Source organism: Podarcis cretensis (assembly GCF_951804945.1).
Source record: "Podarcis cretensis genome assembly, chromosome: 4".
Taxonomy (NCBI): Eukaryota; Metazoa; Chordata; class Lepidosauria; order Squamata; family Lacertidae; genus Podarcis; species Podarcis cretensis.
The window spans coordinates 58052942-58194837 of NC_137173.1; the positions used below are offsets into that span (position 1 = coordinate 58052942).

Genomic DNA, 141896 nt, shown 5'->3' on the forward strand with positions numbered 1-141896 from the left:
CAGGCCAGGGGAAGGGGAAGGGAGTGAGTTCATGCACCTGATGAAGTGAGCTCTAGTCTGCAAAAGCTTGTGCCATAATAAATGTGTTAATTTTTTAGATGCCCCAATACCCTTTGGCTGCTTCCAGCCGTTTATTGAGCTTTCATTCTGATCTGTTTGCACAAGGTTCGTAGGGAGATTGAGCAATATTGTCTATTTATTGAACAATCATTCTGATTTCTCTTCTTTGATAGTTCTTGAATCTTCCCACCACACTTGCCATCTTCTCAGCCACTTGCCATCTTCTCAGAACCAATGTGTAAAGATGTATGCCAGACCCCTCTAATCCCTGAATCCAGCAAGTGTTAAAAGCTAGCTATGCTTTCTAATTCTTGGAATAGCCAACTAGCTTCCTTAATGAGCTGGTGGGGGATTAAGGAGCTTGGTGCAAGGCAGCAAATGAGTGGAGTCCCCTCCTTCAACACACAAAGCCACAGTTGAAAGCTGAGAGTTTTCCAGTAATGCAACCTTGAAGTAAAGCAGCAAGCTGAAGGAAGAATCTGAGTAACATTTGAGAGCAATGATTTCTGTTTGAATCCAAGGCTGTGGCTCTGGGTGAAACAATACCCTTTTGGGGTGTTGATGCTGTGAAACCCTCCATCATAGACTCAAGTTGTATACCGGTATATGTGTAAATAAATCCTATATCCTAAAGACACCAGTCTCTGCTGTGCCTCATTCCAAAAGGAAACATGAAACCTGGGTAAGCGCCTGAAACCCCTGGAATCTTGCACCGCTCAGAGATTAGGGTGGCGTGCAACAATATTTCCCCATAAACTTGCTTACTGCAAAAAATCTGGTTTTAGATGGAAGGTTTGTTGCGAAAGAGTACCAAATTAACTGTGAATTGTGCAACCTGAACTTGTTGGGATGTGGCATATCTGAAAGTATCTAGTGTAGCAAAAACCTTTGTTGTGGTTGCAACACAGCTACGCAGCTGTTCTGGAAGGAGGCAATAGTTAATTTTTAAAGAGAAAGGTATGGTCTGGAAGCTACAGCCTTTGCCCTCAAGGTTTAATCTAAGGTCTGGTGGCAATTAGCTAGTGGTAAAAGAAAGTCAACCTGTTTATGCTCTGGTTATGTATCCCAGGGCTGAGATAAGGATTAGTTCAAGAGGTGAGGGTCTTCTGGGTACCTGTCCCCAAGGGCATCTTCTCTGACTCTATGTATTCATGAGTGTTCGTGCCAAATTGCTTTTGCCCTGTTCTTCACTTGAGGTTTTCTTTCTTTTTAAAGGGCATTTCCAGATGACTCGTTTATTGAGCATTCATCTAGATTGGTTTGCAGGGATGTTAGATGATGTTGCACCAAAGAAAGTGTTATCAGACACTTTCCACTACATTTTCCTGTCATTTCCTTTATCACTAAAAGTCTGATCTTTGGGGGAAGCAGGTTTGTTGCAGAAGTCATCCAAATCTGCTTTAATTCTGCAACTTGAATTTCCCAGTGTGTGAAAGAATCCCATCCAAAAATAGGGACAGTTTGGAAGTGCCAGATGAATATAAGAAAACTGCAACAGAATATGTTGACGAGGTTGGCCACTGTTTAAAGCTATCTATCTGTATTGCTTCTGAGACTTTTTACTGGTGGGTGCCAAAGTTACTATACTGAGCTCTTCTGAAATGCTTTCTGCAGCATGGTCCTCGCTATCTCTAGCCAATAACCTTTCCCCTAAATACCAGTGTTTCAGTTGCGAGGTCACCTCTTCCTCTAGCATTTAAAGATTGCATACAATGCAAAGCTTTTTCTTCAGGGTTTTGCGAGAAGCGGCTTAAAAACGAAATAATAGCACTGAATGAAACAGAATTCGGAAACATTTTGCCAGTTTTTACAATGAGCTCTGTGTCAGTAGGCCATTTTATGAATTGTTAAAGAAAGCTGCAAAAGGAAATAAAATGACAACCTTGTTCTTGGAAAATGGCAACAGGAGAAATGTGTAACATCAGCACTTCCATGGTTCTGTTTATTCCGACTTGTAATGTTAGTCATGCAGCTGTCCATCCCTGTTGGTCTCAGATATAAAAAAGACACACAAAGAGACTTGCAGGAGCAGACCACAGGCTGCAGAAATACAGCATCATAAAACCATCTTAATTCCAGCATAAAACAAGTAAGGAGTAAAGACGAAAAATGCCTACCTGCTATAAACTAAAAGACGTAGGTTAGGAGAACGAAAAGGCCCCTTTGCCTGGCATCAAACAATCCATAATGTGGGTGTCAGGTAAGCGCCCCTGGAGAGGGCATTCCATAAATAGGGTGCCAGCTGCCTCATTTCATTAGGAGGAAGAACCGTAAAACAGTCTGGCAAAGAGCTTTTCTTCACCTTTTGGAGGACTGGAAATTTCAGACAATCACACAGAAGGGAATGCATTGCGTTTTCCACCCCCACATTTAGCAAACCACCATCCTCACAAGCTCACCAAATTGATGGCTGTTGCAAATGTCCATCCAGCTCATTGTGGCTGCGTTTTGTCATTTTCCACATCAGCTGCCTGCTTGTGGTAAACAGGTTGCCTGACTAAACCTCTGGATTACCACAGCAATTACCCTCCGCCTTGACATAGGCATTGGGGCAGTGCATAAAATTGGTGGAGACACTGTGGGGAAAAGGTGCTTGTGCAGGCCAGTGTGGTATGTGCAGATCTCTTTCTCCAAGAGCCCTTTACACCTCTTGGCTGCAGCTTTAGGAGTTGGAACAGGTTCCCTACTGACTCCCTCCCTTGCTTTTCTCTGCTGCTGCTGCAGCAGCTGCAGCGGCTGCGATATCATCTGTTCACTGTGCTGACTGAAGAGTAGACAGTTTGGTTTGCTCAGCAGGATTTTGCACCAGGAAGTGGAACATTCTAATTCAGGCACCACCAGAGAGCAGGATGGGAGTGGGAGGGGTAGAGGTGGCTGGTTTATCCCTAAATTTAGCATGTGTGCAGATAGTATGGGTTAGACAAGTCAGATGCCCAACTTGCTTTTGCCAGAGACGAGACAGGCACTGCTTTCAGTATATAGCACTTGATTCATGTGAGTCCTAATGTCCTGTATTAGGACTTTAAAGAATAATAGCATGGAAGCAAGGAAAAAATCAACGTAAAAATGCTAAATTAAACAGTGCTGCAAAGACAAACATACTGCATTTTCAATACAGGGGGTGGGTTTTCTTATAAATGTGGTTGTTGGTATTTATAAAAATTATTTTAATCACATATACTTTTCTACATATTGTTTTTTGGGTCTGTGGAAGGTTGCTACTGGTCAGCGGTGCAGGAATACAGCACAATCCTGTTGGATACTACGTTAGCAAAAATGTGGTTGTGGGGTTGTACTAACTCCTGGGTCATGCAGTCCAGTGCTACAACAACTCTTGCATAGCAACTTCTGAGGCACCACCCTACGGTCACCTTGAGTACCATGGAACCAATTATATTACATACTAGAAGATATACTAGGGATGGAAAACTGTGGCTTTCCTGTTGTTGATGGACCGCAACTTCCAGTGGCTTCAGCCAGCATGGACAATGGCGAGGGATGAAGGGAGCTGCAGTCCAAACAACATGTAGAGGACCATAGGTTCCTCATCCCTATAGTATATGATGAATTTCAGGGTTTCACTGAGAATCAAGCCAAGTAATAAGCAGCATTAATTAATGCTTGTATTTCTACTATCTGTTGCATTAATACAATCATCTCACCAAAATGGGTAAACGTGCATTAAAATGGTAAATGTGATTCAATGAAAGTTAAGTGTAACGTGATGCACCTTTTTTTTGGGGGGGGGGGGAACGAGCCTAACTTCACATTGGGGTTTAAGCTGTATAGAATCAGGGTGTTAGTGGTACAAATGTATTTAAGACAATAATTTATTTATTTTTGCAAACCAGGCTCTTAACAACACATAACAGACATAAAATGCAGGGCAGAGAAATGTATATAGCATACAAAGCAAACATTATTAAAAGCACAAGCCTATACATCTCTACTCAGAAGCAAGCCCCACTTAGTTCAATGAGACTTACTCCCAAGTAAATGGGCATGAGATTGCAGCCTAAATCTAATTTCTGCAACATCATAGATTATATTAATGCAAAGCTCCTGTCAAACTAGGTTGCTCAATACCAAAAAAAAAAAAAACAAAAAAAAAGAAAAAGTAGAAAAGGGTGTGTGTGAAATATATATTTTTAAATAGTATGTGACTTGGATGCAATCTGGTGTTTCCAAAAGAAAGAATAAATTTCCTTGACAGTAGTAATTTTCAGAGGGGAATAGGATATCTTGGGAAGGCATGATTTATAAGTATCCAGCGAAGGTGCACCGATGAGAAAATGATCCACACTCTCCCCTTCATTTGGTACTAGAATTTTAATAATACACTCCCAGGGGACCCTTTTAGCACATCACTGGGCATAGTGTGTGCTTCACACTAGAAATACCATCCCTGATTCTTCAGAGGTGAACAAAGAGATTTTGTTTTTGTTTCTCAGGATGACAGGAAATCTATCTGATCCTTTCCAGATGGAAGCCACAATTATACCACTTCCACCTGACTTGCCTTCAATATAATAGTTCTGGGTGAAGATGAAGAAATAAGTCTTTATCTCTCTCTTTTCCTGGCCCCACTGTTGTGCTGTAGTAAACTATATCACTTAAGCATCCTAATAGCACCATTATTTTTGGAACACTAGGCATAGCAACCGGCTGTAGTAACATACAGCTCAGCAAGCCACACATCATTTTACAGTTCATTCACTGAGATGAATGTAACTAATACGTAGCTAAATTATATTCACAGGACCATACAGCTATGATTTAATTATGGGAGGACACAATTTAATGAAGGAGCATGTCAAATGTTATGCTTTTGGTTCCATTCCTTCCTGGAGGGGCAAACCCAGGTGGTGGTGGTGGGGGACTCCTTTTAGATGCCTCAGCCGTTCTGTCCCCCATGCTTATTTAACATTTACATGAAACCACTGGGAATGCTTGTCTAGAGTTTCCGGCTTCGGTATCACTAGTATGCTGATGACACCCAGCTCTATTTCTCCTTTCCACCTAAATACAAGGAAGCTGTCTTGGTTCTAAACCAGCACCTGTCATAATAATAATAATAATAATAATTTATTATTTGTACCCCGCCCATCTGGCTGGGTCTCCCCAGCCACTCTGGGCGGCTTCCATAAAAACCAAAAATACACTAAAATATCACAGATTAAAAACTTCCCTGAACAGGGCTGCCTTAAGATGTCTTCTGAATGTCAGGTAGTTATTTATTGCTTTGACATCTGATGGGAGGGCGTTCCACAGGGCAGGCGCCACGACCGAGAAGGCCCTCTGCCTGGTTCCCTGTAGCTTTGCTTCTCGCAATGAGGGAAGCAATGTCATCTGTCATCTGGATGAGCGTGAACAAATTGGAACTTAGACAAGACAGAGATGTTCTTGGTCAGTCAGAAGCCATAACAGGGAATAAAAATTCAGTCTGAACTCGAGGGGGGGGGGCATAACACTCCCCATGAAGGCACAAATTTGCAGTTTGGGCATGCTATTAGATTCAGTCCTGAGTCAGGTCTCAGGGGTGCCTAGGAGTTTTTTTATTATTTATTAAATTTGTATGCCACACTTCATTCTTAGATCTCAGGGCAGTTCTTATACTGTATAAAAAAATCACAAAATACATAACACCACCACAAACCAATAAATCCCCTCCCAATTGCACAGTTGAAGCTAGTACATCAGCTGGGCTTGTTCCTTGAGATGTCTGGTTTGGCCACAGCCTCATTTACATCCCATTTGGATTACTGTAGCACACTCCATGTGGGGCTGTCTTTGAAAAGTGATAAGGACCCTCCACTGGCTCAAAAAGCTGCAGCCAGATGGTTGACTGGGGCTGATTTTAGGGAGAATAACAGCTGTTACAACAGCTGCAGTAGCTACCAGTCTATTTGCGGGCAAAATTCAAAGTGCTGGTTATCACTGTACATTGAGAGGAAGTTAAATGAATGAGATTTTGATAGATTATGAGGGGGAAATCTGATGGACTATAGGGAATTGGCGGATATGACTGGCAGAATCCGGGACCAGGGAGAAGAGTCGGTGGAAGAAGATTGGAAAAAGTTTAAAGACTATTTATAAAAATATTGTAAAATTAATGAGTGTTAGAAAAATGTTGGAAAGGAGCTATATGGCTTTAGTAGATATGTTACAAGGAATTAAGTACAAATAGATTATTAGAGTATTAAAGGGAAAATAAAGTTAAAATATGTTAAGACAATTACATATCAAAGGGAAAAATAAGGTTAGAATATGTTAAGATAAATTACAGGACAGAAAACAGAGGAAGATGGAAAGGAATTGCTGAAACAATTAATTAAAGTGGAATACTAAAAGGGAGGTGTGAGGAGGTCGTTGAAACAAGTAAATGAAAGTTAAGATACTGAACTTATTAGATGTGTTTTAAATTGTGTTTGTTTGGTTTTGTTAAGTTAATGTTTGGGGGTTGGTGTTGTGTGGTGTTTTTGTTTTTGTATTGTTTAGTTTTGTTTAATTCTTTGTTTTTCTTTTGCAGTCTTTAAAATGTTAATAAATATTTTTTTAAAAAAAGATTATGAGGGGGAAATCAATCAAAATACTGTAATGTAATGTTTCCAAAAGGAGATTCTAAGCCACCCACAGATTTTAAAAAAACTTCATATCCATGAGAATTCACCCCAATTTTGGCCCCACCTATGTGGCTAAATAGAAGTGATATGAGATTAACAGTGCTGATCTGACAGCAGTAAGAAAGAATTCTTTCATTCTCACCCAGAAAAATGAGAATAGAAGCATTATCTGCTGGAATCCTACTTTAATTTTGATGGCTTCTCACAAGTTAAATGCAATCTCCTACAACACACTTTCTTCCCCCTTAAGGACTGCACATGCTGTTCTTCAATATATATAGCCTCATAACACAAATCAATCTATGCAAGTTGCACTTACTTGCACGCTGCTTTGGGAATAAAACCCACTGAATGGGGCTTACTTCTGAATATAGCAACCTCCCATATCAACCTGGCCAATGGTAATACCTATCCTGCACACTCTGTGACTAACCTCCAAAATGTTAGTGGTTTAGACCCAGATAAAAGGTGAGATCAATGGGACTTACGCTGTTAGCCTAACTTACCCTATTGATTTCAATAGGATCCTAATTTAACTAAATTAACGATGAAGTGTTATCTGGAGTAAACTTCTGAGCATCACTTGAGGTATACAGGAGGTCTCTATGCATCCTACATGTTTGATCCTTTGGAGCAGCACACAAATAATAATAATAATAATAATAATAATAACAACAGTAATAATAATAATAAAATGTTACTATATGCCACCCATCTGACTGGGTTGCCCCAGCCACTCTGAGAGACTTACAACAAATTAAAACATCAAACACAGTAAAACACCAAACATTAAAAACTTTCCTATACAGGGCTGCCTTCAGATGTCTTCTAAGTCAGATATAGTGGTACCTCGGGTTAAGAACTTAATTCATTCTGGAGGTCTGTTCTTAACCTGAAACTGTTCTTAACCTGAAGCACCACTTTAGCTAATGGGGCCTCCTGCTGCCGCCGCCGAGCGATTTCTGTTCTCATCCTGAAGCAAAGTTCTTAACACGAGGTAATATTTCTGGGTTAGCGGAGTCTGTAACCTGAAGCGTATGTAACCTGAAGTGTATGTAACCCGAGGTAGGTACCACTGTAGTTGTTTATTTACATCTGATGGGAGGGCATTCCACAGGACAGGCACCACTACTGAGAAGGTCCTCTGCCTGGTTGCCTGTAACCTCACAATGAGGAAACCATCAGAAGGCCCTTGGAGCTGGATCTGTGTCCCAGCTGAACAATGGGGGTGAAAACACTCCTTTAGGTATACAGGGCTTAGGCCTTTTAGGGCTTTAAAGGTCAGCACCGGGCTTTTTCTCAACCAAAACTCAGTTCTGGCAGGTAGGCACCATTGCCATGATAAGGTAACAATAGTGTTGTAATGTGGTTATTACCACTCAATATTTTGGAACAATTATAATTTTCAACATTTAGGCTACCAGTCAGATGGGTGGCATATAAATAATAAAATAATAATTATTATAAGCAGCTACAGCCAAGGAAGAGTGCAGCATATGCTGAAAATGTCCCTTTGACTAGTTATACCAGCCTTGTAGCTGAGGGAATGTTAGTTTGTGTATCTGCTAAACGTAATAAAGGATATAGGCCTACAACTCCATGAGGCCTTCCTGAGGAGAGGAGGCCAGCAGTAACAGGTCAGTCAGAAGACCTGTTAAGACTAAGCCCCAAGAAACAGAAATAATAATAATAATTTATTATTTATACCCGCCCACCTGGCTGGGTTTCCCCAGCCACTCTGGGCAGCTTCCAGCAAAGATTAAAAATACATTAAAACATCAGTCAACAAAAGTTTTGCCACAAGGGATTTGGAATATGGAAGAGGTACTCAGGAGAAGCATAATCTGATCCTTATTCCCTTATCCCAATGTAAGAAAAAGGAAGAACCCAGGGCAAGAGTGAATTCTCACATGTAGTTCATGTTTCCAACAATTACTGTCTGTGGCCCCCAGCTTTGCACACACACACGTGCACGGGCCCTATAGGGTGCGGCAGCAGGGCTCCCAACACACCAGCCCCATCCAAGCTCAGTGGGTCACCACCAAATGCTACCCCCACTGCAGGCGTGTCCCCCAGTGTGTGCTCCTGTTCAAATGGCAGTAGTGAACATGCGGAGGCTAAGCGTGGCAACACCGAAGCGCCACTCCACAAGTCCGTTTTGAACGACTGAAGGGCCTATTTTAAACTGCATGCGATAATGCCCATTTATCCTCGGTGGGGGGAACCCTGTTGCACACAAAGACTTAAGGTCGTTGGGAGTTGAATCTGCATTACGGGATGATGATGACAACTACTGTGGAGCGCGGGTTGCAGCGTGGAAGTCATTGGAAACAGCCTACGACGTCCGAGGATGAAATCTTGCATCCGTGACGCGACTCTTGCCTCTCTCTCCCCACCACCCTTCGCCCCCCATAAGCCTGAGAAGAAGCAGGCGGAGGAGGGTCCGCTGCCGCGGCGAGATGGAGCGGCCTGCGGGCGTTGTTCCTCCTCCTCCTCCTCGCCCCACCCCAGTGAACGGGACTCGGGCTAGAACTGCGGAGGCCGCGGCTCTCCAGCTCCGCGGTACTTCTGGATAGGCGTGCGCGTCTGGAAAGTGGGGCGGGATGGAGAGGAGGCGTCGTCGTCAGGGAACAATGCCTCCCGCCGCCCGGGAGGACCGGCCTTGATGCAGGCGCGGATTCCCTTGCAGGCGGGCTTGCAAACGCCAGGAACCCGACTGCCTAGGAGCCAAGGCGTCCTCTGCAGCGGCGGCGCCCTCCTCCACCTCCTCCTCTCGCTTCCAACCCAACTCTCCTGCCCCCGGTGGCCCGGGAGGAACTGAACTGTCGCTGCACAGGAAGTAGCGGCTGCTGGGAGCACACAACCGCACACACACACACCCCACATCTCTCTCTTTCACACACACACACGGGCAGCTGGGTCTGCCGCACTCCATGCCCTCGGCTTTCCGCACCGGAGCCCGGCGCCGCCGCGACCCCAGGCTTCCCGCCCGCCTCCTCCTCGGAGCAGCCCTCCGAAGCGCCGCCGCAGTGCCAGAGGCGGCGGCCCCAATTGCGGGAGCCGGCACTGAGGGAAAGAGGTGGCGGCGCTGCTGCTGCTCCTCCTCCTCCTCCTCGGGGGAAGGCGGCGGCGGAGGTGGCCGCGGCTCTTGGGTCGGAGCTGGGCCAGGGCAGCCGCGGGGCAAGGAAAGGAGGAAGGAGGCGAGGCGGCGTCGGCTGCTGCTGTTGCTGCTGCTGCAGGTTTGTACTGCTCCGGCAAGGGATCGGGTGGTGCAGGCGGGTCCGTGCAGCTGCCGGCAGATCGGGTTCCTCTCCTCCCTTTCCCGTGAGGAGAGACCCTTTCACCCCTTTCTCCCCTGGCACAGCGCCGGCCCCGGCTTGCCCTTCTTCGCAGGTGGCTCCGCTGGGCTCAGCCTGCTTGCCCGCCCCCCCTCTCCCCGCCTTCCTCCTTTATTCCTTCCCCAGCCCCTCCACGCAGCCCCCTCCTTGCTGCAGTCCTTCCTCGGGCGCCTCCCTCCCCCTCGCAAGCCTCGTTCTCCGGCTGCCAACTTCTCCCTGCACCCCGTTCCCTCCCGCGGGGAACCTTAATGGATTAGTCTCCTTTCCCCCCCTCGCCCTCGCCCCTCTGCATTGTGCGAGCCGCTGCCTTCAGACCGCTGGATGGTACGGGTAGTAGCGTCCCCTCCTCCCTGAATTTCCTCCGTTTCCCTAATTGCTTCCGTGCTGTGGTAGTGAGGGGAGAACTATGTCTGCCGGATTTCTTCAGTGTGTACAGTATGTGTGGTTTTTTTACTTTTTGGCTGAGTTTCTCTTCGGGGTTTTTGTTTTTTTTTAAAACACACCAGGGGTTAGCCTTGCGATGCTGAAGCAGCCCTTGTCTCTTTACACACACCCTTCCCTACGGTTGTGCTTCAGGCCCCCATCTGCTTCTCCGAAGGATTGTGAAATTGGAGGTATGCTTTCTGGGCTTGTATGTTGCCGCTTTGCTTGGATATCTGTGGTGTTGCAAGAAAAGGAGGGGCTTCCATATCGTGGGGTGGACTCTTTTTAGACTCAATACTTTCTCTTTAGCCTTTATATTTGTGGGCTGGGATTGTACTGTATAGGAATTGTTAACAGGCATTTCTTCAGTCGCAGGGATGCTCAGCGGTTGGAATTGTTAGTGACAGAAACTGGAAAAGACTATATCCTTTCCACCAGACTGTCTCAATTTCATGTGTTTGAGATGCAAGAGATGCTTCCTGAGGGCCTGTCCTACTCAGTTATTTTTTCCCTGGGAGTTTTGAGAGAATTAAGAGGTTTTTGCTATTAATTTTGCTCAGACTGTGCTTTTAAATGAATCAGTAGACACTGGTCTGTTAAAGGGCAAGGTCCTTAAATTAAGGTATACGTACTTGCCATTCTACTTCTCTCTGATCAGATTAGATTTATTCAATTTGTGTTTCACAGACGGAACCCCAAAGTGATTTGCAATACAATAAAACTCAATTAAAATGAAATAAATGTGTTAAAAGTGTTCATCTGCAAAAAATACCACCATACTTAAAAATAAAATAACCATCCCACCCACGTAAGGATGAACACTGAAAGCAAGACAGTAAGCACTAATAAAATTCCCTGGAGAATCAAAACATATTTGCCTGATGGCAGAAGGTTGGCCTGGGTTGACGCCTGGGAGGGCATTCCACCTGGGGGGGGGGTCACCACAGAGAAGGCTCTGTGGCTTCATAGGTAAAATGTTACAGCATATCAAGTGAAATGTGAGTTTTCCACTGTATGTAGATTACTCGATGGCCCTTGTGGTCTCTTCCAACTCTATGAGATAGTTGCTGCAGCACACACCAGATAACTCGTCTGTGAGCCCATACTGCTGACCAGACTACCCTATGATGAACTAATTACCTGAATTATTGTGGCAAGTCACAGTGAGTGGTTGTTTTTTAAACCAAACATTGGGTGCAGATGTGTGGTACAATAGTAATATGTAACCATGGGATCTATGGAGTGTAACAGAATAAATTCTCTCACCGCTTTAAATATGTCCTTATTTATATAGAGAAAAATATTGCTTCCGAAGCAAGTCTGAATATAGAGCTCTCATGTTAGTTTAGCCTAATTGGTAAGTGTATGTGTGTGTGTGTATATATCTATATCTATATATACGCACACCTATCTATCATCTATTTATCTCTTATCTATCTACCTATCTTACCTGTCTTTATTCAAAGATCCACATTCCTCTTCCTTTGAATATGGCAGATCATCTACATAGAGGACCTGACATAGGAAAATTTGTGGCCTTCCATAAGTTGTTGAACTACATTTCCCACAATCCCTGACCATTGGGACCTGTTGGCTGTGGCTGATGGGAGTTGGAGAGCATAAGGTTCTTCATCCCTGATTTTTGGACTACAACTCCCATTATCCCTGGTTATTAGTCATAGTGGCTGGGGCTGATGGGAGTTGTATTCTTAAACATTTGGATGGCATAACACTGACTATCTTTGTTTTAGGTAGACTGTTATCCCTCTGTTTGATGAATTCTTAATTTAGTGGAGCTTTTAAACTTCTGTCGCAACCAGAAAACGAGAAACGCTAAAAACACACCCAGTAGCTGTCATTCTCCATGCAACCAAAGATCTACATAGTTGTTGTGGGTGGAATTCTATGAGGTCCACTTGCGCAATGAGACTTCCCCCACCCAATTCTTACCCCATGCACACCCTAAACCTGCTATGGGTTTTCTCTCAACCCTCCAAAACAGATTCAGGGAGTGCGGAGGAAGGGAGAGTCCCGTTGTGTGAGCAGACCTTGTTCTGTGCAACAACAACGTAGTTGAATCCCACTCTGTTAACAAAAAAGAAGATGCAAAAATGGTGCTGTCTGCCACAGCAAGAACGGGTATTATGTGGCATCTGTAGTAGTGCGAATTCCACCATTATCTGGCTTTTGTGCTAGACACTTGTGACAAAACCTTGTTGAAGCAAAAGTGGTATACCCTGGAGCGGAGGCTGATGAAGCAGGCTAGAAGACTGCTAGAACGCAAGCGGATAAAGACTCCAAATGAATACAACTGAACACAGATATGTGTGGATTATCCAGCCTACTCTGTGGCAGTGAAGTCAGCAAAGAAGGGTAACTTCTGTGCTGCAAGTTTGTCCTTGACTTGGTGTGCAGCAGAGCAATGTAGAGTGTAGTGTGGTGGTTTATATCCTGGCCCAAAGAAAGTCAGAGCTCTCAATAGTCTGTTGTGACTTATCTGCTAGACATTTTTAGGATAAAATCACTTGTATCCATAGAGATGCAGACTCTACTGTCATGGTAGGTCAGTCTCTTGGGGTGTCTACAGAGCAGTCTGGTCAGATGCCCTTGGAAGAGTTTCTGTGGGTGCAGTTCAGGGTACTTGAACAAGTGTGGGTGACCATCTGTATTCTTGCCCTTCCTGGTTAATAATATTTGGTAGAATTTGTGTTCCGTTTGTTCTAATTTAACAAATGAACCTCTCTTTTGGGTTAACAGCCCCCTGCTCACTTCCTTTCTTTCCTGATTATCGCCACAGTTTCCAGAAAAGAGATTTCTCGTGAGAATAATATGGAGGGGAGACAAGTTTTATGGTCATAAAGCCACAGAAAGTAAATTTGAAAGTCTTCCACCCAAATTAGTTTTTCTTCTAGCATAATTTAGTTTTTCCTCCTAGCAGGCATGTGTCTCTACAAAAAAAAGCTCTCCAAGTTTGATCCCTGCCATATGAAATCTCACTGTTCTAGTCTAGTTCATGACACCTTGTCATCTGTGAATTTGGGTGTCCACGCTGGTGGACATTGAAACTGCAAGCAGTTCAACATGCCAGAGTGTTCTGGGACTATAGATCACATGGTGTGTCCCACAAACCCTGAATTTATTAAACTCCTATTATCCTACCTCTTTTGACTTTGTCTTTATTACTGTTTAATTTTAGGAGTTTATACCTTTCACCTTTGATAAAATTCATAGAGTAGTTTATAAAACCTTTGTAAAAGTCTTGAGAAAGAAGAGTCAGGAAAACACTTATTGGCCTCCCAACTATTCATGATCATAAAACTGCTCTTTCTTGCAATTTCCCCTAAATTCATAAAATAGAACAAGTGTATAGCCAAAGCTGTGGGCAGCAGGAGGTCACTGTCTAACATTCAAGAATTCTCCACTTTTGGATTACAGCTTTTGGAGTAACAACCATTTAATGTTGAACTGAAATGATTAGGTGTATGTGGAAGAATTACAATTAACAGGAATAGCATATTCCTGAAAGAAATTAAGGAAAAATTGAGGTAATAATGAGATCAATGGCTGCCATCCGTGAATAATTCTCCAATTTGATTCTGAAGAAGCATGAAACAGGATATAATCCCAAAGATCTTGTAAGCTATTACAGTGGAACCTCAGGTTATGTACTGTCCTCCTTACAAACGCTTCGGGTAATGAGCTCCGCTAACCCAGAAGTAGATGCTCCTTGTTGCGAACTTTGCCCCGGGATGCGAGCAAAAGTCACGCAGCTGCAGTGCAGCAGTAGCAGGAGGCCCCATTAGCAAAAGCACACCTCATGTTAACAACGGTTTCAGGTTAAGAACGGACCTCCTGAACAAATTAAGTTCATAACCGGAGGTACCACTGCATTGGTATTGTTTGGGTAACTTCATTTTTTTAAAATAAAGTGGCTGCAGCTTGCATTTTATAATTTTCTATTTTATGGACATGTACTCATATATATGCTTTCATGTATATATAATGGTTTAATGTTTCTTTTTTATTATTTCATTATCACTTAGATTCCAATGATTTTGTTTTTCATGAGTTTCAGAGCTTTGGACAATGTCCCTAGTGCATAATACCAAAATGTAACCAAGTTTTAATAAGTATTGGGTGACACTGCCTTAATATTTATCATTTAGCAATATATCATAACTCTTGAATAATTGATGTACATATTTACCTCTGCTCTTAGGAATAGTTGATAGGTTTTTAATTTCTACCTATTACAGGAACTTTCTCGACATTTTCTATTTAGGTGGTATATAATGTTGTCAAATCTTACTGCAGAATTCAGTGCTGCAGCTAGCCAAGAATGTACCATATTCCAAAAACTTCGATGTTGTAGACCTTGATATGCTAGATACATATGAAAATGTGATTATTTGTGTCTTGTTATAGGACATGATGGTTATTTTCATGGTCTCCAAAACCACATGACTGTCCTCACCTGCTGAGAGGCATTGATTTTTAAAAGCCCACAGCGTGTGTACAAGGATGAAGTGGTTACATTTAGGAAAAGTTGCTTAAGGAGTGTTTGATACACATTTTTAAGTTTTCCGAAGTCCTGCTTAATGACCCATCTCCCTGGTCTCTTTCTGTGAAATTAGAGCTAAGCCAATGGCAAAGTGAGTCTGTGACACTCCTGCCTGTAAAACTCCTCTGTGACATCAGAACAGATCATCAGATCAGACACTGGCGTCAGGAGGAGCCGGAGAGAGGGTGGCCAGCGCTCAGAAGAATGTGTTGGGGAGAGCAGGACTGTGATAAAGTAGGTTTAACAGTAACTGCTTTGCTAATGGACCCTTGGCTATTTGTAGAATAAGTATCCCTATTGTTTCTTTAAAGTATTGGAGGTTATTACTTTTCCTTTAGATGATAGATGTCGCTTTTGGTACTGAAAGAGCCATCACATGCCTTAAAGTCTAGCGGAAGCGGCCCTGCTACCCAGGCAGGCAAGATGAGAGCAGGGCTTTTTCTTTATCTTTTTTACAGGGAATTGCTGCATTTTACAGAGGGGAAACCTAAACTGAAATCAGTGGAAAATGTAAGGAGCCATGTTATGGGTTGGTTACAATATCATCAGTTACATGAAATGTTTAAAATAAACAGGAAAAATGGTTTTTTGGACCACAGCTCACAATTTGAAAAAGAACTTCTACAAAACAAAGAGAAGCTTTTGTCTAAAATGTACAATCTGTTATTAGATTGGGAAACAAAAGAGGAACTTTTTAGAGCCTCTATGTCTCTATGATACACTGGGCAATAGATATGGGACATAATAATAGGTTTTAACTTAGGCCAGGCTTCTTCAACCTTGGCCCTCCAGATGTTTTTGGCCTACAACTCCCATGATCCCTAGCTAGCAGGACCAGTGGTCAGGGATGGTGGGAATTGTAGTCTCAAAACATCTGGAGGGCCAAGGTTGAGGAAGCCTGGCCTAAGTGGTTTGTTTTGTTGTGCACGTTGATAGTGGATTTACTGATTTTTTACAATCCAGTTTGAATCTCTGGAATTTAAACATTGTAGGGTGCAATAAACCAGAAGTTCAGTGTCCTTTTGCTTTTGCTGAGGGAACTAGCATGTACTTTAATTCTCTTCCTTTGAAATCGAAGGAATTTCTTTTTTGCCTGGATTGCACTCCTTGTAGTTATTTATTTATACCCCACCCTTATCCCTGCCTTTATAGACATTAATAATAATCTTTGAGCTGATGGGTGAAAATGTGTGGGTGGCAGCTAGGAACTTTTCAATCTGAAAAATAGGCAGGCTATCTATGGGATAGAATGGCAAAGTGTGCAGGATTCTCCACATATTTTACTGAAGGAGCAATAGGAAAATATTAGTGTTGGTAGAGTGCAAACTCTGTGTGTGCAGATATGTACACAAGTTGCATACCAATAACTTAAATGGAGCACTTAACAGAAATGGTTAGGCGTGTAGACTGTTAAAGTGGGGGGAAAGGAGTTGGAAATGCATTTTGAGGTTGCCTGACTCTGTTGCTATGATGAAATTTTGTTTGATGCATCACAAGGAATCTTATTTCACATCTGTGATTGCCCATTTTGAAATATGGTTATTGACTCATGCTTTCACAGGTGTATGAATACCTAAGGTAAGACAAGGAGGGGTTCCCAGATAATTACTTTGATAACTGGCAGACTGAATTCTGTCTTGTGATTTTCAAATGGCCTACAGACAAATTTGGAGGTGAGAATATAACTGATAAAATCTCAGTAGCTCATAAAGTTGAACTTTCTGCTTGCAATCGAAACAGCCCAGAGTTATTGAGCTTTGTTGGGGGAGGATTGCCCAGAGTTGTTGAGCTTCTTTTGGGGAGTGGCCCAGAGTTGTTGAGCTTTTTAAGCCGCCCATCGCCCGCCCTATTACCGCAGCAATAGCCAATCAAAACCAGCCTTTGCTGCAGCCACAAATAACACCCCAAATAGCCACTGTCAATCTCCAGTTCGCGGCAGCAACCAGTCCCACGTCACCCCTATGCACTATCCGTGTATGAGACAAACCCCTATTTTTAACATAAATTTCTAGTAAAATAACCCCTCATCTTATATATGGAAAAGTACAGTATATATGTCAATCATATTAATTTACTAAAACACTTGATTAAGAAGATGCTTCCCAATTAATTGGCAAAAAAAATCTTCAGCTGGCCTCTGTTACTTTTAAGGTAGTAATGACACATACAATTCAAACTAAATAATAAAATCTGAACCAAATCCATTCCAAATCAAACCAAATAATTGCTGCGATCACTGTTCCTTATAATATGAGGTAGTATATCTTGTATCTTTATTATTGTATTCTTTTTAATGTTGTCATTGCAAGCCACCTCAGATGAAGTTAGGTGGGAAAACTAAGCTGCTGTGGGGCTCTATCCATCAGACGCCTCCTTTGGTGCAATTTCCGTAGGTTTGAATGAAATTTGAATTGGAAGATAATTTACTTGGCAGCACTGATTATTGTATTCTATATTGGTTTTGTACCACTTTTTTCTATTTAGAATTTATCAGACACACCATGCCAAAGGAGACATGTGCTCATACTCTCTCCTCCGCCTCCCCACAGTCTATTTAGTTATTCCTTGGTTTCCATGTCTATTCAAAATTCAGTGAGACTTGCTTCTAGATTAATGTGTATAGGATTGCTACTGTTTTACACAGTTTCCTGGGAGTATGCCTTGTTGAATTAAGTGGAACCTCACTTCCAAGTAGACATGTCCAAGATTGTGTCGTAAATCTCCTAAAGTTCACTGAAGAATTGCTGTTGATAGACCCTATTTTGTTCTGGTGCTAGAAGGGTAAAAGGACTAAAGCTTTATTTGAAGAATACCTGCAATATCCTGGCAGTCCTGGCTTCAGTCAAACCTAATCTTTTGCTTTTGTGAGCATTAAATTCATGCTTGAAAAGAGCCTGAGTAGTTTCCACTGATTAATCAAGTGTAGCATTTTAAATCTGATTGCCTGGTAGAAGTAAAAAAGTGTGATAAAGAAAACCAACATTTCTGTCACATGTTTGGCTAGTGAATCATTCTATTTAAGTTTGAATGGTGGCATTTATCAATAGGGGTAGACTGTCAGGGTTGCTTGATATGCTAATAATTTGAGCTTTTCATTGGTAGCAATTTATTGGATATCTGTAAATCTGTCCCTTCGCAAGGCACTTCGCTCACTGGAAATGCTTGTGAGAGTGGATCTCAGTTAATTTCACGCTGCAGAATATGGGCGGAATCCTGTTGGTGTTCTTAAGTTTATGGGAAGAGTTCAGATCCAGTGGATGCCTCCACAAACAAAATAAGAGGGGAGGTAATTTCTGCTGATTCCCTGCCCTGCGCTCCCCCCCCCCCCGAGCCTTTGAAAATTGGCTCCAGAGAGATGGGGAAACGTTTCAGAACAGGGTGCGAGGTGGTGTGGAAGGCATTAGTGGGTGGAGGGGGAGTGGTCTAGGCAGAAAACATCTCCTCCTTCCCAGGCAGTTGTTGGATCACAAGCCCTTCTGAAAGTGCAAGGGCAGCAATTGGATTCTACCCTCTGAAGAAATCAAGACTTTGGTGATGTGAAGGATATTGGTTTTGCTCTTCATTCAACCTCCTAACAGTGCAATGAGCGCTGGTTGCTGATGCCCATTGAGACAGATAGGGCAAAAGACAGGGAAGGTAGCAGCAGGTGGAGCCAGAACTGTGACAAGCAGAGCCAATTCATTCTCATTTTGTTCCCATCATCCTGATTTCACATTTCATTTCTTCATGAATCTTCCAGAATACAGTATTCACCCAATTACAAGAACCACTGGATAAAGAATGTTGAGACCTCCATGCAGGGGGGAAAAGGTTCCGTTACCGAACAACAGTGAGGCAGGATGGAATATTACAACCAGATCACAAGGTGCAGTGATGCAGGTCAATACCTCTTGCTTTATACTATATATGCAACACTTGAGTGATCCATTGTCCTGCACCAGCCCTGCCAACTCAATTTGATTACATGTCCTTGCCAAGCAGCATAAGAGCTCTTGCAATATCAGCATATTTTGGAGTGGTGTTTTAAGCCCCCCCCCCCCATCGCAAAAAGTCACCATATATTTCTTCCATCCTCTCTCCTACAAGTGTTAAATTGATACTTGAAAACAAACACCCACACCCACCAGCAGACTTATTCATTTGTTTATTTTATTGAGAACGTTTATAACTTACCCTTCATTGTGATGGATTCCCATGGTAGGGTTCAAGCTACAGATTCTATGAAGCTTCGTAAAACAGCCATAAATCATCAGAACAAACCTAGCAATAAGACCAGCTAAATTCACAAAGCAATCTATCTGCCAGAGTTAAAACCCTAAAAACATTAGCCTTAGGTGCTAACTAGTTTATGGAAGCTGCGGAAAGCATGTGTTCTCTGGGGTGGCGGTGGAGAGAGAAATGTTGCAGACTGTGTGGATGTTTAGAAAGAAAGTCAATAACGGTTTGTTTGCGGGGTGGGTCCCAAAGAATCTTTAGTCTTAACTTGAGGTAGCGCTACTGGCTTGTGTCGTTGCCAGGGATACCCTTGTTATGGTTGTCTAGGGCCTGTGATGGGTGTCATTCTTTCCTCTAGTCTTTCACAGAGAAGGTCTGCCAGCTTGCATCAGTACAATACAGCACCTGCTGTGTGCATCCCCATTGCGTTACTTACTTATCTACACCGAGAATGATGATTGTGGAGTTTTTGTCTTTTGTTTACACTTCTTTCCACCAAACATCACAGTCGTTTTCAAATGCAGAATACAATACTGGCCTGCAACTAGGCTTTTTTTTTTTTTTTTGAGAGCCGCTTTCAAGAAGGGAGCAGGGGTGAGTGGGGTGACTGGAGCCCCATTATTTGGAGATAAACACCCTTCTTTCACCTTGAGGTTGGCTGTGTGTGTGAGAGGGAGAGAGCGCACGCACATCATTCTGTTAAGAGGCTTAGTTTGGACCAGGAGTGTGTGTTGACCGATCTGCAATGTTTGACCTAATGCTAACAATCTACGTCTCTGGCTCTTGCTCTGTGCCCTTCGTCTACCTGGAATGTGGTTCCAGGAACAGTAGAATCATAGAGTTAAAGAGTTGGAAGGGATCTTGAGGATCATCTAGTCCAACCCGCTTCAATGCAGGAATATACAGTTGTCCCATACCGGAATTGAACCTACAACCTGTAGTTCTCTTATGGGGCTGCTTGGATAGAAGGAAGGGATATTCACTGTTCAGAAGGGCATTTCTGAGCAGCCTAGGAATTGCCTTCAGTAATTAAAGAAAACTGACTTGGACTATTCCCATGTAAAATAACAGCAAGGTTGACAGGGCTCATTACTGGGGTTAAAGAATTACTTGTTGTGTTTCTTCCCCTCTACTCCAAGAAAAATCCAGTTGTTCTTTAAAAAAAAAAAAACACTTCTGTTGATCCCTTTTATATGCGAGTTGTTCCTTTTTGGCTACGTAAGCAACAGCATTCACACCAGAAAATAAAAGGAATGGTTATGTATTGTGTCATATTGATGATGCTTGATCTGAAAAACAGGTTCTTTCCCCATGATTCCTTATTTGCAGAAAAGCAGTTTAAAAAAAATAAAATATAGTTATATCCTGCTTTTCTACGGTCACAGAACCCAAGGTGGTCTACACGTGGTTCTTAGATGACCACCTATCCAGTCGCTGATCACACCCAGGCTGGCTTAACTTCAACAAGGTGTAGCCTAGGACCTTTAACTTAGTGTGCTTTCTAGGTTGTCATTGAATCATTTCAAAGCAACCTATAAATATAGGTTGGCTTTACATATCTGTATTCCAACTTAATCTTAACCAGGTGATTTTTAAAAAGTTAAATCTGACCCCCCCCCCCTTTTTTAAAGTTTTCCATGATTTTTTTTTGGGGGGGGGAGTTTGGGAATCATTGACTTAAATAGAAATAGTTTGATCAGAATTAGTCACTGAAACTTACTGCTTTTGTCCATCCCCCCCCCCATGTAATCCCTTAGCCAGTAATATATTTCGTGGAAATGGGTATGGCTGCGAGGAACCCTGAATAGGAGCACTCCATTCTGCAACATTTTGCTGCAGTCTCGCTTACAGCATGCATAATCTAACCATATTAATGACAGCAGTTGCTTGTATACATGCTTTTATAAATCTTCCAAGTAGTTTGGGGGTGGTTTCTTCCAATGCTGCAATTAACTCTTATTCTTTATTTTTTTCCATTTCAGAACTTACATTTAGTATATGAGGTGATGAGGGCAACAGCATGATTTCTATATCAATCTTTTAAAATCACTTTCGCCTCTTCTCCAGATTCATAATTTAGTACCTGTCATTAAGTTAGCCAAAGTTCTTCCAAGAGGCTGATCCGATGGTCTTGCTATTCTGGGCGGCTGATCCGCTAGCACTGTGCTAACGCAATGTTGCCGAGAAACGTATACTCTCCCCAAGCAGTGAAGTCAAAAGCACAAGAACAGAATCACAATAATGCTTGCTAATGAAACCTCTACTTTAGCCATGCGTGGAAGGCAGCAAGCATCACATAGCAAGGAGTGGAATGCCAGAATGGTGTTGCAGAACTTTCCCCCACACAATGTACAAGTTAGAAGAGCCCTCAGACTTTTTCTGGCAGAGATGCCTATGAGCCAGTAGTCAGTAGGTCTCGTTCATGCAAGATCGAGGGCAGGGAAGGCAAACAACAAGGGCACCAGAGACACCACTGTGACATGACTGGTAGTTCTAGTGGGTTAAAACAATGCAGTAGTGGATAGGGGGTTCGAATTGCAATGTAAATGTGGCCTTCACAAGGGAAGCATACTATTTAGCAGTGATAATTTTGGGTGGACAAAGGAGAAGCAGTTCATTTATTCATTGGTGACATTTTGATGACCATCCACCAACCAAGTCTTTGGGGTGGTTTAAAAAACTTATGAATCAATGAAATATGTTACCTGAAATGTGTAAATTGACATTTGTGGTTGTGTTTTGCCATGTAGGTTGAGCATGGCCATTTATTTGGCGATGCAAGTGTGTCATTGCTTGACCCCATATCTCCCCAGAACCAGCTGGGGTACCAGCTGGGTATTTTTCTCCCTCAGTACATGTTCACTACTGTAGCCATGACCAAAATTTTGAGGTCTTTCTGCTGGTAAAATGTGGGCACACCCTTTAAGATTAGTCCTTTCATAGGCAGTTAAATGGCTGGTAAGATCAAATATTAGAGTTGGGAGCAAATAATAATAATAATAATAATAATAATAATTTATTATTTATACCCCGCCCATCTGGCTGGGCCTCCCCAGCCACTCTGGGCGGCTTCCAAAAGAATATTAAAATACTATGATACATCAAACATTAAAAGCATCCCTGAACAGGGCTGCCTTCAGATGTCTTCTAAAAGTCTGGTAGTTGTTGTTCTCTTTGACATCTGGTGGGAGGGCATTCCACAAGGAGGGCGCCACTACCGAAAAGGCCCTCTGCCTGGTTCCCTGTAACTTGGCTTCTCGCAGTGAGGGAACCGCCAGAAGGCCCTTGGTGCTGGACCTCAGTGTCCGGGTAGAACGATGGGGGTGGAGACGCTCCTTCAGGTATACTGGACCGAGGCCGTTTAGGGCTTTAAAGGTCAGCACCAACACTTTGAATTGTGCTCGGAAACGTACTGGGAGCCAATGTAGGTCTTTCAAGACCGGTGTTATATGGTCTCGGTGGCCGCTCCCTGTCACCAGTCTGGCTGCTGCGTTCTGGATTAGTTGTAGTTTCCGGGTCACCTTCAAAGGTAGCCCCACGTAGAGTGCATTGCAGTAATCCAAGCGGGAGATAACCAGAGCATGCACCACTCTGGCGAGGCAGTCCACAGGCAGATAGGGTCTCAGCCTGCGTACCAGATGGAGCTGGTACACAGCTGCCCTGGACACGGATTTAACCTGTGCCTCCATGGACAGCTGTGAGTCCAAAATGACTCCCAGGCTGCGCACCTGGTCCTTCAGGGGCACAGTTACCCCATTCAGGACCAGGGAGTCCTCCACACCTGCCCGCCTCCTGTCCCCCAGAAACAGTACTTCTGTCTTGTCAGGATTCAATCTCAATCTGTTAGCCGCCATCCATCCTCCAACCGCCTCCAGACACTCACACAGGACCTTCACCGCCTTCACTGGTTCTGATTTGAAAGAGAGGTAGAGCTGGGTATCATCCGCATACTGATGAACACCCAGCCCAAACCCCCTGATGATCTCTCCCAGCGGCTGCATGTAAATGTTGAAAAGCATGGGGGAGAGGACAGAACCCTGAGGCACCCCACAAGTGAGAGCCCAGGGGTCTGAACACTCATCCCCCACCACCACTTTCTGAACACGGCCCAGGAGGAAGGAGCGGAACCACTGTAGGACAGTGCCCCCAGCTCCCAGCCCCTCAAGACGGTCCAGAAGGATGTTATGGTCGATGGTATCAAACGCCGCTGAGAGATCCAGCAGAACTAGGAAACAGCTCTCACCTTTGTCCCTAGCCCGCCGGAGATCATCAACCAGTGCGACCAAGGCAGTTTCAGTCCCATGATGAGGCCTGAATCCCGATTGGAAGGGATCCAAATGGTCCGCTTCTTCCAGGCGTGCCTGGAGTTGTTCAGCAACCACTCGCTCAATCACCTTGCCCAAGAATGGAAGATTTGAGACTGGGCGATAGCTGGCCATCGTGGCCGCATCTAAAGATGGTTTTTTAAGAAGTGGTTTGATAACCGCCTCTTTCAGCGGGTCTGGGAAGGCTCCCTCACGGAGGGAAGCATTCACCACCCCACGAAGCCCATCGCCCAGTCCTTCCCGGCTAGCTTTTATAAGCCAGGATGGGCAAGGATCAAGGAGACAGGTGGTTGGTTTCACTCGTCCAAGCAGCCTGTCCACATCCTCGGAGGTAACAGATTGGAATTGATCCCATGCAATTTGACTAGACAGGACTCTAGCACTCTCCCGCCCCGGCCCTGCTCCCACGGTGGCGTCTACCTCTTCCCGAATCTGAGCGACTTTATCTGCAAAAAACTTTGCAAAATCATTGCAGGAGATCATGTGGCCCGTACTGGGCCCTGATGTAGCAGGTGGTTCCGCTAAATTGCGGACCACCTGAAAAAGTCTCCTGCTGCTGTTTTCTGCAGATGCAATAGAGGCGGTGAAGAAAGTCTTCTTCGCCGTCGCTACCGCCACTTGGTAGGCTCGACATTGAGCTCTAACCTGTGTCCGGTCAGCTTCAGAATGAGTTATCCGCCACCGGCGCTCTAGCCGTCTCAACGATTGTTTCATTGCCCTCAGATCCGTGGAAAACCACGGGGCTCTCCGGGCTCCATGCAATCGGAGAGGGCGCTTCGGAGCCAAACAGTCAATAGCCCTGGTTAACTCCACATTCCAGCGGGCCACCAGGGAATCAGCTGAAAGGCCATCAACATTCTACTTCCTCAAATGTACATATTTAGAAGATGAATACTGAACAATCGCTTGCCAAATTCACAGGCATATTTATAACAACCTCTTTAAGAAAAATATTGCTGGGAAGGAAAAGAAAAAGTCTCATCTCAGATGTTTTTGTGCCAAAATATGCTGGGGAAAAGCTGGAAGAGTCTCCTCTGATTGGCCATTGCCTTTGTATGCTTAAAGCTGAGTTTCATAGAGCACAAAGTGGCTTTTCAAATAAAAATGTAAACCTTTTGTTTGAGGAGTAATCTGAAAAGAGCAATGTAAAATGTATATATTAAGATGCTCAGAAGCTCAGGGGATAGCCGTAATCCAGTGCATATTCTTTATTTACTTATGGAAGTACTAAGAGTGTTAAGTGTGACACATTTGCTGGGGATTTGTTACTTTTCATAAAATTTAACTACATCTCTATATGAGATTAGGGTCACTCCCCCCCCCCCCGACAGTGTTTCCTAGTTATGGTATGCCTGTGTGGTAAAAGCAGGAATGTGAATGAGATGAATTCTGCAGTGGCCATGTTTACACACTGTGCTAAAATATGGTTTAGTACTTTGTGCATGAGCAGGAAGAAGCTGATGCAAACCTTGGGATCTGGAGCTCTACCCTCTCCTTTCCTGTTTGGCTGGGAGGAAGGCTTCACCAGAGTTTCCTTTCACTTTTCACCAAACTTTGATTGTCCTTATGTATGCACTAGAGATTGTGGTTTAGAACAACCCGCTTCATACATTGGGTTATATAGTTAGCCTTTTCAACTAACCAGGGTTTGTCTTAAACTGTTATCTCTGGTTCATATAACATGATAAACCAAGATGAGTGGAAAGTAAAAACAAAACCTAGGAAAGTCCTTCTCCCGGCCACATGGGAGCAGGGAGTGCACGATCCCAAGGCTTCGCTTCGGCTCATTACAGCTTGTGCACATAGGGCAAACCATGGTTTAGCATTACATGTGAACTGGGCCAGTGACTGGAGGTGAAAGAGTTCCACTTCAGCAGTGCATAAAATGAGGTTCTGCAGAATATTATGGGAGGAGGAATAAATGGATTTCTTTACTCCGAATTTTCTGGCTGCTGTTGCTCTTGTTCTAATTGTCCTTTGCAGAGGTGTCAGGGTTCCTTTTTCTTTTCAGTTTAATTACAGAGAAAATAATTAACTTGAGCACTAAGTGGAGGATTTGGGACTCGTGAAAAAAACATTCCAAAGAAAATCCTACTCTGTTCTGTTCCAAGAATATACTAGCCTTGGTTGAGAGACAACAAACCCAGAAAGCATCTGTACCAAGGAGGCACAAAATTTCATTTTAAATGCAATTGTATATTTCTTTTAGAATATTTGCACCCTTTAAAAAACCATTGAAAGTGAAAGACATGTGTAAAATGAGGGGAGAGGGGAGAGTTGAGGAGGGAAATGAATCTTGCTTGAGGAAAAGGTCTGTGGGTTGAGCAGTTCTGAATAAGTGAGGGAAAAGCCGGCATGGCTTGTACATACTTGCATACATACTTTCCCTTGTCTGAAGCCTCTTTGCATAATACTTTTATTGCCAGTGTTACAACAGTCAAACTTTGGAGTTTCAGGGAAACGTAGAATCAAGCAGGTGCTTGCCTGGGAAATTTTTTATCTATATTTACGAAAAGCCAAATTCTGATTTCACAAGAGAGGCATGCCTGTGGTGAGCAGTTACGTGTGTGTATGGCAAAAGACTAGTTTCTTCATCTGCAAAGCAGCATAGTTGCTATGAGAGCAGGTTGATGGGCCCTCTATTCAATTGTGATTTCAGCTTCCAGGTGGCTTTAGGCAAGCCACTGTCTCTCTGCCTCAGCCTTCCCTTCTTTTACAGGGTTGTTGTAAAGATAACAAAAATGATATCTCTGAAGCATTGTGGCAAGTTTAGGCACTATATTCATACCTCCCACAATATATTTTCTTATTTGGCAACAGGCAAAGTCGCATTTATTTTCACAGACCTTTTAAATCGTGTTTTTACTCTCTAGTATTATGCTGTGTTTCAATGTGGCTGATTTACTCTGTGAAACTTGTTAGGCCTTGTATGGTGGCTTCTGATATTTAAGGTTTATGCACCTTTTTGCTTGACCCATATTTTGATTGTATTTCATACCAGTTAATTCCCCTAGGTCAGAGAGTTTTTCTCCTTGTTCTGTGGCTGTGCCTTGCGAAAATTCAATCCTGCCCACCAAATCAAATTCTATCAGATGTGTGAAAAATCCGAAGGGACACTTTGCTTAGCTGAACTTTGATTCAGCGGGCAAGATCAAATTTTCCCAAGGCACCAGCCATGGAACAACAAGAAAAGCTGTCAGACTCAGGGGAATTAATCAGTACACAATACAACAACAACAACAACAACAACAACAACAACAATAATAATAAATTTTATTTATATCCCGCCCTCCCCAGCCGAAGCCGGGCTCAGGGCGGCTAACAACACTAAAACAGTACAACATTATAAAACATTATAAAAATTAATTAAAATCAAAATTGATGGCAACCATAAACTAAAGTTTTGTAAAGATTGCCAAAGGAGGGAGTCAGGCTGCGCCCTGACCAAAGGCCAGGTGGAACAGCTCTGTCTTGCAGGCCCTGCGGAAAGATGTCAAGTCCTGCAGGGCCCTTGTTTCTTGTGACAGAGTGTTCCACCAGGTTGGAGCCGCAGCCGAAAAAGCCCTGGCTCTAGTTGAGGCCAGCCTAACCTCTCTGTGGCCTGGGACCTTCAAGGTGTCTTTATTTGAAGACCGTAAGTTCCTCTGTGGGGCATACCAGGAGAGGCGGTCCCGTAGGTACGAGGGCCCTAGGCCGTATAGGGCTTTGAAGGTTAAAACCAGCACCTTAAACCTGATCCTGTACTCCACCGGGAGCCAGTGCAGCTGGTATAGCACCGGATGAATGTGATCTCTAAGCGAAGACCCCGTAAGGAGTCTCGCTGCGGCATTCTGCACCCGCTGGAGTTTCTGGGTCAGTCTCAAGGGCAGCCCCACGTAGAGCGAGTTACAATAGTCCAGTCTGGAGGTGACCGTCGCGTGGATCACAGTGGCTAGGTCAGGGCGAGAGAGATAAGGAGCCAACTGCTTAGCTTGGCGGAGATGAAAAAATGCCGCCTTTGTTATAGCTGCAATCTGCGCCTCCATGGAGAGGGAGGTATCGAAGATTACACCCAAACTCTTAACGAACGGTGCTGGCACTAATTGCACCCCCGCAAGAGATGGGAGTTGCCCCCTCAGTCCCATGTCGTCCCGTCCCCAGCCAGAGGACCTCTGTCTTCGAAGGATTTAACTTCAACCGGCTCCCACGTAACCAACCAGCCACAGCCTCCAAGCATCTGATCAGTGTGTCTGGGGCCGAGTCCGGGTGGCCGTCCATCAACAGATAGAGTTGGGTGTCATCAGCATACTGATGGCAGCCCAGCCCAAAACTCCGGACAAGCTGGGCGAGGGGGCCATAAAGATGTTAAAAAGCATCGGGGAGAGTATTGCACCCTGGGGCACACCACACACCAAGGAGTGGCGGGATGACAATTCCCCCCCAAGCGCCACCCTCTGTCCCCATTGAAGGACTGTGCCCTGGATCCCCACGTCGGCAAGGCGGTGGTCCAGGAGTTCGTGATCGACCATGTCGAAGGCTGCTGACAGGTCTAGAAGAATCAGCAGCCCCGACCCGCCTCGATCCAGCTGCCTGCGGAGATCATCTGTTAGGGCGACCAGAGCCATCTCGGTCCCATGACCAGCGCGGAAGCCGGACTGGAATGGATCCAGAGCCGATGTTTCATCCAGAAACCTACCAAGCTGTTCAGCAACCGCTCTCTCAATCACCTTACCCAGGAATGGAAGATTTGAAACCGGGCGGTAATTGGATAGATCTAAAGGATCTAATGATGTTTTCTTTAAGAGCGGGCGCACCACTGCCTCCTTCAGTTCCCCTGGGAATATCCCGGTGCCATGGGACAAATTGATGATATCACCCAGGGGGGCCCGCACCTCGTCTGGACACGCTCTAATCAGCCAGGACGGGCACGGGTCGAGAGGACAGGTGGTGGGCTTTCCAGCTCAGAGGAGTCTGTCCACATCGGCTGGGGATATCCAGTCAAAGTGGTCCAATACTGAACCCAAGGACAGTCGAGGGGCCTCCAGTTCCTTTATTGTATCCAAATTGGCAGGGAGGTCATGGAGGAGCAACAAGACCTTCTCCGCAAAAAAGCTCGCAAATGCCTCACAGCTGTGTGTCAAATTGTTATTTAAATTTGGCTGTCCTTCGAGGGACGTTAAAGACCGAATTATACTAAATAATTGCGCCGGGCGAGAGCTAGCGGATGCAATGGAGGCCGAGAAGTAGGATTTCTTAGCGGCCTTCACTGCCATCTCGTAGGTTTTCATAAAAACCCTATAAGATGTTCTTGAAGCTCCGTCACGGGCACCCCGCCATACTCGCTCTAGCCGTCTGAGGTCCCGCTTCATTTTCCGGAGCTCCTTGGTAAACCAGGGAGCCCGGTTTCTGCGGGGTCGCAGAGGGCGCTTAGGTGCGATCTCATTGATGGCTGCCAGGAGCTGGGTATTCCAGGCCTCAACAAGCTCAGTCAATGAGTCGCCAGGGGGAGAAAGGTCCCGCAAGGCTTGACGGAATCTATCAGGGTCCATCAGCCTCTGCGGGCGAGCCCAAATTGGCTCGCCACCCAAGCAGGGTGGGGGTGGAACGTCAATCCTGGCTTTCAGAGCATAGTGATCAGACCATGGCACCTTCATCGAAGGAAACATGATCACATCTATACCGACGCCAAAGATCAAATCCAGCGTGTGGCCTGCTTGATGTGTGGGGCCCGAAACAAACTGGGAGAGCCCTAGTGTCGCCATGGAAGACACCAGGTCCAGAGCCTGTGAGGAGGGAGTGGCATCAGCATGGATGTTGAAGTCCCCCAATACCAATAGGTTAGGGAACTCCAAGGCCCAGCCGGCCACCGCCTCCAGCAGGCCTGACAGGGTGGCTGCTGGTGCGCTAGGTGGCCGGTACACCAGCCAGACAGCCAAGCTCACCTCGGAGCCCCACACTATGCCAACACATTCAATGCCGGGGATCGATGGCGATGGTAGAGCCCTGAAAGAACAATCTTCCCGGATTAATAACGCCACCCCTCCCCCCCGGCCCACAGTCCGCGACTGGTGGAGGACGGAGAAACCTGGGGGCGCCATCTCTCGTAAGGTAACAGTATCCCCTTCGCGCACCCAGGTCTCAGTCACACATGCCAGGTCAACCCCCTGCGAGGTGAAGAAATCTCGCAGGGTGGCGGTTTTGTTGCCTATAGACCTGGCATTGCACAACACCAGTGACGGAGGTGAGTAATCCTTGCTCACCCTACCCTTGTCTCTCGGGATGGGGCGCAGATTGGAAGGGGTACGAGCATATCCGTATCTCAATCCCCTTCGCCTATGACATCTGCCCCCACCGCCATACCTCCCTCGCCCCTCCACAGTAGGAATCCCAAGCCTCATACTCGCCTCCATTTACAGAATATAAAAGCAAACAAACAAAAAACAATTACACCAAAACAAACCAATCCCCACCCCACTCAACAACCACCCCACCCCAACCCAAAATAAACCAAAACAAAATAAAAATACATGGATAAAAACCACCGCTTATGGTGGTACAACAAAGCAAAAAATAAAAACAGTTTAAAACATATAAAAACACTTCAAACAACCGCTGCAGCAGCACTAGTGTCCCCAAAGCTGCGGCAGTGGTGAGTGTGGGCCCCGCCCCCTGGCCTGGTGGAGAATGGGCTTGCAGGGGGAAACGCACGGCAAAGCAGCAGCAGCAATGTTCCGAAGCCTCCTTGGAGCCTTATATGCTGAGGTGGAGTCTGGGGCCCGCCCCCAGGCCCAAGGTGGAGAATGGGCTTGCAGGGGGAGCGGTCCTCCCCAAGACTCACCGGCAAAGTGGCAGCAGCAGTGTCCCGGGCCTCCTTGGAGTCTTTTATGCTGAGGTGGAGTCTGGGGCCCGTCCCCAAGCCCAAGATGGAGAATGGGCTAGCAGGGGGAAGAGCCCTCCCCACAAACACACGGCAAAGCGGCAGCAGCAATGTTCCGAGGCCTCCTTGGAGCCTTATATACGAAAGTGTTGATGAAACCTTTTAGACTTCTCTGATTTAATAAATAAATAGTGCTGCTGCTGCTGTATAGAACTTTATTTATATGTTTTTAATGAGCTTTAAACATTTTAAAATTATTCTGAAGCATCACCCAAAGGTGCCTTCCCCATTGTGATACCCTCCAGATGTTCAACATCAGCTCCCATCAGTTGCAGCCACCATGGGATGATGGGAGTTTAATACATCTTACAGTCTTGTACTGCAACACCCACAGTAACTCAGTATCTCATTTCAGTTGCATAGACCTCAGCACCTGCCTTCACCTGATCCCTGTATAATAGCAGTGGCAAGGTAGAGTTTCTCACACATTATTATATTGCTCAGCATAGCAATATGTCAGTTTTTAATGTCCAGAATTATATAGGATAAGGTGTGACATTTGAAAGTTGCTTCACTGTTGGCATAATGTAAATTATGAATGCTTATTGCCTGAGAAACGTTATTTGCATCACTCAGCTGTCCTCTGCAAGTCTGGATTCTATTTTCACACTGAAAAATAAGCTCTTTATGTGCACATCTTACATAAGGTTGTGATATAGAAATTAATGAAAACACTTGTGTGCCTTTAAGGGGAGTGCCTGATGTAGAGAGTTTTGGGCTCCATTCGGTAGGAGTACAGAAAACAGAGACTGGCTAGAGACGAAGTTGAAGAAAAGGTGATTATTTCAAGTTTCATAAAACAGCTGTATCCAACTAAGTTATATTTGGAGTTCTGACTAAGTTATATTTGGAGCTCTGACTTGCCCAGAACCTCACCGTGCATCCCTAGCAAAGGTAGGAATCTATTTCCCAAAAGCTTCTTTCTTCCCAGCTCTTTCCTCTCTTCTCTCCCCACCTTTCAGCTTAATGTTTTTTGTCCTTCTGCTGCTGCTTAAGCAGTCCCCATTTTCTGCCTCTAATCCCACTTAATCCCCCCTCCTTTTACTTCAGTTCTTCCTCTTTCTTGCTTTACAGTAGTACCTCAGGTTACGAACAGTCCTGCTTACGAAGGCTTCAGGTTACGAACTCCACAAACCCGGAAGTAGGTGTTCTGGGTTGCGAACTTTGCCCCGGTATATGAACGCAATCTGCTTCAGGGGCCGCGGGAGCCTATGTAGGGAATGCGCGCCTCGGGTTAAGAATGCTTCGGGTTAAGAACGGACTTAAATTCATAATCTGAGGTACCACTGTACTGCACTGAGGTTGGGAGCAACGGCAACAGATTAACACAGACCAGGGTCCTGTTTCTTTACCAAAGCACTGCTGTGTCAGTCATAATGTTAGCAGTGTAGTCTGGCAGCAGTGTCAGAGTTCCCCTCCTACCGGTGGACATTGTCGTTCCAGGGCATCTATTCTAACAGTCAAAAAAGGGGGGAAGTTTAAACATGATTCTGAAATGCGGTAACACCTCACAAGGCAGTTGCAGGCAACATTTCCGTCTCTTGAGCTTGTTGAGGCTACAGAGTGGATGGAGCAAAGTTGATGAAATTTGCTAGCTGCAGAATTGTGCTCCAGCTGCTAGAGTCCTTGAACATATTAAGAAGAAAACTGTCCACAGGGTGGAGATGCGGGTGGAAGTCTGGTTGCAAGAAGTCTAGCACAATTGAAGAAAGATAACTTGACAAAAATAGAAATGCTGACCCACACAGGCATAAAATTGTCACTGAGCACCCCATAGTTTATATTTTTCTGGTTTTAAGTTGAGCAGCAACATGCAATGCTGTATTTTCAGCAGCAACTACTTCTGTTCACGATTCTTTTGAGAGTCTATATCTGTAAGTTTTAAACTGTTTTTAATATTGTCTGCCCTGAGACCTTAGGGTGAAGAGCAGGCAATAAATAAATAAATAGCTTTCTGTTGAGTACAGTTTGGATGGTCCACCTCCAGAGGCTAGTAGAATCCAATGAATTTGTGAATGCCTTGGGTTTCTTCCCCAAGGGATAGAGCAAGTGACCATGTGGAAGGGCTTTTTTGTGCTATTGAATAGTAAGATGTGTAAGGATATTGATACAGCTGCCCCCAGTAACTTCCAGATTGGATTACTTTAACATGCTCTATGTGGGACTGCCCTTGAGGCTGATGCAGAAACTGCAGCTAGTGGAAATGTGGTGGTTCAACAGCTCACTGGGGTGAAATATTGCAATCAGATTACAGTATGCCGTTACTGAAGGAGTTCCAGTCGCTGTCAAATAGCTGTTTGCGTCGCTTCAAGGTGCTGGTATTTATGTCGGATATAAAAGATTGCCACATCCGTTACATATCCAACTCATCACTGTGTTAAGCCTGACTTAATTGCTTGTGGTGCAGTGGAACACCGTGACAGAAACCAGAGCGCATGGAAACACTGTGTACCTTCTCACCACAGCAGTACCTTTTTATCTACTTTCACTGGCGTGCTTTCAAACTGCTAGGTTGGCAGTTCATGTGCAACATGAAGCCACTTGACAAGACTGCTTTCGCTTCAGCATGATGAAGTTCTGCAGTTGCTGTTTCATATGATGGAATTTATGTAAAAGTTGGCTCTTTCATCACCACATGCTGGGCTAACATCTTATCATGAGGGTGTTTATAACGCTTCTTTGATGCCCACACCATACTGCAAACTGCTCACGGAAACACTCAGTTACAAAAGAAGCTTTTCGTGTGTGCCAAGGAAGAGCTTTTCTCATGGGAATATGGATCTAGGCTTTTTGGTGTAGGTTGACTGAAATTAGTGATAAAAATTGCAAAAGAGCCAACAGTCATGTCGCCACCCAAAACTTTTTTAAAAAAGAGGGAGCTTCTGGGTGTGGATTGATTGAAATTAGTGATGAACCTTACAAAAGAGTCAACAGTCATGTCACCACCCAAAATAAGTTTAAATAAAAAATGGGAGAGGGGGAGAAAAGATTTCTGGGAATAAAATGAATATAGTTGGGATTCACCCAACTTTTCTTTATTAATCATTACTTATTGGATTTGTTTGTTGCTTTATTTAACTACATTAAAAGCCTCTTCTAAAAGGCCACAGATAGTATAGGGCCATAGACCTGTTTATAGAAGAAATATTTTGCCTGATGCCTATAGATGGTGCCAGGCAAGTATCCCTGGGGAGAAGGTGCCACAAACGGGGAGCCACTGCAGAAAAGGTCCATTCCTGTGTTACCACATACAAATGTGGACATTTGTATGTGAACAGAGCTTCCCTCGCTCTCCTCCCACATCTGGGACATTCAGGAGAACCCTCACAACAAAGAGTGGCAATTGTTGCATCTGATAAACTTGCACAAACTGATTTTTTTTTTTTTTTATGGCTCAGAGTTGGAATTCCACCCCATGTTATTCTCTAATATGCACAACAGTGTAATATTGTTCCCAACACTGAAGCGAATAGAGTTCTAGAACTGATGTACTCTTTTTGTTTTGATTTCCAGAGTTAACACCATTTTGCTGTGTGCTAGTCTCAAGAATGCAGTAGCTTCAGTTTGATTAAACATGTACTTTGGGAATATAGTCGTGATGCATAAGTAGGATAAAAAGCTGTGCTTTTCCTAGTCTCTTGAAACTTAACTGTTTGCTTTGTAGTGAAATTAAAATTCCCATTAAGTATTGCTGCTGCGTATTCATGAATCTTGTTCCAGTAATTATTTCAGATGTATTTGTTTATTGTTCCAAGAGGTATCTGCAGGTCTCCTCCTATATAATCACAGTTCCCTGAAGATGTACATGGAGATGCTGGTTTTGATCCCTAAAGCTCTAAATAGCTTCGATTATCTTTAGGAATATTTTTTCTGATACGAACGCTGCAGGCATGCCCATTGACATTGCTAAACAATAACCTGCTCCACTTAGTTTGGGCTCTAGAAGTTCTGCTAGGCCTACTGTATGCCTTTGTTTTCTGAAAAGTTTTTAGTTACCTCTTACGCACTATCAACTTTTTTTTATTTGCTGTTTGTTATTTAGTCATTGGCTTGATTTCTAAGTAGGCTTCTGCAAGGGGCTAAAAGGGGAAGGGAAATCATCAAAAATATTGCTTCACCCACTGGTGGGATTGTCTGCAGGATCTCAGTCCCATCCATCTGCAGATGCAATAAGAAAATAGAAGAAATTAATAGTTACTTGATGCAAAATATATTAATACTTTCATATAATCAGTGAAGTTACTTGATATAATTATACTTTGATATTGCACTGTGTGAAGAATAACATTCTTTTGTCTGTCCTGAATATTACAGCATTTAGCTTCATTGACGGTCCCTGAGTTTGAGTGTTATATGTATTCCTACAACCATAAGATTGTGTACAGTTTGATACAAATTAAAATAATGAAAGGAAATTGAAATTTTCCCTACTTCTCTACTCATAACATTACACTTTCTCTTCCTAGAATATTTTTTTGGCCAATTTGTGGTCCTTTAGCAGCAGGTGTCCCTGTTGAGTGCATTACAGATAGTGAGCCATTCATCTGCAAATGCATACTCTTTTGAGCTGTAGATATTATAGATATGTTATATCCAACACTTTGCTTCAGTTTCCTTGCGATACCTGTGCCATTTGAGTAAATAACATTAAATACGTTGGAGTTCTTGTTATTAAATATACCAAGAAAAAAGCACACCAAGAACTCAGGACAAAAGTAAATGAGTAAATGAGGCACGTGCTGTGCAAAGTTCAATGTGATGAAGCTCACAAGGATAATTTTCCATATGATTTTGAGCCCCCTATCATTCAAAACATCTCTCTCCATTTCTTTAAATTCCAATTTATTATTAGCCTTTCTCTGCTTGTAATTACATATTTTATTCAGATACAAGACAATTATTTATTGCAGATCATGGAAAAAGTGACTTATGGGAAGATCAGGCAGTTTTTAAAAGGTTACTTGAGTAAAACATATTTTGTTGTTGAAGAAACATCAAGAAATAAACAAACAACCTGATTTAACTGCAGACTGCATTGGGAACCAAGAGGCTTGAAAGCAGAATACTAGGCCATTGATACGGATGATTCCATGTAACTGGTGATGATGGGAACGATGATGGGTCATTTATGCTTTACACAAGTAATATTTTAGATAAAATTGGTTTAAGCAGAAGAGGGTATACCCTGTGTCTCTGCTGAGTTTGTTTTTTTTAAATACAGTAAAGCTGTTCTGTAACCTCAGAGGTATTATTTGCTTCCCATGTGGGCTTTCAACTAATTAACACAGGGAAAACACAACCTCAAGTGGGTCTCAAGAGGACTATTATAAAAATAAATATTGTGGTAAGAAACTGTTGATGCATCTTGATCTGCGGCCACACAACCCTGGAGTAATTCACTCAGAATATCCTCTTCCACCTGGTCCTGTGCTTACAATTATTAATTCTGAATAGAACACTCTCTGCACATATACTTTCACCGAGAGACTGGGAAATGTCTCTCTTGCTTGTCCTGGTTATGAAGTTATGGAAGTGTGGCTAATGGTAAACAAAGGTCACTTAGGTAAATGTGGGTGGCGCTGTGGTCTAAACCACTGAGCCTAGGGCTTGCCGATCGGAAGGTTGGTGGTTCGAATCCCCGCAACGGGGTGAGATCCCATTGCTCGGTCCCAGCTCCTGCCAACCTAGCAGTTTGAAAGCACGTCAAAGTGCAAGTAGATAAATAGGTACTGCTCCGGCGGGAAGGTAAACCGTGCACTGCTCTGGTTTTGCCAGAAGCAGCTTAGTCATGCTGGCCACATGACCCGGAAGCTGTCTGCAGACAAACGGCAGCTCCCTCGGCCAGTAAAGCGAGATGAGCGCCGCAACCCCAGAGTCGTCCGCAACTGGACTTAACGGTCAGCGGTCCCTTTACCTTTACCTTAGGTAAATAAGATCACAGTGCGAATGAGAAAGACAGAAGGAGGAGAATGCTTTTGTAAACAGTTAATTTTCTTCACCTCCAAGTTGCCTCCTTTTCCTTTAAGTCTACTGCATAGGCAAAATACTGGATCCTTTGGGCCATTTGGGTGGTCTTTGTGCATTTAAGTTGTCTGCTTTTTTCTTACGCTGGACTTTGTTTCTCCCATCAGGCATTTAGACATTAATGCTGTACTCATCAGATTTGTTCTTTGTCATTTTTGTTAAAATCCTGTTTTTCTTGCAAAACGGTTGTATTTTGAAACTTCTTATGCTATCTGATTTGGCATATAAATGGATGTGATTGAAGCATGTCAGGTAAAAGCTGATGTTCCATTCGGGGAAGGATGGAACCACATGCAGTTGTTGGTGGGATATATTTTTGGGGGTGGGGGGTTGCTTAAACCTTTCTCCCCAAACTGATTCTCTCTGCACTGGCTCCACAGGCCACATATGCACCACCAATTTCATTTTCATAGCCCAGTTTGAGGGGGGAGCAGTTCAAAAATAGCTTGAGGGGGAAATGTGCAGGAAACTAGTTACTCATCATATTTTAGAAATTGTATAACATACAATTTATGAATAATAAGTGAATGTTTTCTTAACAAGTTGTGGCAATTTCAGTTTACTAGGTATTTCCTCCAAAGCATCCATGGTGTGTCTTGTTGTAAACCCCAATGCTTACTTCCACTTCTCTATTACAAAGCACTATACAGTCATACCTCGGGTTACAGACACTTCAGGTTGTGCGATTTCAGATTGCGCACCGCACCGAACCCGGAAGTACCAGAATGGGTTACTTCCAGGTTTCGACGCATGTGCAGAAGCACTGAATCGCGACCCGTGCTCGCGCAGATGCGGCGCTGCGGGTTGTGAACGCTGCGGGTTGCAAATGTTCCTCCCGCACGGATCACATTCGCAACCTGAGCATCCACTGTATAGGATTCTTGCAGCAAGATTTGTCAATATGTAACCTCCAAATATTCTCTCTGCATCTTCCATGAATCACAGTTGCTGTTGTTTTATAACAGTGGTTTTAAGCTGTTAGCACTTGTTATTTCATGAAAATGTCTTGGCAAGACATTCAAGGATCAGAAACCAGAAAGCAAGATAAATAGAAGTTCAAATTATCTCGCCTGCCTCCTTAATTTGCAAATAATGGTGAGTGAGCCAGGACTGATAAAGGATGAAAACACTGGAGAGTAGAGGCCTGTGGTAGTCATCTACAATTTGTCATTTGCTGTGTTTATTTCTTATATTTCTTACCTGTGCTTCACTGTAAGGTCCCAGGTGGGTTACAACAATTTTAAAATACGGTATTAATGAAAATGGCCTGCAAGTTGTCATAATTGCAGCACTGTGGTTCATATTTCTGATTTTATTCTAATAATAATTCTAATAAAACCTGCATTAAAGTATTGTGGTAAAGGAGGTCATAATGTTAAAAATGCAAGAGTGGTAGTACTTCTCTATTGTTGTTACTGCTTGAAGTTTACAACTGGAGACAAAAAGTCTGTTTTTTCTGGTAGAAGATAAATGGTTTCATCTCTGTTCTTAGAATTTTTTTTTTCTTGGCTTGCCCAAACTTAGTGTTTATAAAGTTATTTCCCTAAGTAATATGTAGAAAAGGCACATGGTTCAGGAGAATTCAAAGCAGTCAGTGCTTTTGAATTAAAATTGCATTTCTGATCACTGCTGCAGTTGCTTTTAGAGAACCAGGACTGTAACTGGAAAACACACACACACAAAAATCCACCATTGAAATCTTTTACAACATTTAATGAAATCAAAAGGCTGGCTAAATGGAAGTCCAGTGCACTGAGAGAAAACACTGAGATGGTTTGTTCTTTCAGTTTACACCAAAGCTAGTACCTAGATTTTCCTATAGATTGTAGAATTAAACTATGAAACAGTTAAATCCTGGACTTGAATAATTACGGTAGTCTTCGTCATCAGCATTATGTGTTACTTGCCTTACTAACAGTCCAAAACAGTCTCTTCAATTTAGCATTCAAATTACTAAGGCCGCAATCCTAAGTATGTTTCCACACAAATCCGACCTGTGCTGCTTTGTTAACTCGCATGTCAGCTGATCTGTACGATAGCGCCTGGTGACTCAAAGGTTTAAAGGTGCCTTTTCACTATATCCCTTCTACTGTGTGAGAAATTTCTGCTCACTAATAAGATTATGTGTTAAAGCAAGAATTTGGTCTCAATGGTAGTCTAACACAGTACTTTAGTCAGAGAAAACTGTTGTTGAGAAATACAGTACTGTCAAAGAAACTTCGTTCCCAGAGAGCTACAGAGCAATCTTTTGTGGGTTGTTACAGAATTAAGGAAATAGAAATTCTTTGTTTCCATTATTTTCTTCCATTATCGTTGTGTGACTTTATGGGTTATTGCCCGAAGAAAGAGCTTTCAGTGAGATGAAGGCTGGGAGGAAGGTGTAATCCTTACAAACGTTATACATTTTAATCTTATCTGGATTCACTGTGTTCTTCTAATCATATGTAACCAATGTAAGAAGTGCTCATCTTTTGGAACTTCTTGTTGTGAACTGGGTGTTTTTTTTAGGACTTTAGTCATATTGATTCATAAGGAAAGAAGAAGAAGAAGAACCACATCCAAAATCCAGTTGGGGACCAACCAAAATACAGTGGTACCTCAGGTTAAGTACTTAATTTGTTCTGGAGGTCCGTTCTTAACCGGAAACTGTTCTTAACCTGAAGCACCACTTTAGCTAATGGGGCTTCCTGCTGCTGCTGCGCCGCCAGAGCATGATTTCTGTTCTCATCCTGAAGCAAAGTTCTTAACCTGAAGCACTATTTCTGGGTTAGCGGAGTCTGTAACCTGAAGCGTATGTAACCCGAGGTACCACTGTATTACAAAATAGTTACAAACTTTAGAACTCTTTGTCAAGCAAGAAGCCACAGAAAGGAGGTGGTAGGATGATGAAGAATAAAAAGCAAAGCAGCACATGTGTCATACACAGAGTCATTAGATAATGTTCTTGATCCCTTTATTTCACAGTGTGGCGTGAGACTGAGGAAATTGGCTTGAAAGGCATGGTAATATTTCTCCCATGTGTAATACGGAAATTGGGACTATTTAAACTACAGCAAACCAGTGAGAAAGATGGGAATGGTTGAAACATGTATGGGTATTAGTTATACATGAATATGCGTTATGAAGGAAGTTATTCATAATGATTTGCCTAGAGGGCCATCAGGGGTTTGCTTTTTTTGCACGCAGCATTTCATATATATTTATTTTGGAGTGGCTTATAAACTGGCTGTCCTTAAAAAAAAAAGACATTTGTAGTTATAAAAGTGCATTTTATGGGTTCTTAAGTGTTTGTATGTATTTGAGTTTCACAATTCCTAAATATTACCTATTCTAGTTTATTGCTTATCCTTTTGAGATTTGCTGTTGTGTTTGATTTCCTTTTGGGTATTTTTCTCATTCTTTAGTGCACCACTAAGTACATGAAATTTCTGTGCATGAGAGCAAGTGTCCCTTTGTTCTTTGCTGCCATTAAGAAATAGGTAGTGGTTCCGTCTCCAGTCTAGCTGCTGATAAACAGTATGTGATCCATGTCTTTACAAGAATAATAATCCTCATTGTCAGAAATAGGCTGAGGGAGCCGGCGCTTGCCTACAGACAGCTTTCTGGGTCATGTGGCCAGCATGACTAAATCGCTTCTGGCGTGACGGAATGCCATGACAGAGACCAGAGCACACAGAAACACCATTTACCTTCCCGCCATAGAGGTACCTATTTGTCTAATTGCACTGGTATGCTTTCGAAGCTGGGACAGAGCAACGGGAGCTCACCCTGTTGCGCAAATTCGAACTGCTGATCTTCTGATAGGCAAGCCCAAGAGGCTCGATGGTTTGGACCACAGTGCCACCTGCGCCCCTGGTGTCAGAAATGTCTAGTGCTTAAACATGCATAATATCCTAATTCATGAGCTCTTTCTTTGATGCCACTAATAAGATTGGGCATTTTATAAAAGTGCCCACCATGGCATATGACAGAGTCTTTCCACTCCTATAGCCTTTCCAAGAAAGATTTTAATCAAGGAAAAAAGGAAGATACCTTTCATTGTTTCCATAGCACAGCCTTTCTTAGTCAAGAGGTCATTTTTTTCTTTTTACTTTTAGCTGTTGACTGGTGAAAACTCAAGACAGGGTAAGCTGCTCCTGCGATGGTAACACTCCACTTTCTCCGTAATTTGTTAATTTATTAATTTGTTACCCGCTGGGCCACATTCAGTTTCATGAGGAGCATTTTCAGGCTATAGCATCATTTGGAGGGGGCAAAGTCACAGAGCAAGACGTGTTTTCTGTCACTAGATAGTTTTATATTTTATTTATCTTAATGGATAGTGCTTCTAGTTCCTTCCAGTTAGCATAATATATCTCAAAGAAATATTTTGAATATGGATAGGTTTGAATAATGGTCTTTTATAGACATGCACAATTTAGTTCTTTGAAGGAGGCTCTGGGGAGGGAGAAACATTTGTTGTTCAAGAGCAGACTAGAGAGCTCCCCTCTTCACAGGTATGTTTTTAGGTAGAAAATTTTTCTTGTAAGGCACAGCATATGGAGCTACTTTCTGCACCTGAAAGAGAGGTCATGGCAACTTTGTTTTTATGGGCAATGCAAAAAGGTATCAGCTGAGAGCTCAACATCACATCTGTGGCATTTTTGGCAACCTGAAGTATGCAATGGAGATTATGCAAATTGCTGAAGCAGAAATTCAATGACGTGCTCATACGGATATTGCCCGGAAGATTTGTGTAAATGCAGAAAACTTCCCAGGGGCCCATTTTGCTCCTTTTACAGATTTAAATGTTAACTTGTTGATCTTATAGTTACTGTTCTCTCCTAGATGAGGGAAACAGGCCCAGTTTGATGTGCATATCCAGAAATGCATAGACTTCTGGTACTTCATTTCTTGAATCTCAGTTTGACATCATTTACATACTGGAACTTTTGCTAAATAGACTAGAAAATGCCATTTCTTGGACGCATTCCTGATTGCACAGTTTATATTCTCGGTTATAGTAACAGCTCTTCATTTCCTTCCTTCCTTCCTTCCTTCCTTCCTTCCTTCCTTCCTTCCTTCCTTCCTTTCCTTCTTTCCCCATACCTTACCAGAAGAGTAAAGAATTCTGCTTAGTTTCAATACTGTGAAGTCAAATTATTATTTAGAACATAATTGGCAACACAATACAGTATTGATGTACTTTTTAAAAAGTGCACCTGATACAGAAGCCAATCTATACCAATAGCAGCTTTTTATTTTAACTCCTTTCCCCTTCTGATATCCAAAGGTTTGGTATTACAGAATCACTATTAAATGTACAGTACTGTGATTTTAGACTTCTTAGAGATGTAAAATTTCCCCAATGTCCTTAGGAAACTCATTACAGTACATTTATTGACTGAGTCCAGGGCTTGATGAACTTCAGACCCAGGTTTGTCTTCTGGGATGTCCACTCCAGCGTTCAGATTCTGAACAATGTAGGCATTTTAACAGTCAGTGCCTACTATGTTTGAAAACAACTAGCACTGACTGCGGTTGATCATGTGTTTTGAAAGTGTATGTGGCAAACATCTGGTCACAGATGTCTGCACCACCTTTAGTCTCATTATAAAAAAAATAGAATGATCACAGGCTTCAATTTGTTGTTTGAAATTACTGCGTCTTTATATGTTGAAGAAAGGAGAATAACTATTCTATTCTTTCTTTGGCAGATAGCATACAAGTGTTGAATCATTTTCAAAACAAAACATGTTGTGTTCATGCTTTTGTATTTCTGGAAACTCTTGAGTATTTTCTGGTATTTCCCCAATCGTGTCAACCAGTCAGGTTGCTTACTAGCTGATCTGTTGGCTAGTGCCATGCTGCTGAAAAAGTAATCAGTTTTGTTTCAGCCAGAATCCTGTAAATGCAGCATTAATGTCTTAACCATGGTTTGGCCTAGGTTTTGAGCTGCTGGGGCACCTTTTCCCTTCCCTAACCATATGTTTGCATCGTAAACATATGTTGTTTTGGAATTGCAACACATCCACAATTCAATGGAGCTTACTTCTACATAAGTGGATAAAGGATTGCAGTCTTAACCAATAATATGTGCATAACTACTGCAGAAGATGAAAAAAATCCTGTTTTAAGATACTTATATGTTTATAGTAGGGCAGACTGTGTGTGGTCCTGAATGACTCTGTATGTCTGCATGCACACCCTCATTTTTTCTGGTCTGGGGAACAGCCAACCCTTGCTCCATCCAGTCTTCTCTACAAGAAAAATCCCTGATGCAATTTAAAAAGATAGATTACCACTTACATAAAGACATATTGGGCTCATGGAATATCTGACCATAGTTTGACCATAGATAAATAAGGCACTAGGCAAATAATTTTATTTGACTCCCATCCCAACTGTACTGTTCTTTAACATAATAGAATATTATCCTTCTTTGTTCTTTGCTTATCCTGTGGCTTATCCAAGAAGCTCAAGTAGGATTATGGTTCACCAGTTTGTAGGACTTAAGAGTTATTCCTCCCTGTTTTTTCTTTTCAAAACCCTTCTGCTTTTTCTTATGCCCTGTTTCACTTTATGATAATACTACTACTAATAATAATAATTCTGTGTGTGTATAGCATTTTATATTGAAAGAACTACAGCTTTCAAGATTTCTGTTACTTTATTTTGAAATAGTAGATTTCACTTAAAAAAAAATATGTCTGGGATATGTATGTATGTATGTATGTATTTTTTTCCAATCCTCTGCCATTCCTCCCCACCATACAGTCTGATATACTGTATTCTTGTGCATGGCAATTGGCCTTAAGGCGATTATTGGATTAGGGCAAAGACTCAGTATGTCAACACTGACACTATCATTTATTGCAAGGTATTTACAATTTTATTCACTTATGCCTGTGTTACATTAATTTCTTATGGTGCTGGAGCTCTAAGAACTTGGGTGGTTTAACAAGATGCCTCTGTGACAAGAGGAGAAGATACCAGCCCGTCTCTTGTTGCCGAGGAAGCAGCTTTTAAGTAACAGCAATGTTTCCCGATTTACCACAGTGTGCTTTTGTCATCATAATCCTTCCTTCTTGTCAAGACTGATTTGTTCTTCAAGCAAGGGACTGTCATCTTCCTGTTTTTCCCGTGGCTTTCCCCCCCATCCCCCGCTACCACTTACTTGTTTTGTGGAAGCAAAAGTGAATTTGAAAGATGTTGGCAAACCAGTCGGGAATATGTTTGTTAGCTGGAGTTTGTGCGACGCTGGTTGCCCTGGCTTTAGCCTATTACCTGTACTGGTAAGTAGCAAATTACGCAACAAGTTCTGTGGGTTTCTTTTCCACTTCATAAGGCTGGGATCACATGTCTTTTTGAGAACTTTGCTTGTATCAAATGTGGTTTTTAGTACAGTAGCTTGTAACTTTAGATCGATCTTCCCCTTCTTCACAGTGGTACTTATTATTTGTGGAGCTCAGGTGTTTTGAGAAATCTTTTGTGATGAAATGGAGGGTGATAGGTTCTAAAATATCATAGAAGAGGTCTGGCTTTTTAGCCTCCTATTGCTATTTACAGATTCTTATATCTACACTGGCCTTGAGTCTTTTTGTTTACTACTAGCTACACAGGTGAACTGTAATATCTGCCTTAGGATGTTTTATAGAGATGAAGGAATTTGGATTGTTTTTATTCTTCTCTGTAGGGCTCCTTCTGTATCTAACGAAAGTGATTGATGTTGTAGCGAGAGAAACTATTCCAGTGCATATTGTGGGTGTAGAGAAACTGATAAAATGGCAATCCAGTAGGAATGGGAATACTTTTGTTCTCCTGAAGCTTGTAGGTGTACAGTTCCACCCAAACTGTGCCCTTAGACTTTGTCTTCAGGGAATGTGAGAGTGTGAATTTCCATATTTAGTGACCTAGGCCAAACAGTATATTGAAAAATACTGAAAGTAGGGCATTGTGTTCTACTTTTAAGCTTTACTTAAAACAAAAAATGGAAAATGTTCAGTTGTCTGTAAGTTTAATCAAATTAAAGCAATTTTAAGTGGTAGTCAAGACATTGGGTGATATCTAATGTTAGCCATAATCAGAGGAAACCCAATGAAACCATGGACTTAAATAACCTATTTCCATGAGGCATAATCCAAGGATGGGCAAGTAAATTTCCACTCATGCAACAAGATTTTCTGTGGCCCTCCATACCCTCCTCCCAAATCTGTTCTGGAGGGTTCCCCAACATACGGACAATGTCTGGGAGACCACAGAGGGGAAGAAAGAAAGGCAAAGGCCCACTGCATGATCAGAAGCTCTTCCAGTCACCTATGGATAGCATTAGGGGTCAGCAAACTTTTTCAGCAGGGGGCCGGTCCACTGTCCCTCAGACCTTGTGGGGGGCCGGACTATATTTTGAAAAAATAATAATGAATGAATTCCTATGCCCCACAAATAACCCAGAGGTTCCTTTTAAATAAAAGCACACATTCTACTCATGTCAAAACATGCTGATTCCCAGACTGTCCGCGGGCCGGATTTAGAAGGCAATTGGGCCGGATCCGGCCCCCTGGCCTTAGTTTGCCTACCCAAGGATAGCATCAAATGCAGCTCATTGATATCCATGTGTCTTCTGTGAGTGTGGCTTAAGTGGATACCTCTAATTATTTCAAGCATTATATACCTCAGAACATGGAGACAGGAGCCTTCAGTTTAATTTGGGTTTTGTAAGTACTCTTTGATTCTCAATGTTTAGATTCAAGAGAAACATACAATGCTGTTGCCAAGTTTTTTTTATGTCACCACTAATGACCGGGCAATCCAACAAAAGCTGCTCTTTTTGTAGCCACCAGCTTTGGTAGTGTTTCAGTCCGAAACCCTGATAACCCAGTTTCTACAGGAATGCTTGAGCGTGTGTGTTCCTTTTTAAACATACTTGAGATTTTCTGCCCATGTAGCTCTCAGCTCTTTTCAGTCAGGATGAACTGATCAGATGACACCAGAGATTGCTGACTACCAGCTTTGCATATTGGGAGATTAACCTGGTTTTGCTGTTACTCTGCCAGTGGTCTCTTGCTCTCATTGAGGTCAAAGCAGCCTGCTTAACTATAGGAAACAACTCTCTCAAATAACTGAGATTAAGTTAGGTAAAACTATGGATCTCACAGTTTCTCAAAAAAATGACGAAGGCAATGTTATAGGTGTGAGCCTCCCCATGCACTGAGCCTCTTGCTGCTTGGATGTAGAAGGAGTCTTGATGGTGTTGGTGCTGCAGTTAGGAAATAAGCCCTACACTGGGTCTTGCCTGTTGCTTACTTTTGCAGACCTGGGCAAAATATATTTCTATTCTCTTAGGCCTTTAAAACAGGGATGGGAAACCTGTGGCCCTCCAGGTGTGATTGGACTGCAGTTCTCATCAGCTGCAGCCAAGGTGCCCAGTGCGCCTGGATGATGGAAGCTGTAGTCCAGCAACATCTGGAAGGCTATAACTTCCCCATCCCCCATTAAAAACACGGCATTATTTTTAATTATTGATACTATGTTGTGTTTTATCTGCTGCTTAACTTTTCTCTGACATTTTATTATTTGTACATATCTGTGTGGTTCTGATATTTCATTGCAAGCTGTCTTGGGAAAGTCATTTGGAGAGTGAGGTGTAAATGCCACAAATAAATGAACACATTTTTAGGGAATGGACAGGGCAGAAGCTGGATTGGGTTATTTTCTAGAAATGAGGAAAGGTACTGTGATATTCTTCTGGTCAGATAGCAACAGCCAGGTTTGGGCTATATATTACAGGGCTGGAGAAAACCGTAGCCCTCCAAATGTTGTTGGACTCCATATCCCATCTGCTTCATGCAGCCTGGTCAATGAGCTGATAGCTTGATAGCTCAGTCTGTACAGCGTGAGACTTTTACTCTCAGGGTAATAGGTTTGAGCCCCATGTTGGGCAAAAAGATTCATGCATTGCTGGGGGTTAGACTAGATGATCCTTGTGGTCCCTTGCAACTCTACAGTTCTATGATTACCTGTGGTCATCTGTGAGTAATGGACACTAGGAAGATGCTGTGAGGAATCTAGCAGAGCTTTTGCTCTGCAGAATCTTGAGACACACAAGGGACACAGAAAAGGTCACAAATCGGAACTGACACTCTTCACACCTGCAGAGGTTCTAGTTACAATAAGGATCTGATTCAGGAAGTTGATGGTGTCCTGTCAGCTTAGAACATGCTGAAACCCTTCTAGGACTAGCCAAGTAGTTGACAACTAGATTAGTCTTGTTCACATTGATCAGTTACAAATGGGACTAATTCCAAGAAATGGTACATGACCTAACCTTCCATTGAGGTTGTGCAGAGCATCAGAGGATAACTAAATTAAACCTTTTTCAGCAGTTGGTTTGCTTTCTGTGCTGTGTTATAGACAGCAATTTATTATTTGCCATTTTGCAAGTGTTTTCCCACCTGCCAAACCCATTCCTTTATAGCAGTGATGGCCAAACTTTGCCCTCCAGCGGTTTTGGGAGTACAGTTCCCATCATCCCTGACCACTGGTCCTGTTAGCTAGGGATGATGGGAGTTGTAGTCCCAAAACAGCTGGCGGGCCAAGTTTGGCCATCACTGCTTTATAGACTGAGAATTACTGCATTTTCAGATTGCAGTTGAAAGAAATGGGGAAGGAGTTAGAGAGAGAAAGAGAGAGAGAGACTGCAGAGCATCATATGGAAATATTATAAAATGATTAGTTGTTTGCATTTTGTATAAGGGCAATTCATAGAGAGCATGCATTGGTTAGTTTTAGGTTAAGACCCTTGACTATTCCCATTATATCTATGCTTGTATTTCCAGTTTGCATGCTTGGAATATTTTAAGAACTCTTAAAGAGGAGCACAGTTTGATTGGATCAAATGGTTATCCTATGTGTTGCTTGCTAACCTTTATATACTTTATATACTCTGTCACTTGTACACTATGTGTATCCAGCCAATCACTTGCCTTGTTTCTCCCACTTTATCATATTTTGTTTGACTCTCCTTTGTAAAAATAAAAATAAAAATCATTTATATACAGTAGTTGCGTCTCCCTCAAATTGAAAAGCCTTTGTAGTTCTACAGAGAGTAATTGAGTTTATAACCTCTTGGCTTATATATTCTTTGGGCCAAGGAGTATAATTTGTGCACATTTTTTATTGGACTTGGAGAAATGAGGGCTTGGCCAGATATGACCTCTGAGTTCCTGCACCGTGTGAATACTCTTGAATAGAAGTGTTTAAGAACTTTTTATTGCCAATGATAGCCTTTTGACCTGTCACTTAACAGTTAAAATAAACCTTCCTGATTGTATTTACAGCTTGTTCCTTCCAAAGGGTGTGAGGTTGATAACAGTACTAAAGTCAGAATTTGATGAAATGTGAAAATATAATTAGAGAATTATTGTGTATACACATGCACACAGAGTAATTCAACGTAATGGCATGGCAATCATTCCATCAGCACAAGCATTTTACCTCCACAACTAGCACAATTCCCCCTTTCCTTCCTTCACATGCTGTTCTGGGGGTTCTTCTGACCTCCCCAGAGCCAGTTGGGGGCACACTGGGGGTGCATGGGATGAGGAGGGGGGAAATCCCCATTACACGACTGGAGGGCCTTTATTTTATTAGTTTTACTGGTGATAATGCTAGCACTTTTGTTCCGATTTCTAACATCACTTTTACACTGCAGTTCCTATTGCGTTAAGGAATTGTGGCTTTTTGATTGATATATTGCCTTGCCGTGCTAAATTTTAAATGGTGGGAAAGTACTGTATGCCAGAATACCACCCCAAATTTCACCATGTGAAATTACCGTACAGTGCAAGACTCCCATGATTTTCTGAGTGAGTAGGGTTGCAAACAGTTTTGTTTTTTTCTGGAAACAAACGAACACAGAAATTACTGATAAACTCACACTAGACTTCCAGAAGCAGCTTTTAAAACTTGAGGAAATATAATATAAAATTCAGAAATTAATAAATAAGGAATTGCCTGGAAGATGAAATATAGTCCCTTCTGAATGCAGCCTGAGATTGCATGCACACTTACCTGGAAGTAAGCCTCATTAAATATAATGGTTGCATTCAGCTGGAATATTAAACCATGGCTTAGCATGTTGGGAGATAAGCCTAACCTTTCTGCAAACTCATGCATTCTAGCCCTCTCATCTCGTATGGCTGTTAAGAGGAGATTGGAAGGTTTCAGATCCAATTTTCAGTTAACTACAGGTTTAACATTACATTTGAATCTTAAACTGTGATTATTCTTAACTCTTTTACTGAGAAACTTTCTTCATAAACCACCGTTTGAAGTTGGTTTGATTCAAATACTTCCCAAGGTTAACCACAGTTTGTTTGGTTCAGTTGTCATGACAAGCTGTGTTTAAACAAATACTTAGGAACTGAAGGTTCTGGGCTTTTCCTGCCTCTGCCAGAGATAGGTTAGGCTTATTCCCATCATCATAAACCATGATGGTTTATGATGATGTCTGGATGCATCTAGTGTGACTTAATTCTGAGCAGAGATGCCCCGAATTGTGGTGGGGGGAAATCAGACATCTGGCTTTCTCTGGAGCGAAGCCCCACATAAGATTTATTGCCCATCAAACCATTCAAATATAACATTTACAAAATCTCTTATGATCACTGTCCATTTTTTAAAAAAAGTATTGTCTTGAATAGCCATTTGTGGTTATGTGAAGCACAGATTTCTGTATCTCTTTACAGTCAGGACAGATAAGGTAAAGGTAAAGGTACCCCTGCCCGTACGGGCCAGTCTTGACAGACTCTGGGGTTGTGCGCCCATCTCACTTAAGAGGCCAGGATATTGATAGTCCCAAATGCGGTTGTAGGTTACCACAGAAGACAGTGCAACGTACTGCTGAGGACTGTTCTCTTAATAGATTTGGCGGGAGCTTGAATGCTTTGAACTAGATGATGCTGTGCCTTGGCTTAAAAACACACACACACACACACACACACAGAGAGAGAGAGAGAGAGAGAGAGAGAGGGAGAGAGAGAGAGAGAGAGAGAGAGAAAGAGGTTTGGTCCATATAAGGCAGCACAGCTGCCAAGAAAACCTTAAATTCTTGGCTGCAGTGAGCCTTACTGATTTTCCAAACACACCTTATACTTTTGAACTGCACTGCTTTCAGACTCTCCCTGGGGTGGCTTTTTAAACATGGACAGGAGTAGGCTAACAATATTTTTACTGGCAAGGAACTCTGGGAAAATACCACTATTTCATCCCGGGGGGGGGGGGGACGGACCAATTTGGTGTCTTCCAGACATTGCTGGGCTACAACTTCCATCATCCTTGGCTGTCGGTTATGTTGAGTGGTGGTTGATGGGAGTTGGAGTCCAACAAAGTCTGCAGGGTACCACATCGCCTACTTCCTAGGCTTATGCCTTAGAGTGAGACATACGACAATTGGAAGGAAAACTGATTAGGGACGCTGTGTATCTTATTTAAGTTGAGCTGGCTTTCTGAAATTATCTTTTCTACACAACTATTTGGGGCTGCAGGAGCTGTCTCCTCTTTTGCACCTGGCCACTTTCTTCTGTGTTTACAAGAAGAAGATTTTGTGAGGACCACAGCTTCTGAACAGACTGGAACAAATGGGAATGTAATATTTGTTTGAGGGGGTAGGGAAGGGGAAACCTAAATTCAGACACATAAGATAGAATTCTTACTAGTATTTTTATCCTAAATTGGATTGTTGCAGTGTAATTCTATCCATGCGTATTTTTCACAGAGGAACTTGTTCCCTTGTGTGTTTTAGGACTGCAGTTCTAAAACTGCAGAGCAAGGTATAAAACGTAGGCTACTAAAAATTGCATCCTTTACCAAAAAGGTGCCTTAAAGAGCAAAATCTAGCCTCTTCCTCAGGTGAAAGAGATCTCCTCAGCCAACAGACACCCATATCCATGGCCAGTCAGATGCTCCCTTCAAAGTAGGGAAAGGTTTCTAACCTTGTGTGATGCCAAACTCCACAGGTGTGTCCAAGCCAACAATAAGCAATTGTTTGATACGCATTTGTTAGCAGGGTCCATTTCATATGTAGATGAAATGCAGAGAGCAACAGCCTGGTTGAAATTTGATTACTGTAGTTAGTTGCCAGGAATGCTAAACTTTCTGGCACAATAGGCATAGCTTGATCAACAGGGGGTGTACAACAGAGGTCAGTGTGAAAAGTACAGAGAATTTAATATGCCCATTTTTGCTCATCTGCATGGGCTTCCTATTCACTTCAGTGCTAGTGATTTATCTTAAAAAATTTAAATAGCTTAGATCTGTGTATCATAGGGAGTGACTTTCTCCCTTGCATTCTTCCCCATCCTCTGCAATTTTCTGTATACCTTCCTATTGTGAGCCTAGATTAGGGAGGAGAGAAGTGTTTTTCCTGTAGGGGCACCCACTATTGTGGAAAAAACAACAACCCACCAACCACCCTACCTTAAGGTCTAATTTTCCCTCCATTTGGTGAATTTCTACAGTTGTTGGTATTTGCTGTATTGTCATTTTTAGTTGTATCCAGTCTAGTTGGTTGACTTTAGGTCCCACTGAAATCAATTAATCATTTTGAATACTTTGTGCAGAAAAGGACTTTGTAGAGTTGGAAAGGTTCAGGAAAGGGCAACCACAACGATCAAGGTTGCAGGAAAGGTTGTAGTGTTTGGGGCTTGTTAGTTAAGAGAAAAAGCGAGGGAGAGGCTACATGACAGGAGTTTGCAAAATTATGCATGGCGTAGGGAAAGTGGCTAGAAAGAAGTTTTTCTCCCTCTCTCATAACACCAGAACTCATGGAATTCCAATGAAGGGGAGTATCGCAGGATTCAGAACAGATAGAAGTACTTCTTCATATGGCACATAGTTAAACTATGGAAGGTATGGCTTTAAAAAAGATGGCTTCAAATGAGGATAAGAGTAATTCAGCAGCTACATGCCATGATGACTGCTCTGCCTACACAGACAGAGGCAATATGCATCTGAATACCATTTTCTGGAAACTGCAGCAGGAGAGTGCTGTGCTCAGATCCTCCCTTGCAGATGGGCTACTGGGAGAACAGGATGCTGGACTAGATGGACAGCTGATCTGATCCAGCAAGTTCTTCTCATGGTCTTATGGATTCTTTTTGTTACTTCAGAAGCATATGAGGCCTCACTCACACTGGAACATAAAGTTGTGCTTAACTGACGCAGTCTGTATTTGTGCAAGTAGATCTCATCATATAAAAGGGTTATGTTTGCAGCTAACACACGTGTAAGAAAAATTGCACAAGGCCAGAACAACCCCTGGAATGGCCCTGCATGACCATCCCTACCTGTCTGAAGCTGGCGCTGAATGGGCCTTGTCCCACACACAAAGTGGAGAGCTTTTTAAGCCATGCTTTCCAGGCTCTGGGAAGGTAACATGAGGCCTCTGGATGGGCCTGCAAGCTTTAAAAGCCCCCTGTGGGGTTGTCTCGTGAACTCATGGGAGCTCCCCTCAGAGTCTCATGTGGCCTTTCCATGGCATGAAAGCACTATGTGGAAACAGTTTTTTAAGCTCCTTCTCAGCCTCACTTTCCAGGCTTTTGGAAAGTCACGTGAGGGCTTCCACTAGATCTCGGACAGCCCTTTTGGGGTTTCCCTCTGCTCTCTGACCCCTTTTTAATTTCAAATTTTCTGAAAAACAGTTTCCTGTAAAATCAGCATAAGATGAGATCCACCTCTATTGTTAAATCACTTTGAGATGTTTTATATCAAGCAATTCATAAATAGAATTAAACAAACAAACATATATATTGTTTCCTATCCGTGTTTGCAACTCTTTCACAGCATATGAGAGAGACAGCTCTTTTCTTATGTGGAACAAAATAGGCACCGTTCAGAATGCATGGCGTCAACTGCATTGTCTTTTTATGTCCTGTCTTCTGCTTCGTCTTGTTGCTGGAATCTGCAGGAGGGGAGAGTAGTGCTTTGCTTTGGTCCTGCTTGCAGGTGTCCTGTAGGCATCTAGGTGGCCACTGTGAAAACAGGATGCTTGATTAGATGGGCCATTTGGCTTGACCCAGCAGGCTCTTCTTATGTTCATATTTGTCTTTGAGGACTCTTTCCCTGCCCCTCCTGACCCTGTGCAGTTTGGCTTTGTCTTCAGCTTGCCAGCCAAGCACACACAGTTGGGTTGCTTGGTTTTGATTGTTGCAATTCAGTCCCATTCAGCTAATCGGCTTATTGTTTGAGCTGGACATATTTGGGTGCACCACTGTTAATTGATGCAATAGCATTGAAATGGGAGAGCAGTGTCCCATCTTAGATCTTACTGTACGTATATGGAGAACAGCAGCTCAGAATAAAATTTGGCATGGTCTAAATTGCCTGCATGCTGGTTTGAACAGGGGAAAAGTCAAGTTAGGTGGAAACTGTAATGTGGAGTGCCATTTCTAAATCATAGACCAAGGTCAAACATGCTGTGAATTATTGTAATCCCCTTGAAGATGCAATTTAAAGAAGAAAAGCATTATTATTGTTGTTATTTATTAAATTTCTACACCGCTCTTCATCTGAAGATCACAAGGCGATGGTGATTTTAAAGAGGAAATAAATAATATGGAAAAAATGAGAAATATATTTGTGGAAAAAAGGGGTAATTTGTCAGCTGCATTGACATTTTCCTTGGCAGTTTCTTTTAAAGTCTCAGCTTTCTGGGTAAATCAGTTTTAGTGTTAGAAATGAGGGCATTGTTGTTGAATGGCTGCCTAATAAGATACCTGTGAAGGTAAACCACCCTGGAAACATATTTCCAGATTTTAAACAGATTTTTAAAATAAATTTAAACAGCAGTGGTATAATTTAAAAGACAGCCATGTGGTTTGTACCGTTAGCTTTCCTGTATTGAGCAACATACAAAAGGATGTCTTCATTGGTCATGGATAAAAGCATGCTCCAAAGAAACATGTCAGTTGACAAAGTTTTGATTGGCTCGTTTTGACTGTCTGGTCCTTTTTGGCCTAGATTTTTTTTTCTTTAAACCACTGAATAGAATATAAAATGGATATTGGGTTACTAATACTTGCATTCACTTACCTGGTAAGTTCCATTGAATTAAGTGGAGTTCTGTGATATAATTTTCTAGAATTTCAGATTTGTTGCACTATCTATGTGTGTGTTCAGTTTTGGAAATTGTAAGCAAAATTAAGCCACTAAATAGGACTAAGTTTGAAGCAGAATAGGGAGATCCTGACATATCTAACCAAGATGTCAAAGCATAAACATTAGAGCTGTTGTATAGAAATTTAATAGTGGTGGGTTTACTGTGCATTTGATCACATCAAAAATGCCTTGAATCCTGTTCCAGTTTGATCTCTTCACAAGCATTAGTTCAGAGGATCCTCAGACTGAAATTTAATATTGGGTTCATCACATTATGAAGCTTGTGATTTATAGAGCAGAACCATCTTTTGTTACTGTAATTGGTATCCCAGAATGAAACTCATTATTACTTTTGTATTTATTTTAAATCACACATGCTTTAGTAAAATTAACTTTTCTCAATCCACTGTTGCTTCTTAATCCAGAACTATATCTGCCTTCTCTTTGTACTGTACTTCCTTAGGTTAGTTTTATCTATCCCCATTGGATTCAATCAAGGCAAATGTAATGCTTTTTCTTTAAAACCTGCCCCTCCCCACATCCTCTTAGTGTATGTACAGTACTTTGAACCACTTTCCTTCCTATAAGAAAGGAAATAGGATATTCTCAAGTATTATTATTTCCTGCCCATTCCAAAGGGCTTCTTTAGAACTTTGAAAACTAACAATAGTAGTATGATTTTTCCATTAAAAACACATATTACTTGATAGAGGAAGCACTCCAAGTGTACCAGTTTCCTTAGGTGAATGAGTTGTTGGTATATAGCCACTGACTCTGAAGCAAACCTCTTAACTTGGTTTTAGCAGTGCCTTGCAAGGTGATTTGAAGTCTTGACACCAGGACTTCAGAGTGCTTTACACCTGTGGTCATTGTGATGCCTGCTTTACGAAATGAGCTTTTTTGACCCTTTTTATGTCGGCATGTACTCTGTGTTGTCAGCCCTTCAAGCCAGAAATACTTGGAGAATCTATGTAAATGGCCAGTTGCTTGGTCAACAGTGAGGTTGATATTAGTTCATTCTTGGTGGATCATTCATAGAACTGTAGAGTTGGAAGGGTAAGGCTACCTTGAGTACTTGTCGTGATGTCTATATGCTGAAATGGAAAAATCAGTGCCCAGAAATTACAGCTTAATATATGGATTCAATAACTTAACCTATTAGACTTCCTCCATGATTTGATTTGAACATTATTGACATTAACAAGAATGTTTCTTTCTAAGCTAGCGGCCAATTCATCCTCTGCCCTGTGAGAGAATGGCAGCACGACAGAGCAGTATTAATTTCAGAAATATCAAATACATTGTTTGGGAATTATAAATGTGTAATGGTGTGAGGAAGTAACTAATTATGCTAGATTGCTGTTGTGTCTTGTTCACAGAGCCTTCTGTCAAATTAGCTGGCTTGTTTTTTGAGATGTAATTTACCCACATGTGTGGGCAACTGTGCCTTCTTCTTACCCAGTTGCTGTTTGCTTCTTGTTTCTGGACTTTAAATAGCATATCCAAAGGGAGCAGTCGTGTCTGTTGAAAAGTGATAATTTCCATGCTAAGTGCCAGAACTGCTTGATCATCATCAAGAGATAATTTCCTGCTAGTTGAAAAAAAACAGCACAATACTTGGCATGCTTACTTGGAAGTAAATTCCACCATGATCCCTAATAAGTGTGTTTAGGGTTACAGACACAGGTTGAAATTATGTAGGTGACGTGGAGAGCAAAAGGATGCTTACATTATGTAATGAAAAATTATATACAGGTACCACTCCCAACTTATGCAGGGGTTAGTTCCGGTCCCCCGAGCACATAAGTGAAATTGCGTTAAATGGGGTGTACCCTCTAAAAAGCCTCTAAACACCCTCTTTGCTGCTCTCTCGCCAATCTATGTAAAAAATACTGTATCCCAAGATATAACCATAATTGAAGCTCTGGTGCTGGCAGGAGGCTGGAATATGTGCAGGAAAGTAGCAGCTGCTGTGATACCCTGCACACCAGCTGTTAGGTGGGGAAGCTGAGCAGCCTAAACAAAGCCCACTGCACCTGTGGTCTCTTTGGGGCTTCCCCCTCCCTCACTGATGTCCTCTTTGGGCTCCAGGGAAGTTCTGCTCACGAGCGATGTAGACTCTCCAGCACTCTCCTATCATTTCCAGGTTTGAATTTATTTAACTATTTCTTGGCAATACGCACATGAGAGTTGATCACGTGTAAGTGGGGGGGATGCCTGTACAGTATCTATCTGCCTATCTACCTATATGATATAATTTATTTCATTGCCATCTGAATGAAAGTAGCTCAAATGGGGACAAACTAGTTTGGATCCTATGATAAGTGAACTTAAAGAAGTTCAGAGTGGAATGTTGTCTATCTCATCCTCCCTGCAGCTACTTGTGCCTTCTCTAGAATGTTGGAGGGCACTTCTAAATAATAGAGGATTTGGCATGGGGATTAGGGTTCTGGTGTAGATTGAAATCACATCTGATTTGGCTTGGGTCGTAAAGTACTCACGGATATACCGTCCTGGGCTGGGATGGAGCCCATGGGGCAAGACAACAAGGCAGGGCAGAAACTGCAGAACCACAGAATGTTCTGTGCCCAACAAAGGTTGAAAGCAAATTGTGCCCCTTTAAGCCTCTACTCGCATGGCCAGCACCCTGATCTGAAGACAGCCACTCCTGTGATTTATAGCCACTTGGAGTGGTGAGGTCTTGATTTGGGCTCTCAGGCTCACAGGAGGGTCCATGAAGGTTCTGGCTCTGTGGCTGGTTGTCACAGTGGCGTAGCGTGGGTTGTCAGCACCCGGGGCAAGGCAAGTAATTTGCGCCCCCTAACCCGTGGATTTGCGCCCCCTAACCCTAACCCCCAGATGTTGCGCCCGGTGCAGCCGGCCCCCCCTGCACCCCCCACGCTACACCACTGGGTTGTCATGTGTGATACTGTCAGACTTAGGCTCAGTGGTCCCTTAATCTCTAGCAGCAAGGTACTTTACAGCTTATTTACTCCGTGTTGTGATCATTGCAGGACTCTTGGGTCACCATGAATGAATGTTTCTTCTCCACCAGCCCCTTGAGCCCCTTGAGTAGTTCAGAAGGGGATCCTGAGCATTCCCCGTTAGAGGGCCGCAGGGGGGCAGGTGAAGAGGGACACTTTATGTCTTCAAAGTTCCTTCAGTTAACTTACCTTGAGGTCCAGGCCTTTGCCACCCCTGCTTTGGAAGCCTTGGGCTTGTCTCATCTCACTATTTCTCGCCACCTCCACGGTCTGACTCCGGAACGAATCAAAGCCCACTCAGCATTTCTGTGGTGTGAAAATCAAAGAGATGCATTCTTGCAATCGGAAGGGAGCAACTGATGTGTAGGAGTTGGAATCATTTTGCCTTTTTAATAAGAAACTGTCATTTTCCCTGAAGGAACACATAGCACCAGGATTTTAAGGGAGTGAAAAATACGTTTCAGGGCCTGGCTGTTGGGCTATGCCTCTTCAGAGTTTTGTTAATTCCTATCCAGAGAGAGCTCAGCCACTAATCTTATCTGGATGGCAACATGGTGAGAGTTGTGGGCGACCAAGCAGCCTGAGAAGACCCAAAGCTGAGATAAAGTAGGGTGCCCCTGTGCCTGTCACCAGCTTTGGTTTTTTTCCTGGCCTGAAGAGGGAAAGGATTAAGGTTGGAAGGCAAAAGCATAGTGTAGGCAGGTGGAGACTCCATTGTGGGTGAGCACACTATGTGTGTCTGTACAACAAATGACAGCCCTCATGGTGTACAAGGGCTGTACCACATCAGGCTGCAAGTGATGGATTACAAAACCGGGATGGCTGTGGCAGGTTTAGGCCCCAAGCTCTCTAAACATTATTTGTCAGAATTGAGCTTGTGTGTATTGTACTGTCCCATTCCCAGAAGCCCTATGCAAGCACACCTCCCTTTTCCCCACTAACACCCAGATAAATCCTATTCAGCCTTCTCACACACCATCGGTCATTTAGCATAACTTTTGCTTCCTCTCCCATTTTCCATTCTCCCTACATTTCCGCTCAAAACAAAGCTTGCTTTCCCTGACCCCCCCTTCCCCCGTTCTTTTCTATGAATTTCGAGAGTGGGTGCAGTGGCACATTTTTACCTGACCTGGCGTGCCCCGCAGAGTAGATCTGTTCACATCGAACTATAATTCTTTTCCGACAACTACAAATGTACCAATTCTCCTTGCACCCCCTAGTGGCAGGTGCTACCCAGCATCCATAAACTAAAATTAAGTCATTGAACAGTGCGGAATCTGGAAAACATGGGGCCTACCAAACACAACAGATTTTCAAAAACTAAACAAAAGGTACATCTTGGCACCGCACCGCACACTCTTTCTTTTTTATGATTGGTGTTTTTTCACATTTTAAGCAGATACCTCTTACTTTAATGATAGAGATGCTCCTGGAATCTGGATCCATATGAAGCATGCAAACTTTCACAGGATTCAGCTTTTCTTGATGCAGAATTTGGCTTACTTTGGTGGAGAATGTTATCAGATTACAGATAGTCGTGAAATTAGTGAGAATCTGAAGCATCTATGCTATTTGAGAGTATTTTGCCCCATTCAGCTTTGCAAAAAGGGTATTTTTAGAGTGGGTAAGGGCCAAAGCAACAGATCTCGCCACCACAGCCAATGTTTCTTTCACATCTGCCTCTTCTATGGCTGGCAACTGTTGGGACAGAAAGCACTCTCACAAGTATGCATTTGGCCCATGGTCCACCATTTCCAGATATTCACTTCCCTTATCTTTTCCCCACAACTTTTTTTGTAGAGGGAGGTGACCTTTTGACTTTAGTGAATAGGAAAAGGCTCAGTATTCCCCATCCAACTCCCCTGATGATTTGCAAGTCTTATGTATTCAGAAAGTGAGGAGGCTGCCTTACATTTTAGAGGTTGTTTTAAAACCATTGTTTACGTGTAAAAGCAAGACGGTTCTGTTTCACTGTTCGTGCCCATGCAAAACCATCATATACGGTATATTGTGGCACCAGAATCTGGAGCTTTTGGAAAACCAAGCTGTGTAGGAATTGCAGGTGTGCAAGAGCTGAATGGTTTCCATTTCCCCAACATGATCTGCAATATAATGCTAACCAACTCTTGACCTGGATGAAATTGGCCTGGGGGTGAACATGCCATTTATGATTCCCCAGCTGCTACTTGGCAGGGAGGAAATATCAGCATTCCCCTCCCCTTCTAGATTAGGAATGTTTTGTTTGCTAAGCAAGCTGTTTCTTTGATTCTTTTTCTGTAGGACGGTAATTCTGAGTGAAGGACCTTGCAAGCGCTACTAAGTGGTTATCATGGGCTTAATTGCGTTTCTGAAGACCCAGTTTATAGTTCACCTCCTGATTGGGTTCGTCTTCGTTGTGAGTGGGTTCATCATTAACTTCATCCAGCTATGCACGCTAATCCTCTGGCCTATAAACAAGCAGTTTTATCGAAGAGTGAACTGCCGCCTTTCCTACTCATTGTGGAGCCGTGAGTATGCTCTGATTTCTATGTGCCAACTAGGAATGTAGTTTCTTCAGACTATAGCGGGTAGGCCTCCTTAGGAGCAGTGGGGAACAATGTTTGTGGGTGCAGATGCTGAAACACTGATCTATAGCTGCCACTGCTAGGCGTTGGGAATTTTTCTTGCACGGTGGACTTCTCTGCATGTACCATATTTCCCCCTTTTTCCATGTCCTTGCACCTAAAGGCAGGAGCTGAGGTGAGAACTCTCTGAAGCACTATTGCAGGAATGGCATGTTGTGCAGAATATAGCCACACACAAAAAAACAGCTCTCTGGAGGAGCCCTGTTCCTTCCCTTCTGCTTCCCTCTCAGCCCTCCTGAAAAACCACTTGCCTGCATAGCTAGGATAGGCCCTTCACCCTTCCGTACAGCAGGAATCCACAAGAGGTTGGGCATTGTTCCTTCCTCCTGTGGCATTGCTTTTAGTCCCAACAAGCCTAACTCTCTCACACACCCTCTGTTGCCAGTGGAGGAGATATTAAATACCCTGTTGCCTTGTTCCTCTTTCCACTCTTCATTTTTTTGTAACTTCCCAGCTTACAGCTTTCCTACCTCCCCCCCCCCCCCCCCGGTATGTATATTTTATATTTTCTCATTCTTTTCTAGTGCCTGTTTTTGTTCATTTGTCTCATTTCCCAGTCCTTTAGACCGTCTTTTACTTTCAAATTTCTTGCACAAATGCCTGTTTTCTTACTCCCTACCAACCTTGTCTACTCTAGTATTCACTGCAGTGCTTCCCAAGTTTGTAACTTGGGGCAAAAGTTTTTTTTAAAACGTCTTCCATTGTAGTCACATTGCATCGGTTATTCAGAGAGCCTGAGGTATGACAGAAATTCTAGAGGGAGAGCCATCTCAGTTGTTTTTTAAAGCAAACACACACAAAATAGTCTTGTGTACCTTAAATATTTAACTGTTCTTAAATCTTTTAAAGTGCTCTAAGGGACAGTTTTTCCTCTGAAAAATTGTTAAGGTGGAAAACAGACCCTGCAAACAATCCAGTTGAACTGGCTCATAGTGAACTGCTGCTAAAATGCTATTTTTTTTGAGTAGGTTATTCCAGGAGCAAGTTCATTACTGAGATCGCTTGCAACATTTTTTGACGTTGTTGCCTAGAAGCTCTCCTCTTTGAGTCCTTATTTTGAAAAATGCCAAAGTACCATTTCCACCAACCTGGCAGGGACAAGCTGGGGAAGGGTGCTTTTTATTTTTTTTACTCTTTTCCTGTCTTCATGTTTATAAGAGGGTACTGGGAAATAAAGATGAAATCATCTTAAGCATTAAATGGGCTTCTATTGTACCTAAATGCTTTCACTCAAGGAGTTTTATGAACAGCATGATCTACTAATACAGGCGTAGCCCACCAGATCTTGTTGGACTCCCACCTCCCATCAGCCACAGCCAGCCTGACCAGTGGTCAGGAATGATGGGTGTTGTAGTCCAACAGCAATTGGAGGGCCCTGTGTTGGCTAGCACTGCACTAATATCACTAACAAGTCTTTAAGTCAGACTGTTCTCTTTGTTATCTTTATCCATGAAGAAATGTTAGCTTTTTGCTGAACGGTCATTTTCCCTGCTTTTCTTTCCCTTCGTTTCTTTCACTTACTCTGAGAACTCTGAATATTACTACGACACGGCTATCTCTACAAACATACAATTCCAGTTGCAGCTCCCATTCAGGGTGGATCTTGCAGATTGACAGCTGACACTGGAGGGGTGTGTGCAGGGCTGGAAGGACATGGCAATTCAGGTTCATTAGGTGACCTCTTTAGTGAGACAGGGGAATAGATAGCAGGCAGGTGGTTGGGAGTTTTGTCTTCAATGCCAAAAGCTGGCCGTTTGGGCTTGTTTCAGAAGGGACATTGGTACGACATCCTACTAATGATAGAGCTTGTTTTTGTATCAAGGCAACAGATTCAATCCATGGCATCTTCAGTTTAAAAATCTTGAGAACAATAGCTTCTTGGAGAGCTTTGAACCATCATGGTTAGGTAGAGCTAGACTAGACTTTCTGTTTCACTGTAATGCAGCTGAGTATACAGGTCATCTCTCAAACCTGTTTAGCTGGCTGGCTGTGTGAGATATAGAGGACTTTCCTGTATTCATAGGTAACTGTTTGGTACCTGGAGGGGGGGAAATAACTAGGTTTTTATTTAGCTGCCTTGCAGCTGTAAAGCAAAGACTCAATAGAAGGTTTCTAGTATTTAAGTAGCCAGTTAAAATCCAGGTCTTACACCGATTCCAACCCTGAGACTAGGCTGACCATGATGACTGCTGCGTTCTTAGCATTCTTTCTCAGGCTCATAATCAGTGTTCATCCTGATTTTGCTGAACTACAACTCCCATCATCTTTGACCACACTGGTTGGGGCTGATGGGAGATGAACTCCAACAGCATCTGCAGGGACCGCAAGTTTCTTGACCCTGCTTTAGAGGATGTTAAGTCAGTGGATTTAAAAATGCTGCAACTCCCCACACCTCTCTTTTCCCCAATGCAGATTTTGCTGTGAAAAGTAAATTTGTGTTTGTAGTGAAAAGCTGTTCTTTCCCCCTATGTATACCAGCTGAAGCACCCATGCATTTTTGAGCTCAATCTATGCTTTTTAAGCAGGCTGATTCACACAACACTCAGTATAACACATCTTTTGAGGACTCGCAACTGAATATGTGAAACCACCAAGCATGGCATTTAGTGTGATGTGGAAAGAGACACAAGTCTCTGTTGATGGTGGTCCATCATGACCATTGCATACATAGTGCAGAATAAACTGGCCTCTTTTGACTAGATCCCACTTTCTAGATTGCTCTTCAAGGATATCTTAATTTAACTTTATTTTTTTAAAAAAAGAAGAAGCTTCATATACACTGTACACTTTAAAAAACAAACAAACCCCAGTATAACTATTTGATGAGGTAATTTTAGAACCGTAAACCTTTTCCTCACCATGGGATGCCAGCCATGTGAAAGTCATTCACAGACTGGCTCCCTTCAGAGATTTGAAGCTCTTGCTGTGCCGCTCTTAACTAAAATGATCAGTGCTGCACTTCTCTGAAAAAAGCTTCTTTCCTGTTGTAGAGCAGCACGGATGTTTCGTCTGACTTCCTGCAAAGAGAAAACACTTTGCTGCATATTTAATTCATGAAGGCAATCTATATTCCAGCCTTATTCATTCTAGCTACCTCCAGATGACTTAAGAAAAAAAGGGGGTGGAGAGCTCAGCATGTTCAGTTTTTACTCTCCTAGCAACAATAGCTCCATCCAAGTCTAAATGGATAGTTTACTGTTTGCAAGATTTTTGTACATTGCAGCTTGTACATTGAGTCCCTCCCCTCTACTGTTTGTTGTGTGTTTTTTTCCACAATCAATTTTTTAAAAATGCCATGACATTCTTTTCATTTTAAGGCTAAGTGATGTTCCACTCTTCAAGTATTCAGACTAATAATAATAATAATAATAATAATAATAATATATTTATACCCCGCCCATCTGGGCTGGGTTTCCCCAGTCACTCTGGGCAACTCCCAACAGATTATTATTATTAATAATAATAATAATAAAAAGCGATCAAACATTAAAAACCTCCCTAAACAGGGCTGCCTTCAGATGTCTTCTAAAAGTCAGATAGCTGTTTATTTTCTTGACATCTGATGGGAGGGCGTTCCACAGGTGCAACAGGCGCGGGGGGGGGGGGTTATTAACTTGGTGACCAGCTGATTAACACAAAGCTAAAGTTGTTAAAATATACATGTGTTAAAATGTATTTAAAGTTTGTTTGTTTGTTGGTTAATTAAATTAGTATACCACCCTTTATCCAAAGACCACAGGGCAGTACTGTATATAAGTTGTGATACTTAAGGCTGAACCTACCAGCATCACTCTCTGTCTCTGTCTCACTCCTCACCTCCAGCGAACTTCCCTCCCTCAGATGTTGCTGAACTACAACTCCCATCAGCCTCAACAAGCATAGCCAGTAGCCAGGGATGACTGGAGTTGTAATTCAGAAATATTTGGGTGGGGGAGGTTCCCCATTCCTGCTGTAAAATATATTGTTATGTACTTCTCTGACTTCCAGTTTTTCCTACTTTTAAACCACACAAGAATAAAATGCACCGCTGGAAAAAATACATCTGGAACCACTGTCAGATTTATTGGGGTGGGACATTTCTGTACAAGGCTTAACAAGTAAAAAAACTTAATTCACTTTCTAAGATGTCAATATTGGAGCTGTAAAAGCTCAGGAAAAGCAAAAGGATCTCAGGATTTTCCCAACACTAGTGAAGTCAGTACTTCAGGCTACAAACATTTCCTCAGAACCAATTCTCTGTTCCTTTTGCTTCCCCCTCAAGCTGTTGGCAAGAACTGTCAGAAAAGATAGGGAAATACTCCTGGAGTCTAAAAGTTCCTCTTCAGGCTGTCCAGTATTAACAGAGGGTTCCCATCTTAAGAAAAGCAGACAGGCAAATAGTGGCTGTGTTTGCATAGCAATGTAAACCATAGTGAAAGTGCTCTTCCTCTAGCAAGAATAGAAACAACAAACCACACTAGTTTAGTGTTACATTCAAATGAGAGATTGTAGATTTGTTTCACTCCAGATGAACCACAGCCCTCTCTCTGGGCAGAACACTAAGCCAGGAGTCACAGTTTGTTGCTCACACTAGGAGAGAAGTGAAGTAGGAGTGATCTCTGTATTCCTTGTAGACCATTAACTATGGTTTACTGTAATGTGTGAACACAGACAGAGATTCCAAATGGTCTGGTGGGATCTTGGGTTCCTTTATTCATTGAGCTACATTGCAGGGAAGGAACAACATAGTCAGTTGTTATCTGCCTGCAGTTGTATGATGGGTTATAATTTTTTTAAAAATTCAGACAGTAACAGAAATGCATCATTGCTTGTAAACCGGTGCAGAACAAAATGCGGCCACTTCTCTTTTTAAAACACCAGAGTCTTTTAAAACAAGTTCTGCTGCAGTAAGCTGCCATCTGAACAGGGCCTTGGGTTGGTGCTGATGCAATGCTGCTGACTGCTTACTCATCATCATTAAGCGATCAAATAGGCATTGAGACTGGAAGGGAGCACACAGTGCATAGCTGTCAACTTACAGATTTGAAAATAAGGGACCAGCAGCCTTAAAAATAAGGGATTAGCAGCCAAAATAAAGGATTTTCAGAGCACGGGTACGTTCAACTTCTGAGCCCCTCTGAGCGAAAGGCAGAAAGCCCAGCCAGCAGCCAAACGAAGCCTCAAGTGGTGGTTCCCATAGTGCAGCAACCCAGCAAAGGGGATGCAGCAAGGAAAACCACCGTCACCTCTCCGCTGGGAAGCTCTGTTGCAGGACAGAGTGAGTGGAGGAAAGGGATGAACCGTCCTGTGCACCACTCCCAGTTACTTAATTATATAGTTAATTAAATGGCAGAGTTATGTTTGTATCCCAGCAAAAATTATCAAAATTGGATAATGTGGTTGGGTAATCGTAACAGCTTTTGAAACAATGGTTGGTGATCTTCCTCTTGATCAGAATAGTTGACTTGTTTGGCATTGGAAACTATATTGTAAACTTCAGCCAATTTGATTTAAAAGTGCTCTTGCAGCCCTGAAATTCATATCTTTTAAGGCTGAAAGTGGAGCTTTTAAATAAAGAAAATTGTCATCAGTAAAAAACTAAGGTGTTCAAAACAAAATCCCTGAAAATTGTTTGCTTCTGCCCTGTATAGATAGTATATAACTGCACATTTAACAGAGTTAAAAAGGTTGGAAATAATAGTCTGCCATATACAGTGGTGTAAAACATTAAGGCCTAATCTACTTTCTTTGTTTCCTTCTGTTACTTAGAATTAGTGATGTTGCTGGAATGGTGGTCTGGTACAGAATGCACTTTGTTCTCAGACCAGGCTACAGTCGATAAGTTTGGAAAAGAACATGTCATCATCATCCTGAACCACAACTTTGAAATAGACTTTCTGTGTGGCTGGACCATGACAGAACGATTTGGCGTCTTGGGGGTGAGTGCATTGAACTTGTAGCCTTGTATATCTTTTAATTTGAGGGGTAGGGTCAGGTTTATTTTTCACCTTGGGAAAGGGAGGCAGCTGGGGTGGGTGTTTAAATGGTCACACTGGATAAATTTCCTTCCCACTAACAGCAAAATTAGATTCAGGTAGATAGCCGTGTTGGTCTGACGCAGTCGAAATATATAAAAAAATTGTCCAGTAGCACCTTAAAGGTAAAGGTACCCCTGCCCGTACGGGCCAGTCTTGACAGACTCTGGGGTTGTGCGCCCATCTCACTCAAGAGGCCGGGGGCCAGCGCTGTCCGGAGACATTTCCAGGTCACGTGGCCAGCGTGACAAAGCTGCATCTGGCGAGCCAGCGCAGCACACAGAAACGCCGTTTACCTTCCCGCCAGTAAGTGGTCCCTATTTATCTACTTGCACCTGGGGGTGCTTTCGAACTGCTAGGTTGGCAGGCGCTGGGACCGAGCAGCGGGAGCGCACCCCGCCGCGGGGATTCGAACCGCCGACCTTTCGATCGGCAAGCCCTAGGCGCTGAGGCTTTTACCCACAGCGCCACCCAGTAGCACCTTAGAGACCAACTAAGTTTGTTCTTGGTATGAGCTTTCGTGTGCATTCACACTTCTTCAGATACACTGAAACAGAAGTCACCAGATCCTTATATATAGTGGGAGGGTAGGCTGGGGTTTTTCCTCAGGAGGGTAGTAGGAGATGGGTGATTGACTCAATGGGTATGGTAAACCTGGTGATGACTGTTAACGATTGCAGGAAAAAGCAAGTCCTACAGGAAAAGCAAGGGATAGTGTGCAGATGATTAGCATATGTAATGAGCCAGGAATCCAATCCAAAAGAAGGATTGAGCATTTCAGACTCAGACAGGTGAGACAAAGATTCACATTCCCAATTCAGTCCAATTGGCCTTGGACCAATCTCTCTCCTCCTCCCCTTTTACACACACAAACATACAAACACACAGAACCTACCCAACCACATAGGGTTGTTGTGAGGATAAAATGGGGAGAAAGCCATGTTTTCTAGAGCTCCTTGGAGGTAGGCTATACATGTAGTAGTAGTAGTAGTAGTAGTAGTAGTAGTAGTAGTAGTAATATGATGTGACTAGTAAATTCCAGGAAACAAAAAAACAACATCACCTTACTAGGCCGCTTCAGAACAGTTTTGGAAATGGCACTATTTGTAAATGATGTGTTGTAAACAAACAAATGGATACTATCTTGTGGTGTTCCTTTCAGAGTTCAAAAGTTCTTGCTAAGAAAGAGCTGTTGTACGTGCCCCTAATTGGCTGGACATGGTACTTCCTGGAGATTGTTTTCTGCAAAAGGAAATGGGAAGAAGACAGAGATAAAGTTGTTGAAGGTCTAAAACGATTGTCCGATTATCCAGAGTATATGTGGGTAAGTTAATTTTTGCAAGGCCTGTCCTTGGCACTTTGAACAAGATGGTGAAAGGCGTGGTCTTCCTGCATGGGGTGTGTGTGTGTGTGTGTGTGTGTGTGTGTGGCCATATTAAGATTTTATATACAAATCTGTATGTGGATTCACGTCTAATAGTATATAGCCTTCAATGTCTCACCTCAGGTAGGCTGTGCAGCTGTCTTTGGTTTAAACCCTTCATTTTCACAGCTTACTCAATGAATTCCAACTTGAAATTGGCAGGTGTGTTTGTGTATGGTACAAAAGTATGGGCCGGATTCAACTAACTGGCCCAGTTAGCCTTCCATTCTCCTCCCTTGAACCCCCTAAATTGGCTTGGTGGGGAGCAGCAGTCAGGAAAACCCCCAAAATAGTACATGGGGGGGGGGAGAGATCATTCCATCAGGCAAGCAGCAATGCTTGACCTGACAGAACAATCTCTTTAGTGCTATGTTGAATTTCTCCCATTTTTTTTAGTATGAGGTACAGATTTTGCAGAAGTGATCCTGCAACATCACTGTATTTGGATATAGTATTAATATGCTGAATAATAACACTCAATGCACAAATAGTCAGATGTGCTCCAAATTTACATGTTGGGAATCCATGTACATTCTCCCCCTGAAAAAATACAGTTTTAATATCTTTATTGGAAAACTAAGTGATGAAATGACCCTAAAGAGGATGCTTTGAGCATGTGAGGAAATTTGAGGTATGGGCATGTTCTCATTCTAAATGAGTTCTGGGTCAGGGTCTCCTATTTGAGGCTGAGGCCTTAAGACCTAGGAATAGGTGGAATTCAGACATCAGTAAAAGGGCTGAGCCCTCTGTTCAAGTCAGGATGGGGACAGGAGGCAAAACACTTCAGCAGAATACGTCCAGCAAGCAAATAGTCATGGGTGGCAGTCTAGTGCTGGTTAAAGGTCTCCAGAGGGGGGAATAAAATAGTGCAGCGGAGAGGAGTGTGGCATTGAAAATCTCCCCATGGAAGATGTGGTGGTGCTCTGGTTCTGAGGTCCATGCTCTAACCATGCTGGTAAGTCTCCTTGCGTACCTGTTGCCAGCTCTGGGACTGGCATGGTACTGAAGGTGAGAGAGATTTGAGAAGCTGAGGGGAGTTCTGGAGAGGAATGCTTGGTAAAAGCAATGGTGCCTGAGGATTCTTCTCCCTTCAGTGAAAGGAAATGATCGAGGGAGAGGGTCTCTCAGTGGCCACTAAGCACCATGGCTATGTTCTGCCCCCTTAGGTGGAGGCTGTATCCCTCTGACTACCCAGTTGCTTGGAACCGCAGGTAGGCAGAGTGCTGTTGCCCTTAGGCATATGGTTGGCTACTATGAGAGGCCGCTGGGCTTAGATGGACCTTTGGCCTGACCCAACAGAGCTCTTTTTTTGTCCCTGGGTCCTTGGTGTCATTCAATCTTTCCACTGATGCAAAAGTTTCTGAATCCGGATACTGGTCCCCAGCAAACTCTCCATATGATTTCTTTATTTGAGAAGTAACACTTGGATGTTTCTTCCACCCCTCCCCTCTTGTTCTGTTCCATTAGTTTCTTTTGTACTGTGAAGGAACTCGTTTTACAGAGACCAAGCATCGTATCAGTATGGAAGTGGCAGAATCCAAAGGATTGCCTAAGCTCAAATATCACCTGTTGCCCAGAACCAAAGGTTTCACGACTGCCGTCCAGTGTCTCAGGGGAACAGGTATCTATTTCCTTGGCCTTCCTTGCAGTGTTTGTGGATGTGATTCTTGAGCGCATTCATTGCTGTTGGTCCCCAGATTATTATTATTTTCTTCAGTGGAAAATCAGCATTGACTTTAATATTGACGTTTTAGACCGCTGGATTTTATTTTGTAATTAGTTCTTAATACGTTAATTAGTTCCCCTTTGAATTCAGAGAAATTAATACTGCTACTTAGCACTTCACATTTCTAAAGTGGTGTGCAAACATTGACTAATTAACGCTCCCAGCGTGCATGTGAGGTGTAAGTTCGTGTTATGCCACACAGACAAGGCTGTTAAATAGGACAGATGGCTGGCCAAATACAATTGTGGGTTACAAGTTTTGCTATGTCTTTCCAGACAACAGCATCAAAACTGTTCTGCGGAATCTGGGGAGGTTAGGAAGACATAAAAATCACAATGTCCCCTTCCCTACTTACTGGTGGAAGGTTTATCACATTATTTTACGCCATTCCTTATCCACATTCCTCTCCCTTCCCAATCTATCCAGGTGTTCTAAAAGTGTGACAGTGTTTTTTAAAGACTGTTGATAAAAGATTTTGGAGCTTCCCTTTGCAAATTGAAATTATTCCCCCACCTCCACTCAGCACAACCCAGAGAAGTATAAATGTGATTTAAATCTTGAGGAAATAAAAGAGTGTCTAGCTTCCACTTAAGTGCTTAAATGCTATTGATTCAAGAGCACTTATTTACATGTACTTTCCTCTGGATTGTGTTTAATCCATAAGAGCCACTCGAATCTAGGAAAGACAACATAGTTGAATCTGGATGAAGAACTGCCTTGAGCAAAACACTGCCTTGGATTAATTTCCCTTTTCTGCTAGATGGGAAATATGTTAACACACATTTCAGCATGCTTGTGAGATTCTGAGAGGTGAAGATACCCAATATTAATGTTAATTTTTTCTTTCTATATGTGAAGTAATTTCCTTTGTGTTTCTGTGAGTCACATATAGATAGATACCCATCTTCATGTATGTATAATCTCAGGGTTCTTCACTTCTGTTGGCTGCAACATGACTAAGATTCACACCCATTAAAACTTAACACTAACGCTAAGTTCAGATTTAATCACCAAACCACGACTTAGTGTTACATAAAGGAGGCTCTGACTCATGAGCTCCCTCGTCTCTTTTTCTTCCCTGTATGCTCAAGCAATCTGGTTCTCTCCATTATTTCGGTTTTTGCAGCAAACCATAGTTTGCTGTTGTGTTGTATACAAAGAGGGTAACTCGCTTCAGATGTCATGTTAAACCACTGTTTAGCATTAAATGCATGAACCTGCTCCCTGTCCCCTCCTCTGGCTTAACTACAAGGAAGAGATCAAAAGCGTTCACGAACCATTGCGTTTAGCTTTATCATGTTTCCCTCCCCCCCCCCCACACCACAGAAAGCGAATATCAGAAACCGCGGTTTGATCTTAGCTTGTTTGACAAACCATGATTTGAGCTAACTACCGTTTGTCCCAATTCAGATGAAACAAACACTGCTTCTGAACTTCTCTTCCCTCATGTGCCAAAGGAGGAGAGGGGCATGGGGAGTGCATGAACCAGAGACATGTTCAGTAGCAGTAAAACAGCGGGACACTTTTGGAATTTTGAGAAGGCAGTAAGATTGCTTATTCACGTCCCACTCAGTGCAGTGAATGTGGCTGGTCCTAACCCATTTAAGTGCTGTTGGAATTGCAGCACAGTTTTGTGTTGACGTTGTCTGGCCAGTGGAGCATTGTACTTGGGAGAATGATGTGCTTCCAGTCTCAGGAGCCTCACCTCATTTGGAACTCTGTTTGTATGCCTTGTTATAACAATTAAATGTTGGATCCCAGAGGCTAAAATAATGGTGACCTCTTCTCGTTTGCCATAGTTTCAGCCGTGTACGATGTAACGTTAAACTTCAGAGGAAACAAGAACCCCTCCTTATTAGGAATCCTTTATGGGAAGAAATACAAAGCTGATATGTGTGTCAGGTAAGCATGGCATGTATTTGAGAGCATGGCACGTATTTCAGAATTGTCACAGTGTCCAAATATGGTGGTAAGCCTGCCTCCTTTTTCCCATGTTCTTTCACCGCATGGATTTGGGATACTTCAGCTGTTCAGGCTTAGTATGGAAGAGCCTCTTTCCCGCCATTAATATTAGAAGACGAAGGCTGTTGCATGCATCCAGCACGACTGCGAATTCTGTAAAAGTAATACTTGGCTCTGCCTGCCATTTCAGCATCTTCCATATTTGGTTTGACAGACCCATGTGGTCGTGGGAAAGTACATTATGTAAAGCTCCATAAATTCCTACTGCCCTCTCTCAAAGATGGTGAACTGCATAGTACAGTCATTCGTATCTTTTAGATAGCTGAGTCCAGTCTGGCTCGAAGTTCTGAGATCCAGTTGCCTGCGCTTTCTCGGCTAGGCCTGCTGTTCAGCCATTTGAATGGATGGCCCATCTCCTCTGTTTTTGTTTTGTTCAGTAAAATACTTGCCAGGAATGCTTTCTGACTGGATCCGCTTCAGGCGTATCTGAAGCAAGTCATTTCTACCCTTGTGAATGGTGACGAAGGAGGCTTTGTCATCTCTTTGGTGCCCCACAGAAATACATGTCATCAGGCTTGCCACAGTCTTTGCTTTTTATGGCCCTAGGAAAAGAAGAATTATCTAGTTCAGGGCTGTCAAACAGAAAGCCCTGAAGGATTATGGGGCTTTTGGGGATCCCCAAAGTGGTCCACAGCTCACCTTTCACAAAAAATACTGAACCATCTCCAGACAATTACCCCTTGTACAGCTCATGGAATGACATGGCAGTGGCAGCCATTACTTGCCTCTCCCACCATAATTTTTTTTTTTAAGCAAGCATTTTAACTCACACCGGTGCTGTGTTCTGAAAGACATGTGCTTTTGGGTGAGGGGTTATAGTTCAATGGGAGAGCACATGATTTTTTAGTATTGTAGCGTTGGAAGAGGGGAAGTGAGTGGCGCTGTGGTCTAAACCAATGAACCTCTTGGGCTTGCCGATCAGAAGGTTGGCGGTTTGAATCCCCGCGTCTGGGTGAGCTCCCGTTGCTCAGTCCCAGCTCCTGCCAACCTCGCAGTTCGAAAGCACACCAAAAAAAGTTCAAGTAGATTAATAGGTACTGCTCCATTGGGAAGGTAAATGGCATTTCCGTGCACTGCTCTGGTTTGGCCACAAGCGGCTTAGTCATGCTAGTCACATGACCCGGAAAAACTGTCTGTGGACAAACGTCGGGTCCCTCGGCCAGTAAAGCAAGATGAGCGCTGCAACCCCAGACTGGACTTAACTGTCAGGGGTCCTTTACCTTTACCTTTTTTTAGAGTTGGAAGGGACCGGGGGGGGGGGCGGTCATCTAGGCCAATCAATCCCCTGTGGTGCAAGAATCTCAACTAGACAGATGACTATCCAGTTTCTACTTAAAAACCTCCAAGGAAGGAGAGTCCACCACCTCTTGTGGGAGTCTGTTCCACTTGCATCCAAAGGTTCCCTGGTTAGATCCTGCTCCAGAGTAGGTGCTCAGAAAGACCCTTGGCTGCTGCCAGTCAGAGCTGACAACGCTCAGCTCAACAGACAAGTTGTGTCTTATGTTCCCAGCTTCCTCAAGCCAACAAACTAAAACGGCATTATTTGTTATACAGCTATAACAGGGGAAGCCAAGTTCCAAAGAATCACAGTCTGTGTGGTTCCTCAACAGAATCTCTATTGTCATTTTAACCTTGTCACTACTTAAGAGTAGATGGACCACAGGAATTTCTTCACTAACTTCTTCAAGTTCCTGTGGTTATCTGACCCAAGCTTTGGTCACCATTGGCCTGTAGCCTTCATTTGGGTGAAAGAAAGAGAATCATGCCACTAATATATATATATATATATATATATATATATATATCACTTCTCAAGAAACTCACCCATCCATTTTTGTACAAAGCAAGAAGTAAGTGTTCCGCTGCGCAACCTATGTATTCTGGCTGTGGGCACCCCCTAGTGGCAAATTCATGGTACGGATGTGACAAAACAGGATTTTCACTTGAATCTGTGTTCATCTAGAGCAGAGCATTCAGTATAAGTAGCATAGAAGTTATAATTGTGATGCTCATCCTTTATTAAATGCTCTTTATTGAACCTTTTTTAAAAAAAACAAACCAGGAGGTTTCCACTAGAAGATATCCCTTTGGACGAAAAGGAAGCAGCAAAGTGGCTCCATAAACTTTACCAAGAAAAGGTAAATCCCTTGTCCTGCCTCTAAGATCTTAAGGAATAATATGCTAATTGAATGAATTCTCAAAGAAGACAGCATTGCTATATCTGTAAGGGAGCAACTAGATGTAATATGGAAGATCCTTCGTGGAAGATCTCCCATGGTTCTTTTAACATAAACATGTTTTCTACCATGGGGAAAGTGCTTTGACATTTCTCCACATTCGTATCTATCTTGAGATACGAATGTGTGCAAAGCTGAATGTATATACTTTCCGTTAGACCATGGTGATGCGATACGTTGCTTCCTCCACAAATGGGGCCCCAATCCTGTCTTTTCTATATCATGTGAGTTTTACTGAGGAATGGGGTTTCACAGTAGCAAAAAAAAAAAAAGGGGGGGGAAGGATATACTAACACTGAAAAAAAATCAGGAATCTGATTTGTTATAAAGATGATACTTCATTGTAAGAGAGAGAATACTAATTCAAGAGAAAACTGTAACTTCTGCTAATAAAGGTTCCATTGGGTTGAGTAGCCTGTTTTTCTTCATTTTTCACATTCATCCCTAAGGCAGCATAGAAATAAAAATACCACTGAAATCAATGGGGCTGATTTCTTAAGTGTTTTAGAATCTGCCCAAGTCGGATCCTCACCCTGCCAGATAAAGGGTTTGAGGGTTCTGTGCTAATCTGATCTGCAAGCTATGGTTCACCAGTGGCACTGGGCATTCTTATTTGCTTATTTACGCTGCCCTTGTCAGTGGAAATGGAAATAGTTGGAGACTAATTACCATGTATTGTATATAGCAGTTAAATCAGTGGGGAAAATAAATGCAACCTGATACAGTTACAGCTCACTCGATGCAGCTCCCCTTAGGGGAATAATAAGCTTGAAACTGAAGATGGTTTACACAGTAACAGCAACTTTTATGTAAGGGCTTGGTGCATGATAGACACCAAAGGAGAAGCCTCAAGGATGTAAGCACATGAGCCTGGGGCTTGTATGGGCTCATTCAGTTCTAAAACCAAGGTTTTGGGTTACATGCAAATGCAGCCTAAGTTTACTACCTTCTAACTTTCTGCAATTGATTGTGTGAATGGGGCCCTGAATTCTTGGGGCTGCCTGAGAATAACTTGGGTTCATCCATTTCCACATACTTCTAAGGACAAGTTGTGTTTTGTTTAAGCAGTAGCCATAACACTTGATGGGGACTAACAGTAGTTTCAGGTTAACACTTCATGACTAGGTTACATGAATAATGTAAAGTGTGACATTGACACACCTTTCAGCTTCCTGGGAGACTGTATTTTATTTATATTTTGTTTTCTTACCATAACCTGCCATTTTATCATCAGGGAACACCATCTCCTATCCAGACAGTGCTGGCATGTAGAAGAAGGCACAATGAATAGAGAAAGGATTTGGTTGGGAATAGAGTAGCAGAGCCTAGTTTCACTAAAAATGTGTTTTTGCTTTTTAAGTAATCATGACGGAACAGAAAATACAGATTGCTCCTGCAGCAATGACTACTGGGTCACATAGACCTGCCTCTGTGACCATATTAAAATGTACAGGCATTGAATGATATGAATGCACCCCTGTGTGTCCCCAAATTAGAAAGGTTTTTCTTTCTCTCTTCAAGGATGCTTTACAAGAGAAGTATAATCAAGAGGGTACATTTCCTGGAGAGCAAATCAAACCTCGCAGAAGACCATGGACTCTCCTCAACTTTCTGTTCTGGGCCACCATTGTCCTGTCTCCTCTTTTCAAATTTGGTTTTGGCATTTTTGCAAGCGGATCTCCTCTCCTGATTCTTTCATTCATGGGCTTTGTTGGAGCAGGTAATAAACGCCAAGCTGAATGTGCACATCTGTATCCTGTGATACAGCCAGGCCCCACGGTCATTTGCTCAGCTTGTTAGCTGACTTGCAGTGAGGTGGGGAAGGAAGATTGTGTTAAGACAAATAAAAACTGCATTCATCTATCTATCTGTACTGGAACACAGTGGTTGTTAGACCTAATAATTAGCACTTTGAGAAGTGTACTCAGAATCTTGTCTAGTCGTACCTTGGTTCTCGAACCAAGGAGCATCCTGCAGCCAATCAGAAGCCGTGGAAGCGGCTCTGGATGTTTGGCTTCTGAAAATTGTTAGAAAACCGGAACACTCACTTCCAGGTTTCGATCATTTGAGAGCCGATTTGTTTGGGAGCCAATGCGTTTGAGTTCCAAGGTACGACTGTATTTTGATTATCTTTCCCAATCGAGCTCAGGATAGGTTGCAATATACACTTCATTTTCTTTTTACAGTAGCCCTATTATAAGTTTCGGCTGAGCAACAGTTACTTCCCTAAGACCATCCAGACAAACCTAATACATTAGCCCTTGCATCACATAGACACCTATTTATAGTTTTATCCTTGTACTAAAGCCTGTGCTGTTTTAGGCTGCAATTCTTTTGTTGTTGTTGTTGTATTTCTATATCACCCTTCATCTGAGGATCACTGGGCAGTTTACAGTATAAAAACAAAAAAGTGCATAACATAGTAATAAACAAAAACAATGCTACACACACAGTTTGAATGGATTATTAAATATATTTTTGAGTCCTTATCAGATGCTTGATCTCTGCACTGGTGTTCTGTGCAGATGTAGCATTTAATGATGCAAAATTCAGGGTCCTAAGGGGCTCGGCTTTTCATTCCAGCCCAGGGCCTGTGGGGCCTGCAGCACTGCAGATGTTGTTGCACTCCCTTGCCCATCAGTCCCCAGCCATCATGGCCAATGGGAATGATGAAAATTGTAGTCCAACAACTTCTGGTAAGCCACCAGTAGAAATGGGTACCAATTTTGGTTTCTCTCACATTTCCAACCTTATAGTTAAGTTCTCCACATTTTCACATCTGTTTGCAATTTAAAAAATTAAAATCTACAAATGGAGTGCAGTTTTCTCCTAATATAGATATCATACTATGCAATTTTGCCAACACATGCATTTTATTTTCCTTAATATTTAAATTTCCCATAATATGGTATATTTACGTATGCTGTTTTTCACAAAGATATGTATTCATATGCACAGTTTACCTTAGTGTGTGCATTTTTGTTTACATTACTTGGCTAGAAAACGGCACTGCAAATTTAGAAAGATGTCTGACATTCAGTTTGTATATTATTTTGGTTATTGCAAATTAATTTGATTCACCTTTTAATACAAACTGAATAAAATTTCTTCCCTATCCCTGGCCATAGTTTCCCTGTCCCTTTTTGGTTCCAATTGGCTCTTTGTAGATAACTTTAAAACGAGTGAAAACTCAGAAGTGGAGTTTATGGGATTGGGTATGGTAGTGCAGAGTTGGATTTCTAGTAGCTGGGCTTTAGGATGCTGAGTTGGTTCTTCCTCTTTCTAACAGCTAGGAATTTGGGAGTGGTGGTATAGAATGAATCAGCACAACACACACACACACACATATATATACACATACACACACACAGCCCAATGTGCATGGGTGTACACATGCATTATGCATATGCACATATTTTGCATATAGTTTACTTTTCAGTATATAACAGATCATTAATGGACAAGAAGTGGCGTAACTCAGTCATCTCTCTTTCCTTTCTGTTTTAAAGCTTCATTTGGAGTTCGCAGACTGATCGGCGTAACAGAAATAGAAAAAGGCTCCAGCTACGGCAACCAAGAATTCAAGAAAAAGGAATAACTTCACAGATACAGTTCCAAACATATAACAAGACTATGGTATCAAATTAACTTCATTGAAAGAAAGACACTTAGAAAACTTATCTTTTTTTTCTTATTAACTGATAACTACTAATACTTGAGCCAAGACTGAAGAAATTGGAAGATTCAAGAGGAAGAGGAAACAATTGACTACTTACCTGCCCAAGGATCCCTGTGTTCATAAGTTTGGGGAGAAAAACATATCTGGGCTAATGTTTTGTTTTATTTTTGGCTTTCTTGTGGGTGGGAGGGGGAACTAATGGGTGTAGCTACATGCATCTTCAGATAAACTGGTTTGTCTTTCAAGAGTACAACACTTGCTCGCAAGAGGAGCTACTGAATGTTTCTTCTTGCTAAAACTAATTTAATATTTTCTTATTCATGGCATCTTTTTTTAAAAAAAACAAACAAGCAAGGCAGCATGAATTGCAGCAAAACACAATCTCCAGTTGACTAACAGCTGCTCCTCGAGGAGGAAGCAGTTTGGAAAAGCTACTTCATCCTTGCAGATGTTTTATTTTTAGGTTAATATTTATTCATTTCTGTACACCCGTGGCGTTCCAATGGCAGCAGTACCTGACTGATAAGCACATACTTTGAACAAGGCACTAGAATTAATGCGGTTCCAGGCTTCCCTACTTGACAAACACATTCCTTACCCCTCATGCACTCCCAGCTGAAACAGGGATGTGCTTAGCTCAGTTTCCTACATAGATCTTGGACTTGCTATTTCTTTCTTTAAAAAAACAAAACAAAAAGCTTTTATGACGACCCTGAAATTATTACCAGTATGACTATGGCTGCTCAGTCATTTCATCTTGGCAGTACTACCCCCACTGCAAAAAAAAAAAGTCTGTTCTCAGAATCTCCTGTATGGCTTGTGGTGCAAAAACAGCATAAAACAACAGAGAAACCTGGAAAGAAATTGTATTCAAAAAGCTACTAATTGTAGTAGATAACATAAGGTTGGTACTGTACCTCTGCAGCCTTCAGCACACTTACTTGGAAGGAAACACTACTGATTTCGGGTCAAAATTTCTTCCAGGCAAATGTGTTTAGGGCTGGAATGTCAGTTTGCCTACATTATCACGGGATATTGCCAGGTCATCCAGCAATCAATGAAGCCTTTATATAAGGTTCAGACTTATTGAGGATTTTCTGCTGCACATTAAGAGCTACCGGTTTGGTTTCAACAATCTCTGGCTCCGAAAACACACATAAGAGCTAAGTAGAAAGGTTCTTGATGTGGTGGCTGCCCTCAGTCACAATGCATTGAGCTTGTTTCCCTGTGGAAAGCCATTTGTTTGCTTGACACAGCCTTCAAGCCAACCATGTTTTGACTGGCACAGCACCTCTAGCTTTACTCCATATAATGAATGTTGTAGGTGAATGACTAGTCACAAAGTCTCCCTTCAGATACTGTTTTGTGCGCAGCTGCCTTTAATAGGGCTTTGCAAATTGATTGCTGCATCTCGGAAATATTTGAAAGCATATGGCAGTGGCATATATCAGATTCGCACCAAAAACACACACACAATGCAATAGGAATTAAGCTCTATTAATGGGATTCAAAGCAGAATTGGGCCCCCACTGCTCCTTACAATGTGATAGTAACACACACATCCTCTCATAGCCAGGGGTAAATGTGTGACATCTTACTTTCCAAATGTTAGCATTTTTTAATTATTCTTATTCCTCACTTGCAGGAGCTCGTTTTGAGAATACTTTTATGTGCAACTTGCCACTCTGAAGTTTGGAAAGATTCTTTGAGGAAACGGCTTATGTTAGCTTTCTCATGCTGATGAATGTTTGCTTAGGGATTTCTACGTGAAAGGTTTTTGGAATTGTCCTATGGAGCCGTGATCAAAACAACCAATATCCAAACATGTAGAAAATGGCATGCAAGAGAATGGTTCATGCAGCTAGAACACTGCGCTACCTGTTCCTATTTCTGCAGAGACAAGCCATTTTTCAAATAAAGCAGTTGCTTGCCTCTTCAGTGAGGGAACTACTATTGCAGAAAAAGATCTTCATTGGCTTCTTAAGTCACAGCCTGCAGTATCCATGAATTTTGCTTTCCCCCAGCATAACATTGTACTGTCAGTCCCGGAATCGGTAAGCTACGCTTCCTGAAAGGGGATAAAATCTACCCTGACTGTAAGGGCAGACAACTTATTAACTTCATTGGAAGTTGAACCTGTGCTTCTTGGGGAGAATCCAGCCATGACTATTTTTTACTTAGTAAATATATTCTGCTTTTTGTTTTGTTTTTAAACAGACAGCTGAGCAGAGAGCTTTCCTCTCTGTTATCTAACCAGAGGACTGAAGAGGCAGGATTGTGTTTTTTAAAAGTACTTGGTAAATAACACTTCCTTGTTGGAAAGGTTTTTTTCTTTCCTCCGTTTAACAGATGCTGTATAATTGCTTTCTGAAGAAGATGTTGAATATATTTTAAATGCACTTAATAACAAAGACAAAGTGGGAAAGTCCCCTGGCTGTGCATTACTATTACTTGTGAGCAAGGAGTTCTGTATTGATAGATAAGGCCAGACACTGTAACAGAATTAAGTGGGGGGCAGGCGGGGGTCGTGCAGGAAGAAACGTTGTAAGGAAGCAAAGAGTGTACAGATCTGTTAAAATAGGTGTCCAGCCTCCACTTAGTGCAAATGGCTCCTGCTAAAAGGTGTTGGGAGTACTGCATGTACATTATGGAGAGAAAAAGCAGATGTTTTCCTTCTGTTTTGTTTTCATATCATGACATATTGATCATATTTTGTTTTTGAAGACATAGCAAAGTATACATTAATTTGTTTGCAGTTTTAGAAAGACATATCCGTTTTGAAAACTGAAGTGTACAACATGGCACAATCTAGTACATGGCAGCTCATCTTTTTGGCTTGAAATTTTGGTTTGTCTCTTCAAATAGTTTTTTATATAAATATGCAGAGTACATGTGAGAGAGAATTACTGGAAACAGCAGTAAGTGTGTCTCATGAAGAATATCAAGCGGTTTGGGTTGGAACAGTGAGCATAGATTTTATACCTTACACTATTTTCTTCTGGTTTAATAGAACATAGCTTGTATATTTGACTACCAAGCCCTTTGAGAGCAATAATAAACAAAATATATCATGAACTTTTTCTTTTTCTTTTGGTCTTTCTTCATTATTCAATTTTAATCATTATTAGAATGTGGCAGCCGTTTCCCCTTTCCTTCCATTGTCAGCACTCCATTTGTGTTTTGATGTCTTGGATTAAAATGTAACTTTTAAATGCATAGGCTGGCATCCAAAGACCTGCTTGAGATACATTCAAGAGCTTGAGCATGCCCCGTGAGGTTGGTTTGTTTTTCATTTTCCACAGCTGACACAATGCCATATTGCGCCTCTTCCTTTACCTTTGACACCTGAGATGTGTGCTTTCAGGACCCACCCTGGGACCTGCTGGCAAAGGGCAGGTAATAAATATTATTATTATTATTATTATTATTATTATTATTATTATTATGAAAAAGAAGAAGAAGAAGTAGCCAGAGGGAGTCTTGCAACACAGCATTGAGGGAAAGGGGTTCCTGCTCATCAAGAAACACATTTAACCTTATTCTTCCACCAGGGACCATACCAAACTACCCACAGAGTTGTTTGGATCTGTGCCATTTGCTGCAAGCCATTCTGCCATTAGGTGCTCCAAAATTGTGTTGGTTTTAATGGGCCTTACCTATAAGTTGCATTGGCTCCAGGCTAAGTTAGTTCCCCTTGAAATCCATGGGACTGGAGTAATTAGCTTGTCTCATTTAATTGTATTTTACCTGAAATTGCTCTGGAAGAAAAGCAGTAGCCCAGAACGTGTAGGGCGCATTACGTTTCTTGCCAACTCCTGTTTTGTTTTCAACGACAGAACATCGGCATTTGCTCCATTTTCATGATACTGCCAATTTACATAGATGCCAGCCTGCAGCCAGTGGGATTTTGTGGCAGATCAGGAATGCTTCCTGGTCTGATGTTGGCATTCAGTCCAATCTGCTTCCTACCTGCTATTAGCTCCCAAGCTAAGAGGTAAAATTGCCCCACCAAAGAATGTACTGAGCAGCAAGAATACAACATTTTGGATTTGGTCTTGCTAAATAGTTTTCTGGTCGCTCACACGGTGGTGACCAAAAGGCATGGTTTGTTCCATCACTGTTTGTACTTTATTGTGCCCTTTTGTTGGTCTTCCTCTGATTTGTGTCCTGTTTCCATTCCTCATGTTGCTGCTCCTGTAGTCTCTTCAGCCTCTGGTTTCCTCTTCTTTCCCCTTCCATTTTGTTCTCTTTCTTTTCTCTCAAGCTTTAAAGCTTTTGCTTCTTAAACATAAAGCTTCCCATACTCTTCTTCCACCCTCTCTTCTTTGCTTCTCACCATCCCCTTATTCATTCATTGTTGCCAGGCTTCCTAAACCTAGAATCGCTTCCTTTTCTCCTTTCTGTTTGTTTTAATTATTTCGTTTTTATCCCACTCTTCACTGAAGGAGCTCAGGGCAACAAACACTGCTTCTCCCCAGTGCAGAGATTTAAGCTGAGAGTAACTGGCTCAAGGTCACCTAAGCCACATCCACACCATATGTTTAAAGTACGACTACCACTGGGTGGTGCTGTGGGTTAAACCACAGGGCCTAGGACTTGCTGATCAGAAGGTCGGCGGTTCGAATCCCCCGACTGGGTGAGCTCCTGTTGCTCGGTCCCTGCTCCTGCCAACCTAGCAGTTCGAAAGCACATCAAAGTGCAAGTAGATAAATAGGTACCGCTCTGGCGGGAAGGTAAACGGCGTTTCTGTGCAGTGCTCTGGTTCACCAGAAGTGGCTTAGTCATGCTGGCCCCATGACCCGGAAGCTGTACACCTGCTCCCTTGGCCAATAAAGCAAGATGAGCACCGCAACCCCAGAGTCGGTCATGACTGGACCTAATGGTCAGAGGTCCCTTTACCTTTTTTATACCACTTTTAACAGCCGTGGCTTCCTGCACAGAATCCCAGGAACTGTAGTTTAAGGGTGCTGAGTTGTCAGTGGGTCTCTATTCCCCTTGCAGAGCTACAATTCTCAGAGTTCCCTGGACAGATTGTTAAACCACTCTGGGAGGAGAATAAGGGTCTCCCTACAACCCTCAGCACCCTTAACAAACTTCAGTTCCCAGAATGCTTTGGGGAAAGCTAAGACTATTAAAATGGTATAATAGTGCTTTGACTGTATTGTGTGGGTGTGACCCTAATGAGCTTCATGGAGGCATAGGGATTAGAATCCAGTTTTCTCCAGGCTTGGCCAAGACTCTAGCCTTAATACACTTTGACTCCCTGGGCTCTTTCACTGGCTGCAGCCAAATTCTAGAATTGAATCCTGAGGTTCTTTCTCATCATTTAAAACATATCTAAATATTCCCGTAGCCTTTCAACTCTCCCTTCCCCCATTTCCCTTTCCTTTTGTCGTAGAGTTTTAGAAACCAGCTTGCAAGTAGGGGTGTACCTGATAGCAAAGCGACAACTGACACGTTACAACTTCCTCATTCTTTTATTGACCTTTTATTTCTTTTGATGGTACTAAGAACAAACCAGTACGTTTCTAAACAAATCGTTTAAATAAGCAATTAGTGCTGTACTGCGCAATTAGGACTGCAGTCCTAGATCCACTTCCTTGGGAGTAAACCCCTTTGAACTCAATGGTACTGAAGACACAAAGGTTGCTCTGTGGGAAAGAATCACACCTGTCTTCTCTCATACCCAGGATGTGCTGCTGTGACTAGCTCCTATATTGCACTGTGTTCTGCAAGATAGGCAAAGGGTAGAATGTGATCTCAAGACACCTGTAGATAAAGAAAGGGAATGGTGTAGGAAGAAGCAATGTCCAAAGCCTTGGAGAACACCTACAACTCCCATCAGCCACAGCCAGCATGGGCAATAGTTGGGGAGTTGTAGTCTAGCTACACTTGCAGAGCCACAGAGCCAATGTGAATTTGATGCGGTAAGAACTAATGATTCCCCTTCACCCCATTGCTTAACAACTAGAAAGCTGGGTGTCCCATTGTCCAGCACCTTACAGCAGGGCTTGGGCTGACTTCAGTCTTGAGGGATCTGCTTACTAGGATTCCTGTGACTCCCTAATAATGCGTTACAGCAAGAGGACATGCCATTATTTGAAACGGATGAGCCACAAGTAATCTGCAATCCGGAGTGTGCACTCTTGCTTCAGAATATAAGAAGTGCCTTGCTGGATCAAACCTAGCTCATCCTAGGTTTTGAAAATCCCAGCAGATATTAGAGAAATTGGGCATGGTCTCAATGTTTCCAGGACAAAGTGCTCTCTCTTTTACTGCAGTACTTGCTGACGCAAAGAGGAAACATTTTCCACATTGTGTTTTGAAGCATAAGCCTTATGTTGGTATAAGATCTTTTCAATAATGTTTGTTGTGCAATTTTCAGCAGCTGCCAAAACCACATTATCAATGTTTTTATTTTAAATTTGTATTCGTCAAATGACAACCGTGCTTTAAATTCCAAAGAATGTAATTTCAATAAATCACATTTGTTCAAGATCTGCAATTCTCACTGGAAGTAACTAATGAGAACAGAAAGCTGCAGCAGTTCCTGTTACGTTTTTGTTTGATCGCATTCACTGGATTTTTACTTTCCTTTGTTCCCTTTGTAATCCCACCCTTGTTAATGGAAGCCCTCATAAGTAATGGGGGGCAAGCAGGAAAAAAATATGCACCTTGTACTCCTTAGCATTTTTACAGTGCAATCCTAGGCGTGTCTACTCAGAAGTAAGACCCATTGAGTTCAGTGGGACTTACTGCATGGTAAGTGTGCATAGGATTGCCGCCTTGGAATACGCTCTGTAATCCTTATGACTTCCTTGTAAAATTGGATCAATTTTATCATGTCTATATCGTACATCCAAGGGGTTGGAGCTGAAACATGCTGATGAGATGAAGGCCATTTGGTGAGTTCATAGCAGAGGCCAAGGTTAGATAATTTCTGTTTCATAGCTCAGCCTCTTTACTACTATTCCACACCAAGCAAACAACAAGAATACATGAGGGTAAGTATTAGGGATTTGCAACTGCTCCGTATCAGGGCTGATTTTACCATTCCCTGGGACAAACTGTGATGTCAACAAAGCACCATGACTTCACAAAGCTGCTTGTTGCTCTGCCACTCTGTTTTTCTGTCTATACAGTATATATCTATGTTTTCCATGTCTCTCACTTCTCTCTGCTCCAGGTCTGTGGTCTTGGCAAGAAGTGAGGCTTTCTCAATTCTGCCTACAGAGCGCTAGAGGAGCTCTGGATTATTGTGGTTGGAGCAGAGCAGTAGAGGTTTTTTAAAAAAAAATTTAAAGCTTCATTTAACAACATAAAAATAATAATTTGTTTTTTAATCAATTGTCTCCTGCCTGCTTGAAAACAAAAATCCTCCACAGCTCTGCATTGCAAGTTGGAGGTCATACTCTCCCAACACAAACAAGCACTGGGAAAGCTAAAGTGACCAGTGCAAAGCTGTGAGTGTGTTTTCTTTTAAGTACAAGCAAGAATACACAACACTTGCCCATATATTATTTTAAAATAGGAAAAAGAACCCCACTCTTGAAAGTATGAAACTCAAATAGATTGTTGAAGGTGGCCTAAAAGGATATTGCTGTCCCTTTTATTTGCAAGACCCTTTTATCATTCCCTTGAACCTGCAATTTAGTAGGCTTAATCCACTTGATGCCTGCAAATTTGATAATATTTTGCAAAAAGGGGGGGATGGGGAGTTAAAACTGTTTTTGGGTTACCCATAAGAGTGATTGGGGAACACAGAGCTTTATTTTATATAGTGCACCTGGGAACCTGAATTGCATCTCAAAGCACACAGAAACTTGGAAACATCATTTTAAAAAACCTGCACGGAGACAAGACCCATCTTCAAACCCATGCACACCCCCATAAAACAATTTACATTAGTCATCTAGTTGTCTTCTTAGATGCACTCATGCTCACTTTCCTTTGCAATGATAAGGTCCATTGTCTTCTTCACAAATGTCAGCCGTCTCTTCCAGATTTAATGGTCTCAGAGAAGACATTATTTCTAATTGCAACAGCATGAAACCTGACATATGCAACAGAGTTCTCTGTTTTACGGACAAAAATGCAATGGGAACAATATAAAAATGTTAAGATCAGAAATCGGCTAACTCTTATGGAGAGATGTATGTATTCTTAATCACCTGCATAAGCCTGACTGCATATAAAGGTTTTCAGCAGGCATTTAAAAATTGGCACAGTCTGCTACTGGCAGTGTCTTCCACAGGACTGGGTCAATGACACTAAATGCTTAGTTTCTTGTTTTTGTCAAACAAGCCTTGCCAGCTTGCGGAATGGCCAACAAGGCTTCAGCAGTTGATCTCTGTGATCAAGCTTGGACCAAAGTTGCTCAGGGCTTTGTAGATTAATAGAAGGACCTTGAACCTGGCTCAGTAGTAGACGGACAGCAAATGCAGATATTTTAACAATGGTGTCACATATTGCTAGCCAGCTGCCTTCACCAGCAGCCTGGTCACCATACTCTGCACCAGCTGACGCTTCAAAGTCAAAACCAAGGGCATTCTACATTGCAGAAATCCAGCCTTGATATTACCAAAACAAGAACTGCAATGGAAGGACTATCTCTCCAGCTTGCCAACCAGGTGAAGCTGATAAAAGGCCCTCCTAGCCACAGGGGGCACCTGGACCTCTGGTGTCAAATATGTAGCTACCCCCAAGCCATGCACTTGCTCATTCAAAGAGAGTGCAACTCCATCTGGAATGGGTAACCCGACTGTCTCCCATAGAGCAGATCTACGCACAAGGAAAGAAGCAAAGGTACAGGAACGGAAGACCTTCTTACACCACAAATCTTTCCTGTCTCACCCCACTCCCAAGCCTCTGGGGGAGTCCTGAATAGCAGAGGCTGGTGACATGGGGAATGGCAGAAAAGTGGAAGGAAATCTTTCCAAATCAAACAGAGGTACCTTGAACGTTCAATGGAGCTCCACTCATCCGAGGTGCTGCCTCTGCCTGGTTTGCGGTAACTGCCATGTACATGCTATTCTGGACTGCACTTGAACCTTTTAGGGTATGCAGGAAATATTTTACAATTTTGTTTTTTAAAAAAGTGTTCTCCTCCCCCTCCCTTTCTACTCCCCTTCTATTGCCATGATCTAAACTTCAGAGGCCATTGCATGCCTAGACCAATAGATGGCGATAACAAACTGTGTAATATCACCTGCTGATCTACTGCTAGTTGTTACATAGGGAGTTCTAAGCAGCTGTTGGTGCCCAGGTGGAAAGTTTAGGTAGGAACACAGAAAGCCACTTCCTCTTTACACATCCAACCCCCGACTCTCTACACACAGAGAACATTTCTTTGTAAGGGCATGTAGGCATGAGGTGCTTGATACAAATGGAAGCTCTTATCCTTCGTGCTCCTGTATCACATATACAGCTATGCATCGGTACAAGAGGGTGCTGGGCACTGTTTGCACTGGCAGCTAAGGAAGAGAGAGATGGGAGAAGCCAACAAATCTGCCTGCCAATCACTCTCTCACTGCCCTGCTGATGTTGAGACCCATGAGTTTTGTCAGGGGGACCAAGAAGTGGAGAGAAACACCAGGTGCAGCTTATTGCTGCTACCTCCTTTCTCTTTCTTTCTTTTGCTCTTTTGCTGCTGTGGAAAAGGTGTGGGACATCCATTTCTGTGGATGCTTCTGGGCAACAATTAATGCTGCTCAGGTTGAGAGCCTGGATGAGTTGAAGAGTGGTGGTGAAAGGTGTTAATGTTGCTCCAAAGCCACAGAGTGAGGGTCGATTGGGGCAAACTGAGGCCTCTTCGTGTGAGACAGATTGCTAAGACCATTGGTTGTTCAACCTTGAATGTTAATAACTGTAGCTAAGCTGCTGAGCTGGTTTCACACATGATGCTAAGGCACAGTTTAATAAACCATGGTTTAGTGTTATGTATGAACCAGGCCAATGTAGACAATACTGAGTTAGATAGACCAGTGATCTGACTTGTTTTAAGGTAGCTTCCCATATTCCTATGTTATCTGTGAAAGCAATGCATCAGTTATTGCTACAGTAATGAGAGGTAGAAGGAAACCTTTTAATTATGGAGTCTTTCAGGGTGCAATATCAACAGCCACCTCAATCGCATCTCCATTTCCAATTGCTGAAGCTGCCTACTGCTACAGACTGATCTCCCAATTTGGCTATAGAAACCTTTTAAGATGTGGAAGTTGAAATGACTAACAGAAGAGGACACTGTTCAGCTCAGAGTGTTTAAGACCACAAGGTTTGCATGTGTGGCTTTAATTTTTCTTCTTCACTGTCAACTTCTCACAGACCACAACAGTGGCGTAGCGTGGGGGGTGCAGGGGGGGCCGGCCGCACCGGGCGCAACATCTGGGGGTTAGGGGGCGCAAATCCATGGGTTAGGGGGCGCAAATTACTTGCCTTGCCCCGGGTGCTGACAACCCACGCTACGCCACTGGACCACAAAGAGCTTGGCAAGCAGAAGACAGTTACAGCAGCCCAGCAAATAGACCACAGGAACCCTGAGCAGAATAAGAAACAGAACAAATGCTCATAGGGATATATGATTTTTAGTCATAGCAACCTTCTTTGATCTTAACTTAGCTGAGGCAACGTGAGAGGAAACAAATTTGTGCTTAACAGATTGTGCTTTTTAGGTATTTTCCACATGCTCCTCTTCTTTCCCCTTTTTATCTGAAAGCTGCAGCAACATATCCGCTCAGCTTTCTGAGGGTAGAATTATTATTTAAAAGATGAGATTGTATTTGTTTTGCATAATGATTTTATTCATAATTTATTATGAAGGCCTGGGTCGTTCTCAACGCAAGATCAATAAACAAGCTCAAACTAAAATGCTCCTTGGCAGCATTTTAATATCTAAAAACACAGCAGAATGATGTCTTCCCATCCAAACCTTTCTCCTAAAGTTTGCCTCCATTCCTCACAAACTGATAATACTGTATATGCTTACATAAGGAGGGACCTGTAATAAAATGTTACAGTGCGTGCAGGGCCTCCTGTTTACTGTCCCAATCTGTTAACCACACCCTCGACCTGCTCTGTTCAATTTTCCTTCCTAAGTGGTTTTCCAACCCTCACCCCAACAACCATGTGAGGTAGGCCAAATTCAGAATTGGTGACTGAACCAAGGTCACTTAGGGAGCTTCATGCAGCAGTGGAGCAAGCCAATCGGGTGCCTACAGCTGAGGGGGAAGCAGTGGGTGGACCATCTGGGGAGTGCAGAGCCTGGGGGCGCCCAAGCCACAGCATCACTCCCAGAAGAGACGTGTGGCTCGGGCATGCTGCAGGCCCCGTGGTGAGTGCCGCCCGCCATTTTGTCACCCCTCCTCAGTGGTGACACCTGGGGAGCCTGTTCCCACCGCCCCACTTCCCCGCCCCCAACTTCATGACCAAGTGGGGATTTGGAGCCTGATCTACAAGCTAATGCTTTGACACTACCCCTGGCTGTAGAAGGAACTGCTGAAGTGGTCAAACCAGGCTCTTTCCTGGGTTAATGCCTTAGCAAAGTCTTTTAAGCATCTCTGCATAGCTAAAGGGTTTGCCAAGTACAGGTGTGTTGCCATAGAAACTACTAGCTAGTGGTGCTTCCAGAAGAAGGGGCAGATCTTGCTGCCCACCCCACAATTTCTCTCATTTACTCAATTCTATTTTATGCCCTGTATCTCTCACCCAATGTATCATAGCTGATTTAACCAGTTCGTCTTTTGTCTCCCATCAAGTCACCTTCTTTCTAAGGAAACCCAACCTGTGGTGTGCTGGCACCAGGGCGGCATGTCCTGTTCCATTTCACCGCCTGAGGTGAAACAGAAACATGCCACACTTCAGTGTCTCCGCGGCCTCCCTTATTTGGTTGTGTGGCTATACCCAGCATGCAATCTTGGTGAGATTTCATAAGATTTCAATGAGCTGTTTCTGTTTCTGGCACCACTTCTCCACCAGTGGTGGTGGTGGCGGCAGCGGCAGGGCAGGCAAGGCACCCATGAGGGGGCACCTTTTGGGCTTCCACCAGCCAAGGTGGCTACCTCAATTCACCTCATGGGTGGAACAGCCCTGGCCTCATGGGTGGGATGGCCCCGGCCGACAACCTCTGAAGTCTCCCACTGCTCAGAGACTGAGGTACGTGTAATACTGATGTTAGAAGTAGGATTGTGTTTCTTGGAACAGGAACTGTGAGCAAGCTGTGCCTGAGCTAAGGTGAGAGAGAAACAGCAACAATCCTGGAACAGATCAACTTGATGTTCCAACAGCTTAAAAGCATTGAATTGAAGATACAGCAGCAAGCAGAGCACCAAACGCAGATGATGGAGTAGCTTAAAAGAGGTCTTGAACAGCAGAAGCATTACTGAGCAGCAAATGGAGCTGCAGAACCAGAGACTGAATAGGTCATGCCATCAGATTACGGGGAGCCTTGAAGAGGGAAATGGCGACCTCGGATGTGAGTTTATGAAGACTCTTAAGTTCACACATAAGAGAGCTTTGCCTCTTCAGCCTCTACAAAAGGTTGAGAATGACCCAGAAGCGCAGTTGCAGAGTACTCAGATGGGGTGGCTAAGGAGATCAAAGGCAGCTGGAAGGCATAAAGATTGGAAGTCAGTTGTGGAGAAGGAAGAGACTTTGACTATTTAGGAGTCTGCAAATGGCTAGCAGACAGAAGGAGTAGAAGCCTCAATAATGGGAGAAGAACAAGCAAGAGATGGAGGAAGCAAGTGCCACAGAGAGCACTGTAGACACACCCAGAGCACATCCAGACTGCCCCCCCATCCTATAACAATATTCTGTTTACTTTTCAGCTTTTTAAAATCAATTTTTACCTGCATACTTACTTGTGTATACACTTCCTTTTATACCAGGTCTTGCATGCTCTTGCTTAAAACCCTTATCGATGGTTTTATCAGCTTCTACCAAGTTCCCAGGAACTAGCACTCCCCCCCCAAATTACATTTCTTCTTTGAGAAACAATTTAAGATCTTTGTGTGGGGGAGGTAGTTGCTCATATTTGATATGATGCTGAAACATGAAGTGAAGCTGATTTGACTTCTTTGGAAGTTACCTAGAATTACCGTATTTTTTGCTCTATAAGACTCACTTTTTCCCTCCTAAAAAGTAAGGGGAAATGTGTGTGCATCTTATGGAGCGAATGCAGGCTGCGCAGCTATCCCAGAAGCCAGAACAGCAAGAGGGATTGCTGCTTTCACTGCTCAGCGATCCCTCTTGCTGTTCTGACTTCTGAGATTCAGAATATTTTTTTTACTTGTTTTCTTCCTCCAAAAACTAGGTGCGTCTTGTGGTCTGGTGCGTCTTATAGAGCGAAAAATACGGTAGTTCTTAAGAACACTCTTGTGCTTTCCTTGTGACACTGCTGCACTGCTTCATGGTTCCCTTTTATTAAAGTCTCTTTCCACAATATGCTACTTATGCCACCCAAGTCATATGCCTGACACCAGGTTGCCTAAACAGGCCAATGTTTTCAACAGGGGCAGTAAATGAAAAGGCTATTTTGTATATTATGCTTGTCCTATAAACGTCTCAGCATATTTGACATGATTATCTAGAAGAGATTGACAACTTCTGGAGAGGTTCTTGCAGCGTAACATCAAAATGAGTTCTAATTGTTTTCTCGGTGGCCTTGTTGCCTTACAGTTCACCATGCCAATAAAATTATTTATAAACTCTTCCAGACTATGCAGTCTTTCCCCCTTCTCTCATCACACTCTTCTCTGAGCATAATAGGATGTTTATTTTAATTATTTCATGAAATTTATACACCTTTTGATAGTAAAAACACCCACCCACCCTCAAAGCAATTTACAAAAGATAAAACAGTAAAATCAAGAAAAATTGCAACCCTACTTTAAAATATACAAAAGCTAGATAGAGAATATTGTACATTATTTATTAAACTACCCATTATGTAATGGCTCAGATGCGTTCATTCTCTCAGAGCCCTTAATAAATTCCTAGGCTTTGTTAAGGTTTGATACTTGTTATGCAATCAAAGCACAATATGTAACCCATAGAATAATAATAATAATAATAATAATAATTTTATTTTTATGTTATTTTTATTTATACCCCACCCCCCCAGCCAAGACTGGGCTCAGGGCGGCTAACACCAAATTTAAAATACAGCTAAAAAAACCCCAAAACCCAATTAATTAAAACACAGCTTAAAATACAGCTTAAGATGCAGCCTCATTTTACTGGCGGTCCATAAATCAAGACCTTAAGGGAAGGAAACATCAAATATTCACCAGGGCCAGCTATCCATGCTGGTCCTACATGGGCCAGCAAAAGGGCCGAGGGAAAATTTATATGCAGGATCCCATATAAGGGGTTCCATCAAAAAAATAAGAGGGGAGGTCAGACTGAGCCCTGACCAAAGGCCTGGTGGAACAGCTCCTCTTGCAGGCCCTGCGGAAAGATGTCAAATCCCACAGGGTCCTGGTCTCCAACGACAGAGCGTTCCACCAGGTCGGGTCCAGTGCTGAAAAGGCCTTGGTCTAGTCTTTATTTGCTGTTGTAACTTATAAAAGATGCTACAGATTGGTGCATTTAGTTGCTATTTCTTGGACTGATGACCATGTGCTATGCTTTAATCTTGCTGGTGGTAGATACCCTTTGATCTTTCTGTCCCTACATCTGAATGATTCTAAGTATTCTATTTGAATTCTCATTTTGCATAAAGGAATGTTTTACCTTATGGTCAATAAACTTCAAGCAAATATATTTATTAAGCTATATATGTTCTAGCATAATAAGAATGATGCACAATGTAAGCAAATTATTGTTTACATACACAAAGCAGTAAATGGAATTGCATAGTGAGTCATTATTTATATAACACTATCAATGTAACATATAATAGTAGACTACCTTCCCAATTGTCCATTCACAGACTGTTCTGTAATTGAAAAATTGCTTTCAGCGTGTAAAGTGATAAAATTATATTTGTAATTATGCTTAGTGCTTTGAAACTGTAGTGTGTTTATTCTGTTTTGATTTACTTGTGTTTGCTAGAGACACTCTCAAATGCCTCTTATAGAAGCAGCTCTGAATTAATCAGGCACAGCTCCATTAGGATTATTTGAAGTGGTAACATACACTAAGCAGAGCTATGATCTTACAAGTCATAAGCACTGCCATGCTACTTGCTAAATTGGGCAGCAATCAACAGCATATTTACACAAACTCTGAAAGTATCTCGTTTAGTTCAGCAGCTACAGGAGGATAATTTTTTAAAGAACAGTAGCCTTTAGTTTGCTCTGCAAAACAACTGGATCAGAGTGCTTGAATATAATCGCCCATGCAGTCTCATCCTACACATATATACAGTATTTACTTCTGAGAAAATTCAATGGACCTTTTTTCCAGGTAATTCCAGGTGCATAGGATTGCAGCATGGATGCTGGTACTTACTTAAATCCAAGCACTCTGTCTTTAGATCTCAGCTGTAATCTAAGGTTACCAGATGTCCCTGTTTCTCGGGGACAGTCCCTGGATTTACAAATCAGTCCCCATACAAGATCCATTGAAGTTGAAAAGTGTCCCCGGATTCATTGAAAAAAAATCTGGTAACCTTATATATGTTGAACTCAGCGAAGCAGCCAAATGGATCTTTGGATAACTCACATGCAACCCTTTAACTCCCTCAGAAGATGGTGGACTCTCTCTCCTTCCTTTAAGGTTTTAAAGCAGTGGCTGGATGGCCATCTGTCATGGATCCTTTAACTGAGATTCCTGCATTGCATAGAATTCTACAATTCTATGAACTGCAGCCGATGAATGAATACAGGGGAACATTTTTTGTCCCAAACACTTAAGAGTATGCATCTGAGCCAGAAGACACGTTCCTCTTGACCATATGAGCGAACTAATATGTACTATAAATTGCAGGTTCTGAATTTTATTTTAAATCCTGTTCTTCAAACGAGGCTCACAGAACAGCTTACAAATCACTAAAGAAGAGGCAGTCCCTGCCCTTGAGCTTCATCTAGAAGGGCATGGCACAAAAGCAAAATGGACCAGGGTGGAAAGAGAAAATACATGGACGCTGGCTAATGTTCTTAGTTACAAGTTCAAAAGACCAATTGGGACAGAATAGCTCCAGGACAGGAGGCACCTGAAGTTCATAGCCTTTTAGGAGCACAAATTGAGCGGCTCTGCATCCCTTCTCTTTCTCCTTTTGCTGCAGGCTGATGCCAGCTGACAGTCGATGGAGGGAGGAGCCTGGCCCCGTCTTCTGGATCTGGAAGGTCAAGAAGAGATATGCAAGGCGGCCGCAACAAAGCAGTAAAGAATGATGTACATGCAACTAACTTTGTTTTGTGTGATATTACAAGAACAGTTAAATCTATGTAAATGGCCATGGCGATGAAATATAATACTACTACTACTACTAATCATAATAATGATAATGTTTTAATATTTTCTTTTATTGTTGTGCCACTACACCCTATGTTCACATTTATATTAACTGGGGAGAAGGACTGCACAAATAAACCCGCACAGTGGCAACTTTTTCTTCTCGGGACAGCCCTGTTTGCTGTCGCCCCCCCCCCCGCCCCTCTTGAGAGCGCTGCCTGCTTCTCCCACGACCCGCCACTTCCTTCCTTCCGCCTTGTTCTGTCCTCCCCTTTAAAGCTTCCGATTCCTCTCGGAGGCCAGCCGCGCCACCTCGAGCCTCCCCTTTACCGCCCCGCTCCTTCCTCCGCCGGAAGCGGTCATGCTGGGTCCCGGCAATACAGGAAGCGGATGAGCCTGGCACTTGCCTTCCATCCGTGGGGGCTGCGCGCGAGGGGGGGGCCAGTTGGGGGTTTGGGAGGGGGGAGGGGCAGAAGGAGGGCGCCCCCCCCTTTTTGAGGCGGCGGCGGCGGCGGCGGCGAGGAGGAAGAGCAGCAGCAGCAGCAGCAGCGGGAGAGGGCGCGCCAGGAAGGTGTGGCGGTAGCGGCGGCGGGTCCATGGCGCGGCGCGGGCGGGGGAGCCGGAGCCGGGGCTGAGCGCCCTGCCCGCCCATGGAACCCGCCCCGGCGGCGGCGGCGGCAGCAGAAGCAGCACCAGCAGCAGCAGCAGCAGCCGGCGAAGGCGTGTTGGCGGAGGACGACGAGGAGGTGGAGGCGTCGCCGGTCATCTACACCATGGAGAACAAGCCCATCGTCACCTGTGAGTGAGCCGGGAGTCGAGGAGGGGAAGGCAGGCAGGTGGGCGGGGGGCCGCCCGCCACAGCGAAACCCCCGGGAGGGAGGACTGATGCTTCCCTGCTGGGCTCGGTGGGTTTCGCCTCTGGCGGGCCCTTTCTCTTAACTCCGCTTCTGGAAGACCTCCTGCAAACGCCGGCAGTTGGGAGAGGGAAATCCTTTACCCCCCCCCAAAAAAAAACCCCAACACCCCACCTCCCCCCATGTGTTCTGAGATTACACGTGTGTCTGGAAGACCTTCGAGCACCCGAGGGTCCTGCTGGCCACGGGAAGCTTTAGCGTATGTGGACTGGAAAGCCAAGAGACAGGCCACCCTCCCCCCAATCCCCGATATGATCTGGGATGTGCGGTGTTTGCACATGTTTTAATGTATGTGCAGACGGTTGACAGGATGGATGTGCAGTTACCCCTCGTGCATTTTTATGCTTCTTTCACCCCTTGCACTGGGTGGTTGTTCTCCCTTCCCCATTCTCCCAAACGTAAGGACAGAAAAAGGGGAGTAAACCCAAGTTGCTGTGTCTGTGATTAAGCTGGGTTTTCAAACTTCAGGTGCAAGTAATGTGTCTTAGTTGTTTGGTGTGGAGAGCCTGGAGCTACAAACATTTCGTATATAGTCTTCTGTTACATATTAGCCAGTGGCTTAATTGTCCTTGCTCTCCTAATGAATTAGGTGGGGCCCTGCAAAATGCTTGAAGCTGTCTAACTAGGTTGCTCTGTGGCATAGTTAAAGAAGTAGCAATAAATACTATAAATACTATAAATAAAATTGTATGTTAAAGAAAATTTCGGCTGTTTCCTTTCAGCCTGATTTAAAAAACAACAACCCCAAAGTTAAATTGTTGTAAGGAGATGTTAATAGGCTTGTGTCTTTGGGGACATGCATCAGAGTAAACAACAATGAAAGCATGGCTGTGTGGACACGTGATGCAGCCTTTGATCAAGCCACAGTTCTTCAGCCTCAGTTTTGCAAATATAAAGAGAAGATAGCAGTATTCTCCTTCACATGATGTGTTTGAGGGTATATGCAGTTAAGTTGTATATTGCTTATGTTAAATAAGAAGAGTGGTGATAATGTGTGCAGGGTGTATTGGGAAGAGTACTGATCTATTTGGGTATGGGCCAGTAAGTGACTGACTTTCTGGTAGATGTGTTTAAGATCATGCAGAAGTTTTTTTTTTAGTACTGTGATGTCTCTCTTAACCCAGAAGTTTTGCAGTACTAAAAACATAGTGGTGTTTTTCCCCCTTTAAAAAAAAACAATAATTCCATAAAACAACTGAACAGTTAACATCTACAGGGGGGCTTCAGCTAAGTTTATTCAGAGTAAACCCACTGAAATGAATGGCCTAACAGTCATGTTAAATAATTTCAGTGGTTCTACTCTGAACATAACTTAGTTGAATACAAACCCCAGATTATCTAACTCAAGAATCGAACCAGATTGTTATGGGAAAAGTAGATTAAAGGTGATCAACCCCAGAGTCGGTCACGACTGGACCTAATGGTCAGGGGTCCCGTTACCTTTTTAGTTCAGTTGAAGTTGACATAAATATATAATTATTAGCAGAGAGCAATCTAGTTATTTATTATAGATATATTAGCATTACAGTGGTACCTCGGGTTAAGTACTTAATTCGTTCTGGAGGTCCGTTCTTAACCTGAAACTGTTCTTAACCTGAAGCACCACTTTAGCTAATGGGGCCTCCTGTTGCCGCGCCGCCGCCGGAGCGTGATTTCTGTTCTCATCCTGAAGCAAAGTTCTTAACCCGAGGTACTATTTCTGGGTTAGTGTATGTAACCTGAGGTACCACTGTATATATGTGTGTAAATGTACAAAATAAATTTGCATATATAAAATCAGCATTTATAAAACATTCTAGGGTGTTCAAAACACTACATATGTGCTATTTCAACATTTTATGCAATGACCCTGAAAGGTAAGTAAGGATATTATTGTGCCCATATTGAAGACTGTGTGTCTTTATATGCATGTGCCTTATGCCAACTGGGAAATGTATGGCTTAGAAACATGTAATCTTAGGGATGTCCCTGCTCACTTCACCAGCTCTCAGATCATTCTTAAGTTTATATGGATTGTGGATTCAACTGTCAGTTGTAATTTCTTATGATGTCATGCAAGCATTGTTTTCTTGAGTATGGATATAAGGTTCAACATCTATGTTTCTGCCAGATACTTGCTAATCTACACTCCACTGTATTGCAGATCACCTTTTAATAAATATATATTTTAGCACTTTTAAAAAGGTTGCTTTTTTCACATTTCTGGTGTATACTAATGATAGTAAAACTGATAGTTGGAGGCTGCAATCTTATGCACACTTCTGTAGATGTAAGCTCTGTTGAAGTCACTGGGACTTACTTCTGAGTAAACATGCATACGATTACATTGAAAATCGGACTTCACTGCTTTCTGTGAAGTACGTATTAACCACTTTGTTCTTTGGTTCTGAAAATGTTTTTCATACGTCTCATTTAATTTGAGATTTTAATTGAACATTGAGTCTAATAGGGCTTACTCCCAGTTAAGTGAGCACAGGATTGTGCTATAACTACTTTTTACATAAGCGTAGAAGAACGCAGCTTCAGAACTTGGGTAACTTCCTGGACCAGCAGGATACTTCTCAAATCTCACCATGTTTTAACTCTTGGCACCAGAGTTTATGATTCATTTTATAAGAAAGTCAATTGTTGGCAAGAGAGGGGCACTCAAATATAACTCCATCCAGAGTTTTCATCTTTCCAAATTGCCATAGTTATTATATTCAGATAAGACTGAAGGGGGAAGGGGATGTGAACTTTGAACCTGTCAGCAAAAGTAAAACACAGAGCAGTAACAGTTTTAAAACTTCAGACCAACATCAACAGTGGAAGGCAGACTGAAATAAAAAAGGTATTTATGGCCCATTTAAAAGAGGCTGAAGAAGCTGGCAAATAGGGGTTGGTTCATTCCATGAGGTGGCGTTTCACAGCAGTGAAGTTTAATCTTGATTGTGGGTCTGCAATAAAGGGCTCTGTGGCCAGTTTTAGAGGTTGTATATGTAGTCCTTCAAACAATTTAGGCTTTAAAGGGAATAACCACTTTAGTAGAAGAGGTGCAACTGCCAAATCAGACAAAACTGGTAAAGGCTGTCCTAGGAACAATGCAACCTGCACTGCCATAGATAATATAGAATTTGAGAGGAACTCCCAAGCTGTATGTTTGGCCTTCAGGAGGAGTGCAATACCATCCATTATTAGTTATGTTTAGGGAACAACCATTTTGCATGAGACTGCTGATGTGTGTGCTGCTTTTCAACCCTGGAATTGGGGGGGGGGGGGCAGAACAGACTTAAACGCAACGGCTGACTTGTGCAGTGACTTGGAACGCATCTCCTGTTCAAATGGGGAGTTGCCTGTACTTCACCTAGATCAGAAGATTTATATTCCCACACTTCCTCTGTCTAATCTTAGCCTGCTCTCATCCATCACACTTCCAGACACCTTATACTGCTTCCCTGGGACCAGCAGATGCAAATGAGAGCCAGAGCTGTGTTGATTAAGACAGGACAGGGATTCTTTAGCTAGTATACCCCAATTTTTCCATATTGCAAGGGGATTAGTAGGTGATCTGTGGCTATAGGAATTCTCTGCATTCCTTGGGGTGACTATGGGAACTGAAGGACTATGGCTAAGGTTTTGGCAGTCTGTTTCTTACCTGTGAGCATGCTTTGCTTTGGAGTTCTAGTTGCAACTTGGAGTTTTTGATGAGTGTTTGTTTTTGTTCTGAAGTGGAGTAACTGTAAGAGGTCTGAGATCATAAGTGTTATCCATTTGCTCTTTCCTGGATGCTTGGGTGTCATCCTTGGCTGTTTGTTATTTTGTCTAAAGTACTTTCTTTGTATAGTGTCATTACACCACTGTTCCCATCACCAAGTTTCCCTTAGCCTCTTGTATGCTAACAGTTCTGAAATCCATAGACATAGCCCATGCCACTCATCTTAATTGGTTGGGATGTATACCTTTGTTTACTCTAGCATTTAAATATTTATTGCTTGTGGCTATAGACCATTCCAAGAGTATCCTATACAGTACTCACATTGTGAGAGAGGATAGTATAATGTGGCTCTCCATTCACTCCAGTGAGAATGTTTTTATTTATACTAGCTTTGTAGGTCTAACTATGCTAGACGAGGATGCAGGAACAGTGCCTGAGCTTCAGGATTAAGCTGGCCACTACTCTGATCCTCCTCCAGTATGTCTTCATCTTTACCTGTTATACTGTGCTGACTTAACAGTATTGTAATGTCACCAGTGTTCGAAGTTTGCCAGGCATGTTTTGCTACTGGAGTGGGTCCAATTGCGACTACATGGAGACATCTAGATGCCAGGTTGGCAACTGACATCTCTATCAAGCCAGCTGACTCATACACAGTCCTCCATAATCACATCAAGGAAAGTAAGTGCAGGGCTGACTACAGATACATTTGAATGTGCTGCAGACTTTCCACAGACCACCCAAATGGAACTCACAAACCATAGTTTAAAAACCTCTGCCTTAGTCTGTAGGTAATATCATTTCCATTTCCACTGTGTGTGTTTCTCCTTCTTGCATACTTGAACAAGTGAATTGTTTGTAAGAGCAAGCTACAGTCAAGCAGTGTAGTTTAGATCATAGAATTGTAGTGTTGGAAGAGACTGCGAGGGTCATCCAACCCCCTGGCAAATAGACATTCTGTTGTGGCGACCGTAACCTGGGTTCAAGGTGCCATTTGGCACCTAGCTTATATAACTGAGTTTCTAACACAGAATGTCATTATGCTATCACAACTTCACAGTGCTGGTGTAACTTGGAGTAATTCCAGCACAAGAGATTACATATTAATTCCATTGTCACATAGGCAGTATAACTCAAGGACTAGGCTGCACTGTTAATTTGTTGAGAATATCAAAATTATTTGGTTTGTGAAGTTTCTCACTATAAGTAATCTGTTTGAATTACAAATACATGTTGGAAGTGCAATCCTGAGTACCTACGGCAAGAGCTAAACTAAATTTGTCTTGTTTTAATATCATGCCCTAGATTGCGTCCATGCTATCCCATTGTTTAAACTGAGAAATGTAAGTTAGAAATACTGCAGTTCTCTTTTGGCTAGTTTGATAAAACCAAACACCTTGGATATAATTTTTTAGAGAAAGAAATTCTGTATTTGTAGCATTTTATTATTTGAAAAGTTCTAAAATTGGTAACCAAAAACTGTTTAGAACCATCAGAACATTAGCTTGTCTGTGTAAGTGGAGTTAATGTTTTTCTGTTGCATGCTGAACTCTGTAAATATGTTTGCTACAGTGTGGCATGTTCTGGTGAATTCTGAGTGATAACAGTTTAGTTATTGTGAATTCCAAATACAGTGTGTACAGCTGTACAAATTCCAGAAGAGCAACTGTGTTAATTTTGCAATAAAAAAGAAAATAAGCATTGGTGACTGTTTGTGAACATTCGTAGTCAAGAGTCAGTGGTTTCATTTGCATGTAAGGCAAAGCCACCTGTGCAAAAACATGCATGAGTATAGTTTGTGTTTTTTGTATAGTTTTTAGCAAATAAATTTGGCAGGCTGACACTAGTCAAAGTTAGGCAGATTAGATTGTGTGTGAGTGGTGGCAGCATGTTGGTGCTATCTTGCTCCATGCTTAGTTAAGAGGGGGAACAAACCACACAGTGACCAGTCCAGTCTCAACCAGCACCTGTGGTTTGTTTCTCTCAAATAAACCACAATTGGGAAGCTAAGAACAAACCTTGGCTTCAGATCAAGAGAAATAAACCACAAGTGTTGGTTTGGACAAAACACTAAGCCAGCCATTCTGTGATTTGTTTCTCTGTTCAAGGAAATGAGAAATGCTTGAGCATGTTAACAGTGGCCAGCATTGTGTCTGAATGCAGTTAGTTTCTGAGAATGAAACTTATTAAGAAGTGGAATACAACTGTAACTCATGTTTATGCACAAATGGGAGAAAAACCAATTTGAGAAGGTGGAAATAGAACTAAATAGGAATGCAAATATTTTCTAGGGTTGTTGTAGATAATTTGAAAGTACAAAAGTGTTCAGTCAACTCCACAGATTGGCAGATGTATGTTTTCCCTGGGTCCAAGTCTAGCATTTTTTTCAGTTTGCTTCTGTTGTAGGTTTATGAGTTATAAGTCATTCAGGTGTGTGTATTAAATTTCAGTGAGGACTGGGGCATGTTTGGTCCCATAAGATATTGTGTTCCTTGGAAACTCATGTTCTCTGAAGTTTGGAGAGAATTGTCGAGTTCCCTTGCCTGGAATTCTTCCCTTGCACTAGGAGACGACTGCTGTCCTGGTGTAGGGGGTTGTGTGGCAGTCTGGCAGGCTTTTTGGCATGGAAAATGTTACCTGAAGCAAAAATGCTTGAAAGCCACTAGAGAGTGACTTGTGTGCTGTATTCCAGCTGGTAACTGAAGGCATGTATTTCCGTTATTTAAACTTAAGGTTAAACAACAATACAATGGTACCTTGGGTTACATACGCTTCAGGTTACAGACTCCGCTAACCCAGAAATAGTACCTCGGGTTAAGAACTTTGCTTCAGGATGAGAACAGAAATTGTGCTCCGGTGGCACGGCGGCAGCGGGAGGCCCCATTAGCTAAAGTGGTGTTTCAGGTTAAGAACAGTTTCAGGTTAAGAATGGACCTCTGGAACGAATTAAGTACTTAACCCGAGGTACCACTGTATAAGGGACGCAGGTGGCGCTGTGGGTTAAAGCCTCAGCGCCTAGGGCTTGCCGATCGAAAGGTCGGCGGTTCGAATCCCTGTGGCGGGGTGCGCTCCCGCTGCTCGGTCCCAGCGCCTGCCAACCTAGCAGTTCGAAAGCACCTCCGGGTGCAAGTAGATAAATAGGGACCGCTTACCAGCGGGAAGGTAAACGGCGTTTCCGTGTGCGGCTCTGGCTCTGGCTCTGGCCAGAGCAGCGATGTCACGCTGGCCACGTGACCCGGAAGTGTCTCCGGACAGCGCTGGCCCCTGGCCTCTTAAGTGAGATGGGCGCACAACCCCAGAGTCTGTCAAGACTGGCCCGTACGGGCAGGGGTACCTTTACCTTTACCTTTTACCACTGTATAGCCTGTGCTTGAAGATGCACAACCTTATATATTGTAACGTAAAAAGAAAAAAAATGGGGAGGGAAGACACAAGCAATCAGATTATTGCATCCTCGTTTTCATGGGTGTTGCATTCTGGGTTATAGTGCACGTACGTTCCGCCTCCACCCACTCCCAGGACTGAAAATGGTGTGCACATCAGCAGTTGCACGTGCCTTGAACACACACAAAGTGGGAGTTGCCTGTACTAAGGAGAAGAAACTTTAGCTCTGTTTGGGGTTTTGGGCCATTGGTTCATCTCTTAATTATGTTCAAAGCTATTTGCCATTCACTAAATAGTTGAACCATTGGTGTCCAGAAAGTTAATTTATTGTACGAGCTCAGATTAGCACTGAAGGTAAAGTAGAAATAAATGAAACCCTTTTGAAAGTCGAGTCAAGGGGTTATACGATAGCAATGGGGTCATGAACAGTTCTACCAAACACTGTCCTTCAGCTGCAGCTGAAACTTAAAATGTGGCAGCTTTGAAATGAATGAAAGTTAGGACCAAACAAAGAGGCACAATGCTGGCTTTAAATGTAAGGTAAAGGTAAATGTACCCCTGCCCGTACGGGCCAGTCTTGACAGACTCTGGGGTTGTGCGCCCATCTCACTTAAGAGGCCAGGGGCCAGCGCTGTCCGGAGACACTTCCGGGTCACATGGCCAGCGTGACATCGCTGCTCTGGCCAGAGGCAGAGCCAGAGCCAGAGCCGCACACGGAAATGCCATTTACCTTCCCGCTGGTAAGCGGTCCCTATTTATCTACTTGCACCCGGAGGTGCTTTCGAACTGCTAGGTTGGCAGGCGCTGGGACCGAGCAGCGGGAGCGCACCCCGCCACAGGGATTCGAACCGCCGACCTTTCGATCGGCAAGCCCTAGGCGCTGAGGCTTTAACCCACAGCGCCACCTGCGTCCGGCTTTAAATGTAGCAGTAATTTTTGAGTACACATTCAGAAGAAATATTTCAGATTCCTAGATGCTACTACTAAATTGTACGAGCTCAACATTATTTTTAGCCTATTTGAATTCTTCGGTTTGGTGTGAACCTAGTGTAATGTTTTCTCACTGGGAGTGCTTCTGGAATGCTGTTTCTTGCATGTGAGTCTTTGCTGGAAAAATCTATGTGGCCTTTTACTTCCCTGAGGGTTTGCACATGAGAGTCTTTCCAAAAACACTCCCTTGGAAGAAAATATTAGAATCTACTCTTAGCGTAGTGTTCAAAAGTTTAAAACTCAGATTTTCAGCAAGTTGTGCAAGCTGGCAAAGGCAGAGATTTGTCCTAGTGGGCCTGTTTAGATATTAGATGTTAGAAAATTACAGACACGAAAACATTGATTTCTGATTACATAAACTCATAGAGTGGATTCTTTTTGAGCACCCCAGGATGTTGATTCTGTTACAGCCATGCTGTGTCTGCTGAATTTGTCTTATTAACTTTGTTGTGTCCTATGAGAAAATTTATCTGAGTTATTTTCTGTGTGTCAGTTTAGCGCCTGCTAGTAAAACAGAATATTTTTTAAAAATGCATCTTTCTTAATTTATAATTTATTACGCTGTTTTTGTATCATGATCCTCCTCCAAACAGGAGCACAGGGTGACTAACGACATAAAGGTATATAGCAATACATTTAATAAAACAATACAGAACCGAAATCACTTACAAAGCTTAGCAGCAATAGTCAACTACCTCAGCTGCTCCAAGAGATGGGCATGGCAACTCATGGAATCTTCGGCAGACCTGAACAAGAATCCAATAATTTTGCACATTCCCTCTGGAATGGAATGCTTGGTTAAATGTTAATGGGATGATGATCCATGCTGTTCTGTTGTTCAAATTGTTCCTTTACATTTGGCATGATTTGACGACTTTCCATGAAAGTTAATTGTCAGCACGTAACATTGGCTTGGTAAGTTCACATGCCCACTTTCACAGTGTAAAGAGACTATGAAACTGACTTGCCAACTGAATGTGAGCTTGTGTGGAGCAGTAAATCTGAAAACTCAGACATTTTGAGTTTTGGATCCATTTGAAAGGCTGAAAAGAGATCACTGGTTGGCAAATCAGTTCGGGGGATTTAGGGTGTGGCAGCTCAGAGGCAAGTATTTCCTACTGTTTTTCTTGCTTCTCCAGCCTTGTAATACCTGCTCAGTTGTTCCCATGTACATAAATCGAATTGTACAGATGTAAGTTTCCAGTAATCATCCAAAAGGAACAGACTGTTTCTTTGGAATTTGCTTTGCTTGGGGACGTGAATAGAACGAAACTATGTTTGGTTCATTCATAGAAACCTTTAAACAATGGTTGGGCTCATGCTAGAAGCCTCTTGCTGTGTTGTGAACAAGTTATCCCATAGGCAGTTCCTAGCTTCTCCTAGAGTGCTCTGGATTTTTAAATTGAAAATTTCAATCCTCAGCCTTCACTACACCAGTGGAGTAAAGTTGATACTAAATAGGTAAATTTTATATTTAAAGACAGAAGCCACGTGCAATGATAGTATACCATGAACAGAAGCAGAGCACTGCTTGCAGAACATGCCAGCAGTGCAGAATACTGGAGGAAGAACATCCAGCACTCCTATTTTGTAGGGGTGCTGCTTCTTCATCACTCATCACACTTACTATACTGTAAGATCATTTGTTCTGAAAGGACCAGTTACAATAAGCAGGAGGAGGCAGGAGAGTGGCTGCTAGGCACATATCCCGGCTTGCCCCTGTGTAACAGATGACACTACTGGTAGTCTATTTATTTTACAGTGTCAATGCAGTAAGCCTCAGCTTACACAGGGGGTATATTCTGGGATTCATGCCTAAAGCCAAAATTGTGTATAATTGAAACACATTGGATGTAGTGGCAGGTATAATTGTCTTTCCCCCCAGATACCCACTCCCATCCAACTCCCTTTTAATTCTTTTAATTCTTCCAAGCGCATAGAGCTGAATGCACACAAGTTTTATCTGCATAAGTTGCAGGCTTACTGTGTGCCACCTTTTCAGGAGCTCTTCTTATGAGAAATGTATTTGGTGCAAGAATACCCGTGAGTATCCCACGTGTTCGGTGTAAGATTTTTCTCCATTGCCTCCAGTTAGACATCTTGTCCCTAGAAACTGATAATATACATTTCTCTTATTAATCTTGTTGACTGTGTACCCTACAAACCTGTATTTCAGCAGTTAAATCTGATGTGGGACAACAATTAGCTGTTAAGCTACTATATGAGAGAAGGTCGGTCCAGGAACCATAGACTTAACATTGAAATTGGAACGGCCTCTATAAACCAAAATTCCCATTTGAGATTTTCACATTGCACATATAAAGCGCCAAATATAGAACACTCAAGTATACAGGGGTGATAAGAAGAGACTGTGGAGGAATGCTTCTCCTCTGCGTGCTGCACTTCTGCAGACTATTCAGAAAAGGTGAAATACCAAGTTGTTGTAAACTTCTTAGGTTGAGCTGTGAAATTCTTCAGGGGAATGCTAAAAATTCTATTTTTATCTGTTGCTACTAATAATGTCAATAGTTGAAATCAACAGAAAATAGCTATTTCTTGGAATGTAATAGATACTGAGTGCTTTTATTTTTTATTTTTGCATTTGGAGTGCTCCTGTCTGTTCTTCTGTAAACTAGTGTTTGTGCCCTTTTTCTTATTCTAAGTATGTAGGTATTTTGCATGTAGTGTTGCAACATTGCCTTCACAATCACTTGCTCAGTGATCAGTTTTACAAATGTGCAAGAATGAAATTGATGATGTATGTCCTCCTTTAATGCTTTCAAATAAAGAGAAAATACCTAAAAGTAATGTTAAATCTTTTTTAGATTTCTAGCCAGTTCTGTTTCAGGTATTTTGGTCAGACAGTACTGTTTTATGTATTTGTTCATGAATCACATCTCTGCCAAAGAGCATCTAAAGCAACTTGCAGCCCTGAAACATAATACAGTCACTTTAAGAAAATCTAATCTTATCATTGAAAACACTAGTAGCACAAACTTATCATAAAAATAGTACAAGAAACCTAAAGCTAGTCTGCAGACTAACATTTTTCTTAACAGAGCATTAAGATGAAACAGCAACACAGTTTTCATAAAAAGCAGTGGTAAAATCAATCATATAACACAAAAAGCAGCAGAATAAAATAAAATCCCATTAGAACCAAAGACAAAAATAGTACACATTTAAAATATCAGTGTAGAGCTATCAAATACTGTACTAATTTAATCTGGTCACTAAAGCCTGGTGTGTTCAGAAGGATTATGATGCCTATGCTTTGGAGAGTTCTGGGGCAGCAAAACTAATGAATGCCCCTGTGCCATGGTTGTACAGGCTAGGGACTTGATCCTCAAGCCTGATTATGACCAAATTTCAAATAACATATGACCTAGCTACCACTTCACCACAAAACTTCTACTCTACGTACCTGTTTCAAACCTGCTGTGTTGAAGGCCTTGCAAACCCAGGCACACCTGAGACCTGAGACACAACAAAGAAGTGCACGTGTGGCTTGCTGGTGGCGGCAGCAATTGCAGCGCTCCCTGCTAGGGTGAGAGCTTCCTGGGCTTGCTGGTTGAACTATAACAAGACGGCTAGCACAGTGTGGTACCCTCCAGGTGCTGTTGGACTCCAGCTTCCATTATCGCTGACCATTGGCTGATAGATGGAGTTCAGCAACATCTGGAGTTGTCTACTATGCTATATATTATTACTTGTTTCTGTTCTATTGCAAATGTAAATATATTTGACTGCTGATTTCTCCTCCCCTCCTCCTCTGGTGACTAACACATAGTGGCCTGCATCCAGAGTTCCTGTGAATGTAATTTGCTTACAGGAACCTACTGCTAGAGGAAGCGGGTGGGGAGCTGATTTTTTTTTTGCTGATTCCTCCTTCTCCTTGCCCCCTGAAAATCTGCTCTGGAGATTTGGGGATCCCCTCTATGTCAGATAATGTGGGGGATTGATAGGGGGAGTTGGAGAAAATCGCCTCCCTTTCCTCCATGGGGAGCAGCCGTTGGATTGCATTCCCTTCTGCAATAAACTTTTCTGTTTGCAGAACAGTAATTTGTGTGTTTCGTTATTGTCTTGTCCTCATATCAAAATGTAGGGCAAATGTCTGTTTTCTTGACATTTATAGCCGATTCCCAGTGTATGCACCGTGAGCAAAGTACACTTGATGTATCATAACAGCTTTAAGAGTCCTGCTGGATCAGACCATCTTGCCAGCATTTTGATTCTCACCAGGGCTTGGCAATATCAGGATTTCAACATCATGATATATCACCAGCTATATAGCAATATAAATATAGCAATATATCATGATGTCTAAAAATAAGGAGGGAGAAGGAATTAAGGTGGGGAAGCAGCAGCAGCTGAGTGTTGATTCCTAGATTTGTATTGCTCTCTCCATATCAGCCCTGCAATAGCCAGGCAGCTACACCACAGGGTTCTTTGCTCCTGTTGTGCATTCCAGTGTTAGAAACTCGGATATATAAGCTAGGCGCCAAAATGGTTAAACCACGGTTACAGTTGCCAAAACAGAATGCCTAGTTGCCATTTCTCGGCAAGACAGCTCTATAAAGTCGTATTCTTCAAATGATTTACTGACTAATTATCAGTTTAACATCGGGTTAGTTCAGATGGCAACCTTGAGCTAGGTTAAGAATTTTGAGAACTTAAAGGAGAAAAGTCACTTGATCCAGGAACAGTCCACATATATATTGGCCTATTCCTGCCTTTTTTCTTAATGCTGACTACTGCTGCTCAGGCTGCTCAGAAAAAGAGTTTTAGAAATTCATTCTGATTGTGCAGATAAAATATATCTGATAGAATTCTACAGGATGGGTTATTAATGTGTGAAAACAGTCTCCAGGCATGCACCTCCTGATGCCCAGGCATCTTCACTTGGTTTAAAGTGGTTTCGGACTGATTTCGAACACTGCTTTCAATGAGTGTAATTCAGATGGGAATGCTAGTGAATTTATTTATACCATGCACCCCTTCCGGTACCCTCTACTACTGAACTGAGCTATATTGATGGTGGTAGGGATAATGATGGTGGGCCCAGCTAGAGAACTGGCATTTGCCAAAGTTTCCCCTGGGTTTAGGAGGGGCGGGGTTGGTGGAGTGATACCATCTCAAAGCAAGAATAAGAAACTAATCAGGCATCTCACATCCTCTCCTGTCAGTAAGTGGTGATGGCTATAGCAACTGGGTCTAAGGGAAATGTTGAGAAGCCTGAGGTAATGGGTTCCAGTAAGGAACTGCTCACATATGTGTGTTACACTGATAGGTTGTATACCAGCACTTTGCTGCTTCACAGCAAAAGGGAACTAGCTTTGATTGCATAAGACCTTAAGTGTCCTTAAGTGTCACATGGTGACCTCCAAACCCATATTGGGAACATGCAGCAGTTTATTACTCTGTGGAAAAGTCCCCTATGCACTTGGGGAATATGTCTAATGCTTTTTAGTAATGTTTTTTAAACGAGATGGTTTTAAAGACTCCCATAGAAATTGTCGTGACATAATTTTAAAACCTTAGTTGACAGTTTCATCCATTATCTGAAAATAGCTGGTGAGAAAGTCCAAAATGGAAATTGTGCATTATTTGAAAATTTGAGATGCATTAATTTATTACAAGATGATTTAGGGATTATTTTAGCTGAAAAAAACGAAAGTAATCAAAAGGTGGTGTCAAAGTGTCAATCTTTGACTTGTGTTTTTGTTACGAGACTTTTAGTAGAAAATGTAGGAGCAGTTGTCAAACATGCAGCACCTGATGTTCAGTCTTTCTTAAGTTTTCCATCCATCTTGGTGTTCTTTGCTACGGCATTTGGATTTAGTGTAAAACTGTTTGTGCAGTTAGTTCTCCAAGTTGTGTAGTTGTAACCTTCCAGCCCATAGCTCCTTCTTGGCCTCTGCCAATAGAATAAATTATGTAGCTTATTCTATATGCATAATTTTGGAGGTTTGTTTCACACAGAGGATGTTTGCAAACCCAGCCTTAGGCGACATTGCTACACTTCTTTTCCGACAAAATGCTAAGTGCCACTGCCTGCTTTTCCAGCTTTGTGGTTGCCTTGTTTAGAACATCCCACTGATCACACAGATATCTCTTTGTGCACATTCCCACTATTACAGGAAGACCACAACTTTTATGTTAATCCTTACTTAGCATTAATGAACCTCTGTTCCCAAAGCCTAATCTGCCAGCCTTGCAAAATAACTTTGTAATCCTATCTGCCCTTTAACTGATACACAGCCACTCTGTGCTTTCTTCCTTGTTTTCTCATCATAACCCTGTATTTTACTCCTTCCCTCCCCTACCTGTGAAAAAGACTACAGTATTGGAGCACTATTGTAATAGCTGACTTCATTATTGTTCGCTATTTATAGGCATACTTATAACAGAATTCTTGGGGCAGTTTACTTCGGGGAATAAGCCAAATTAAAAATTAATAACGAAAACAATATAATATGATGTAGCTGAAAACCCAGGTAGCAGAGAGTAAAACAAGTAAGAGCTAAAAGAGATTTAAAACACCCTGTGCAGTAGCTGGTTTAAAAGGCCTGGTGGCAGGACAGCCCCAGCATTCTCAACTGTTTGCAGAAGGACAGTGACTAGTCTCTTTAAAATCCAAGGGTCTGGGCTCTTAAAAATCCAAGGGATTGCCAGAGCAGAATATTATTCTGGCATAATGTGAATCTTTTATTGGCAGAGAGTCTGAAGTACACTGATTTGGAGAATTTCTAACATGTTGGCAATGGCTCTTACTTGATAATTGCAAAGATAATAGTAAGCTGAACATTGCTGCTCCTTACAGAAACTTATTTGAAGAAATAGTGAGATGATTATTGCACATGCATTTTATTTTCATTGGACTCATAGTCTGGTGGAAAAGGAGAGCATAAATGATGTGGTATGAGAAACAGTTTTCCTATTCAGCATCCATTTCCTCCAAATCAAAGTTTTAAAAGCTATTACAGTTTTAAGTACTCTGCAAAATGTAGTTGGAAGGACAGTTTCTACTGAAAAATTACAGAGCTGATCATTTTCTACCATTACTTTTCCCAGATTTTTTAAATAATAAAAACATTCAAATTGCGCCATTAGAGCTCAAAGCTGCAGTAATTTTTTCCTGTGCCAAAATCTAGCATGTTCTGAAATGATAGGTATGGTAGGGTTTAGAAAACTTTTAGTGCAGCCAATTAAATATCAGTTATCAATTGATTATGATTTTATTTCATATATTAATACTGACTCTTCCTGTGTTCAGGCTTTTGTAGACAAAATCACACCATCTACATGCAAGAGAGAAGTACAGGCTTGGAATAATTCAGAGTTACACCCAAGTACAAAAATTATGCAGGGAAAAAGCCCTAAGGGGTAAAAGAGCCCCTGAACATCTCCACAAAAACTCAGTTTTGTGGAGTGCTGAGAGGAGGCAAACCCTGATAACCTGGTGGAAGAGAGAGATAGAATGGAGTGCTTGGAACATGTGGACAAAGACATTATAGATCGTAGATATAGGTAACTAATTAGTAAGAACCATTCTCTGAGCTAGGAAGTGACCTATCCAATATCGAGATGTTTCTTCTATGTGAACTTAGTTGCGGTGTTGCAGGAATCAGCATTGGCACAGTGGGATTCCCCGTGCCCTCAATGCCATCCCCAAATCTGCTCTGAGGTGTTGGGAGACACCCAGAACAGATTTTAGGGGGCGCAGTGGGAGGAGAAGGGGATAATGTTCTATTACGCAACGAGAAATCCTTACATTGATGGGACGTTCACCTTAGAACTATGTTGAATACAACCCCTAATGTATATATGTTGCCTTTAGATTCTTGTTCAACACCTGGCAATAGCTAAGGCATATTGTAAAAAACATCTAATAATTGAAACTTAAATGGATAATAGTCACAATAATCAGAATTTTATATTTTTGTTTCTCAGGTGCTGGTGATCAGAATCTCTTCAGTTCTTTGTATCCAACACTTTCTCAGCAACTCCCAAGAGAGCCCATGGAATGGAGAAGGTAGTTCCACTTTTCTTCTTTATATGCATTGGGCAAGGAATCAGTGCAATGATGCCCTCTAGCAGTCTCTTGACAAGACTTGAGATGAGTTTAGAAACTTAGAAGGAATAGACATTGCAAGTTTTCAGAGGTGTGAAGTAGCTCGCAATTAATTGTTACACCTTTTACTTTGTCCTGTCTCATTGTCTTAAAAGTATAACTACTTTTAAGTAGTTAACTAAGTTTTGGGTGGAAGCTGCAAACATAATTCCTGTTTCAGAATAGAATATGTGTTAAGATAATAGAAGAATGTAAATAGAAATCACTTGAAAATGAGGGATTTACCTATTCTAACTGTTCATAAGGTTAATGGTAAACAAAAAATGAAACGTCTTCCATTAAAAACTTCTGTAAGTTCAGATTTGCTTTTTGTAAGAGAAGATAAGTTTACACAATTTTTAAATACATTGTACTACTGCATCTGGATTTCTGAACTGAGTATTGCCATCTTACCATAGCCAATATATTTGCCCTACATGTTTTCTTTTTCTCAGCTTTGCTCTGTGTGTAGTAATATCCGTGTTCTATATACTATTCAGATCTTATGGGCGTGCTCCTAAGATGATTCATCTGGAATCTAATTTTGTACAATTTAAAGAAGAGCTACTACCTAAAGAAGGGAACAAAGCTCTTCTGACATTTCCCTTTCTCCATATATATTGGACAGAATGCTGTGTAAGTACGGGTGTGTGTTTTAAAACATGAACTAACAGCTAGGTAATTTGTAGTTAACTTTTCATTCTCTTATAGTTGGGCAAGGGGAACTCTGTGCCAACTAGAATTATGCCTCATCTAGTTAGCAAAACTAGTGTTAACAGTGTGTATTTAAAGTAAACTGTTGAAGACTCTTTTACAGAGAGATCTGTCAAGTGAAAATACTAGAGCCCCCCCCCCCCATTCAGTTTGATAGTTTTAGAACTCCCCACCCTCTGGCGTTCCAGGAAAAAGCATTTCAAGTATGTTTCAGTAAACCTGATGTTGTGTTTAATCTTTTATATCCTTAGGACACAGAAGTGTACAAAGCTACAGTAAAAGATGACATCACCAAGTGGCAGAATGTTCTGAAAGTTCACAGCTCTATGGATTGGTTAATTGTAGTGGTAGAGTGTGATGCCAAGAAAAAAAACAAAACAAACATCCTTCCCCGAACATCTATAGTAGATAAAATAAGAAATGACTTCTGTAACAAGCAGAGTGACAGGTAAGTAATTCAGGAGCTTAAGAATTTTTATTTATTGTATTTGTAGCTGGACAACTTTTGATAGTCTTTCATCTGAGGAAAGGGTGGGGCATCTTGGGCCCTCTTCATGTTGCAGGACTGCAGCTCCCATCATTCTGACCATTGGGTGTACTATTTGGGGCTGGTGAGAGTTGGAATCCACAATGTATGTTAGCAATGTAAGGTTGGACCCTTGTTATATCCAAAAATATTGGGAAAGAGAAGCTTCAGAGCTCGATCCGTTCCTGCCATTAGAAATGCTGGGGGACTGCTTCAGATATTATGTTTGCATGTTGCCAACATCATAGAAGTCTAGTGCTTGTCAACATGCTTATAAAAACAATTTGGATCCTAGATAACTAAGATTGTTATACTGTCAAACATGGCTTAAATTTTGTGTCTTTGTGGCAGCTCTTAGAAAGAATATTTGTTATTACTCTGAGTCTCTTCTAAATGATATCATCTAGTATTTATCAACAAACCAATTTTTCCTAGTAAGTTATGAGAGGGTAAAAGATAACCTTGTTCTACAAGTGATCTGATACTTATTCAGGTATTCATGGGCTCCAACTCCTGTCAGCCTCAGTAAGTGGCTGGGGATGATTGAAATTGTAATCAAGCAATGCTGGGCTCTCCACAGGTTCCACACCTCTGATTTAAAATTGCTTGCTTATTTTAAGAATGATTCTAACACATGTGAAGTAGTCCTTTAGTTTGTACTTATTTTGTAACTTGGAACACATGCTATAGAACGATATAGTGTGTGAATATGTATACAAGGGCTTATTAGAAACCTGGACATACCACATTAGTTGAGAGGATTCCATACTAGGCATTATTCAGTGCTGCAGTTGCACAAGAATGCTCAAAACAGTTCCCTGCACTGTTCTTTGTTTGTTTGTTTGTTTGTTCCTTCCTTCCTTCCTTCCTTCCTTCCTTCCTTCCTTCCTTCCTTCCTTCATCCATTCATTCCTATGTTGTTTATATGCCAAAATGGCTTCTACTATTCTACTGCAGCCTCAGTGCTCCCTGAGGGGGCACTCAGGAAAGGCCTGACATGTAGGACAAGAGGAAGTGGGGAATTGGTGGAATTAGGCAGAGGCAGCTCACTTTTATATTTATATATGTACATTTGTACTCTAGTCTGTCTTTAAAACTTAGACCAATTAGCACTTGGATAAAACATACAGTCATGCTGGCCACATGACCTGGAAGCTGTCTGCGGACAAACGCCGGCTCCCTTGGCCTATAGAGCGAGATGAGCGCCGCAAGCACAGAGTCGTCCGCAACTGGATCTAATGGTCAGAGGTCCCTTTACCTTACCTTTAAAACATACACTTAACCTGCAGTGGAAATAGCTCTTGTTGTTACTCTCTGACAAATCACATAGTTCCTTAGGGTGTAAGTCATTGGTCACAAAGTTTAAGTTCCATGGAGTCCATGCTTAGAAATCATTTGATAGGAAGAAACCACAGGGTTTTGTAACTGGTGAGTGTTGCAAAATAGGCTGGTGAAAGAAAATATTTCAGAATATTTTGAAACAAAAAATAAGTCTATTGGCTTTCTTCCAGTTTGACCACTTTCATAAAACTTTCCAAATGAAAATTCACATTCTTGTTCAACCAGGAACAGAGCAAAGTGGCAAAGATTTAAGTCTAGCTCAGTTTGCAGTGCATGAGACTCTTAAAGAATCTCAGGGTCATGCGTTTGAGCCCCACAGGGGGCAAAAGATTCCTGCATTGCGGGGGGGAGGGGGGGTTGGACTTGAATTCTGTGATTCCTCCTCTGGAAGAAAGCAGGGCCAGCAAGAAATGTCCACTCAAGAGGCTTCTGCCTTTTGGTAGGAAGCGGGATGGAATCCAATATAGTGCTAAGGAGAACATTTGGCCAGTGCAGTGATTCCTGTTCTGGCGCTCTCCCAACCCTACAGAGCAGATTTAGGGATGGTGCATGGGAAGGTGGGAGGGTAAGTCCTGTTGTTCAAGTGAACATCCTTGCACCATGGGGCATGTCAATACAGTCCTAATATTACTATGCAGGTCAGGGTGGGATTGCTAATATTAACAGGGCCCCTTTTGAGCTGCCAATAGAGGCCAGGTTTGCTTGGGTCTTGCCATTTTCTCAGCCTTGTCTTTCTCCTCACACTTTGGCACTTAGATAGGAAATAATGATGCACCAAAGCAGCTCGTATTTGCACTCTCCATTGCTAAAGTTGTGTCCTTAGGCGGCACTGTTTTTGGATATCCCTTTGCTGCCTGCTCTCTTATTGGCTTAATCAGAATGGAAAGTTGGATACCCTGGATAACAGGCTGGCCTATTTTACTAATATTGGGATATTTTTGGAAGGAGGACAGAGGTTTGTGTACACACACACACATATCATGCCACATGTGGATATTATTTAGGTACCTCTGAGGAGTTCCTTTTGACCAAACCTCTTCTAAGCACTCTGTGTCCTTTTTCTTTACTTCTTTACTTTATAACACTTCAGTGCAAGTGATCTGTCTTGGGTTTTTGCTTGTGAAAAACCTTCAACACTGAAACCTTGAAACTGGGTGGTTCTCCCCTGCAGAGGGGTTGTCGCTTGTTGGCCCCTCCACTTTGTCTTAGGAGGAGCACTTTTTAATCTTTTACATTTGTTTTGTTTTATTGATTTTTTTAGGGTATTATTTTAAAACACCTTGAGACTCTGGTGGTGTGAAGTGATAAAACCATTTCCCCATTATTCTTGCTAAAAAGAAAGTAACCTCCTAGCAAGTCTGGTATCCCATTTGATTTGTCCATTCTTGACCAAAATATTAATTAATCTAGCTCAGTTGGTTAGAGCATGGTGCTGATAACACCAAGGTCGCAGGTTCGATCCCCCATAAGGGACATCTGCATATTCCTGTATTGCAGGGGGTTGGACTAGATGATCCTCGGGGTCCCTTCCAACTCGTATGCTTATATGATTTTATGATTCTTTCCTCCTTACAGATGTGTAGTGCTATCTGACCCCTTGAAAGACTCTTCCCGCTCTCAGGAGTCCTGGAATGCCTTCTTGACAAAACTCAGGACCCTGCTTCTCATGTCTTTTACCAAAAACCTTGGCAAATTTGAGGATGACATGAGAACTTTGAGGGAGAAGAGGACGGAGCCAGGATGGAGTTTTTGTGAATATTTTATGGTCCAGGTATAGTAAAGCAATCTATGGAAAAATAAACCTTTTTAAAACTAGTCTTGTACTGCTTGCATCAAACAGTGTGTTTGCATTAAACTGTTTCCTTTAAATTGCATAGAGCTAAAATCATGAGAAAAAGTTTTTGTTTCAGTGTTTCATTTTTCTTGCATGAGTCAATTTAGTTACCTTGCACAGAGCTTATAGGAAAGGGATCTAAAGATGCAAACCAGTACCCACTTTGTACCACCAAGATTAACACATTTTCAAGAGTGAAGACTTTTCTTAAAAATTGGCCCTTGATTTCCTAAGAGTAGTCTTCGGTTATTTTTGCCGGGGCGGGGCGGGGGGGGGGGGAGATACTAAGTACTGTACATTTTTTGTTGCTACAGTTTTGTTGCTTCCATTTTGTTGCACCCTAACTATTAACATAATTTTTCTTTATATATTAAAAGGAAGAATTGGCCTTTGTCTTTGAAATGCTGCAGCAATTTGAGGATGCCCTTGTGCAATATGATGAGCTGGATGCCCTGTTCTCCCAGTATGTTGTCAACTTTGGAGCTGGTGGTAAGTAGTTAAATCAGAAGTGTAATTGAGCATTTCCATGAAGAGATCTGATGACTTTTGCTTTGCAGAATTAAATTCGAGCAATCCAAGGGTGACAAATAATCCACTTGATTGTGTAAACTTTTTATTTCCCCGTAATAAGAAGTGTATTCAACAGAAAACTTTCATACGGATGTGTGTAGCTTAATTCACATTACTTCAATGTGCCAGGTGTCGTTACCTCTCACTGTGTGTGTTTTGCATAGATGGCGCAAACTGGCTGACTTTTTTCTGCCAACCGGTGCGAAGCTGGAACGGGCTGGTTCTTCGTAAGCCAATAGATATGGAGAAAAGAGAACTGATTCAGAACCAGGAAGCCACTCTGTTAGACCTGCGCAGTTACCTCTTTTCTCGCCAGTGCACATTGTTGATCTTTCTCCAGAGACCGTGGGAGGTATCTCAGCGAGCACTAGAACTTCTCCACAACTGTGTGCAAGAGCTAAAGCTCCTTGAAGTAAGTTTATGTAAATCAATCCATCAAGTGATTTAATGCTTAAATTTCCTCCCTAGCTCCTTGTTTTGCTCTGGGCTGTGGGTTAAAGCCTCAGCGCCTAGGGCTTGCCGATCGAAAGGTCGGCGGTTCGAATCCCTGCGGCGGGGTGCGCTCCCGCTGCTCGGTCCCAGCGCCTGCCAACCTAGCAGTTCGAAAGCACCTCCGGGTGCAAGTAGATAAATAGGGACCGCTTACCAGCGGGAAGGTAAACGGCGTTTCCGTGTGCGGCTCTGGCTCTGGCCAGAGCAGCGATGTCACGCTGGCCACGTGACCCGGAAGTGTCTCCGGACAGCGCTGGCCCCTGGCCTCTTAAGTGAGATGGGCGCACAACCCCAGAGTCTGTCAAGACTGGCCCGTACGGGCAGGGGTACCTTTACCTTATAGAGTGACCAAAAACAGGGGTGGGCAAAAAAAGAGAGATTGGGCTCTGAGGGTAGATTTCTGGGTGATTTGAAGTATGTCAGCAAGGATTCACACTCCTGGTCGTTTAACAATAGCTACAACCAAAAGATATTTATTATTGCTATTATTATTTAAATTTAAAGTCTATTATGATGAGAAATGCTGGTGGAGGTGGGAACCAGGAGTAAATTTTTGTGTGTGAAAGGACTGTGAGCTCAATTCTGTTACTAAAAACAAATTTCTGATCCCAGCCGAGTGTCTGCTCATAGTTTTACATTGCCTCCTGACACTATTTGCACCTGACTTCTTTTTGTTGGGTCTTGGGGTTCTAATAAAAAGACAAACTCAAAGTAAATCCCGCAAACCTGAAGTCTTCCCAACCCTGAGCTTAAGGGTCGTTTAGGGTGGCAAGAACTTGAGCCTCCTTTGGAAAGCGATTAGTTAGTTTGTGTGGAAGTTTGTGGTGTCTGGCAGGAGATGATAGATTGTCCTCAAGACCTGGCTTTGTGTTGCATGCAACCCACCGTTAAAAGCCGTTAGTACTAATCTATACATTTTTTGCCTTATAAGAATAAACGTCGGGTCTGAACTATGTCTTTGTTGTTCTTATCTTTAGGTCTCTGTTCCTCCTGGCGCTTTGGACTGTTGGGTCTTCTTGAGCTGCTTGGAGGTTTTGCAGAGAATAGAAGGTTGCTGTGATCGGTCTCAGATTGATGCCAATGTCTCCCACACAGTTGGCTTATGGAGTTACGCCACTGAAAAGGTAAACAAAGGGAGTTATACATGTTGCCAAACTGTCAGTGGTAAAGTTTTGTAGTTACAATCACAGTACAACTTTTGTTTAATGGGAGATAGGCCAATATGATACTGAAGTTCTGCTTCTAACGGATCAGACAAATGTTTGCAAGGTCAGTGCACTCATTTTACTTCTTAACCAAACACTGTACCAGGATACATTTGACTAGCTACATTCCCAGATAATGAACTTTTGTACTTCTTGCATCAGTCTAGCTGACAATCTCTCTCTCCCCCCCCCCCAAGACCCTGGCATGTTCATACAAATGTAGTTTTTCATGGGTACATTGGGTGAGGGGATTAGCCCACCTGCTCAGCATGGCAGTCTATTCTCCACATCGTACACTGGACAATTGTATTTGCATAGGGGTGTACATGTCTGCAATCCAATGTGTGTAGGACCTATAAGATACACGATGCAGTTGGATCCTTCATGTGATAAACTCCATGTTGGGATATGACTGGTTGCAAACAGGGGAATGGGTTTTTACATGATTATGCAGATTAGGCAAATACTGTGAAGCATTTGGTTGGTTACTGTTTCAGAAAGAATGCAGAACTAACAGACTAACTCAGTATGGTAGTTCTGTTGCAGGTGCCCTGTAAGATTTTGGATGTGTTGGGGCGGCGATGCATACATGTGACTTATAATATTGTTTGAAATGAATCTGTCAGGTTTAAGACGGTTTCTTTCATCTGGTATCCCACTCTTACCAGTTGCTCACATTTATTTTCTGGAAATATAGATGTTATTTGCTGGAAAGACAGAAACTTAGCAGCTCTTGAGGAGTTATAATTGTCAAAATAAATTTGTAAGGTGTTGCAAGACTCTTTGTGTGACTTGGGAGTTAAAAATGTAGCCAGTGTTTTCACATTTCTCTTGTCATGAAGTACAGTGTCAGAACTTTTTATTTCTGCAGTTGAAGTCCCTGGGTTACCTATGTGGTCTTGTGTCAGAAAATGGGCCCAACTCAGAAGATCTTAATCGAACAGTTGATCTTCTAGCGGGACTTGGAGCTGAACGCCCTGAAACAGGTATTTACAGAAAATGTTTTATGAAACTATGTGAAGGCCCAATAAGTTCTCTTGATGTCAGTCATGCTTTTGATGGACAACTATTGTTTGCTTCAGTATTTGCCAAAGTTATCCATGTTCAGAGACAGTTGGCTACTGAAATGTTCATACTGAAAAGGGATTAATATTCTCCACATTGCATGTATCTGGACCATTTTTGAATACCACAGAAATTCTTTTATGCTATACTTACTGGAGTGGTGGACAGGAAGTTTGTAACTCTGTAATCAAATAGCATAATGATGCTGGTAATTAGAGTTTCTCGTTGTGTGTTTGATGTACTATCCCTTCGGATAACTGTGTGTAGCCGCTGCTTGTTTTTAAATGACACTTTTAGTCTTGCTGTACAGTGAAAATTTAAAAGATCACCATATCCTTTGAAAATAAAGAGTAGAACTGTGTTCCTGTTAACATAAATAATAATACAATTGTAGAGTTGGAAGGGACCCCGAGGATCATCTAGTCCAATCCCCTGCAATGCAGAAATAGACAGCTATCCCATATAGGGATCAAACCTGCAATCTTGGTGTTATCAGCACCATGATCTAACCAACAGAACTAATTTTTTTGCACTGACAGAATATTTGATATATCAGCTAGATGTGCTAAAATAAGAGCAAATCAAAGCCCACATTTGAGTTTGAATCATAGATAGAAAACCCCAGACTTGCCTAATGTTAATATCTTGGTTCTTTTAAATATAGCACAGGATAAAGTGCAGTGTGGTGTCTTCCTGCATTAATTTTAGTTGCCTTTTGAAAACGGAAGTCTTACATCTGTCTTATTTTATTTTTGAAGCCAATACAGCACAATCTCCTTATAAGAAACTGAAAGAGGCCTTATCATCTGTAGAAGCGTTTGAAAATCACTACTTAGTAAGTATGCTATATATATTCTGCATGTAGACTTTAAATAAGAGAACAAAATATTATAGAGTGTATAATATATTGGGTGTAGTCTTCAGTCAGTATTTGCAGCAGAATACTATACTAGTTTAAGGAATAGTATAGGCTCACCATCAGTGTCGGGAGGGATCTTCAAAGTCTTGATTCAAAATGGCAGCCAGCACCCAAAAGTTGGCAAAAACTACTATCCCACCTTGGGAACCCTTGTGGCGAGTTTAATAGTGATATCTCAATAGGTGTCCAAACCTATAGAGAACAAACGGATAGACTTTCAAAAATACATAGCTGATGAAGATAATGAGCATAACATATTTGAATATATGGAGGCTGGTTAAATGTTTGTTTATATAGCTTTTTACATAGTCTCTTGCCCTGCATATTTTGATTCTGAGTGATTATAAAGTCAGTATCTAAATACAATGGTGGAATTCTTGTATGTGTAATTAGCTTTTTAAAATATTTGCCAGATTTCCTCTAAACTTTCAATAAGTAATCAACAACTTACAACAGTGCAAAAACAAAAACAAAAAACCCAAAGGAACTTTGGAAAAGATCTTTGTGCTCAATCCATTGGATATATGCTTCTGAATATATTAAACATAAAGTTTTGGAAGAAAGAACTGTTATAAGATAGCTTGTCCTAAAGCCCCTTGTCTTTTCTTTTATCTTATGTAGGATCTTTCCCATGCCACCATTGAAATGTACAAAAACATTGGAAGATCTCGCTCAGCAAAGCTTGTTGGAAAGGATCTGGCAGAATTTTATATGTAAGGAAAACTTTAAATGGTTGCCTTTTAAGGAACAAAACTTTTAATCTGAAAGGGAGAGGGACTGTGGCAGTGCATCCTTGTTGATTCTCCTTGATATCATACCGTTAACCATGGTGTCCTCCTGGATTGTCTCTGATACGTTGTTAGTTATTCCACTCCTATGTGCAGATCCCACTTGGCATGCCTGCTGTGGGGTCCTGTAGGGTTCCATTTCACCCTCATGCTCTTCAGTATCTATATGAAGCTGCTGGGTGAGGACATCAGGGAAGCAAGGTGTCAGCATTGTAGGCTGTTGACAAATCCAGCAGTACTTCTTGCTGGAATAAGGTGAGACTGGAAGGTGTCTGGAGGCTGTAGGGGGAAGGGTGGGCAATAAACAGCAGCAGCAGCAGGAGGCTGGATGAGGGCCACTATAATAAGACTGCATCTAGAAGACAGAAGCTGTGTGAGCAGGCAGATATTTGGCCTGGGAACTAGATAGGTTCCCTGATTTGGATGGGGCTGCATTCCCTTTGAAGTAGCAGGTATATAGTTGGAAGTGTTCTTTGATTCAACACTGTCACAGAAACAGAGATGGATTCTGCGTTTTGAAGTACTCTTTCCCACTCCATCTATTTTGTCAGCTACATCTGTTTCCACATAGAGGTAACTCAACTGCAGTGACTCATGCTCAGCTAACCTACTATCTGAACTACTGTAATACAGTTTACATGGGGCTGCCTATGCAAATGATCCAGAAACTCCAATTAGTGCCAGAAGGCAGCTGCCAGAGTATTGTCTGGGGGAGCCATGGGGAATCGCATTAAAACCAACCCAAGAAGATCTTCAGTGTCTGGCTATATTTTTCCAGGCTGAATTTAAAGTCATAAATGACTTGGGATCCAAGTATGTGCAGGATTGCTTATGCTGTTACCAGCTTGCCCAGGCTCTTTGATCTGAAGGGGAGGCCCATCTCAGAGTCTCACTATTAGGAGAGATGCATTATGTGGTGATAAGTGATTCGGCCTCATCCTTGGTGGTTCCCGGATGGTGGAATGCCTTCTCCCTCAAAGTGTAATTGGCACTGACCTTGTTAACATTTTTGTGCCAAGTGAAAACATTTCCTGTTTGCCTGAGCCTTTCAGTGATTTCAGTCATTCTCTACAATGAGAACCATCTCTGGGGTTTGATGTTGATTTTATGGACTTTTATCTGCTTGCTTTATTGACTGTGGTTTTAATGGAGATATAAATCACTCTGAGATCTTCGGATAAAGAGCAGGCTGAAAACATATTTAATAAAATAAATAATAAATAATGCACTTAGAAATTAAGAGACATTTTAGGCACATGTTCTGAAAAATAATTGGAAATAAAAAATAAATAAATGGCTAGGTTAACTAGTTAGCTTCTCTATGCTGCAACAGCAAAAATATGTGCTCAAAATTGTATTAGCTATCCTAATAATTAGATCCCTAACCACCATTCCTTTGTGTGTGTGTACAGTGATATGGAATCTAAGACAAGGAAGGGGTAAATGCTCTGTAGTTTTATCAAGATATGCACACAGCTTAATATTATCAAGAACTCTAGGACCCGAAAAGCTTTCAAGGTATTCTAACAATCCATTCCATGTACAATGAATGTTAAGCATATTGAATAGGGTATTAGTTATTTTATTACTATATATTTATCATTATTACAGCATAAAATTTACATGCTGCTAGATTGTAATAAAAATCAATGCTGTTTGCAAAAGGATAAAACAATAAAATCGAGAAAAAAATCACAGCCATACTTTAAAACATATAAAAGTTTAAATACTAAAATTGATTAAAATCACCTTGGCTTTCTAAGCATCTGAGTAGGCTTGTCTAAGCAAGAATGTTTTCAGCAGGTGCCGAAAAGAGTACAGTGAAGGCACCTGCTCTATAGTTACCTAATCATGTTTGTAGTGGAGGAAAGGTTTCCATTTTTAAAAAATTGTAAACTGCTTTCCCACTCCCTGTCTGTGACTCTTTTCCCAAGGAAAAAGAAGAGTCCTCAAAAGGCTGAAGTCTACCTTCAAGGAGCATTGAAAACCTACCTTGCAGAGGGATGGGCACTGCTTATTACGCATACACGGAAGCAGCTAGCAGAATGCCAGAAACACCTCGGACAAGTGGAAAAGTATCCTTCAAAACAGAGGGTATGTCTTAGGTACATATGTGCTTCATTGGGGAGGGTGGGTTGTATAGCAGAGGGTGCACAGTATTGTCACCCAAGGATTGCACCAATAACCCTGGAAACTCTTCAAGATCAATCTTGCATTTTTCTTCAGAGGTTAGCTGTTGGAGCTGCCGGGCTTTGCACATAACCGCCATAAAGGCCCTGGCATCGCTTTTATTTATTATGTATTTCTTAATACTTATATACTACTTGGTAGTAGACTACCTTGGAAGTGGTCCACTGACTTAGCTGGTCTTCTCTCCCTCCACTCCCTAAATCTGCTCTGGAGAGTTAGGTGTACTTCCATAAGGTTTAGAGGGGAGGAAGTCCTATTGCGTGAGCAGATTTTGTTCTGCTTGCACACAACCCACTTAGCGCTATGTCAACTTACACCGCTAATGTCACATATCAGCAGTCACGAAATTAAAAGATGCCTGCTCCTTGGGAGAAAGGCGATGGCAAACCTAGACAACATCTTAAAAAGCAGAGACATCACCTTGCCAACAAAGGTCCGTATAGTAAAAGCCATGGTTTTCCCAGTGGTGATGTATGGAAGTGAGAGCTGGACCATAAAGAAGGCTGATTGCCGAAGAATTGATGCTTTGAATTATGGTGCTGGAGGGGAGACTCTTGAGAGTCCCATGGAGTGCAAGAAGATCAAACGTATCCATTCTTAAGGAAATCAGCCCTGAGTGCTCACTGGAAGGACAGATCCTGAAGCTGAGGCTCCAGTACTTTGGCCACCTCATGAGAAGAGAAGACTCCCTGGAAAAGACCCTGATGTTGGGAAAGATGGAGGGCACAAGGAGAAGGGGACAACAGAGGACGAGATGGTTGGACACTGTTCTTGAAGCTACAAACATGAGTCTGACCAAACTGCGGGAGGCAGTGGAAAACAGAAGTGCCTGGCGTGCTCTGGTCCATGGGGTGACGAAGAGTCGGACACGACTAAACAACTAAACAACAACAACAACAATGTCACATATATGCTAATAGGATCTGAACTGGCAATGACTCTCCAGGGAAGAGAACCTGGGATCGTGGTTGGTAGCTTGGTGAAAGTGTTGACCCAGTGTGTACCAGCGGCTAAAAAGACAAATTCCATGTTAGGAATAATTCTGGTTGCTTCACCTCAAGTCAAGAAGGATATTGTAGAGTTCAGGAAAGGGCAGCCAAACTGGTCAGGGCTGGAACAATTCCCCTATGAAATGTCTGACTCTTCAGTTCCCTCACAGTTTGAGGAATCCTTATGAGTGTCCCAGTTTTAAATAAACACTCCTGAGTTCCAGTTGGCAGAGGGGATGTGATGTCATCATTGATATAATTACTACTATTAAATAATTACTAAGCAGCTTTGTTTTTAAATGTAGAATTAGGTGCGGAGATTATCTGATTTTTTTTAAAAAAACTTTAACACGAATGAAGTATTTGTCGTTGCATCAAGGTGGCATATTATTTGTGTGTGTGTATGTATACTCTTTTCTCCACACTTCCTTAACTTCGTGCCAGCTATCTTCAAACAAGCAGTCTTTTAGCTGCTGATAATCACTTAACGGAAGAAGAGCGCAAACACTATTGCCAAGAAATACTAAATTTTGCCAAACAGCCCTCAGAAGGTGAAGGTAAGACTTTCAAGAGAGACTTATTGTGAAACTTCAACTAGGCTATCTTTCTTAAGAAGTTAGGGCAGAGTGGGGAACCTTAGGCCTCTTTATCTGGCTGTCAGGACTCTGCCCAGATCACCAGATCACCAGACCTAACCTAACCAGATCCTCCTTGAGGTTTTGTTTTTCCCTGGCTGGAATATGTATTCAAACTCTGATAGTGCCCCTTGCCTTGCCTTGCCGGAGGCTAGTATGGTGTGTGAAAGTATAAAACTAGCCTATTGTACAAATCATATTCGTTGCTCTGTGCTCTTTTGCCTCTGTCTTTACCCACCATGGGCACTACCCAGAGTATTGCCCTGAAGGGAATGTGGCCCTCAGTCTGAGAAAGATTCACCACTCCTGAGCCAGTGGCTTTTGGTTTTGAATGGCTTTTAAAGCAAGATTAGTTTCATCATCTTGTAAGATTTCAACTTGCTCCTTTTTGAAGGAATAACTTTCTATAGGTGATTCCATTTTTTAGTTCCTGCATTTTATTACATGCTGCCCTCTTCTGCCTACTATTTTGTTCAATTAACAGCTTCAGAAATTTACTAAAAGGATGCTGGGACTTTAGGTATTGTGTGATTATACAGAGCTCATAACATTTGCAGAATTAGGTTGCAGAGTTTAGTTTCCTGAAAATCTCAGCTTTCATTTTTATTGCTCAAGTTTCTAGCCCATGTGGTAGGGAAGATGTGTTTGAAAGTGTGTTAAAAATGAAGCTGAGAGAGTGGCTGAATTAGATTTCTAGTAGTTCGGAGATGGGGTTTACATAGTACTATACATGGTTATTTGTCTCTCCCCAGGATTAGGCCAATTAGAATAAATTATGCAAAGCATATAGATAGCATAATTATGCGGAATATATTGTCCAAATGTGTTTAAGTTGAGGAATTTGGTCTTTTTGACACAATTAAGCAAAAGTGATGGGCTGTATCCAGCATTAGTGATGGTCAGAAACCCATTGAAATTCATGGACATGGCCAACTTAGGTCTATCAATTTCAGTGTATTTATTCTGAGTATAACTTAGTGTGTTACAACACAATATATATACTACAGCTGGAATTCAAAGAGCCCAAAGACTTGTATTATCCCTGCATTGCAGGGGTTAGACTAGGTGACTCTTGGGATTCCCTTCCAAGTCTGCAATGGTATTATTCCATGATTGCAGAACCTCCAGAAATGTTTCCACTCTGAGTCTGGAGACACATTGAGGCTTATGAATCTGTGCCCCTAAAGTTGTGCTGAGATTCACAAACCAAGAGTTTATGCTCTTCCTTAGAGTTACTAGGTATTAGCTGGATAGTAACTTTGCTTTGATTACACTCATATGGTCAATAGATTTTCACATTTATCTTATTTTATGTTTGTTTGCAGATCAGAAAGTTATACTGTCCATGCATTCCTTTGCACAGCTGAAGAATCTGCATTTTGACCCTCCTAATGCGGTGGTCCATGTGGGTGGAACACTGTCTATTGAACTGACGTTGGCAAATCAGATGCCCATTGCGGTGAAAGTGGATCAGATTGCTATTAATATCCATTTCAGCATTGAGAAAAATAGCTACCGGAAGACAGCTGAGTGGCTCACAAAACACAAGACTTCCAATGGTATTATCAGCTTTCCAAATGAGGTTGTAGGTCTCTCTCTATCAAGAAGTAGCTTGCCGATGTTGGAGTTGTATGAGATGTATGAAAGGAGCCCCTCGGATAATTCCTTGAACACAACAGGCATCATCTGCAAAAATGTGCACATGCTGTTGCGAAGGCAGGAGAGCAGCTCTTCTCTGGAAATACCCACGGGGCTAACTCTGGAGGATGGTGCCCACGTTTTAAAATGTAGCAACTTAATACTGGAACCAGGGGTCAATAACATAACTTTCAGAACCCAGGTATGTTCTTACGGAAGGCAATCGGTAACCTGGTATTGCTCCCTTGCCTGAAATTTGCAACTCTGCTACTTCTTGCTTTTAGCCCCTCTCAAGCCTGGCTGGCCTTGACTTACTTAGAAGAAAGGCTTCTAGCTGTGCCAGGATGTCTGGCTGGTTCTGTGACATATATCTGTAGAAAATCAGGATTACTCTTAGCCAAATATCTTTTAACACATTATTTTCAGTTCTTGTCACTTCTCTAAAGTTTAAAAACTTTGAGCTGCTTAGCTGGAATTAACATTCAATCTACCGTGCTCCTTGTCAAAACAGTGTGCAGAAAATTGTTTTAGTCAAGCTTGCTGAGAATTAATTTGCAAGATGTTTAAAGTGATAAGCGGTCTCTTGATCATACAATAGTTTGTACCTTTAAAACTTTTAATAGCACAAAAACCCTGCACTTCAGCTTTGTCCGGTTTGCCAGCTACGGTCAATACAGTGGTACCTTGGGTTAAGAACTTAATTCGTTATGGAGATCTGTTCTTAACCTGAAACTGTTCTTAACCTGAAGCACCACTTTAGCTAATGGGGCCTCCTGCTGCTGCCACGCCATCACGCGATTTCTGTTCTCATCCTGAAGCAAAGTTCTTAATCTGAGGTAATATTTCTGGGTTAGTGGAGTCTGTAACCTGAAGCGTATGTAACCTGAAGTGTATGTAACCCGAGGTACCACTGTACTGTACAGAGATAGCCTGACCACTGTAGTCCATGCATTGCTGACCTCGAGGCTGGATAACTGCAATGCACACCATGTGGTGACTGGCCTTGGGTCTGGTTCAGAAATTCCAGTTGGTGCAGAATGCAGTAGCCCAACTTCTGATGGGAGCTTCTGGTCGAGAACATGTTACATGGTTGTTAAAACCATTGCACTGGCTGCCCACCTGCTACTGAGCCTGGTTCAAAGTTGTCATCATAATTTACAAAGCCCTGAACAAGTTAGGTCCAGCGATCACCTGAACCTTTATATCCCAGCTCCATCACTGAGATCATCTGTAGGAATGTTGGCCATTCCTCAAGTTGGTGAGGCTTATTAGACTGCAACAAGAATTCAAGCTTTAGTGTCATGAGCCCAGTCCTGTGGAATATTCTGCCGATAGAGATTCAGCAGGCACCTTCTGTGCCATCTTGAAAGACCTGCTGAAAATTGTTCTGTCCCACCAGGACTATGCAGGCAGTTATGAATACATCCTTCCACAGTGGTTAATTAATGTCTGTTTTTAACTGCTTTGTGTGGTTTTTATTACAGTTTTGTTTCAGTGCTGTAAACCGCTTTGATACATATTTTTAACTGACATAGTGGCATGCAAATATTTTAATAAATTAATAATATCAGGGGCCTGTTCAAATGTTTCATTACTGCAGTGTCTTGAATTTCATAGGTACATGCTTTTTTATGAGGAAAGAGTAGTGGATTGCTCACTTTTTGTCAGTCACTTGCCAATTTGTCTAAAATAGGACTAGGCTATGTATGGCCTACATGTGCTTTCCCCAGCCAGTGTAGTAGAGTATACTTGGTTGCCCTCAAGCCACTGCCATTCATGCTCAAAGCAGAGTAGGCAACAATGGCAAAGCAACTGGAGTTGGATTAAAAGTGGGTAGATGCCTCCCATAATAGACTAGACTGGTTTGAAATGCTTAAGCATTGTGCTTCTTTAGCTTTATTGTGAGTTCATGCAACTTTATTTTGAAAGAGTACAATTAGCTGAAATCTCTGCTCCGCTATCCTCAAGCAATGGCCATGATGTATCAGAAACCTTTCTTCAAGCATTGTAGAGTGCAAAGTGCAGGTCTTTGTTGTTCCCTTCTTCTGTTTCAGAACTTCTCTGCAAGCAAGATTGACTAAATGTACTGCGCGTATCAGAGGCCAGTGCTAGCAAGCCAAAGTTTTTGGCCAAGGGACAAAATGTATATAGCCTTTGGCAGTAGTAGGTCAAGTGGTACACCTTTCAGTAATTTGAACAGCAGGACCATTCAATTACAGGCTAGCCACCTTCTGGCTGCAGACAGGAATTGCAAATAAATGAGTTCTGTATTAATATATTACCACAAAGTTCATGAACACATTTTAAGTGGTATTTCTGCAGAGTGCTCTACAGCAACCGTAAACACAAATGTTGGCTGATGTTCTGAAAATACCACAAGCAAACATCGCTTAACAGCATAGCTGAGAACAATTGTTGCTTTAGAAGTTATGTCACCTTTGATGTAAAAAATAATAATACATATATGAATTTGTGCCACAAAGCAGACTGCTTACCTGCATCCTTAAATAAACCATGCTTCAATATTTTGGAAGTTATTAAATAATCAACCCTCTCCCATTTTGTATAAATGGGTGCCAGTAGAAAAATAAAACTACAGTTGAATAACCTTGAAGTTACATGGTTTCTTTCTCACATACCCCAATTTGATTTTCAGCCTGCTATTTTAAGACTGTGTGTTTGTTACGCAAGAGTCCATGTGTGGTGCAGTCATGTGGTGTGTTGTTTATTAAATTAATGTCTCCCCTGTAGGGAGACACCTCAACACACCTCAAGCTATTCGGACACTTGCTGTTCTATACATACAAAATCTGGATATACGAACGGCCACATGCTCATGCAACTATGCAGCCCTAAACTTTTATTATTGAAATGTAGCCTGTTTTGCATGAGTATATGTTTATAGTAAGAATATAGTAATTACCATTTATTCAATATTTCCTAGTGAAAATAGTCTCCAGGGGACTCAAGGTACTCACAGTATAAAAAACCCACATTTAAAAAAATAAATAAATAAAAGAATTAAGTACAGAGATAATAGTAACCAATGAGAATTTCAATACAGTTTGAAAAGCAACACACATATGCCCAGGAAAATCCATGTATCATAACTAACTCAAAGCAGACCTGTTTAAGGCCCAGCAGAGCATAATAGCAAAAGTAAAGTCTTTACCTGGGGTTGAAAAGATGTTAATGATATTTTTTCCTGTATACAAATTATTATTATTATTATTATTATTATTATTATTATTATTATTATTATTATTCTGGCTTCGCTTCTACATATATCTCCAGGTGATTTACAGAAATATGAAATGTTCTGTCAGATCACCTGGTAAAACTGGGATCCCTAAAGAATATTGTTTTTTATTTTCTTCTAGGGCAAGGATCCTGGAACATACACACTCAGGCAGTTATGCATTTCAGTGGGCAAAATGCAGTTTGCCCTTCCTCATATTTACCCAATAGTGCAGTATGATGTTTACTCTCAGGAGCCACAGCTAAAAGTGGAGCCATGTACTGGTAGGTAAATTTGTTTGAAACTATGCGTGTTAATTTCTCTTGCTTCATGTCTAAATTAGCTACTTTCCAATTTGAAATATGTTCTGCAACTTATGAACTAAATTCTCAGTAACTAGCTTGCAACAAGAGTCAAATATACAAATGCTTAACATTTTGAAATACACTAATTTCAGTGTAATGTGTTTTTGCATTGTCTTGATAGTTTTATTGAAGGGCAGTCCTGGATAGCTTTTTGATAAAGTTTGTCAGCTAGCTGCCATTGGAAATGGCTTGCTCGTAACCTTGCAGAACAGCTAGATAAATCTTGAGTAATTAGACATTCATGCACCTGGTGCTTTGGAAATAAATGTACATTACATAGTTTAACTTAATGAGGCCAAGGGAAACTTTTAACTGATTTTGCTGCTGGAGCCACTGTTCTTGCCAAGTAACTTCCTACAATATCTGTTGCAATATCTGAGTACATTCTAGGTTGTGAAAAATTGTGGGACACATGCCTTGTCTTGCCTGGCTTTCCTCAGGTTTTGGGCAGTTTGCTTTGGCTGTTTCCAATGCAGGAAACTATTGAACTTCTCATTTACTTAGAACAGCTTCTCAATCAAGGAAGATGCTGAAATATAGCCTTAGCTGTGAAGGCTCTTGCTGCGGAACTTGTTCCACAGCTGAATCCACCAACTTGAAAATTCTGTGTAGGGTTTTCCCTACTTAGAGGAAGTGAAGTTTGCATTTCACATACCGTATTTTTCGCCCTATAGGAAGCACCGGCCCATAGGACGCACCTAGATTGGGGGGGAATAAAGGGGAAAAAAATTATCCCCCCCCCAGGCGCGGGGCTAGGGTGGGGGAAGCCCGAGCTTCCCCCGACCCCAGCCCCCAGAACGGGTCCCAGAGCGATGCCGAAGCTGTGGGCAGCTTCAGCATTGCTCTGGGAGCTTGCATGGCTGGGGGAGGGGGAAGCCCTCCGCCAGCCTCCAAACCACGTAGGGAGACAGCGGGATGGCGTGCTGCGCCTCCAAGCTGTCCCCCGAGCTTGCGGGGCTGGCGGTGGGGCTCTCCTGAAGCCTGGAGAGCGAGAGGGGTCGGTCCGCACTGACCCCTCTTGCTCTCCAGGCTTCAGCGAAAGCCTGCATTCGCCCCATAGGATGCACAGGACGCACACACATTTCCCCTTCATTTTTGGAGGGGAAAAAGTGCATCCTATAGGGCGAAAAATACGGTAATTATTTTGATCATTAATATGCAAAAAAGAGGGATGCTGGAGGATTCCTGTTTCCTCTGGGAGTGAAGCTACCCTTTCCCCTGCCCCTCAGAGCCATACACGGTTCAGCATACCGATTTGTGGGTTGGTCCACAATTTACTAACCAACATATGCATGGGTCCAACAACACAACTGAACATGCTGTGGTTTAGTTACTAGCTGCTCCAAGCAGCTGTAGAATGTTAGAGATTGAAGGTGGCTCCCAGGCCTTGTTGCAAGGACATTATTATTTTTCTTTTATTATAACTTCAGATTTTCTCTGTCTATCTTTCTATGCATGTAAACAGGACACATGGACCCAAGCCAAGATCTGGAAGCCAAGTTTCAACCATTGTTTCATATTTTGGCTTTCTGGCTAGCTATCAACCACAGATTCTCAGTTTGGACATAATGGCTAGCACACGTTTCCTTTGTTTACACAAAGGGAAGGGCAAAGCAGGAGCAATCTTGGGGTGTATAAACCAAGATTTAATCATCCATATGTAGCCATTGTGGTTGTTCTGAGACAGCAGAATTAATTGTTTCTCTTCACCGCTACTTCATTTTTTTTCCAGACAGCCTTTTGGCTGGGATTCCACAGAAGGTAAAATTTACAGTGACTACTGGCCATTATACTATAAAGAATGGAGATGCACTCCAGCTAAGTAATGCTGATGCCATGCCAATTTTGTACCACCCAGAGAGTAAAGCTGTGATTTACTCAAACACAAAGGGTATGTAGTTTCGGTATTATACTAATATTAGTATTTTGATGAAAGAGGGTTTCCTGCAGCCAGGATATAGAAATGTCATAGGAGCTGCGTGGTAATTGTAGGTGTACGAACTTAGCCTCCAATTTTATATTTACTTCTTAAATCTGTTTTACTATAATAGGTTTAAGCTTTTGTTGATCACAACCTCAAGAAACCTGGTACAATGTAGTATGTAGAGTAGCTGCTTCTGATGTATTAGTTCTCTGATTCTCTGCACAACAGTCTGAAAACATATGGCAGGAAAAATATATTTGGAAGCAGTTTAATCTTTTATCAATTCTGAGCAGGGTTGTTATCCCAAGGGTTACCATATAAATTAACTTTCTCTATCTCAGCACCCTCCCTGCTAACTAATTTTTTGTTCACAATCATAGCCATGATTCAGAAGTGTGCATCAAAACCATTCTAAGCACTTCTTTATTAGCAGCTTTCTCTTCCATGGCGTAAATATCAGTGTTTAAGAAAGGGAATTTGTTATGAGAGCTTCCATATAGGTAAAGTACTTCAAATATTCTGGCATATATCCAACTCTGCACAAGTGGAGTTCTTGTGGTGCAGGACTGGGAAACCTTTGGTCTTCTGAATGTTCCTGAACTGCAGCTCCCATCATCAACCAGCATGGCCTAATGGCTAGATATGATAGGACTTGTACTCCAAAACATCTGAAGAGCACCAAGTTGCAGATGCTGCTATAGAGAACTGCTTAAGAAAAGTCACTACACAAACTGTTGAGTTCTGTCCATGTAAGTCTCTGGATTGCATAATGACTTTGGTACAGTGGCCAAAGTCTTGAGATCATGCTTGTCTCAAAGAAAGGGCATTAGATGAATATGTTATTACACCTGCAAAAAGTTACCTAGTGGGTTAATTCAGACAAATAGCAAGCCATGATTTGTGTTAACTGTATAAGGTAAACCATGGCTTGTGTGGTTTCCTTTTTTTCCCTTCATCCCTACTGAGAGTCCCCAAAAGTTACCTCACACAGTAAAACCCAGTGTGGTTTGTTGGTTTAGAGGCAATGCCACACTTTATTTTGAGGAATACCATGTGTTTGGAGTGAAGTCATTATTCTTAATTATAGTTTAATTGATATTTTATGCAATTGTAGAAAAGGCATCGGAAGCATCTCTAATGATCCAGTCGTCTGAGAAAATCACAAGCATCAGCTTGCCTGTGGCCCCTGCTTATCACGTGATTGCCTTTGAACTCGAAGTCTTGTATTTACCATCAACCTCAGTAAGCGTGCTGGAGAATGAGAACCTGGTTAACAAAGAGCTTCAGAAAAAAAGCAAAGAGGAGATGTCTTGCAATCGTATGGCTACAATTGATCAAAAAGTAAGTTGGCGTGAATAATGTAATACTTTATAGCCCTGTTAAAGTAGTTACTTCCTTTGAGATGGCAAATTGATTTATTACACCCAGAATATTAGAGGAATGCTGTGTTCTTTGGGACCACAAAATAAAGCTGTGCAGTAAAATATTGTAAAATGTAAAGATATTTTCCTCTGTGAACAAAAGCTACACCACAAAACACAACATTTTAACCACAGCTTTTTGTTCTTGAAATACACAAAACAGCACCTCCTGAAAAGAAGCTGATTCTTTGTAACTTCGTTCCTGTTTTCGCTACCTTGCTCTAAAGCAAATTAAATGTGCCTGGTGTGCAGTGACTGTAGAAATACAAGAAAATAATAATGTATAAAAAATACTCTGATTTTGCTTTATGTTCTTATTTCCCCTCCCAATAAAGGGTACACTTCTTAAGAAATATTGCAACTATTTGAAATTAGAAAAATTAAAATTTCAGTAATAACCTTAATTACTTTATTCTATCTTGCCTGCAGGTAACCATTGATTGTCCATGGTCAATTTACTCCACCATTATTGCACTTACATTCAGTATACCCTTTACAGCCAAACATTCCTTGTTATCAGCAGGCAAAAGGTAACTTTCTCAAGGTCTCTCTCTTAATTCATCATAAAGATATGTCATATTACAGCTACAGTTTACAACAATATGAATGGGCGAGGAGTTTTGAACGCCTGGCCTGTTTTCTCCCTCCTTTTGTGCTTCATAAATCAATGCCATACCTGCTTACTTGAGAGTATAAATACATAGTGATATGGTAGAGTATTTTTAATTTCACCTTTTCCAATGGGAGACTAACATAAAAACAGAATCTAGACTTTGAGTACAGTGGTTTGTTTAATTTAAATGTAATTTTAGCATGATAAAACAGTGCTATGAATATGTAGAGCTCTTTTTCTCTATTATTTAAGCCTTTAGCAGATAGATAGATAGATAGATAGATAGATAGATAGATAGATAGATCTAACAATACAATACATAACAAAGTAGGCTCTTTGCAATATTAAAAAATATGTTTTCCTTTTTATTTTTAGGAAATACATACAGGTTTGTGTGCAGAACATGTCAGATATCTCTTTTAAGTTATCTGACAGTAGTCTTAAAAGTTCTGGCGTCTGCACAGATTTAAGTCTTGATCCTCTAAACTCCAAAGCTGAACAGGTAGGCTTTCTTTCTTGCTCTTTTTTATAAATCAATTTTTATTATTAAGATAATTCAACATTAATACACACACGCTGCGAATATACAAACATCACATATGTTTCACACATCTGTTCCCCCCCCGACCCCAAAAGCATATAGAAAAAGCATTATGAACCTCATCTAATTGGAACTCATTGACTGTGTTTGAATGCCACACTAAACTGTTAGGAAAACATAAATGAACCTAGCTTCCTCCCTAGCTCACATGCTACTTTGCTCCCATATTTTGCTCCTGCACGGTCAGGAGAAGGAGTTAGAAACACTCTCTTCCATTTTTGGTTAGCTGGGGTTTTTCATATTCAACACCATACAAAAGAAAAAGGAGAAAAGAAAATGGAGTCAGGTTTCAAGTTGTGGAATAGCAATTGCTGGAGATAGTTCTGCGAGAGGAAAACCGAATAGCAGTTGGTTGCAGCCATATTGATGGAGGCTCATGCACATAATTCTCACAGCATAAACCCCAATTTTGCTGTTCACAACCCAAATTATGCTGCTTCCCTCCTCTTCGCTCCTTCCAGCTCATGCTGAGAGAAAACAAATCACAGCCTGTGACTTAGCAATATGTCAGAACCATGGATCATGGTTTGTTTGGTTCCAGCAATCCGCAATCAATAATCCAAGAACAAATGTTGGCCACACATAATGATTTGGGAGCAAAACAAAGCACAGTCTCGGGTTTGTCTGTAACACTAAGCCAAGCCTCGTGGTTTGCTTTCTCCCAGCATCGGCCAAGAGGGCTGAAACAGACACAGTTTTGCTTGTGTGTAGTTAGCTGTCATAGCTAACCACAAGAGCTAGACATTTGTTTTAAGTCAAACCAATGTGAGGGATCCAGGGTTCTGAGCAAACTACAGTGGTGCCTTGCAAGACGAAATTAATCCGTTCCGTGAGGCTCTTCGTATAGCGGTTTTTTCGTCTTGCGAAGCAAGCCCATTGACAGCTTAGCGGATTAGCACTATTAGCGGTTTAGCGGCTTTTAGCGATCAGCTGTTAGGCGGCTTATCAGCGGATCAGCTAATAAGCGGCTTAGCGGCTTAGGAAAAGGGGGGGGAAAGGGGAAAAACCCCGCAGGAACTCGCAAGACATTTTCGTCTTGCGAAGCAAGCCCATAGGGAAATTCGTTTTGCGAAGCGCCTCCAAAACGGAAAACCCTTTCGTCTAGCGGGTTTTCCGTCTTGCGAGGCGTTCGTCTTGCGGGGCACCACTGTATTCAGCCTTGAGGGAAGGGGTTGCTGCATGCAGTGCTGTTGACGAATACACTGTCCACCCCTATTGAATTTTTTTTAAAAAAGTATGTATATTCTGTTCTTTGTTAGCTAACACCAGAGTGACTATTGACAAACTCATAACTCTCTCTTTCAGCATATATACACTAAGCAAGCAGTATTCTTTGTATGGGAACTGAAGTGGACAAAAGAACTTCCCTCATCTTTGCAATGCCAGTTTTCAGTGAACTTTTGTTCAGCACCTTCTGAAGAGCACTCACTGTCTCTGAAGCCGTACACTTACGAATTCCAGCTGGAAAACTTTTTTGTAAGTTTTTGCCACACTGACAGCTAGATCAGATAGGTTGGAGATTTTCCAGAGTGAGAGCAGGCAGATTCAAGGAATCCACATTAAAAGATTGTCGGGTGGGGGTGGGGCTTTCAAATGTTTATTTATTTAACAGTATTCATTTACTGCTTGCCATTATCACACAATCTCAAAATGGTTTACAGGAGTAAAAATTTAAAATTCCATATTGTAATTCTGGAAGACTCGAAGGGTTGGTTTGTGCCAGGCACTTGCCACATTGAGACCACTTGATCACTGCTTGGCAAGTGGCTCTTACTGCTCCTGCAGTGTCTAGAGCGGATTATCTGTGGATTGTCACAACCCTGTGGCATTCCTGGGCCATTGCTGGAATTTCTGATAGTGGCTAGTGGTGTCATAGAGATTTCTGCATGACAGCAGTGCCCCAAGGGACAAGCCATTCTAGATGTTACAACCTCCGTGTGGCACAGTTGCCACATGATGATGTTTTAGGAAGCCATCACATGTTGAATGTAATGTTTGGTACTTGTTTAGCATCAATACGTTTTGGGCTTGTTTGTGTTTACGATACAGAGTTGATTTTCAGGCTTTCGCCCTAGCTTTTGTGGCTTGGTCCTATATTTTATGGAAAAGTAGAAGACAGACTTTCTCCTCCCCTGCCAATCTCCTTTTACTGATAGATTATCTTTCCTAATCAGTTTAATTGTGGAAATGTTTAACCTTGTGTATATAATGACCATGAATATCATTGTGCTCCTGCCAGACATTATATAATGTGAAAGCTGAGATTTCCCCCCCATTGGGGGCAGAATATTGTAAAACAGGCTCGTTGTGCTCACTGGAGGTGTCGATCACCCGCCTTTCAGACCTCCTGGATGTGGACAAAGACGAAGCATTGACAGAATCTGATGGTTACTGCACAACAAAGCTAATGTATGAAGGTAGGCATACTAATTGGACTGCGTTTTGTGTGCTTTAGTCACTCAGGTCACCCAAAAGTGTATGTAGCTCTGATATCCAAAGAATTTACCCCCCTCCAATTATCTTGAATTAAATCTATAGTAATTCTTAATCTTACAGCTATCAACAGGATTTTAAATATGTGTATGTATCTTCATCAAATCATTTTGTTTGTATGGCATCACTGACTATCTCATGAAGCTTGTATGAGGACTACATCAGACATTTTATATAGCTCCCCCATAAGTGTGGCTTATACAGTATTCAAAATGAAAAATGGGTTTCAGTAACTGTTTCCTTTTAATAGTGTTTTCTCTTTTGTTTCAGTTGTAGACAATAGTAGTAACTGGGCAGTCTGTGGGAAGAGCTCAGGGGTAATATCTATGCCAATTGCAGTTCGGGCAACCCACAAAGTGCACATGGAAGTCATGCCACTCTTTGCTGGATACCTCCCTTTTCCTGATGTTAGGCTATTTAAATACCTCCCGCACTACTCTGCTCACTCTATGCAGCTCGATGCAGGTAAGAAAGTATTCCTTCCAACGCTTCGTTTAAAGGCCTGAAACACGGATAATCTTGAACAGTTTGTTTAGGTGCTTACATGAATGTTTAAAATGCACTAGACTTTTTCAGCTGAGAAAGTTGGACAGACACGTGATTTTCAGCAAGAAGGGTCTCCCAGGGTGGCTTGCAGAATATCAGTAATGAGATAGTATCAGGCTTATATTTGAAAAGATACAATTCAAAAAGAAAAGGTATTTGGAGAGATGAGGAAGACAGGCACTAACACTTAATTATAGTTCTCATGACCAGCTGGAACGGGAAAGAGGAGTCACATATTGCTGGTTTTTCAGCAGTCAGTGGAAAGGCTGTGGACTTCCAGCCCCTTTCTTCTGTCTGCCCCCATCGTCTAATGGGACAGCTGCTGATAGAGAATGTTTGCAGTCCCATTTCTCCTGTAGCTTGATGGCATGGCATGACACACATTATGTGCAATCATTGCCTTGGAATGCTTTCAGCGCTCTTATGCGCAGGACTGGCAGGTACTTGAAGTATGATTTAACAGTTTCTTGCTTTTGTGGGAGTTCCAGTAAGTGCACAGAAATCTATATGTACTGGGGCTTCCCCATTCACTGCAATGCTTTATTTACTGCGTTTATATGGTGTCCTTATGCCAGGGCACTCAGTAAATCACTGAAACAAAAACAGGTACAGAAGATGTAACAGCGAAACAGCAGAATTGTTTCAGACCTTTTGTCCTTCCATGAGTTGATGGGATGGACTCCCTGGCCTGGCCTTTTTTGCTTCCCCTTCTGGGCACCCAAGTCTGTTGCCTGTGAAGAGGTGGAAAAGGGACTGCCCCGAGTGAGCACTCTCAGGCCAATGGCAGTTTTTTCAGGAGCTGATGGCATGAGCTGCCCAGCCTTGGGCTCTCTTCAGTCTTTTTAGCACAGATTTTAAAAAGTGTTTCTGTAAATAAGTCATGCAGGGATGTCTGATTCCTTCTAGGTGATGAACCCTAAATTGATTATAGTTCATACTGTAGATGCACATGGAATAAAGTTTTGCATTTTTGTTTTTTAAACAGATAGTTGGATCGAAAACGATAATCTCTCTGTGGACAAGAATATGGATGATCAAGCTGACAGCAGCAGCATAAAGAGCAGAGGCAGCATACATTCAGCAGCCAGTGCAGAACACAAAGGTTTACCAATGCCTCGGCTGCAATCGTTTTCACCCGGACAGGTCTTCAACTCCAGCTCTGGCATGCAAATCCTTGTCATTCCCAGCAAGGATGATCACATTCTGGAGGTCAATGTCACATGACAGCTCTCTGTACATGTGCATGGACATGCACATGAGACTTGAAAATGAATGCACTTTAAGGGATCATAACCTGATTGTTCTTCATTTGAAACATTCTAACGCTAACGAGGCCTATGGCAACTCAACACTTACTGGCCCTGGAAGCATCAGACAATTGTATCAATTTAAATGTACAGTGATGCTTGTGTCAGCTAGTTTATATTGCTATTTTAGGGTGTTTGTGTAAAATGAATTTTGGGGTTTCTCTCTCTCTCTCTCTCTCTCTCTCTCTCTCATCCTGCTGGTGAAATAAAGGATACTTACTGCAGTTTTCTCTTTATTTTCGGCAGCTTCCAGAACTGCTATTTTTTTCCGGGGGGAGTAATTAAATTTCTGTTCAAAGAAAATTTCAGGTTGACATACAATAAGCCTTGCAGTGTAGCTGTTAATGACTGACGTGTGTGCCTTTCTAGTCACACAACTGTTTGGTTTCCTGGACCAGGATAGCTATCCAAATTTCTGTATAGTAATTCTTAATCCTACAGCTATCAACAGGATTTTAAATATGTGTATATATTTTCTTGAGGACTTAACTTCTTTTGTGCCTTGGGATACATATGAAACTTATTAGCCCACTCAAACTCTTGAATGCATACCATATAGAGAGCCATTACTTAAGCCCACTGGGGAAACATACAGACACCAGGAAGCAAGTAATGAAGTGGCACATAAGTGGTTAAGTTGGAAGTAAAGTTTCACTGAACAAGCTTTCCCCCAAGTTTGATATTTAAATTATTTAAGGTTACTATATTGAGTCTCACTATATAGCTTTTATTCAATATTTCACTTGATATTTTTAAAACCAAAGTTTATTTGTTTCTCCTGTCCCAACTACTGTTAACTTATTATTGACTACAGAGCCATATAACTATATATATATTTGCACCTTATTCTAAAGTAATCTGAGAAGAAGCAAATAAAGCCAAGGATTACTTGACTGCTTTTCCAGTCTGGTTATGAGGAAATTTAAGGTCCTACTATTGAACCTCTTCTGGTCCAGCAAACTGCAGTTACACCATTCCAACTGATTACTTTCAGTTGTAAATTTATTGTACAAATGATTATTTTAAAAAAATCTAAACTAAACTAAACTGATATAATGTCTGTGTATAATTTGCTCCCGGAATCAAGGACGAAATAAATGTGTTTTTATTGGTGTGGAAATCAAAGCTTGTAAATAAGTCTAGTGCATATAACTTTTTCCAGCTCTCCAACTGTGTATTTTTGTACATATCACATTTCCTTAAAACTTGTGGCTACAATCCTAGCTGCTGTTCACTCCTGTTACTGGCTTACACAATAATTCTCTTCTTGCAACATATGCAGCCTCTTGGGGAACAGCCTTCATTGTATGAACAAGCTTTGTAGGAACACTGATAATTCTTGGTTCTTTCCATGGGTTTTTAATACTGTATCTTTGAGGCAGGAGGCAGTAGCAAACCAAATTTGAATTCTGAAAAAGTGTGGTATGTGTGCTCCAACACTGTGTGTATCTGTTAATTCTTGATTTACTTTTCTCATGTCTTAAGAGCAAATGAGGTTTTATTTGTAGAGGGAGCAAAAAGCAAGCCCCGTGTTTCTCATGAATTTGCCAGTACTTGGCTTTGAAAGTTAAAGTAAGTTGAGTTTTCTTTTTGGAAATAGAAACATACACTTGTATTTGGGCACTTCTTTTCTTGAAGTTACAATGGGAGGTTGGCTGACTGTCTCTTTGTGTTTAATTTACATTAATTAAGTTAGGGAAAAATGTATGCAACCCCTTAAACGTTTTTCAACAAAATTTCCTCTGTACCTTCTTTCAGTTATAAGAATTAATGAGACTACACAATATTGATATGTACACACTTCAATTTTGCATCTAAATGCTAAAATGTATTTAAACTTGTTATGCCCCTTCTACATTGAATACTTGTGAACAACAGCTTGAATGTTAAAAGTACATTTCGAATGTGGTGAACAACTTGATACCTTGATTTTGGGTCTTTCACAAGAAATGATTTTATTAGCAGTTAGTGTTGATGTGTTTTCTCTGGTTTGGTTTTAGAGCACCGTAACATTTTTATGCTTACGTTGAAATGGTGAACTTCACTAAAATGCAGCAGAACCATAGTCTAATCACTACTTCAGGAGACTACATGTGTATATGGAGAGGGGATTGGTTTCTGGGTAAAGATGTAAATAATCAATTTGCAATATGTGTATCTGAAAAATTAAGGATTATGCTATTTATAGATATCTGTCAAGCTTGTAAATACTATCAAATGGGTTAAAGGAGTATAATTTTTGTGAATTTCACAGGTTTATTTGTGACTGGAAAAATTAACTCCTACTATGGAAATTAAAGTTCAACAATGACATTTGTGACACCTTCCTACTTGTAGTTCTGTAAGACTGTTACACTCCACAGAGGATTTAAACATAGAAGAAGAAGAAGAAGAAGAGTTTGGATTTGATATCCTGCCTTTCACTGCCTTTAAGGAGTCTCAAAGCGGCTAACATTCTCCTTTCCCCTCCTCCCCCACAACAAACACTCTGTGAGGTGAGTGGGGCTGAGAGACTTCAGAGAAGTGTGACTGGCCCAAGGTCACCCAGCAGCTGCATGTGGAGGAGCCCCAGATTAGGAGACTACCGCTCTTAACCACTACACCACACTGGCAAGAAAAGCAAACTGTAGGGAAAGGATATTCAGAAACACAATTACCCAGTCTTATTTCTTATTTTAATGGTGCCCTGAAACTTAGGGAATAAACTGTCACTAAAACCCCCCAGAAAAGCCAACCAGTAGGAAAATGAATAAAAATCTTGAATATTTTAAACAAAAGTTGCTTACAGTTCTGACATTCAGCTTTCCTTTATATGTTCCTTGGTTTGAGATTTCTAGGTATTAAGTGGCTCTAAGCTGAGCTGATCAGTTATTTTCAGGCAGCTTTTCTATTAGTAGCATCTGTTGGCTCTCAGTTAATTTATTTTGTAGGACCAGGCTGAGCCGTAAGAGTACTAATATACTTTAAGATAATTATATAGTGGTGCACAAGGCTTAACACATCCAGCTACTTTAGCTTCACTGTTTTTTTTTAAATCCTACCAGGAAGTTTTATCCTCTCATGTTCTCCTGATGTTTCTTGGTATATTTGGGGTAGCATTTATGTATATATCTGAGCTTTGGGAAGCAAACGTTGTTCCTAGTTTAAGGAGTCACTACAGATGAAACTTGGCACCAGCTTATTCTGGCAACTACTTTAAATGTTGTTGACTCTTGCAGTATGATGAGTCTCTTTTGTGAACTGGGTGACAAACCGAAGCAGCACTACCACATCCTGGTTCAAAAGGCAATGCTTTTTGGAGAAAGCCACCTGCTAAATGCCTGCTTGTTGAAGTATTGTACATCAGAATGGTTTCTCTGGAGCTACACCTGACATGGATCTTCAGCTCCCAGATCTAGGAAAGATTTTCTCCAGAAGCGCCACCTACTGTGAATGGTTACTGTTGGAAAAAGTACTGCAGTGTGGAATGTGCAGGGAGGGGAGTAGAGTTCACACTGGTGTGAAAAGTTTCTTTAAAATAGAAGTCTTCAACCTTTTCTTACCTGGGATTCACATTTAACCCAAATAAGCATTTGGGGACTAATTTACTTTAAAGATAAATTTTCTTCCAGTTTTACATTTTAACTTTGGATAAAATTAGTTGTACACTACAAATAAAAGTGACAGTATAAAGGTGGTTGATCTAGTTCATATTGAAAAGCAGACTGTGGTAGGAATCTGGAATTCATAAACTAAATCTTGCTAGCTACCTCTGACCTGTGCCAAGAGCACCTTTTTTAAAAACAGTACTTGATCCAGGATTGAGATTCCATTCTCAAGAAATCCACAAAAGTTTTCTATCTGATACACAGCTCATTATTATTGGGTTGGGGTATTATTTAGGTGGGGGCGGGGGGGGGTTGGTGGTGTTACTGATACTATTTTTTTGTATCTTTATTTTTAGATTTATGATTTAATGTGTAAACTGTTCTCTTTAGTTGTGTACTTTTTGATGTGTCTTATTTATTCTTTGTTATTTTTTGTTATACTGTATACATTTTTTAAATGTTAAGCCAACTTGAGCATGGTTTTAGCTATGGAAAGGCGGCATACAAATAAAATTATGTATGTAGGTATCAGTCATTACGACACTCTGCACAGGACCCACTTCTATATTGGTATTTTTAAAATTACCCTTTGTGTTTAAAAAGGGCTAAAATAGTGTGTACATCATCTCCTTATGGGAGAGGGTGTAATTAGGCTGCGGTGCCCATGCAAAGACTGTGCGATGCTATCCTCTCCGGGCTTTACTAATAGGCAAGAGTGAAGCAGCTTATTTTGGATGTCACGGAAAGATAGAAATTTGCTAGTTTTTTATTATTATTTTTAAAAACTTGTATTTTTACTGACAGGGAAGCTGAGGTTCTCCGTGGGGTTTCGAGAAGGGCAAGGTTTCAGATGCCAAAATAACTTCGCCAGTAGTAGATGTCGTGCTTGCGGGTGAGAAAGTGCCATTTGCTGCTCGGCTTCAACCAGCAAGATGTCTTAGTCTGGCTCTAACAACCGCAGTCAAAATCTGGGCTCTCTCGCCAGTGGGGCAGCTGGATAATTTTAGACATCGGATTTAGTAGCTTATGCCCTTCGGATGACCACGTGCATTAAGTTGTGAGCCACAAAACGACACCC

The 141896-nt window shown here is 42.0% G+C and overlaps 2 protein-coding genes and 2 long non-coding RNA genes across 8 annotated transcripts; 2 read left to right on the forward strand and 2 right to left on the reverse strand.

Annotated features, from left to right (window-relative positions):
- The first annotated feature begins 10195 nt into the window (after positions 1–10195).
- Positions 10196–79402, forward strand: AGPAT3 (1-acylglycerol-3-phosphate O-acyltransferase 3). 5 transcript variants are annotated; one of them, XM_079974672.1, is made up of 9 exons: positions 10196–10345; positions 58883–59109; positions 64975–65144; positions 66403–66564; positions 68131–68284; positions 70189–70291; positions 72474–72549; positions 74170–74368; positions 76158–79402. In XM_079974672.1, the coding sequence occupies exons 2-9, from the start codon at positions 58932–58934 to the stop codon at positions 76244–76246; spliced, it is 1131 nt and encodes a 376-aa protein (XP_079830798.1). In that variant the 5' UTR covers positions 10196–10345; positions 58883–58931; the 3' UTR covers positions 76247–79402. The 5 variants fall into 5 exon arrangements, with proteins under 5 accessions (XP_079830798.1, XP_079830797.1, XP_079830794.1 ...); XM_079974671.1 differs by lacking the exon at positions 10196–10345 and adding an exon at positions 10537–10635; XM_079974668.1 differs by lacking the exon at positions 10196–10345 and adding an exon at positions 15110–15239.
- On the reverse strand, positions 50969–57931 carry LOC307215448. Its single transcript, XR_013838511.1, has 3 exons — positions 56529–57931; positions 55077–56365; positions 50969–52492 (listed from the first exon to the last, which is right to left on the reverse strand). It is a non-coding gene; the product is annotated as an uncharacterized lncRNA (long non-coding RNA).
- LOC307215450 lies at positions 60893–64002 on the reverse strand. The gene is made up of 2 exons (XR_013838513.1): positions 63009–64002; positions 60893–62243 (listed from the first exon to the last, which is right to left on the reverse strand). It is a non-coding gene; the product is annotated as an uncharacterized lncRNA (long non-coding RNA).
- Positions 79403–93264: 13862 nt separating the features above from the next.
- On the forward strand, positions 93265–139544 carry TRAPPC10 (trafficking protein particle complex subunit 10). Its single transcript, XM_079974664.1, has 23 exons — positions 93265–93520; positions 109658–109739; positions 110318–110453; positions 110783–110979; positions 113974–114169; positions 114610–114721; positions 114967–115214; positions 116272–116418; positions 117371–117485; positions 118323–118399; positions 119105–119196; positions 121206–121346; positions 122895–123007; positions 124411–124925; positions 128104–128245; positions 130059–130217; positions 131365–131591; positions 132101–132201; positions 132660–132786; positions 134191–134361; positions 135125–135302; positions 135649–135843; positions 136910–139544. Exons 1-23 carry the CDS (start codon positions 93373–93375, stop codon positions 137146–137148), a joined length of 3858 nt encoding a protein of 1285 aa, XP_079830790.1. The 5' UTR covers positions 93265–93372; the 3' UTR covers positions 137149–139544.
- Positions 139545–141896: the final 2352 nt, after the last annotated feature.

Coding starts and splice junctions, on each gene's coding strand:
- TRAPPC10 (XM_079974664.1), top strand. CDS start 93,373: ATGGAACCCGCCCCGGCGGCGGCGGCGGCAGCAGAAGCAGCACCAGCA. Junction 93,521..109,657: donor GAACAAGCCCATCGTCACCT/GTGAGTGAGCCG, acceptor TTTGTTTCTCAG/GTGCTGGTGATCAGAATCTC. Junction 135,844..136,909: donor CTCTATGCAGCTCGATGCAG/GTAAGAAAGTAT, acceptor TTTTTTAAACAG/ATAGTTGGATCGAAAACGAT.
- AGPAT3 (XM_079974672.1), top strand. CDS start 58,932: ATGGGCTTAATTGCGTTTCTGAAGACCCAGTTTATAGTTCACCTCCTG. Junction 68,285..70,188: donor CCAGTGTCTCAGGGGAACAG/GTATCTATTTCC, acceptor CGTTTGCCATAG/TTTCAGCCGTGTACGATGTA. Junction 74,369..76,157: donor CATGGGCTTTGTTGGAGCAG/GTAATAAACGCC, acceptor TCTGTTTTAAAG/CTTCATTTGGAGTTCGCAGA.